This window comes from Corylus avellana, chromosome 7, assembly GCF_965113065.1.
Source record: "Corylus avellana chromosome 7, dhCorAvel1.hap1.2, whole genome shotgun sequence".
Taxonomy (NCBI): Eukaryota; Viridiplantae; Streptophyta; class Magnoliopsida; order Fagales; family Betulaceae; genus Corylus; species Corylus avellana.
This window is the reverse complement of record NC_142496.1, coordinates 23,427,764-23,534,590: the sequence shown is the minus strand read 5'-3', so window position 1 is coordinate 23,534,590 and position 106,827 is coordinate 23,427,764. Positions and strand designations below refer to the sequence as shown.

At 35.7% G+C, this 106,827-nt stretch overlaps 12 protein-coding genes across 13 annotated transcripts; 6 read left to right on the top strand and 6 right to left on the bottom strand.

The window, feature by feature from the left end:
- Nucleotides 1-1,759: 1,759 nt before the first annotated feature.
- On the bottom strand, nt 1,760-6,068 carry LOC132185634 (caffeic acid 3-O-methyltransferase). Its single transcript, XM_059599394.2, has 5 exons — nt 6,055-6,068; nt 5,298-5,905; nt 4,845-5,158; nt 2,334-2,398; nt 1,760-2,213 (listed from the first exon to the last, which is right to left on the bottom strand). The coding sequence occupies exons 2-5, from the start codon at nt 5,699-5,701 to the stop codon at nt 1,917-1,919; spliced, it is 1,080 nt and encodes a 359-aa protein (XP_059455377.2). The 5' UTR covers nt 5,702-5,905; nt 6,055-6,068; the 3' UTR covers nt 1,760-1,916.
- A 1,975-nt stretch (nt 6,069-8,043) lies between these two features.
- On the bottom strand, nt 8,044-11,255 carry LOC148584690 (uncharacterized). The gene is made up of 4 exons (XM_088518573.1): nt 10,623-11,255; nt 9,319-10,476; nt 9,144-9,269; nt 8,044-8,853 (listed from the first exon to the last, which is right to left on the bottom strand). Exons 1-4 carry the CDS (start codon nt 11,253-11,255, stop codon nt 8,044-8,046), a joined length of 2,727 nt encoding a protein of 908 aa, XP_088374699.1.
- Nucleotides 11,256-14,971: 3,716 nt separating this feature from the next.
- On the bottom strand, nt 14,972-19,566 carry LOC132185620 (caffeic acid 3-O-methyltransferase). Its single transcript, XM_059599379.2, has 4 exons — nt 19,081-19,566; nt 16,235-16,548; nt 15,553-15,617; nt 14,972-15,434 (listed from the first exon to the last, which is right to left on the bottom strand). The coding sequence occupies exons 1-4, from the start codon at nt 19,503-19,505 to the stop codon at nt 15,138-15,140; spliced, it is 1,101 nt and encodes a 366-aa protein (XP_059455362.2). The 5' UTR covers nt 19,506-19,566; the 3' UTR covers nt 14,972-15,137.
- A 12,985-nt stretch (nt 19,567-32,551) lies between these two features.
- EMB2756 (transmembrane protein (DUF616)) lies at nt 32,552-43,155 on the bottom strand. Its single transcript, XM_059598368.2, has 7 exons — nt 42,791-43,155; nt 40,292-41,101; nt 37,593-37,948; nt 35,430-35,641; nt 33,494-33,750; nt 33,212-33,390; nt 32,552-33,099 (listed from the first exon to the last, which is right to left on the bottom strand). The coding sequence occupies exons 1-7, from the start codon at nt 43,044-43,046 to the stop codon at nt 33,016-33,018; spliced, it is 2,154 nt and encodes a 717-aa protein (XP_059454351.2). The 5' UTR covers nt 43,047-43,155; the 3' UTR covers nt 32,552-33,015.
- Nucleotides 43,156-45,147: 1,992 nt separating this feature from the next.
- Nucleotides 45,148-48,360, top strand: LOC132184057 (Mitochondrial transcription termination factor family protein). Of its 2 annotated transcripts, XM_088518322.1 has the most exons (4): nt 45,148-45,282; nt 45,432-45,561; nt 46,067-46,137; nt 47,576-48,360. In XM_088518322.1, exons 3-4 carry the CDS (start codon nt 46,069-46,071, stop codon nt 48,155-48,157), a joined length of 651 nt encoding a protein of 216 aa, XP_088374448.1. In that variant the 5' UTR covers nt 45,148-45,282; nt 45,432-45,561; nt 46,067-46,068; the 3' UTR covers nt 48,158-48,360. The 2 variants fall into 2 exon arrangements, with proteins under 2 accessions (XP_088374448.1, XP_059453523.2); XM_059597540.2 differs by lacking the exon at nt 45,432-45,561.
- Nucleotides 48,361-50,253: 1,893 nt separating this feature from the next.
- LOC148584689 (L10-interacting MYB domain-containing protein-like) lies at nt 50,254-51,308 on the top strand. The gene is made up of 2 exons (XM_088518572.1): nt 50,254-50,607; nt 50,694-51,308. Exons 1-2 carry the CDS (start codon nt 50,254-50,256, stop codon nt 51,306-51,308), a joined length of 969 nt encoding a protein of 322 aa, XP_088374698.1.
- A 3,232-nt stretch (nt 51,309-54,540) lies between these two features.
- Nucleotides 54,541-55,152, top strand: LOC132185865 (gibberellin-regulated protein 2-like). The gene is made up of 2 exons (XM_059599669.2): nt 54,541-54,562; nt 54,971-55,152. Exons 1-2 carry the CDS (start codon nt 54,556-54,558, stop codon nt 55,150-55,152), a joined length of 189 nt encoding a protein of 62 aa, XP_059455652.2. The 5' UTR covers nt 54,541-54,555.
- A 1,624-nt stretch (nt 55,153-56,776) lies between these two features.
- Nucleotides 56,777-58,664, bottom strand: LOC132184915 (cypmaclein). The gene is made up of 4 exons (XM_059598705.2): nt 58,387-58,664; nt 58,246-58,296; nt 58,097-58,157; nt 56,777-57,139 (listed from the first exon to the last, which is right to left on the bottom strand). The coding sequence occupies exons 1-4, from the start codon at nt 58,429-58,431 to the stop codon at nt 56,958-56,960; spliced, it is 339 nt and encodes a 112-aa protein (XP_059454688.2). The 5' UTR covers nt 58,432-58,664; the 3' UTR covers nt 56,777-56,957.
- Nucleotides 58,665-60,685: 2,021 nt separating this feature from the next.
- LOC132185912 (DNAJ heat shock N-terminal domain-containing protein) lies at nt 60,686-67,708 on the top strand. Its single transcript, XM_059599725.2, has 11 exons — nt 60,686-61,177; nt 61,277-61,602; nt 63,178-63,255; nt 63,396-63,498; nt 63,920-64,008; nt 65,007-65,118; nt 65,972-66,025; nt 66,111-66,159; nt 66,720-66,820; nt 67,014-67,126; nt 67,234-67,708. The coding sequence occupies exons 1-11, from the start codon at nt 60,806-60,808 to the stop codon at nt 67,571-67,573; spliced, it is 1,737 nt and encodes a 578-aa protein (XP_059455708.2). The 5' UTR covers nt 60,686-60,805; the 3' UTR covers nt 67,574-67,708.
- Nucleotides 67,709-87,233: 19,525 nt separating this feature from the next.
- Nucleotides 87,234-91,079, top strand: LOC132185007 (NAC domain-containing protein 30-like). Its single transcript, XM_059598822.2, has 4 exons — nt 87,234-87,346; nt 88,199-88,371; nt 89,172-89,447; nt 90,226-91,079. Exons 2-4 carry the CDS (start codon nt 88,212-88,214, stop codon nt 90,789-90,791), a joined length of 1,002 nt encoding a protein of 333 aa, XP_059454805.1. The 5' UTR covers nt 87,234-87,346; nt 88,199-88,211; the 3' UTR covers nt 90,792-91,079.
- A 1,616-nt stretch (nt 91,080-92,695) lies between these two features.
- Nucleotides 92,696-98,138, top strand: PAF1 (proteasome alpha subunit F1). Its single transcript, XM_059597943.2, has 2 exons — nt 92,696-93,185; nt 97,277-98,138. Exons 1-2 carry the CDS (start codon nt 92,835-92,837, stop codon nt 97,778-97,780), a joined length of 855 nt encoding a protein of 284 aa, XP_059453926.1. The 5' UTR covers nt 92,696-92,834; the 3' UTR covers nt 97,781-98,138.
- A 1,028-nt stretch (nt 98,139-99,166) lies between these two features.
- On the bottom strand, nt 99,167-103,122 carry LOC132185718 (pfkB-like carbohydrate kinase family protein). Its single transcript, XM_059599488.2, has 8 exons — nt 102,894-103,122; nt 102,127-102,390; nt 101,946-102,017; nt 101,068-101,106; nt 100,568-100,675; nt 100,192-100,289; nt 99,952-100,063; nt 99,167-99,701 (listed from the first exon to the last, which is right to left on the bottom strand). Exons 1-8 carry the CDS (start codon nt 103,077-103,079, stop codon nt 99,453-99,455), a joined length of 1,128 nt encoding a protein of 375 aa, XP_059455471.2. The 5' UTR covers nt 103,080-103,122; the 3' UTR covers nt 99,167-99,452.
- Nucleotides 103,123-106,827: the final 3,705 nt, after the last annotated feature.

Sequence of the window (106,827 nt, the reverse complement as noted above, 5' to 3'; positions counted from 1 at the left end):
GTTCAAGGGTAAATCCTGCCTAGTGGGAACAATTACAGACTCAAGTGCATGGTAGGGGACGCTGTCAAGGCATGTTGATTGAGGCGTCGTCTGACGATGAGTGTTTCCAAGGCAGACGTGTCACCTTCTATTTTTTTTTTTGGTACATAGGAAGTGGCAAAATTGAATGAAAGACTTGCGTTTTGATTATACGTGGCGTTTTGAGGATAAGTGTGGGTTGGAGAATAGCGTGGACTTGGGCCGGAATTGCGGGCCGTTAGATGGGTTGGTTAGTTGGGTTATTAGCTTGTAAATTGATTGTAAGTGTATATAAACAATCAGTAAGTAAGCTGTGTAAGAGCATTATTAACAGTCTTATCAAATTTTATTCATCAAAATAGCTAAAAATTATATTTTTTCTATTTTAACTGTCAACTATTTTAAAACACTCATAGCACCTCACCATTTTAACTATTCATTTTTACTATTCCATTTCAATATTCATTTCCAAATATATTTTATTTTATTTTTATTTTTATTCTTTATCTCACATTTATATTTTTCAATGTTTGTATTTTTCTAACGATCATATTTTTGAATATTTGTCTTATCATAATGGTCATTTTTTAAAAAAAAATTTGTATTTTCCTAACGGTTATATTACTTGATTGTCTCCAAGAGTTAACTTGTGAGCCACGCCTATTTAAGCAGAGGTCACTAGTTCGAATTATATATATATATATATATATATATATATATATATTACTTGATTGTCTCATTTGTATTGCTTTGGAGATTATTGGGTGTCTCGAATTACCCATTAATTCATTCTAATTCCAGTACATCATTCATTTCTCATAAACACTTCCTTCATTCCACAGTCCAATTTCTAAAAGCAAATACGTTACATTTTATACAAATAGAAAGATAGAAAAATCTTTACACTAGGCCAGAAAGATTATTAATGGGGCTGGCAGATCAATTAACATCTGGGAGGATCCAGGGATCCCAAACCCCCATAAACTACGGACTTTCATTTTTTTCCAATTTTATAATATGATGAAGTTGAAATTAAGGAACTTCGAATTGGTAGGCGTTTGAAGCTCCTAAAAATTAATAATTCTTTTTTCACACAAACGTAAGAAGTATGAGTAGTTAATATAGCGTTGATGGACTCAAACTCATAGGCTTAAGCTTTTGGGTTATGTGGTGTCTCAACATACTATATTATGGGCTCACTATAAAGATTCTAATGTATCAATCTTCCTAACAAGTGGTATTAGAGCCGATGGTGGTATGCAATATGGTGGAGTGGCGCAGGAGCAAGCACATGCACAGGCAAAAGGTGCTTGGAGTGAAGGGCAAAGGTTTCTGGAGTAAGAACAAGTGTGCAAGCTGTGAACATAAACGAGGGTCCCTAGAGAATGAGCAAAAAATATGAGAATTCACGGAGTAGGGAAAAAGGTGCGTGATGCAGGTAAAACCCACATAGCCTACGAGTAATCTTGGACATGGCCATAAGATTGATAAAATGCTTCAGTTTGAGGGGGAGTATAGCAATGTGATGATGAACTCACCCATAAAAGGGAGATTGTCGAATATATATGTGTGAGTGTAAAAATGATAGAGTCCTACATTGAAAATATGTAAGAAGTGTGAGTAGTTAGTATGGCATTGGTGGACCCAAACTCATAGGCTTAAGCTTTTGGTTTATGTGGTGTTTCAACATGCTATATTATGAGTTCACTAAAAAGATTCCCCAATATATCAATCTCCTGTATCAAGAATTTATTTATTCATTTGTTCTTTTATAATTGAATCTCATTAAAGTTCAAATTCAAGTTATCACCATGCATTACTATCAGATACAAGACTTCAAGGACACATATGTTTATACCAAACATTTATAGGAAACTAGAAGCAGAATAATTGGAGACTTATTTGTAAAGTTCCATGACTCCCCAAACATTGTAGACAAGGCAGTCAACATGAAAGCCCGAAAATCCCGAACTCTTGCTCAAGGCCTCGAACTCCTTCGCAGTTCTTTCCTTCCCTCCAAGGCTAACAAGCATGATATTATCAGTGGCAGAAACAAACTTAGCACCATCAGTTGACTCAGGTGCATCTGGCATTACATGGTCAATGATAATCACCTTTCCATTTTGTTGTAGTGCTTTATTGCAGTTCTTTAAGAAATTTATGCAATGTTCATCACTCCAGTTATGACATGTAGCCTACAATATAATACATGAAACATGCAAAGTGGTGGTCATGATCTCTTTGTTTTTTTTTTTTGCAGTTAAAAGCCATGTCAATCTTCTTTCAAGTGTCACATAAATGGTTCATTAACTGACCTTTATCATAATAGCGTCACCTGTTGGAACACTTACATACATATCTCCTCCAACATGCTCAATACCTGCATAAAATTTGACTTTGCTCTTCAACATCTATTTATTATTTTAGGATAAATAAGAAGTAATTTATTAAAATGAAACTAATGGGGAAAAGAAAAAATGGGGAGACCAGCCATTAAGCCCCAAAACCATCGACACAACAAAATAACAAGAACACCTAACATCCCAAACATGCACAGCTCGAGGGAAAAAAAACACCAGATAAGCCAAAACAAGCACAAACAACCTCACTAAACCAACACAAACCAACACAAAGCCAGACTATTTGACTATGAATACATACCCCAGGACCAGAAAACACCCATTACAGGGAACACAACCACCATCAGATCGGGCGTAGAACAAAGAGGATGGGAAGGAGAATGAAGCAAGGAGGCGGGGAGGGGGAGAACTCAGAGGATAGAACAAAGGCATTTCAATTTTGTAGTCTCAATTGATCATTTTCTTCAAATAGTTATTGGGGTTGGAAGAAAATTCTGAAGCTTAGGAGGATTGCAAGATCCTTTTTTTGCATTACGAATTAGGGAATCGGGAAACATTTTCTCTTTGGCATGATTGGTGGCACCCCCAAGAGGAGTACTGTTCGAAAAATTTGGGCATAGAGTTATTGTGTACGATCCAACAAGTCATGTTGATGCAAAACTCTCTAGTATTTTGGTTGATAAACAATGGGTTAATTTGGAGGCCTGCAAGATCAGAAGATTTAGTGTGAATACAGAGTTTTATTCCTTCTATCTAGATTGGTGATTTTGATAAACCTTCTTAGATGCCCTCTAAATCAGGTAAGTATACTTCTGAAACTTGGGAAGTAATTAGATTCAAATTACCAATGGTTGCATGTTTGATAAATGTTTGGCTTTCATGAGCAATTCCAAAAGCAAGCTTCTATACTTTGGTTGACAATAAAAAATCGAGACTGGCTACCGGAGTTAAGATGTTGAAATGGGGATATACAGGGGACCTTAAATGTGTGTTCTGAAGAAATTGTATTGAGAGTAGAGATCACCTCTATTTTGAATGTGGATTTACTAAAAGACCATAGAGGGGAATTAATGAGGAAATGTATGTAGGGTGCTCCTGATGAAACACATTGGGAAAGAATTATGGATGGGGGATTTAAAAAGCAAAAAAGGAAAGGATTAAGGGCAGTAATATGTGAAAGCTGGTAATGGGAGCAAGTGTATAATTTTTGGAGGGTAAATAAAGTCTGAAGAAAGCATAATGAAGGCCATTTCATGGAATGTAAAAAATAGAGTGTTTTCTAAGCTTGAAAGATTTTAATAATTTTGAGTTGAATATGGTTCTTTGTTTTGTATGGGGAATTCCCCTCTCTGTTTTGAATAATTAAGTGAGTAGTGTGATGTAATTTTTTGAATTGTAAAGGTGTTGAATGAGTGGTTAGGAGTGAGTTGGAAGTGCTAAGATTTTTCAGCCTTTAAAGTAGTTGCATGAATATGTCATTCATCATAGTTATTTGGGGTTAGGACCGGTTCTATAAATTTTGAGGCCTAAGGCAATAATTTTATATAAGAAGCTTTCTTATATTTAGAAAAACTAATTAAGTAGTATTTATTTAAATTTCTATATTATAAATTTTTTTTTTTTTTTTTAAATCCATTCATCTCGTTTTACTAATTAAGTTTTTGTTTGGTTCTATTGTTATAGACTCTAGATCTCTCACACGCATAGAAATGAATGGCCAACATACAAAATTGTCATAGATAGAGAATACATAGGCTATAAAGTGTCGAAACTCCTTCACGAGAAGAGACAAAATGCACTCACAATTTTCATTGGCTAATATTTAGGGTGGCCTCCTTCTACTTCTTGAGGACTTTTTTTCTCTTCAATTTGGGGGCTTTAGGCAATGGCCTAAATGGCTAACCTATTGAGGCGGCCCTGTTTGGGGCTTAAATGCTTTGAAGATTAAGAGCATGAGGGCTAGTTGGTTTGGCGATCTACAGGTTTATCATATTTGGGGGCAGATGAATGCTATTAAACATGGTATCCAGTTGCATTTAGAGCAGAATTTGATACAGAATATGTATTTCTTGGGAAGTTAGAGCTCATATTATTGCAAAAGGTAGATTCAAGAAGATTGCTGAGAACCTTAGTGATGTGTAACCAGTGGAGATTACCAGCCTCGATATTCTCTAAATATTAGACTTGAAGTCTCATGTTTTTGTCTTAGGTTTGTCAGTTTCAACACATGTAAAAAGTAGTTGTTGTGGTCTATAAGTTGATCTGTTCTTGTTTGTTTTAGCAACTAAGTTCCCACTAGAGTATTTTGTACTTTCTATAATTTTTTTTTTTTGGGGGGGGTAAAAGTTATCTGAATCATAAAAATAAAAAAAGTTATACATCTCATCATCTTAGCTTGCACACTAAATAAGCCTAAAATTGAAAGGGGACATAGGGGTATGGCTATCAAATATTGTATTATAGTACCTGGATAAGATGGCGCATGTTGTATCATATGAGGCAAATCAAAGTTGATGCCTCTAATGGAAGGGTACTTGGAAATGATCATGTTGAGATCTGCTCCAGTACACCCAGCAACATCAACCAGCAATGATACTCCCTCAAATCCTTTGTATGTCTCAAGAACTTTTTTCATCGATATTCCGGAGAGATCAGCCATAGCCTGGTTAAAAATTTTGTTTAATGTTGGATCAGCTTCCATGTATTCGAAGATATTGGTCGTCCCATGGACCTTTTCATATAGATTACCTTCTTCAAGAATAGCATCCTTAAGATGTCGCCTATAATTACAAAATGAATGCCAAAACAGATTGAGTGGTGATATATATGTAGTGTGAGATTAATATATATATTGCATTTGGATTTTTCCTGTTTTTGTTAAATAATGCGTATGTTCAATGGTTGCATAAACGTACATACCAAACCTCTGCTACGTTTGGGTGAGAATTAAGTAATGCCATGGAACTTAGGAGGCCGCCATCTCCATTTTGAGCAAAGAATTTGCCAGCCGGTGATACTCCATAGAGTCTCTCAACCCTGCCATCTTCGCAGGTGCGCATAGAGCAAGTAAGAAGTGAGTAGGTTGCAAGTAAACGGAGCATGCGATCAAGCAGAAAAGGGGCATCTGGGTTTTTAGTTGGCAGCTGAGAAGCAATCTCAGAGGGCGACATGTAAGCATCCTGGTTTGCCCGACTAGCAATTATGTCGAACAGGTTGAGCTCAATAGCAGCGGTCAATGCCATGGGAAAGATGTGAGAGGTGGACAAGTGCATGGCATAGAGACATGCATTGTCGTCTTCTTTGTAGTTTTCTGTGGAAGCCATATTTAGTAATTAATTTGCTTCTTTGATTTTCCAGGCAGGGTGTTGAGGTTTGCCGTATTTGTAGTTCAAAAATGCAGACTGCCGTGCTCGGGGCGACATCCAGTTGCCGGCCACTTCTGGATGCCTATTGATGAATGTAATCAACGTCGCTGCACATTTTGGCTGAGCCGCTAAAACTCATCATTTAACGTTGGACTTTTTTGCCTGATCAGCAGCCAAAAATAATGATCAACATGGATGGATTTATCGGCTGAGCAGCTAAAAGTCATGGTGATAGAGGGAATAACTAGCCGTAGGACCAAATTAATAAAAATATTTGATTTAGGTGCTGAAAAAAAAAAAAAAAAAGTTACCGATTTTTTCTTTTAGTTTATTTTAACGGCCAAGATTTAATTTTGCTCTCTCTTTCACTAAAAAAGCAGAAAAATCTTTTAAGACTTAAGAGCAATCTACCCGGCCAAAATAGCTACTGCAGACCTACAATCCCACAACGTGGCAAATAATCAGACACTCAATGGGAATGAGAACCATCTTTATGGACGGGTCCATAAAAAATGAAACATGATCCTCTCCATTTCAAATGAACTGAATAATATTCAGTTAGTTATAGTGGCCGGAATAGGTATTTTTGTCATTTTACTTTTTGAGGGGACAAAAATATCCCTCTACCAATTCATTTGAAATGGAGAGGATCCTAATTCATAAAAAATAGCCACATATTCCCAAAAGTAGGTATGTGACGTAACGGAAGACTTAGTAACAACAAACCTAAGCGTTTGCGTCTTCTAATCAAAAGATAAACAAGCATGATGGCTTATGAATGATAATTAAGATAAATTTTATGTTACGATAATAATTCAATTGAGTGCATTTTACTGTAACACCCCCAAAATTAGGTCGGTTAATTCAACCTATCTTGGTAGGGTTACTAACAATTCCACCAGTACAGTTAACTATTAATTGACTGAGAGAATCGCACATTAACAATTCAGAGTAAATATGAGTGGAAGGCAAAAATACACGATTTGAAATTTCTATAACCATAAGGTATACAAGTATTATCACTAATCATTGACTTGGAGCTACCAACCATATATATTTAAAATTACCCGTCAAACCTAGTATCGTGAATTGTTCGCCTGACATCTTCATCCTAATGAGCTCTCTTACCCTTATTACGACCAACCTGCTAAACCACAATTACTGCGTAAGTCTACGACTTAGTAAGCAAACATTATACTTAAGTACGAAATGAGCTTATGAATTATAGTTTATATATGGAAGAATAAAAGGGTAATTACCTTTTTACCCCCATGAACTACCATGCTCCGTCAATATGCCCCCATAAACTACAACGCCCACCATCTGACCACATCAAACTACCATTTACTTACCAAAATCCCCATTCGGTCAGTCAACCTCGTTAAATCAGACGGTCAACCCATCATGTGCGCTTCACATGCCGTTTTATTAATTTCTCTCCCACTTTTGCCCTCACTTTGGAGTGTTAAACGACGATTATGCCCTTCAGTTACAAGTTTCAACATTTGAAAATGTCTTCAACAGTTAAACGATGCTTATACCCTTATCATTCCTGTTGAAAGATTGAAATACCTCAGCAAAAGGGAATCTAGTCATCCGAGTCCCTCAATAAAAGTAACTGTATAACCAAACTATCCATTAAACGTGCACTTTTCATCTTCTAGAAGTGAAACCCTAGAACGGCTCTGCTACCAAAAAAAAAAAAAACACACCGCACACACACATTGATTAGCCACATTTTGGTAGTTCATTTTTGCGATAAAGTACCATGTTTATATGTACAGACATATGCGTTGTTTGTTTGTTAGTTTCTTTTTATCTGAAGTGGTCCCGTGTGGTCTTCGATTTCCCGTTTGTTAGTGGCCACCTATATGGGTGATTTATTTATTTATTTATTTTTTGATGAATAAGTAACTTCATTAAAAGCTCAAAATCCAAAAACAACAAAGTGCCAATTACAAGCCACCAGCTAGCACAACCTCATAAAGGCTAACAAACCAAACTAAACCAGAAACAAACTGCAGAACAACAAAACTGCAGAAAAAGAAACCACCAAAACCAACAAAACCAATCCCCAAACCCAAAGTATCACAAAAAAACAGACCCTACAGAAGGCCTAAAAGCAAAACCTCACAGTGGCTATATCCCATAAGACTATTAGGAAACAGAAAACAAAACAAAACCAGCGGGCCACAACCACAACCTGATCAGCAAAGCACTTCTGCAGAAAGATTCCACAAAGAGCAAAACACAAGGTTCTCCTTATTTTTTGGAAACCTTCCTTTCCCAACTACTCTGGTTCAGATTTCCCACAAAATTTTCTTCAACAATTGTTCCTCTGTTTTTGGATGACCTGCATGTTTGATCTCATTTCGAGTGCACCAGATATTATAAACAACAGATCCTAAAACTAATCTGCAAAGCATAGCTTTCAGAGACTTGCAGCCCCAATCATTCAATCCCAATTGCAAGATATCCTCCCATACAATAGGAACATTATCCACTCTGCATCTAAACATACAGAACTTCCAAAGTCTATAGCTGAAACTGCATTCAAAAAAAAGATGATCACGGCTTTCTAACTGGTTCCTGCAGAAAACACAATTGACATCTCCATTATAACCCCAAGTCAACAATCTATCTCCCGTAACCAACATTCCTTTCATAGCAAGCCACAAAATGAAAGCATGCTTAAGAATAGCAAAGGGGAACCAAACAAACTTCCACCAAGTAATCTGTTCTTTTTTTTCCCTAAGAGCCTCCCAAGTATCTGAACTAACAAAAACACCTTTCCTAGAAGCAGTCCAAATAGGCTTATCAATAGGCCCCAAACTGATTTCTGAAAGACTTGCTTGTATGTCCACTAAAGCATCAGATCTAACAGGCTTCCAAAACCAGCTTCCATTGTGTATAACAGAAGAAAGTTTGGCCTCCACCCTACTCTGAGCATCATAAACAGCTCTATAGCCATATTTCTCAATTAAGATTCCAGCAGGATGCCAAAGATCGAACCAGAGGTGAATATTTTCCCCATTTCCAACCTCAAACCTCAAAAACTTTTTAGCAATATCCCTTAAATTGAGTAGCTTTCTCCAACACCAAGAACAATTCTGGGGGATACCAACACTCCAAAAACTCTTTTGCTTTAGAAAATTATTTTTAACCCAAGCCACCCAAAGAGAGCCAGATCTAGCAAAGATACTCCATATGTGCCTAAGCATAGAGGTCTAATTCCATACTTCAAGCCTCTTCAAACCCAAACCACCTTCCTTTTTGGGGAAACAAACTTATGACCAAGCCACTTTAGCCTTTGTAGCCTCAACATCTTTCCCATTCCATAAAAATCTATTAAACTTCTGCTTAATAGACTTTATAATACACTTAGGGAGAATAAAAATACCTGTCCAATAAACTTGCAGGCTATACAAAATAGAAGAGAGCAATTGAAGTCTTCCTGTGTAAGAGAGATTCCTAGATAACCAGGAGTCAATGCGACCAGTAATTCTATCAAGAAGCACTCCACAATCTGCAGAAGAAAGTCTAGAAGAAATCAGGGGGACACCAAGATATCTCACTGGAAGATTACCCTCCTTCATCTGCAAATCAGTCAATAACTTGTTCTTGACCCTATCTGAAATTTCAGAACAATAAAAGGAACTCTTAGAAGGGTTTGCCTTCAAGCCAGACAACTCCTCAAACTCAACTAAAGCAGCTTTAATAACCTTTATGGAACTCACACTAGCTTCAGAAAGAATAAGCAAATCATCTGCAAAACACAGATGAGTAAGCTTCATCTTCAAACAATTAGGATGGAACTTGAAACCTGAGTCAACTCCAGTATGGGCAGCCATAATCCTAGAAAAAACTTCCATAGCTAAAACAAACAAATAAGGAGACAGAGGATCTCTCTGCCTTAGCCCCTTCTTCCCTTCAAAGTACCCAACCAAGGTACCATTTACACAAACAGAAAATCTAGGAAAGGTGATACACTCCTTGATCCAACTTAAGAACTTCATAGGGAAACCAAAACAGTGAAGACAATGGATCATAAATTCCCAATTTACTGAATCATAAGCTTTCATAAGGTCAACTTTTAAAGCACATCTAGGCTTACTTGCAGCCTTAAGATAATTCCTAACAATTTCTTGAGCAAGAAGGACATTTTCAGAGATGCTTCTATTAGGAATAAAAGCTGACTGATTCATACTCACCAAATCTCCAAGCAGAGGCAACATCCTATTAGCAATGATCTTAGTGATGCACTTGTAAATGACATTGCAACAAGCTATAGGTCTAAAATCACCCATAGAAGAAGGGTTAATCTTCTTAGGAACCAGAGTAAGAATAGTGGCATTAACTTCTTTTAACAACAAACCAGAAAGAAAGAAACCTTTGATAGCTATTACCACATCTTTCCCAACAATAGGCCAAGCAGCCTTAAAGAAGTCTGCAGAAAACGCATCAGGGCCAGGAGCCTTGTTTGCTTTCATATTGAATAGAGTCACTCTAATCTCTTCTTCTGTAATTTCTCTCTCCAACCAACTTGCCTTAGCAGCAGGAATAGCCATATGAATCAATTGCCTTACACGAGCTGGCTTAGTTTCAGTAAACATCACCTGATCAAACCCCAGTAAATTCTTATAGAAAGTCTCAGCCACCTGTTTAATTTGTTCCACATCTTCCACTCTATTGCCCTGCTCATCCCATAAGTGTGTAATGGTATTCTTGGCTTGCTGAACTTTGAGAGAACGATGAAAAAAACTGTTATTTTGATCACCTAACTGCAGCCATTGATTCCTATTTTTTTGCTTCAAAAATGCCTCTTCAACTTTTGTTAAGAAAATATAAGCATGCAGACACCCCCTCTCCTTTAATAAACAATCTGCCCTCCCATGGATGCAATAACATATTGTTGAGCGAAATCAAGATTATCCCGAGCTTGAATAACTTTATGTTTCAAATTCCCAAAACAAGTCACATTCTGTCTTTTCAACACAGCTTTTACAGATCTAAGCTTCACATACAGTTGATACATTTTTACCCCATCAACTTGGATATTCCAACCTTCCTTAACCCAATCTAAAAAACCTTTATGCTTTATCCAATAAGAATAGAATTTAAAAGGCTTATGACCAAAACTCTGCAGAAAACCAGCCGAGATAATGGCAGGAGAATGATCAGAGATACCTCCAAACTTAAAATCCACAATAGTCCTACCAAAAGCATTCATCCAATACTCATTTGCCAATACTCTGTCAAGCTTTCTAGCCACAAACCTAGGCTTTTCACTCTTATTAGTCCAGGTGTAATAGCAGCCACTAAAATTAAGGTCAAGCACCTCAAGTTCATTCAAGCACTGTCCAAACTCCACTTCATAAGAGTTCAGTTTATTCGAACCCCACTTCTCAGCCAAAGACTTCACAACATTAAAGTCACCACAAATCATCCAAGGATTAGCACCCACCCTACTTTTCGTAGAAGCTAAACTAGTCCAAAGCAACTTCATGTCCATCCCTTTGTTAGCCCCATAAACAAAAGAATGAAACCAACAAAGATTATGCTTAAGGGATTTAATGAGACATTGAATACTCTGCTCACACTTAACAATCATAGAAACTTCATAATCTGTTTTTTCCAGCAAACCCAAATATGTCCCAAAAAATGCTTATCATAATTGAAAACAAAATCCCAATCTGAAACTATAGCAGACCTAATCCTATCTGCTTTATTCTCCTTTACCCTTGTCTCAATCAAACAAATTAAACCAATCCTATGAAGATTAATCATTCTCTTTACCTCCAGCTGTTTTGAGGGATGATTCAGACCCCTCACATTCCATATCATGAAATTCATGTAGTAGGAGAAAACCCCCTCATCAAAACCTCCTCCTCCTCTTCCATTATGCTTTTACCTTTATTCTTCAAAAGATTAACACTCTCCTCATTTAAAGCATGCTCAATAACTTTCTGGATGGAATGAGAAATGTGATCTGAGCCTTTCACCTCACCTGACTCAAATCTGCCATAACCTCTAGCAAGCAAATGAAACGAGTTAGACCAATGCCTTTGACTATCCTTAGCAGAAAGTTTAGAAGCAGGAGAATTCCTTGTAGATCTATCAACTTTCCATTGCTCCTGATTCACATCATTAGGCACAGTCCCAAACTTAGCCTCAATATCCTTCTTTATCCCAAGACCAACCTGATTTGAGGGAACAAGATCAGTCTTCTTAGGGATCCAAATCTGTTTCTCAACCTTAGTACAAGTATAAGTCAAATGACCAAAAGATTTGCACTTCTTGCATTTCACGGGTAACCAAGGGTATTCAATGCCTACTGCAACCCTACTCCCATCAGCACCAACAATCTCAATTTCCTTAGGAAATTCTGAGTCAATATTCATTTCAACCAACACCCTTGCAAAACCAAGTCTAAGTTGCTCTTCCGTAACAGAGTCAGCACATAGGAGTTTTCCAACACCACTAGCCACATAACTCAAACAGGTTGCATTCCATAATTCAGTAGGAAGATTATGCAACTTAATCCAAACAGGAACAGTAAAGAGTGAAAGCTTAAGAAGCTGCATACCTGGAGTCCACTTTCTCAATATCAAAGGTTTGTTTGCCATATGCCATAGCTTAGTCTCCATAATCTCATCTCTGGTCTTCTCACCCACAAATATGAACAAATACAAACCATTCTCCAATAAAAAGACCTCAACCTTCCCATACTGCGCCCAAAGAGTATCTACAGCTCGCTTGACAATATAGTAAGGCAGAGGCTTATCAAGAAATTGGCCAACCAGAGAAGGTGACCATTTCAAGATGCCTTCCTCAATTGCTTCCTTCGGAGGCTTCATAACAACTTTACCATCCTCTCGAGAAGGGGCAAAATATTGCAACGTGCCAAGAGATTTCTCATATCGAAACAACTGCCTCCAATCTAGAGCCGGATTCTTATGTTCAGATTCAGCTATACCTTATGATATTCCCTTCTTAACACTAGAAACTCCCAAATTTTGTACAACCACAACCTCAGGGATAGCAGAACTAACCTCAACCTCAGGTAAATTAGAACAAACCTCAACCTCAAGGAGATCAGCTCCAACAGGCATATCCACTTCCAAACCATTTCCCAATTGAGTTTCACATTCCAGAAACTCACCATTCACCTCTTCCTCGCTCAATTCTGCATCGCCATCAACAGATCGCGAAGCACCATCCATAGCAACCTTCACATATTGCAAAATCACTTTTGAATTCTTTTTCCCGCCACAACCTCTGTTAGCTCTCCTAGCCATAATTAATCAATTTGCACTCCACCACCTACGGTTTGCAAGCACCAAGAATTTCCGGCACACCTCCACCGGAATCACAGTCGTCGGAAAAGAAGACGCGCTCTCACGCGCAGAACCACTGCAAAGCGCGTAGCCCCAAACGCAGAAATCGTAAAAACTTCTAACAGCTCTAGGAAACCTGTACCACGTCAGCAAGGTCCCAAAAAAATCCAATCATTTTCCAACACCATTTATTTATTTATTTATTTATTGTATCTTCATTCTTTGTTTGTTCCTTTATCAGAAGTGGTCCTGAATGATAGTGCAATTTTTTTTCTTTGTGGCCCACATGTTTGGTTGCTCAAAGCATACTATCCGAGTTGTTTTGTCCATCCCTATTAATTGAAATTGAAAATGAATGATAAGCTTCATAAACTCATGCCCAATTATTTTATAGTTATTGTCCAAACTCTAAGTCCATGTGAATATCCTATCCTACACTTTTGTCCCATTAATTTTTTTCCTAATGTTTGAAAATTTATGCTGTAGAGTCCAACAATACATTTACACAATAGGAAGTGCCGATGTCATTTTTAAGGTTCATTTGGAGGTAGGCTTGATAGGCGGTAGAAGTGCACATATGTTGGTGGAAAAATATGATTGTTTGATGAGCCATATGATCTAGACTGTCTATCATTTATTGAAATCGAAGCCATAGTTAAGAAATTTGGATACCAACTAGGTGACCTAATTTACTATTGTTAGCCTGATAAATATTTGGAAGATAGGTTGGTACTTATAACATCTCATGATGATGTCATTAGAATGACTGAATGCTTTCTAGGACATAAAGTTGTGGTGTTGTACACTCTATCATTTGCACATGTTGATGATCGAGTAGGTGCAAATGTTGGTGAGGTTGATGAGGATGAACATAGTGATGATAAGGAAAGAACGATGAATGTTATAAATGACCCATTTTGGAAGTCATTTATGAGCAATGACGACGATGCATGGAATGATGGTGGTGAACCAGGGGCCGGTACATCCACTCGTGGAGATGACACTTCCACATATGGCGATAGGGAGGGTGGTGATGATGGGGAGGGGGATGGTGATTAGGAGGATGGTGATGAGCATAATGAATTTGATGCACAAGACACTACTTGTGTTGGTGGCTCAACACATACGGCTAGTTTTGGTGGCCGAATGTTAGAGGGTGAGGAAGAGGATAAGGTATCCTTCAAGTTGGGCAAAAGTGATATCCTGGTAAGTCCCCCTAATAGTGATGATGAGAATGAGGTGGAGAGTAGGCCGAGGTATGTTCGTAATAGTTCAGAGTTTCATGATGCGGACATGAATGACCCCAAATTGGTTGTTGGTATGACATTTACTTCGGTGAAGCAATTCAGACAAGTTGTGAGAACATTCAATCTGTTTCGAGGGAAAAATGTTAAATTCACTAAGAATGATAGGGATAGGGTGATTGGAGTTTGTAAGAGGCATAGTGATGGTTGTCCTCGTAGAGTTTATGATACATTGGTACCTAAGGGCCTAAGGCCATTAGGGAATGAAGATTAGTGTTAGCCTATGGCTACGATACCATATATGAAAATTTTCATAATGAAATGGAAAATTAAAAAGAAAAGTGGAAGAAAGAGAGAAAATTAAGGCAAATGATTTTCAAGTTATTCAGTATTCGATACCTACATACGTTCACCACAAGAGAAAAACCCGTTAAGGCTACATTTTACTATTGTTTTTATATTATTTACGTTACAAATGATTTCTATTTATAGTAGAATTGAGATAAGTGAAGATAAGATAAGTATGATGATCAAATCAGAATGATTTAGTTACAATCAAATCTGATTATAATGGATCTTAGAAGGTAAATATCCTATAAGGAATATAAACCTAATATGGAATCATATATATATATATAACGAAATCATGGACAAAGTATGTTTTATATATTAGCGATTGAAATATAACAAGAGGACATGCACACAAGATTACAAGGCTTAATTATTAAAAAGTCCTACTAGGACTTATTCATACAAAAAATTGATAGGCAATGAAACAAGAAGAAGAATGCTGCAGATTGGATAGTTGGAGACTTATTTGTAAAGTTCTATAACTCCCAAAGCATTGTAGGCAAGACAGGCAACCTTAAAACCAGAAAATCCAGAACTCTTGCTCAAGAACTCAAACTCCTTCTCAGTTCTTTCCTTCCCTCCAAGGTTAAAAACCATGGCATTATCATACACACAAACATGCTTAGCAGCAATACTTGACTCAGGCACCTCTGGCATTATATAGTCAACGATAATCACCTTCCCATTTTCATGCAGGGCTTTATGGCAGTTCTTCAAAAGTTTTATGCATTGTTCATCACTCCAGTCATGACATGTGCACTGCAATATAATACATGAAAATGCAAACAAGTTGTCATCTCTTTTTTCTTCTTTTCGTTAGGCTATATATGCCAATCGATCTACTTTCAAGCATCACATAAATTGATAATTAACTCACCTTCAATACAATGGCATCACCATTTGGGACACTTTCAAACATATCCCCTTCTACATGCTCAATACCTGCATCAAATTTGACCTTGCTCTTCAACCTCAATCTCAATCTCATTGACTTACAAGTAAAGAATTAAATCCACCCTAATAAGAAAAACAGAAAGAAAAAAAAATGGAAAAAGACTACTCATGGGCTTTGAAAATGTCTCCTTCTCAAATTTAATCTAAGACATCTATTTTGCTATTCCACTTTGATAAATGCTATGTTTTCATCTCTAATCTATCTCGATCCATCCATATTTTTTTAAATTCACTATTGGATTTGTAGGACCCGCATGTGATCCTATATATCCAATGGCAAATTTGAAAAAAGAGAGAAGAATAGCAGCTCTCTTCCAGTTTTGCAGTTGAAATTTCCATATAAAATAGTTGCGCGAATAATGCCCATCATTAATACAATTAAGAGTATATATATATATATATATATATATATAGGAATGGATCATTAAAGTGGATATATTTTAGGTGTTGATAGGGACATTCCAATTCAACTATTATCCTACCTAATCATAACCTTATCCCTATCAGGTGTTGTAATAGTTCATATTTAACTTTTTTCTCTCTGTTTCTCCTTAAAAGTATAAAATTAAATTTAGACCGTTGAAAAAACTATGGCATTTTGGTACCTGAATAAGATGGTGCATGTTTTATGACCTGAGGCAAATCAAAGTTGATGCCTTTAATGGAAGGGTACATGGAAATGATCATGTTGAGGGTTGCTCCAAAGCCACCAGCAACATCAACCAGCACTGAAACTCCCTCAAATCCTTTGTATGTCTCAAGAACCTTTTTCAAGGCTATTCCGGAGTGAGAAACCATAGCATCGCTAAAAAGCTTGTTCACTTTTGGATCAGTTTCCATGAACTCGAAGATGGTTTTCCCATTGACCTTTTCAAATAGATTAATGCCTTCTTCAAGAACAGCATCCTTGAGATGAAACCTATAACAATATGAATCCCAGAACAGTAATTCAGTATATATAGTAATATAATTGGAAAACAAGAGTGACTTGAAATATACCTATATATCTCATAAGAATTTAATTTTCTTAATTGTGAGCTAAAAATGTTATGTAGGCATACTAAATATTATATTTTCAGGAAAATTATATTTACCCTCTTTAATTAACTACCATATTATTGTATTTGAATGTCTCCATTTGGGGGACATTCGGTGACTCAAAATGATAAAATTTTCGAAAAATTGTAAAATTTAAATAAATAAAAAATGAAAAAATGAAAAAGAAAAGGAAAAACAAACTTTTTTTTTTTTTTTGGTCTAAATACGTGGTCTTTCTTCTTTTTTTTTTTTTGTTGAATTTTTTTAAGGTGGTTTGTCCAATATTTCAACAATTGATGACACACAACAAGATTTTACCTTCTCTTAAGCTACAGTAAAATCTTAATAACATGATAGTTAATTTGAAGTAATTAACTCTAAATTAAGTGAATGGTCTTATCACTTATGGGCCATGGAGGCATGGTATCCAATGTTAAAAATGGGTCAACACGTGCTCTCCCCCCATCTCTCTCTTTCTCTTCCTTACGTCTCTCTTCCCCTTTCATATTGTCTCACCCAATCTTTTTCTCCCTCCTCCAAAGCCTCATCTTTTCTGTCAACTGACTCAACTCTGCATAATTGCCAACCAACCGACAACCCTTGGCTCTCTTTGCAGCATATCTTGTGTGTTCGAGTGAAGTAGACGATGAAATCCATTATCCGCCATCCGCATATCATATCGACTAAAACGTTGTTTTAGGGAAAGAAGTAAAGCAATAGTAACTTTTATAAATATATGCCTTTTGTACTGCTCAATATTTACTATTCAATTATTCAAACGTAAGAAAAGTGTTGCGTGTGAAAAGGAGTAAGGTAAAGTGAAATCTTGTGAGTTGATGTTTAGTGGGTGAGAAAAAAAAGTAGCATGTGATTTGTGTGTGCGAGAGAAAAAAAAGGATGCTTTTTGAGTTGAGAATGATAATGTTGTGGTGTGTCGTGTATCGGAATCATTCCTAATTTGGACCAGAATCGGGTGAAATGTGGGCTGTAATCCATTTTATCTCATTCCTTGCAACTCTTTAAGTCTAAGCCCTTTATTGTAAAGGAATAGCTAGTAGCTACCTAGCCTGTTGATCATGATAGTCTTCAATTATTGCCCAAAAAATTTCTACAGAGTAGTTGGAATATCACCCAAAACAGCCGGTGGAAGTGGTCAAAACATCATGTGCTGCCTTTTGGATTGGTCGGCCACCCAAAACAGATAGCATTGATCCATCCAACAAGGCAGCTACTTTAGATCTTGTTTTAACCAAGCAGAAGATATATATTAATGTTCACTTACTTTTTAATACATAACTAATGTTAATCATAACATAAAGTACCAATTAGAAAAGGAAAAGGATGAAAAATTACCGAATCAGTTTCTAAACTTTGGGTCTATACCAAATTGCTTCTATTATTGTCTTTTAGTTCATTGAATTTGCCCTCATCATTAAATCAATTATTATAGCTAATTCTATAGACACCAAGATGATCACCCCATGTCATGCTAAGCATTAGGTACCAAAGATACATATAAAAAAGAAACATACGTGTAACTTGTTTATATATATATATATATATATATATATATATATGTGATAGCTCATTTTTACCTAATAGTCAAATCACTATATATTTTCATATCTATATTTTATTTTTAGAATAAATGAGACGATGGTTTCAACATTAACATCCATAAATTGCTTGCAAATAAAGTTTTTCTTATATTCATGTATTCCTACATTATCATTTTAACATAATATATATGAATATCAACTCTTATTTAAAACAAAAATTAAGGTTAGCTATAACATCACCCCACAATAAATTTAACTCTACTCTTAAATAATAGGTGATCAAGCAAGAAGTAGTGATATTAAATATATGATAAAGTTTTCTCTAAACTGGGTTGAAGGAATTTGAATTAGGATCATCTCCATTTTAAATGGACTAGAAAATATTGAGTTAGTTATATTGTAGGAGTATTTTTGTCACCTTAAAAAGTAAAAAAAACAAAAATATTCATCAAATATAATTAATATACCGGATATTATCTAGTTTATTTGAAATGAATAGGATCTTGTCCGAAGAATTTCCTTCGACCTAATTTATAAAAGTGAAATGCACACGAATTTTTAATAAAATTTATTCAAACTTTATTTCTATTAATAAAAAAATATGTGCATTCCACGGGTTTTTATAGATTAAATTGAAAAAAAATTCCCCTAACCGGAGAAAGACTTTACCCTTAAATATATAGAAAACGCTATATACTGCACGCTCATTCCACCCATTCCACCCATGTCTTATTGGGTTGACATGTCCATGCCCATCAACTGTCAACCCGTCAGTGAAACGGGAGTATAGTATGCAACATTTATCGTATTATGTATTATGTATTCATATTCTATGTTTAATTGTTGATACATACCAAACCTCTGCTACGGGCCGGTAAAGAGAAAACAGAGGCACCGAACCCAGGGAGTATCCATCTTCATTACGAACATAGAACTTGCCGGCCGGCGAGATCCCATAGAGCCGCTGAACGCTGCCATCTTCGCCGGTGCGGACGGAGCAAGTGAGAAGCGAGTAGGTGGTTAGTAAACGGAGCATACGATCAAGCAGATAAGGGGCATCTGGGTTTTTCGTGGGAAGGTGAGAAGCAATCTCAGAGGGCGACAAATGGGCACCGGGGCCCGCACGGGCAATGATTTCGAAGAGGTCGAGCTCGATGGCGGCTTTCAGCACCATGTGGAAGGTGAAGGAGGTGGACAAATGAATGGCGTAGAGACATGCAGCGTCGTCTTCTTCGTTGTTAATGGAGAGCTTTCCGAACTGGTTTTCTGTGGAACCCATTTTTGTCGTTCGATGGATGTTTATTTTTTTGCTGCTTTTAATTTTCCCAGTACGCTTATATTGTGCCATTGTGTGCTCTATTTAATGGCTCAAAAATACATAAAAAAATATCCCCGTCGGGTGGGTCGTCACTTCGTACGTGTGTACACTGTATTAATTATTATTGCGTGTAACCATCTTATTGGACTTTTAAGTTGCCACCTAATTAATTAGGTATTATATATATTTTTTTATTTTTTTTTGTCATGTCCGCACAATATGGGGGAGATTCAAACTAGTGACCTCCGTTTTATTATGCATGATTCCAACCGATTGAGTTACATCTTGAGGACATTAGGTATTATATTAGATATTATATTATAACTTTATTTTTGTTTCTTAGGGTTTAATTTTTATCACAAGAGGTACATGTAGTTTACCTAAAAACGGAGATGGTACCTTGGTTCAAAATTTGACGGAACACCACGTCAGTACCAATAACAAATTGACACATGTCCATATAATTAATTAAAAAGTAATAATAATTTTTTACAAATTAAAAACATTAAAAAAATTATATTTAATTAAATTTATTAAAATAAAATAAAAACGGCCACCCCTAAACTTTTTTTAAAAAAATTAATTAAATATATATATTTTTTAATTAATTATATGGACACATGTCAATTTGTTATTGGTGCTGACATAGTGTTCCGTCAAATTTTGGACGGAATTTAGACGGAAGTACCATCTCTCTTTTTATATAAACCACAGGTACTTCATGTAATAAAAATTAAATCTTAGAGAACAAAAAATAAAGTGGTTAAATCACATGGAGGAATAAGGTATTTAACCCTAAATTTTATTAATTTTTCAAAATTACTTCTTAGAAAATAATAAGAAATCTTGGGCACGTTTATTTTCTTTAATTGGTTGAGTTTTTCATAATCATCATCTTAATTTGGACCACAAGTTAGAGCTCAAGTTGTTTTATAATTAATTGATTAATTAAAATTAATCTCAAAATCCTCATTATATGTATTTATTTTTTTTATTTTTTTAGTATCATAACTTTTCAGAAGAGTAAGGAGACAGCAATATACACAACGGATTCTCACCGAAAAAAAAAAAGAAGGAGGATAAATTAAATAGAACACTTCGAGAAAGTCAGAAGACAGCAATGCTGATGTCCAAACGATAGCTACCCCGGCCCCTCGTGAAAAGTATGGATATGGTGCATGGTGAAGAAATAAATGCCTTGTACTAAATTCTTTAAAGGAATCATTTGAGCTCTATATATAATTATTTGGAAGGATGATAGGCTGCAAAAGCATTCATATCCAAACAAAAATAAACAATTAGTAAGATTAAATTTCAAGATATATATATAAAACGTGAGTTACGTGACAAAATAGTCAAGCTAATTCAACTACAATTGGGTAAGAACTCATTAAACATTGGCCATCAAAGTCATAGGGATTATCTCCCAATTTATTTATCCTCCAACCCCAATATTGTAACGTATCAAAATATACAAGTTACAATATTTATTGTAACGTGTTAGTTTATAACATGTTACCAAATTGTAACGTGTCAGAATCTGACACGTTACTAAATTTAATATAGTTACGACCACTTTCACAACACGTCAAACACGTTACTATTAACACGTTTCTACGCTTTAGTAACGTGTTAACACTGTTAACACGTTACTAATGGATCGTAACTAAAAAATTAAATTGTTGTAGTGAAACAAAAATAAACAATTAGTAAGATTAAATTTCAAGATATATATATAAAACATGAGTTACGTGACAAAATAGTCAAGCTAATTCAACTACAATTGGGTAAGAACTCATTAAACATTGGCCATCAAAGTCATAGGGATTATCTCCCAATTTATTTATCCTCCAACCCCAACTTAAGCAGCCATATTAAATAAGAGTAACTAATTCTAAATGTTACCTCATATCCCCTTGTGGCCTCCTACAACTAATATGACTATTAAAATTATTATTAAATTTAAATTTAATAATAATTTTAAAAATTACACCATCTTTGAGGTGATAAAAGGGGATATGAGATAACATGTAACAATACTAGTTAAATAAACCTTGACCCAAAACGTCAACACCTAGTTTTGAAAAGTTATGATATTCAACGTAAGTAAGACAATAGCATTAATGCAAAGAAAAAAGGGTTTTAGTGATATGACGGTAAAGATAAGCCCATCGCTAAAAGAAATTATTATCGATGACAAAGCGTTGTAACAAACAATGACCGATTTTGTAGGCGGTTAGAAAAATACCGCTAACCGCTTTAAGTCGGAGTAGTTAGCAGTTTTCGAGGTAGGCAAAAGCTGTTAATAACTGCATAATCGATTTTGTAGGCGATTGGAAAAATACTGCTAATCGCCTAGAGTGAGGTGTTAGCAGTTTTAGGTGTAGGCAAATGCGATTAATAACTACTAATTGCCTATCCTTATTCATATAATAATATGCAAACCGACGTCATTAATTTTGTTGCGCTTGATATAGGATTTTTATTTTGAATTAAAATGAAATTGATCTTTATTCATTAAATAATAATAATACTAATATTTTTAAGCTTTCTTACATTTTGAAGCCTTATAATTATTTTAAAAATGCATGAAATCATCTAAAATAGGCCCTAAAAATGGCTCAAGAAGGCCCAAAAAGTATATTTCTAAAAAGCGGTTATGTGGCGTAGTTAGGGACAGACCCAGGTTTCAATTTGGGGAGGGATCAAGGGCCAAATTTTTTTTTGGGAGGGACCAATTGGGGCAAAAAAAACATTAATTTTTTTTTTTTTGCATAATTTTTTTCTTGTGATTTTTTTTTGGGGGGGGGGGGGGGGGGGAGGGGCACCAGGGCCACTCCCGGTCTCCCCTGTCATTGGGTGTAATTATTTAGTTTCAACAACTACTTATCGGCGGTTATTTTAAAACCGCTAACCACTTAACGCATAAAGGTTGCAACAATTATAAAACAATCAAAGGATAGATGTCATCGATCAATTTAGCCAATTTCAAACGTTCAACCCTAGCTGAAAATTGAACGATCGACCATTGATGACAAACATTTTATGACAGTTAATTCAGAAACATCTAATTTTGACGCATCAACCCTTTTTCGGTGTGCATGAGGAGCCTATTTAAGCATCCTAACATCCATTCTTAACTATTTTGTCACCCACTACGTTAGAAAAATCATAGAGTAAGAGGGAGGAAGTGATTTCTTGAAGCCTTATCTTCAAGGAGAGATAACTCCTTACGTTAAACTCATGAGAATTGACTAAGCATTTTTAATTATTCATTTTCTAGCTTTTTTTATTTTAAAAAGAAACAAGTAGATATGAATGCACCACATAGCAGACAAGAATGCTACGAAATAAACACTTGTGAATATGATTCCGAGGCTTTTTTATTTTGCTAATTTTTATTACAAAGCTAATCAAAATTATCTTTTGACTACTTTGACTACTTGGCGTGCGAGTCATTGGTTTCAATACAACAATGGGTTAAATACCAAATACTCCCTTGGGGTTTTATTTTTATCACAGGACCACCTTGGAGTTTTGATAAAGGACCAAGTTAGTCCATCCATTAGTTAACCGTTAGGACTGACACGTGGACCAATCAGATGTTGACACGTGACACATATTTAATTTTTTTTTTTTTAAATATTTTTTAAAAAAATTAAAAAAAAAAATGTATTTTTTTTAAATTAAAAAAAAAAAAAAAAATTGCCACCCCCATCCGGCCAGATGGGGGTGGCTTTCTTTTTTTTTTTTTTTTAAATATATTTTTTTTAATTTTTTTTTAAATTAAGTATATGCCACGTGTCAACATCTGATTGATCCATGTGTCAGTCCTAACGGTCAACTAACGGATGGACTAACTTGATCCTTTATTAAAACTCTAAGGGAGTCCTATGATAAAAATGAAATCTCAAAAAAGGGTAAAAATAAAATTACTAAATTTTAGAAAATATTTGGTATTTAACCCTGCGACAATAATAGGTAGCAGTTGGATTGGAGTTTGCCATTGACACGTGTTTGGACTACAGTGCAATCTGCTAAGGAATTCATTATTTGGGCAGCCAAATTTTGACTGAAAAGCCATCTACGTCTAATCAATTTTCCACAGCCAAACAGTAAATTAAGCAAGCCAATTAATCTGGACGTTGGGCCAAATCAAGGTACAGAGACAGAAAGCTGTACCACATATGAATACCAAGAATGAGACAGAGAGTTGGTAGCAAAGTTACGAGCATCAAAGATTTTCGAATCTTAATTTAGTCAAATATGTCAAACTTAGAACACAAGTTGTTTTGTAACTCTACTTTCGAAAAGCACCGAAAGGAAAAAGAAAAAAAAATGTTTTTTTTTTTTTTTTTTGGGTAAGTCAACTTCAAATCTTTATATCACTTGTGCGGTGCAGTGGTTTAGTACGTGGTTTCATGTAAATGTATTAAGGTGTGGATATGACTTTATGCAATGGAGAGTCATTCACATAAGCATGATTAATATGAGTCGTCTTGAATTTTATTGATGTTCTGATGATGTTGAATCAGTTTATGGCTTAATTAATAATAAGAGTCATGCCCAACTAAACTAATAGTAGCCACCGTTGGTTGCCGTCCTCTGCCTCTATATTAAAAAAAAAAAAAAAAAATGTCTTTCTCCATAAATGCCTTCTATCCATGCATGGCAGCATGCGTGTTTGCACTAATAAATTATTTCAAGCAATAATTTTAGATCTATAATTATTTGGAAGGATCATGGGCTACGTCTGCAAACAATATTAAACAATTAGTAATAACCTCGTGGATCTAATCCTTATTATATTCCCCCATGGCCAACTTTCATAATAATTGAAGTTGGTAGTCAATTATATATATATATATAATTCGAACAAATCCAGAAGAGTCAGAAGACAGCAACAATAGTGATTGACTGGCCCGGCCCCTTCCCGGAAAGGTCTTTTGCAAGCTAAAAACTAAAAACATACTTTATTAATTAGAAACCTCTATATCTAATTGTTTTTTTGTCTACATAAAAGCCTTTATACTTCTAAATGCGGTCTTTCAAGGAATAATTTGAGCTCTATAATTGTTAGAAAAAGTTATGCTATTGAACACGCGAAATTAGAAGGGGTCGGCTCAATAGAATAGGCAGTTTAGGCCGCCTGTTTTGTAAAGACCTCAAAGAGAATGTGAAAGGGCTTGGAAATAAAGCAAAAACAAAAGAGGAGATTTTACTTACCATGCTATGAGGTCCTTTAAAAAAAAAAAAAAAAAAAAAAAAACAAGGAAGGTGACAAAGAATGTTTAAAAGACTTCATACAAAAGAACATCTACCTCTTTCTTTGTTTTTTTTTTTTTTCATCATCCCTACTCAAATCTTAATTATAAAAAAAGTGAACTTTTGGCGATGATAATGATTAGTTCATCGATCGCTAATAAGACTTTTGCAAGGACTTTTGTGTATGTTATTTTTCGCTGCATTTTATTTTGATATTTGTTGTTATAAGTAACACTTTAGTTAATTACCAATTATTTATATCGGAAGCGTTACGGGTAACACTCAAAGTTAATTACCATCATTAATTATTTTGGGAAAGTTACAGAGTGGGCAAATAGAGTTAATTACCTGCTAAGAATCATTCAGGAAGAACCTAAACAGTAAAAATCACATATGTTTTCTCATGACCGATCGAGCCGTATCTTAAAACCAACCCCATCGAAAACTCTAACATCCAAGCCAATAACCCAAAACAGTTTCCATTGTAGAATTCGAACTTGAAATCTAGCCATCACTTGGACAACTCAAGTGCCACTCGACCACACTCTGATTGGTAGATGAGATTGAACTTTATTAATAATTCTAGATAATTTCAAATTAATAAATCATTTCGGAGTGTGAACGTGTGTAGGACTACTCGACCAAACAGGGCCCTTGTGCTCAAGGTTATTGCCATGCAAATCATTGGTCCAAAATAGTAGGTAGCTGTGCTTATCGGACACCATTGACTCCGGTTTAAATTAAAATGCCGAATATGTTGTTGCTGAGATTCAGATGGACAACAATTCATTATTCAGACGACCGACGACTTTGAGAAATGCAACCATTCATTATAAGGTGTAGTTGTTTTTGTTTCTTAGTACATGTTTTTTATTTATTTTTATTTGTAGTTAATTAGAGTGTTACTTTCTGAACAATACCCCACATGTTGGACTATGCTATATATGTATTCTATTTGGGCCGTCGAATTTTGAACGAAAATACAAAAAATAAAGCAACCCACTTGGGACCTCCGGCCAAATTTTACAGCGAAGGTGTACCATGAACAGGAATCATACAACAGTTCGACCACGACATGCAGTCCTTTAAGTAGGGATCCGGAAAAGAACTGCATGTCCTTTTATAGTGGCTAATCACAAAAAATAGGAGAACAATTTTAATCTAATTGCTACTGGGAAAACGAAACCATCATGAATACAAAGTCTTTTTCATGATGAAGATAAGCATTGCAACCCACATGTTTATCCACACACGTTTTCTCCAAAAAATCAAATTCTAAGTTGTTCTTGGACTTTTTTTAAAACTAACCTTATCCTCTTATATATAGATAAATATGACTTAAGCCCACCAACTTGAACATTGATATTTTTCAGCAATTATCTTCACACTTGTTGACAATTTGAGCCATTATCCCTCTCTTATTGAACTGATTTTATGAGATAAATTAAGCTCATAAATTTATTCGGTCAGTCAATTAATATGAACGGAATATTAAAATTTTGTGAAAAAGTTCAACGTACCAAACACTTGGGTTGATAGAGCGACACATGGGTCAACTCCTTTTGATATATTGTCCGATATTGTGATTTGACAAAATAAAAATCAAGATTACGTACAGATAATGCCTACTACCTCACCAAACCCTATCTGCGTTCTTCAACCTCATAATCGTACTTTTATATTCCCCCTTGGCCAACTTCCGTAATAATAATTTCTTCCAAAAAAAACTTCCGTAATAATTAATTATTTTCTGCATATATATATATATATGCCTTCTAATTTCAAGCAATGATTTGAACTCTATAATTATTTGGAAGGATCATAGGCTACAAAAGCATACATAGCCAAACAAGAATTAATTAATATATACAATTAGTAAGATTAAATTTCATCCTCCAATATAATTATTTGCAATGAGATTTTGTTTGCACAAAACCTTCAGAATAGCGATCCTAAATCTCGAGTTTGTGTTGAAAAAATTATCAGACATAGAGAAAAATTTGTCACTAACGATGAAGGCGAAGAAGAAGATTGCATTTGAAAATGCGTTTATAACAGATATAAGAAATTAAAATTCCACTATTTAGTTGAAAAAGTTTAAGGGGACCATACAATAGTTATGGACGTGATTGGTCGGAATGTACTACAAATTCAAAAACTGACTACTGTTGAAGACTTTTGTTATTGTCGCTAATCAGCTATTATAAATGACGACTGCGACGGATTACCAATATATGCTGTATTGCTTCTACTAATAGATAATGGTGGTAGGAAGAAGTCAACTTCATAACATTAGTTACGTGGATAATAGTTTAGGTAATGGTGTTTGGTAAAATGCAAGTTTCATGATGACATCATGATTGATTTTTTTCTAAAGTATGAGCCGTCGTCAAGTAGGGAATAATAGGTGTCATTTCTGATTCAAGAACATCACACTAGTAGTGAAGTCCCAAGAAATAGAAAAGAACATCAACTATTAGATGAATAATAAGATCAAAGGTAAATGAAGATTAATTACCCGTAACATAAATTAAAAACAACAAATTAATTTTATGTCGATTAAAAAAACACAACAAATTAAAGTATTTACTGTTGATCCTGAAAAACCCAACTCAATCGAGCTCAAAGAGCTTGTTTAAGACTATAAACATGGAGATGATGATAGACATGGTCAAGTTTTGCTAAGATCCACAAAACCCCTACGGTTGCTCAATGAACACATCACCCACTAGATGGCTATGAAAGAAAGCATTGAAGACATCTAATTCACTCACACACACACACACATATATATATATATATTGTGCAGTCTTTTTAACGAGCCCATAACATCATAGCATGTAGCATGTTGAAATACCATACAACCTAAAAACTTAAGCCTATGAGTTTGAGCCCCAACAATACTATACATATTAGTTAACTACTCACACTTCTTACATATATTCAATATGGGACCCTATCCTTTTTACACTCACACAAATCACCACATTGTTATACTCCCACTCAAACGAAAACCTTTTATCAATCTTATGTCTTGTGCCACAAACTTTTTTGCTTCTTCTCCAGTGACCCTTGTTTATACTCGCAGCTTGCACTTTTGTTCCAACTCCAAAAATCATACTTAAGCTCATGCCATGAGCCTTTGTCCTTCACTCGATACTCATTCATGCTTGCATTTTACACCCTTTTTTGTCCATACTCCAGGAAACTTATTTTGTCCGTGACTGCGCCACTCAACAATACCGTTCACCACAATCGGCTCTTGTCAAAGAATCTGTTGTGCTGACGGTTCAACCAACAAACGTATGTTACATGTTCAGATTTTTCTCTCCTTCCTATTATAGAAGTTGGAGTGCTTTGCCATTATTTATTGACATCTTAATTAATAGAAGCATTTTAGGCAATTTCGACTTCGAGGCCTTGAAAGATTAATTTGTAAAACTTGGACCAGAGGAAAATGTATAGCACGTCTCTTATTTAAAACTAATGAAACAAATATATATATATATATATATATATACACGCATTGCCCTGAGTAGCAAGTAGAAAGAGGAGTGGTGTTGGTATTTGCAGACACCTTCTATTGTAAGCAAAGATAGAGTATACAACAAAGTTACATTGTTAGGCTATGTGGAGCCGACCTGGTTTGCACTCAACTCGGTTTGACGTTGGAAGCATTACGATAGGGGGCTGTATATTTATAGTTGCTGTTTCTCACTTTAGGATTTTGTATGGATGTAATTGACGCCTCTTATATTGTTTCTCAATAAAAACGTATCTCTTAGTGGTAAATTACATAAATTTCAAGAAAGTCATGACCTACAATGGCTATTTTGAGGGAGCCTTAACCTCGAACCAACAAACTATATTGTAGAAAATAATAATCAACCATTCTTTTATTATTGATAGTTCCTCCTTTAAATAGAAGAACGTACAAGAGACTACCGATTACATGAGAGCCTGATTAAGTCTTAACTTCTAGGACTAGGACTTTAACTCTGTTAAGGAAATAACTAGGATTCTGACTCTATTAAGAAAAAAATCTGAACTTTAGATTTACTCTTTATTAGGGTTGGAGATCTATGAAGATATACTCCTCATTAGATTCTAACCGACTATAAGGTAGGATTACATCACACGCTCAGATAGAGTAACAACTCCCATTTTTTCACACAAGGGGAGGAAAATAGTGAGGATGATTCGAACTAGTGACATTCACTTCATGAGGTGTGGTTTCCATCTAATTGAGCTACTTTTTGAAAACATAATTGCATGCCTATCTAGTATGCAAGACTATCACAAATAACTATATTAAAGCAAAAAAAAAAAAAAAATCTATTTTGTTTTTCCTTTTTCTTTTCTTTTTTTTTTGCTTTTTTTTTTTTTTCCCTGTTTTCTTGTTAGGGTGGATATAATTTATTTTCTTGGTTATTTAATGAATTTGAGGTTGAAGAGCAAAGGTCAAATGTTAATGTGTTATGCAGGTAGAAGGGGATATGTTTGTAGGTGTCCCAAAAGGTGATGACGCCATTATATCAAAGGTCACTTAATTAATATCCATTCACTTGAAGCTTGAAAGTAGAGAACAAAAAAAACAAAAAAGATGACTTCTGCTTTGCTTTTTCATCATTTCATGCATGTTAATAATATATTGCAGTCTACATGTCATGACTGAAGTGATGAACATTTCGTTAGACTTTTGAAGAACTGCAAGAAAGTGTGAAGGTGATTATATATCATTGACTATATATAATGCCAGAGGCATCCGAGTCAAGTATTGCTGCTAAGCATATTTCTTCTATCTTTGATAATTCCGTGGTCTCTAAACTTGGAGGGCAGGAAATAATTGAGAAAGGAGTTCGAAGCCTTGAGCAAGAGTTCAGGATTCTCTAGCGCTGAGGTGCAACAGTGTCGTTTTGTTCACGTGAACGATTCTTATAACATGCATTGCAAGATGCGATTGCGAATGTCGTAAAAAGGCATTGACTTTTCTTATTGGACACTAATTAGTTTTCAGTTGATATAGTCAAAAGCTCAATCTAACACTTGGTTTTCAAGTTATCTGTTGTGCCTACAACGTTTTGGGAACTATGAAACTTCACAAATAAGTCTCCCAACTATCCAGTCTGTAGTGATCTTCTTTTAGCTAGTTTCATTGCCTAGCTATCAATTAGGGGTGTGCAGATTAACTGTTTACCACCTACCTACTGTAACCGAACCGACATTAACTGCCTACTGCCAGAAGTCGATCGGTAATCTGTTAAGACTTTTTAATAGAATGATGATTACGAGAGCATTAACTAAGTTTTTTTAGTAGAACATATTAGTTGGTGGATTCTATGACCAATTTATTAATAGAACATAAGTAAGGTAGACTCTTATGGTATTAATTAATGGGCCCATTTAAAATTTGTTTGGTTCAATAAGCTATTTTAGCCTAAAAAACAATTTGAGCCCTCAAAACAATCAATTTTTTGCCCAATTAAAAAAGCTTACGGTTAACCGATTAATCGAACCGATTTTAACTGAGATATCCGTTTAACCGAAACTTTCGAAATAAATCCTTATTGAAATGTAATCGGTTAATTAACTAATTTAACTGACAATTTCGATTAACCAAATTGATACCCACCCCTAATCAATAGCTAGTCAAGCCATGTATGTCCATGAAATTGTGTATTTCATGCAATACATTGTGTGATGGTGATCAACTTAATCTTAACTCGAATAAGATTCAACTATAAAATTAAAAATAAATAAATACCTAGCAAATGCTTAGATGTGTGCACATCAATTCAACAAATTTAATATCTACGAGTGAAAATTTCAAGGTCTCTGAAAAAATGCAGCTTTGATTCAAACAACATGTTGAAGAGATGAATAGGTGTTTGAGAGAAATAGCGCCAATTTTAAAGATGAAGAAGACAATCTGTTGAACAATAAGCAACCACATAATGATTATCAGAATCAAATACACACACTACCTGTCGAAGTCAATACAGAAAAAATGGTCTCTAACGACGACCAAAAATCGTCACTAATGACTATTAGAGACAACCAAAAGTCGCCACTAGAGTTGTCGCATTTGCGCTAAATTCCTTGGAAGTGTTAAGAATCACGACCTATTGGGTATTGTTCATGACAATGAGCCATGCCCACCAAAGTTTTTGGTTGACAAGTGATCCTAAATACTCACTTTGGCAGGAAAAAAAAAACCTTACCTCTTGCTTGCTTACTACCAACATCAGGCCCGTTTGGCTAAGTCTAAATTTTTATGAACTTCTCAACATTCTTACATTTTATATCATATAAATTATTTTTTATTACCTTTTATTACTATTTAAATAAAAAATTCATTACAAAACAAATTTCTTTTCATTTTTTCATACGAAAATTTTCAAACTTTTATCTACTTTTATATTTATATTAATCACTTTCAAACTAAAAACTACTTATCCGGTCAATTGCCAAACGAGACCTATAGCTGTGGAAAAGCTGGAAGATGATGATGATCTCATCTCTTTCTTCTTTTTTTGTTTGAAGTAAGGGCTCAACTTGTTTGGTGGATCCGATTGTCCCCCCAAAATCATGAATATATATATATATATATATATATATATATGCTATGTTCCCCCCATAGCCTATAACATGAAAAATGCATCATATAATTAGATGGATGGAGTCGAATAAGCTTTGTACCGACAGAAGTTGGCATCATGCAAAACAGAGAATTACTTTTAACTCCATCCAGAAGACAGCTATGGTGATGTGACGTGCCCCAACAAATAGTGATGATGGCCGGCCGGCTACAATGTTCAATGTTGGACCAAATTTGCCATCAACCACTTCAACGAAACTCTTTTGTTTTTTTCTTTTTTTTTTCAACCGAATCTTCAACAATATTGATGGCTGGCCACAATCTTCAAAAAAAAAAAAAAAAAATTGTATTAAAAAAAAAAGCCCCAACTTTTCATCAACCCTGCTTTCATCTTGTATGCGTCCACCAAGAAGCAAATGCTCTCTTATTGTTTCTTCTCTCCTATTAGATTAAAAATAAAACTATACTACTCAAAGCAAAAATTGGCTAGTGCTTCTTTGATATTAAGCAATTGTGAGAGGCCTCCGATGAAACCCACCTGTCTGAACAGACGCTCAGACAACTAAACCTCATGGGGACCTCTCTCTATTACCAACACAATTACACGGAGCAAACAATTGTAAGAAGTCCCTAATTGACAATCGAACTCAATCCGGAACCCAACTTTCCTATGTGGTTTTGGGAGCCTTTAGTACAACAGTTGGAGTATTAGGCTATTAGAAACAACGACAAAATTTAACTTCGAAAATTCAGAGGCTTTTACTGATTCGTTGACAATCGAACTCAGCATTCAAGTACCAACGCACCATATTTGAATTTTGATTAAATAAGAACAAATGATTGTCAGTGGAAACATATCCAACCCAAAAGTATGCTTATACAAATGTTCACAATCCTTAAACGTGGTGACTTAATTGCCCACACTACCAATCACGATTTCTAAAACACCAATGCCTTTCGAGAGAGAGGAAGAAAAAATTATTTAAAAAAAAAAAAAAAAAAAACACAGACAAATTTTCAGTAAATGGTCAATCTTTCATTCTCTTAACAATGGACCGACCAAACAAAATTTCAGTGCTAACTCAAAATATAGGTATAATGAATCATTGTCTGACTAAAGAAAAAAACAGAACTGCAAAATCACTAGTCGAACTGCCCAAATATCATACAAGCTTGAATGGCCAATCAAAATTTCTTACAGGCAACAACGAACTCAGTGAGTTAGTGAGAAGGGAAGATACATCGAATGGTAGCTGTGGTACCGGGTGCTTCGCTTGCATTCAAACGAAGTAATGAATGAGAAAAAAAAAATGGATATCACATGGATGCTAAAGCGGATTGCAATTATCTGTTTCTATAGAGACGGTCAGTTCAAAATACTGCAGAATGTTGATCTCACCACAGATGACTTACTGCCAATAAAATTCTGCATCCGCTATAGCCATCCCTCACATCAAACTCACAGAATTCATGTATCATGTGGAGAAGCAGCACTTCTGCAACATTTAGAACATTACAGGACATACCTTCACCAGGCATTCAAGAAGTGAGCGGCAAAGCACAACATAGAGAATCCAGCTTCCTATTGATAAGGTCAAAGACACATTTTTACTCCGTTGCACTTTGGCGAATATTCCGCTTTTCCTCTGCTCTGTGATGAAACAACTTGGCTATGGCTCTCCTCTCACAGTCCTGGATGTAAGGAACCAAACAGAACAGTTAGATTAAGTTTAAATTTTATTCTTTGTGCTGTCATTATGGTCTCCATTTAGTTTAAGGCGGTGACATTCCATAGGATATTGACCTTGAACATATTAAGACGAAACGGTTTGGCATGATTCTTCCTTCTCAACTTCTGGTATGTATATGCGAAACTCAGTTGATCACGAGGAGTGAACCGCTCAACTTCATTGAACCAAAGGCAGGAGAACAAATTTGACATCGGAGTGTGAGCCCTAATGATAAAAGATCCTTCAGGTACATCTGTGGCCAGCAAAGCAGAAGGCAAATTATGTCATAAATTGTAGGAGGAAGTACATATATAGCTGCAAGTTTGGACAATAATAAATTCTAATATAACACATACTGCTAGGGAGAAGCTTGTTTGGATCTGACGCATTAAATCTTTGCAGCCCATCAGCCCGGTAGAATGCAAATTGTTCATCGATGATAGTGTGGTTGTACTTGTTCAGTTTTTTATTCTGCACAACTTCTTCCCATACACAATGCCGGTCATAGTGATTAGAAATTGCATATTCATAACCTTTTCGCCACAAGAAGTATTCCAAGATCAGAAGAGGGTCAAGTTGGAGACGCAATTTGCTATCCAACCAGATCGAATACCTGAAAATATTTTAGATACATGAGATTTAGACACAAGAGCCAGTGCTTTTTTTATTATTATGCCACAAGAGCCAGTGCTTGTTTGCATAGAATACCCACCTTACCAGCAAATATACAATTCCAATGAGCAACATATGACATAGAAGCAGTTCCTACAGAAGTCCTATGGTAAAAATGGACTTCTTTGACAAGCAGCTCCATTTGAATAAAAGTGGACAAAGAGTTTGCGTGTTTATTTATGACGTATTACTCTAAAGTCACAAATTTCTTGATAGCACTTACATTTTGAAATGAGGAGCTAAGATTTACAGCCAGCATTAACCCTTTTTCATTTTTTTTTGTTGGCAGCTCTAAATCAAAATTATAGCAAATTTGAAAAAGTATATATATATAAATCATGTCATCATTATTTATACACAGAAAGGAACTTAAGCAACCACTAAACTAATAATAAACAAAAGGCATACTTTCTTCTCGATTAGATTCTCTGGGAAAGCTGCATTGAATTTTATAGAAAGATGACAACCCTTTCTGACCAAAAATATAAATAACTACTAACTCATGTCAAGTAGACCTTATTGAGAATTATAATCATTAAGCTGAGAGGGCAACTTTAACATTATAAACCACAAACCTAGTACAATGATGCAGCTGGATTGGGTTGTTACGCACTTCACAGACAACCCCCTCAAAAAAATAATAAATAAATAAAGCAACCCAAAAAAAAAGGTTTATGTATACATGTTTATCTTGTATACTTCATTTGTACGAGGCATTAACTGGGAGCCCTCTAAAGCACTGCTATGGCATCTTACAAATTTGGTAGCAGACAGTTAAATGCTGCAACAGTCTCGTACTAGAAGTTAGACGACTACAATAAGCGGAATTTAAAATTCTTCATTAAATACTCAAAAGATATATAGAGATTAAAGAAAGTATGAACTTCTGAGAGCATGTCGGGTATTTCATTGATAATTCAAATCATGAAAATTTAAAATACTGGAGCTAATTTTGGGTGTAACCTAAACACCTATGCTTTTAATTAATTAACAAAAGTTTGTGTAAGAATATGAGCTACATGTGAGTAATCAATTTATTCTCCAACACTCACAGGTCACAGCTTACTCCCAATCAAAATTAGGTACAACTTTGCAAACATAAATTTAAAAAGTGAGAACCATATTCCAGTTTCAAGCTTGAAAAAATATGATAGCCTGTGGAAGAAAGATTTTATTCACTATGAACTATGCATATCTTTCGGTATATCATATAAACTCTTAAAAAAGATTATATTCAAAAAGAAAGACATTGTCATCAAGACTACATTCCAGTACATTTCTAACAAAGCAACAATTAAATGGTCCACATAGCAATTGAAACAGGGTTGCATGATGGGAGATTCTTCTAAACATTACTATTTTTTTTTTATAAGTAATGTTGTATCTAAACATTACTAATTTACTAGACATTCAATTTCCATCACCAAGTTCGACAGTAGATAACAATTATAACCATCACTATCATCTGCCATCCATGATATGTACGTATATATATTAATCAATGCAAATGCAGATGAACAGAAACAAATTAGTTCAGTTACAAGCTATAGGGACTACAACATTTTACTATGAACTGCAATGCAACACACACTTCAGTAGTCGACGTAGTCTCATTCTTACCTTGCAGAAGGAAAAAGCCTATGTGGCAATAATTTAGGTATTTTCCCCACTCTTCGCATATCAGAATAAGGTAGATTCTTCACCAGCACAACCTTCCATAAGCCAATAAAACCCATTCTATCTGGTACGTGACCTTCTGAAGAAAGTTTCTGCAAAGTAACTTCATCCATGAACATAACAAAACATACGTTTTTCCTTGACAGTCGAGTCACCTGGAATGAAGAGAAACTGAGACATCATCTACAATCCCAGACAACACTCTTGGTAAAGAACTAGACCAAATATATAAATGACATTCAGGACAGTATTGTTATTCAAAATCAACCATATGTAACTCAAAATCACTGTAACCTTAGAAAATCCCATCAAATTTTATCACATCTAATAGCCCTTTGTAAAAGTGGGAAAAAAAAAGGACATCTACTTAATTCGGCCTCAATTTGCATCAAGATGTGACTTCTAGTTTCAAATTTAAATTCCTGTTAACATCTGGGATGCAAATCATTACGTAATGATTATTAAAAGGGTAGCACAATAGCTCTTAAATTTTCCAGCTGGCACAGTAACTATAGGTTCCCTGATGCACATGGCATGGGTAATGATGAAATTGCAGACAACATGAAGTTAAGAAAAGCAGCATAAACCCCCAAGGGGTTGGCTGGAATAGTAAGTCACTTGGCCTTGGTGTCTCATAAAGTATTAGGTCTTAAGGTTCGACCCCCTTGAATGTAAACAATTCCTTGGACCACACGACAGGCAAAAGCCCGAACTTTATCCAAGCTGTATGAAGGAGGCGCTTCACATGGTGTCCCAGATATCTAGTCGGGGCAACGCCCTGAATATCAAAAAAAAAAAGCAAATATAGGCAGCTAAAAAGTCTATCCAATTTGGCACTTTCCAAGGACTGTAAATCACTTGCTTTGAGATCAACTTTGAACCTATGTTTTCCTATGTTAGTAGGAAGTTTGCGTAATTTTTTTCATATTAATAAATGAGTATGTTTCAAGATTTCTTAGACTTGGCCCATGGGTAGAATTTTGATTAGAGTTCGTTACTGAAGTCTAATGTGTGTTTTAAGCAGTTTCAAGCCAAATTTTTAAGTCTCCCTTTCTGAATTTCTCACTTCTATATTATAAGTAATCCTGTGTACTTATCCAACAAAAATAAAAAATAAAAAATAATCCTATGAGAAAGATATGTTTCACTGTACTTCAAATATAATCAACCTTCGATGAATGTAATTTTCCATGTGTCCTCCCCCTCCTCCTCTAAGGTCGCAAGCTTAGACTTTTCTTTTCTTTTTTTATAAATAAACAATCTTACTTATCAAAAAATAAATAAATAAACAAGCTTAGACTTTTCTTACTTACCAAACCTATTAAAGAAAGCCTAAAACCCCATCACACTCCTTCACCATAAATAGCCTAGAGCCTTTATCCCAGAGTTGCACATCTTATTCCTAACCTACGCACCACATAAACAAGAGTAGCCTAATTTCCAACTGTGTTTACATCACGTGGGCCCCACATAACACCAGGTGGCATGTTCACAGAGGGCTATGTTTACTTAAGGACCCAAAAGTATATTCACATGCTTAACAGTATCCATATTAGGAAGTAGAACAAATATCATTATTAAGCATAAGATTTTTAGTTTTCACTTCCACTAATCTTTTTAGGCATCAATATCTTAAATTGAGGTTCAAACTTTCTACCTTCACGATAAGTCTAAAAGACAATTTTGCACAAAAATACACCTGCTCAACGAAGCAAAATATATATATAAGAAAGATTGTTGTTCATCTTTTATGATAATGTAAAACTATCACAGCCGCCTCCTCATTTAAAGTCTCAACTGATAATTACAAATTCATATTGTAAAATAATATAATATGTCAGATAGCTATTTCAGAGACAATATACAATCACAGCATCCAAATGTGTCCAGCAGAAACACCATATTTGAAGTGCAATTGCTCCTTGAAGATGATATTAAAACTCAACAGCTCAAAAGAAATACAATAGAATGCCATAGAGGAAGTAGAAAAGATTCCTATTTCTTCTAGGTACAGGCATAATTCTCCAGAATAAATGTCTTTTTCTTCTAGCATAATAGTGAACATTCTTGTTTCTCAATTAAAAAAAGAAAAGAAAAAAACTGTACCGTTTTACCAGTCGGTGTCCTCAAGCGGTCTGAATTTCCAAAAATGCAAGAGACCACAGCAATGTGGCATTTACTGATGTAGTTTACGTCATCTTCTGCCAAGTCAAACCCTGTACTTGGGGATCCTTTGGGACCTTTAACAAGGCCACAATTTATTTTCTGATCATGGGCCAAAAATGAATTTTCCCTTTCTTCCAAACTCTGATGTCCTGCAAACCTAGGCTCCCATTGTTCTTGTCCACTGGGCTTCTCCTCTACATCTGTGTACTGCAAGGTAAATCTTGCAAACTTTCTACTTTCTAAAGGCTCTACAAGCTGTGCAGTAGAGTTTAAGAACTTCATCTCACAAGAGGAACCTAAAGCAATTAAGCATTATATGTCAGTAGGACTAAAACTGAGTACATGGAAAGTGAGTAAAATGTAGAAACAGGGATGGAGGGATAGTAACACTTGATGGTCAAGAGACAGCAAAGAGTGACTACTTTCAGTATCTAGGATCAATAATTCATAAGGATGAGTAGATTGATGAGGAATAGTAGAAATAGTGTCACTGATCTCACTGATCAGTGATCAGTTGGTACAAATAGTGCCATCAATCAACAAGGAGTCAATGGAGTTCCTTCTTTTGTTAGAGTAAGCCGTCATGTGAAAAAACTTCATGCACTTATAACCTTCCCTGAGCCACAAGATCCTAGATTTCTGCCTCCAACTCACTTCGTCCATGAGAGTGGATCTTTCTAGTTCGCTAACAATTTATGCCTTCTTCCCACTCTCCCCAACACTTAATCCCCTCCCCTCTTCAATGATACCGAGAACACAGCTCCTCCAAAAGGAACTTCGTTTCTACATTGTGAAACACCTCATTCCATCTCTTTAGGTCAACTTTCAAGGCCTTAAGCTAGCTAGCTAAAATGAAGCTGGGAGTACCTTGGAAAAGATAAGAATCTCGACACTGTTTCACCCTGTCCACAAAGCCCTCAGACTTTAGCCACATATTTCCAATTTTGATGACCTACTACCCCTATGAAAGTCACCTCAGTCGAGGAGGATTGGGAAATGATCCAAGCAAAATCTAGGAAGCCTCCTCTGTGACACACCAGGAAATTGGCCTTCCTACTCCGAAGAAACCAAGAAAGAATCAATTCTTGACCAAGAGAGAGATTCTCAATTATTTGACTAGGTAAACGTTCTTGCCCCTTAAACACGGGGTAACCCGAACCCCATTTACAAAACTTGGGTTTAAAAGAGAATTTGGGCCAAGAACCCATGAAGCCCATCTTGGCCTTCCCTTTAGCTTCACAAGCTATAAATCCCATGTTAACAACCAGGCATTCAGAACTAGGCTTCGGCTCATGAGGAACTTCGATTGGTGGCCTCAAATTGTAATTTTTTGAATTTTCATGCTTTTTTAGATCTCTTCTCCACAACTTGCAAGGATTCACAGGCTATAAATCCCATGTTAACAACCAGGCATTCAGAACTAGGCTTCGGCTCATGAGGAACTTCGATTGGTGGCCTCAAATTGTAATTTTTTGAATTTTCATGCTTTTTTAGATCTCTTCTCCACAACTTGCAAGGATTCTCTCTTGTACACTTCCTATGTATTTGGGTTGTGCCTTTGCAAGTTTTAATGAATTGGCAATTACTTATCCAACAAAAAAATGTCAAGGTGGTTGCATGGCCACCCTTGCATGGCCACCCTTATCTTTTTCTTTTTCTTTTTCTTTTTTTTAAATAATAATAATTTTTAAAATAATAAGTTAGCTTTTACCTCTACAAATTAATCACATGTTTTGTTAAAATATTTCTACAAGGGAAGAATACAGATTTATAAAAAGAGTTTGTGTTTTCAAGGGTGTTTTATGTTTTTGAGTTATGTATTAATGTATTTGTTTTGAGAACAGAAAAAAAAAAAAAAAAAAAAAAAAAAAAAAAAAAAAAACCATTTAACAAACGTGACATTTGTCTTCTTTCTCATTTTATTTCTTTTGGTCCACCAAAAGCCATTGTGTTATAGATTACACAACAGAGGAAACACTCTCCCATACCTTAGAGCCCTCCCTCCCTCCTGATTGTAGATGGATTCAATCACAACCCTCGTATACAACGATAAGAGACTTTACTAGCCAAACTAGCTGATACCCATAACTTTGACTTCTTTCATGTCAGAAATTTACCTTAGTGTATAATGATATATTGCAACAAAAACTAGTGAACTAGTTTCTCAATTAACCTTCAATCAGTTGGCATGCTGCCCACAACAATCTCAATAGGCAAGGGAGCCTTGTTCCCCCACCCCCCAACCCCCCCCCCCCCCCCCCCCCCCGCCCAAAAAAAAAACCATGACTAGCAAGCCACATTTTTGTCTAAATCACCTAAAATCTTTTCACATAGATTGTCAGTCACTAGCTAAACCTTATGCTTTCAAGTTCCACGTATTTAGTGACAAACTCATATCATTTCTTGGGGATCCCATTCATCACCCATGTCATGTCTTTGTAAGAGGTTGTAAAAGATGTAAAATAATCTTTAGTTGGGATGTTTCCATTAACTAGCAGTTGTGGGCATCAAAATGAATAATAAATCCCAGACTACAAGAAAGTTATAATTTTGTTGGCACAATCTAATTCAATTTCAGTTAATGGAATAATATACTAACATGCACCCAGATCATTTGCATAAGAAATCAGAAATTTTACCAGAATATTTGCGACGCTTTGCTTTCCTCTTTGAATCAGACCGTGACCGAGTAGACTTTCTTTCGATGACACCAACATATCTGGAATTTGTGTTGACATTAGCAAAATCTCGCAAATTTAAAGAAGAATCATTCTCGTATGAATTGGTGGAGGTTTTCTCCACCTCCTCAGCTACATTCCGATTCTTGGTGTCAACACTAAGAAAATCAGACAACTCCCTAGAGTTTCTACTATCTTCATTGTGTGAATTTGCTTCATCTAAATGGTCCCCTTTCTCATCTCCAATGTCATCATAGTCTTCCTTTCGAGCATCATGAAAGTCAAAACCATCATCATACTCATCATCAGCATCAACCACCTCATCCTGCTTTTCCAAATCCTCAACATCAGACAGTTGATCTTTACTTCCACTTTCCGTAGATGTTCGTCCCACATTCTCCAAAGATGCCTCGTATTGTGCTTCATACATTTTCAATTCATCACGCCCATCTTCATTGTACAACCCAATGCTTCTCTGATGTGAACCCTTGATAGAATCACCAAGAGAGGGCTTCTTGTTGCCATTCCTCATTTTCACGAGAACATCATCAGAAGCTTTATCAGTAGCATCCATGCCAGAATGCTCCACCACGTCCTCATTGTAATCTTCATCCCTTCTCCTATCATCTCTATCCCAATACCTTGAGTCTCGGCCATGCCCTACTGAACCCTGGCCAAATCTGAGAACTTTATTTCTCTGTGTCCGTGTCACATTTGTAAGAAAATCATCATTCTTCAATTCATCCTTCTCAACATGATAACTATCTATTTCTGCAGCAACACATAAATAGCCATTAAATCCTTTGATAAAACTCATACCTCCACAATCAGAGAATACAAATGAATAATCAAGCTTATTAATCTATTTTGAGAGAAGAAAATGTAGAAGAAGAAATAAGTTATGGGATTTAGCCGCTATTCAATTTCTTAGACTTATGCACCCCATTGAATAGAGTATTCGATAATAGTCTTGACCCAAAGAACGATTACTTTAAGATTTTTCTGAATAATATGGTTCTTTTGCTTCTTTCTAGCTATTTGGTGGTAGAACTGGTGGCAACAACCAAATCAAAGGTGGTGGTGGAGGTGGCGGGTGGTGATGACAATAATGAGTAGCCTATGGTTAACAATGATGGTAATGGATGATGCTGGAGGGATGGTGCTATGACATTCATAAAGATCACGATGGTGGTGTTGTGTGAGCCGCACCAAGTTGGTGGTGCTAGTGGAAGTAGACATGGGAGCAATTATTCTGAAGTAGCATTGATAGTTGTCACTCAAAGCACGGACAACAGTCATGGTGGTGGTGATGTTACTTGTTGCAAGAATGACAAGAAACAAAAAGAATGAATATATATATATATGTGTGTGTGTGTGCGCGTGTGCACGTGCATACATGGATATGCATATCACTTCAAAAACAATAGAAAATATTCAGCATTCAACAATAAGCCATGAGCAACTGTAGATTTAAGTGAATTTTTTTCCTAATAGATCCTGAACTATTAAACATTATCAAACTCTAAAATATTTGAACATAAAGATGCAAGCTCAACAAATGCACTTCTTTTTTTTTTTTTCTAAGCTCATCATCAGATGCACTTGAAATGAACAAGCGCTCATTTTGGTGATCAAACAACACCTTGATATTATACACCTTGCCTTTCCATTTGGTTATCAAACAACTATTTGGCTAGCAAAGGCAAGTTTCCATTTACACACGGTTTGGAGGCAAATAAACTGTAGGAAAATAAATTGCGTATGTTTTGACTCATAAAAGTTTCACTAGTTTGGGACCCAAGAAAGCAAAAACCTTTACCACTCACTGAATCTAATCAACCCATCTCTCGACTTGAGTTGATTTGAATCATTCAAGTCCCAATAATTTCATTTAATTTCCCTTTCCTGCATCTCCAATGTAACCAATCAAAGGGTTATTGAAACCTCAAAACAACACAGTCCCAATAATTTCATTTTATTTCACTTTCCTCCATCTCCAATGCAACCAATCAAAGGGTTATTGAACCTCAAAACAACATGGCCACACAAAATTCAGATTCCAGCTTTCTTTCATCGAAGTTTCTTGTCAACCAAACAGGCATTCAGTAGAATACAGAAATAGAAACATATTCACAAGTACTGGAAAAACGATTCAAGTTCCTGGTCTGAAGTAGAATGCAATATCACTCTCTCATCTCACCAAAACCGCAAAATACATTCAGAAAGGATGGAAGCCACGGTGTTGACATATGGTGATCGACACGTTCGTACATTATTTCAGCGAACAAACACATCAAACATGCCAAATCAAAATGCATTGAAGAATAACTGAAATTCATCTCAGGAAAGATAACATATAACACATATAACTCAGAGATCTGCACAGTTACCGAACAAAGAAAAGCGAGCAAATACGCAGTCGTCTTCTCAATAGCAAAACGAAAAGGCTTAGAAACTAACCTTTGGTGTCTCTGGCGAGGTAATAGTACGCCAAGACGGTGACGACGAGCACGAGAGAGAGGATCACAATGACGGCGCCGACGGAGACGCGACGACTCTTGTCGGACCGAGCCGAGCGCCGAGGCCGAGCCGGCTTGTGCGGAGCGGCGCGAATCCCGATGGCGAGGTGATCGGGCGCGCCGTTGGAAGAATGGTGGAGATCATGGCCACGTGGCCCGAGGAACCTCTCCGCTCCTGATTGCCTGTGCTGAGCCATTCTAGCATTGTAGAACTCTGGCTCTGAGCAACTCACACAAGAGAGAAGAGAGAGAGAGAGAGAGAGAGAGAGATAGTCTATCTATTTCTTTTTTCTTTTTTTTTAATAACTTTTTTGAATTATGTGTTTATTATTTGGTTAGAGATCGATAATCACTGGAGGAGTGTGAAGGAAGGAAGCGTGAGATTTTTAAATAGAGATTATTTATTTTGAATTTTCAAAATGATTATCAATGATAAAAGAGAGCGGCCGCGTGAGATTGCCCGGCGGTGGAGGGCGGTGGACTTATTGAGGCTTTTGACTTCCACGTAGCATCGGAATTAGTAAAGTACTCTTATACCCGACCCATACCCGGATTTCTCTTTGTTCTTTTTCTTTTTTCTTCTCATTAAAAAGTTAAAGAATTACAACTTTATAGTTTGGTATATTTATTTAAAGAAAAAATAATTAGATTCATTGTCAAATCAAATGTTAACATTGAATATTCATATTTCCTAACATTGCCTTTCCTGCAATTTAGACGTCAAAATCATACTTTGAGATTTATTTTGCAATGCGGGTCGACCCGTACCGTGAGAGAAGAGAAGAGTTGTGCCGTGTGGCTGGCTGTATTGTGTGGGAATGCAAATCGTGTGATCCAACTTGTTTTCAATTTCATAATGTGCGTGATTCACGGGAAAATTTTGCTTCAAATGAGGTAAACGGAAAAGGTCGAAAAAAAAAAAGAAAAAATCTCGGGATAAGTACAACTTTTAATATGGCACGCCATAGCTAATAAAACTGTGGCACGTGTCATATTTAAGCTAATGATACACTGAACGAGTTTATTAAGTCAATGAACATAATTGAGTGTAGAGAGTAAATTATTATTATTATTATTTTTATTTTTTTTTTGCATGCACAAAATTTTCCTTGAGTTGAAAAAAAAAATTTCAACATAATTTATAAAAGTGATATGTGTTTATTTTTTTAATAACATGTGAGCTATAGAATAAGAGTAATTTTAAGAGGCCTACTTGTGTCTTACTTATGTCCTACCAAGAATGATGTGGCGTGACTATTAAAATTATCAACTAGCATGAGATTGATCATTATTGAATTTTGATCAAATGGTAATTTTAATAGGCACATCATTCTTAGTAGGATACAAGTAGGCTTTCTAGAATTACTCGTAGAGTACAATAAGAGTAGTGGCACAAGGGTGCACTTAGTACTAGGGATAAAACCCCAATTATTATTAAAAGGGTTAAATACTAAATACCCCTGGAGTTTCATTGCTTTATTTTTTTTCTTTAGGGTTTGATTTTTATCACAGGAGGTTCCTGTGGTTTTGATAATAGATTAAGTTAGTCCTTCGTCAGTTGACAGTTAGTTGACTTAACGGAATTCCACGTGAACCAATCAAATGTTAACACGTGACACATACTTAAAATTTTTTAAAAATAAAAAAATGATTTAAAAAAAATAAATAAATTGGGGGTGACTCGGCTATTTGGCCACTCCCTGGGCTCCATGGCCACCCCCAATTTTTTTTTTTTAAAAAAAAACATTTTTTAATTAAAAAAAATTAAAAAAATTTGAAGTAGGTGTCACGTGTCAACATTTAATTGGTCAACGTGAAATTCTGTTAAGTTAACTAACGGTCAACTAACTTGATCTATTATCAAAACCACAGGGACTTCTTGTAATAAAAATCAAACCTTAAAAGAAAAAAATAAAGCAATGAAACCCGAAAGTATTTAGTATTTAACCCTCATTAGAATTATCTTCTAGGGGAGTTATCTCTAAGTAGGATGTTAACGAGTTCTACTATAAGTCTAATTCTTATATTTAAGCATATCTAATACGGATCTCGTAACTCAAACAAATTTAATCATATAGTGATTGACGTAACTGACATGACATTTTTATTTTTTATAATTATTATATTAAAAATTGAATAAACTAAATACACCAAATAAAAAATAGTTTTTTGGGGTTTTAAATTGCATTTGGATTCATGATGAAACGGATTCTTGATTGTGCTATCCGAAGCTTGGGGTATAGGATTCAATGCAGCCAAACAGACCCTTAGGCCACACTAGCCATTTGACTACAAGTCTAGAATCAAAACCGACGGACGAAGGCTTTTGGCTTCTGATCCCAGTTCCTGTGGCGCATATACTGGAACAGGGCCCCACTTTCCATTGGGTGCTGGTGGCAAGGAAGGAAGCACCCTTTTGCAGCTTGCATCCAGGTATTCATCCACTTCTCAGTTTTTCAAACAGAGGTATCATAGTAATTCATTTCCGCTTTTATATCATAGAAATTCTAAGAGGCGTGGCTCTATATCCCCAATGAATGTCTAATCCACTAGCTTTTTTTTTTTTTTTTTTTTTCTGAAAGGGTGATGAATGAAGATTGATGGGTTTTTGCAGTTTTGGGTTTTGAATTTGATTTTAGCAGGATGTCATTGAGGCTGACCCATCGTCAAAAGTTGTTCTTTTCTGTCTTTTGGTGACGTTAAAAGGACTAGGTAATAATATGGCTAACAGTCTGGAATGGGATTTGCTTCGACTGTTTCATTTCTGTGTAGTAGAAGTGATTTGTCATCTTAAACAAAAAAAGGAAAAAATAGCTTCTTTCTGTGGATTTGTTCTTGCGCAACAACATCTCTGAACTTAAATTAGTTAGGTTGTGAAAATTTTAATCTAGAGGAAGTTTTTTGACCAAAAGGTTGATAGTCGATATGTATGAGAATTTAGTTTTTATTTTATTTTTTATTTTTTATAATTAACTGAAGGTCAGATGCTATGTTAAATGTCTTGAGCTCTGTATGTTAAATAGTTATTTGCAGATAACTATAATCTTTCACCTGTCTCACTCTAACTTTTTTTAGTTTTTGTTAATTTTTTCTCTTTATTCTCTGAATTGTTGTTTCTTTGTCTAATATATATTTCCTAATTCCTACCCTATTTTCCTTCTCTCTCTCTTTTTTTTTTTTTTTTTTTTTTTTTTTTTTTTTTTTTTTGGCGGTACAGGGATGCTAGGGAAATCATTGGCTTCTCCTCTCTTGACCTTTGGTTCTGCAACACCCTTCTGCTTTTCCGCTGTGAGTACCAAACTACCAATTCATGCATTCCTCTTTTGAATAGGTGAAACTTAAATGAATTCAACTATGGCCTCTTTAGCCTATATAAGAAGCTGATCTGACTTCAAAATGTAATCAATTTAGTAGATTGGAATCATTGCCATGTGTCATATATGTGCATGAGGAACAAAAGCTTTCAATCATATGTAATTTGGTTTGGGCATTGAGTCACCTATGCCAAAATGTGCACCGCTTTAAGCTTTGGTTAGTCTTGGCTGCTTTCAACCATATATGATTTGGTATAGGCATTTGGTCATATGTAACCTTTATTTTAATGATTCATGAGTAATTCATATTAATATGGTTTCCCATTGCCAGTGGTTGGATTGATATCTGTTGATTCTGAATAGTTTTTGGCCCCAATTCCAAGTTATAAGATTGAAGTCTTTGTGGTGGCTCAATATACAATCCCCGAAACATTCAAGAGAACTGGCATATAGCTGAATGAAGAGAAGAACATACCCAATGAGAAAGAAGTATGGAACTCTGGATTCAAGCTGTTACGATGTTGGTGCACTTAGCTTGTCACAATTCTTTTGGTGTTTGTCTGTGGAAAAATTTCAGGAACTATTGTTACTTATCAAAGAGGGGGGAAAAAAGAAAGAAGTTTTAAGGAACGGTTGTGGGAAGTTTAGGAGGTTTGTTGCTTTTAGGGTGGGAGACAGGAATAGGGTCTTGTTTTGGTAAAGAAGTTTTCAAGATGTCATTGCTATAGCTTTAGATAAGAGGGCAATGGTGAGAATTTATATGGGGGGTTTGGAGGAGAGTGACATTGCAACCCTCAGTCAATTAGGCCAGCTTCTGTATTGTCTATGCCAGTGGATGCTTTCTTTAAAGTCTTCTTTGTGATGCACGTGACTGCTAGGGGAGGATGGGACACTTTGGGTTAGGTCAAGCAGAGGTTTTCATTGAAGAATGTTTGGCATTGTGGTGTTACATGATGTTTTGTGGAAAGTCTGCAGCTTTAAGAACTGAAAATCAAGGAGAAAACAACTGTTGTGAGTTTATGCTTTATGTGCAAGCATGATGGAGAGCTAGTTGGTCATCTTCTTTGCATTATTTGGTAGCCTGGTAGAGGTGGTCTGTGATGTGCTGGTTTATCCCCAAATCTGGAACTTTGAGTTTGTGCTTGATACTTTGATGTGCTGGTTTATTCACAGAGTGGTTTTACTTTTGAAGAGTTATTCTAAAGAAATCTATTTCGTCATAAAAAAAGTATGTGTCTAGTTTATTTTCTGCTTATTTTGATTGTGGGGATTTTATCTTTATTAATTAAATGGCTTAATAATTGGTTTGGTAGTCTTGATTGTTAAACTTGGGGTCAGAATCATATTTTTCAATTTGATTATATTTCTTGCCTATGAAATCTTAAAATTTGATCAGCAATTTCTCATTATAGGCTGATCTTGCCACTGCTAAGCCAAATATCGTGTTGTTCAATGTGAACTTCTCTAATGGTCTTCCACAAGATGTGCTCAGAGGAGCTAGGTCCACCAATTTCTCTCCTAAGAAATGGGCAATACATTCAACCGCACAAATTGAAAATTTAACTTTGAGCAGTGAAGATAGGAAGACGTGGGAAGCATGCAGGCAAGCTCTATCTGCATTCAGTTTAAGTGTTGAGGAGGAAGACAAGATACTTGGAAAAGCATTTGGCCAGTTTCATTCACCCTACTGGGGTGAAGAACGTAAAAGAGAAGTACCAAAATTTGAAATTGTCAATGAAGTATTGGATTATCTTAGGGGTTTAAGCCTTTCCAATGATGATATCTGCAAGTTGCTGAAAAAATTTCCTGAAGTTCTTGGATGTGGCCTTGAACATGAGTTAAAATCCAATGTGCAGATCTTGGAAAAGGAATGGGGAATAAAAGGGAAATCCCTTCGCAACCTTCTTCTTCGAAACCCGAAAGTGTTGGGTTATAATGTTGATTGTAAGGGAGATTGCATGGCACAATGCACTCGATGTTGGGTTCGGTTTTAGCTGTCTACTAGTTTATATGCTTTTCTCTGTATACAAAATGGATCATTTTACTATACTGAAACTAATGTTGAAGTTGACTTGATTTGTAAGTTCAAATGTATTCAATGAGAATATGCCTGTATCAGTTCATTTGATCTAAAGATCATTTCTTTTTTCAATCTGTATCAGTTTAGAGTTCTTTGAAACTTGAATGTTCAACTATTGGGTTTTTTTTCTTTAAATTTCATCAACTATTAGAGTTGAACCTCATCCATATTCCATCATTCTAAAAAATGTAAATTTGATTTGAAAAAGTATTTATGTTCTTATGTTGCCAGCAGCCTAAACTACAGAGCTATATAAGCCAGAAAGATTGAGTAGGTTCTTGTAAATGAGCAATGTATATCTTTGTCGTAGAAAACAGAGTACTGTGGGATTTCATATGCAAGAACAGGATGGAAAGAAACTAATTTGCTTTGAGTCTTGAGAAGCTCAATTAAAAGCTCGTTTCAACCAAAATACGGTCGTTTGGTAAAATGGTTGAAAAAGAGCTTTTGAAGTTTCAAACGTTGAAACTCACGTTTAAGCATAAGCTTCATTATGAAGCTTCTGCTCAAACGGACGATTAGAAGAAAGGCGCGCCGCACTTTTGTGATTAATGAAATATATGCACAGACAAATATACCCTTACAAATTTCACAAAATAACAACAAAATCCATATATAAGCATCTCTTCCCACCCTTTGATAAATCATTCTCGTTGCCTCCAGCCGCTCCAGAGAGATATCCAGGCAGGTGTGCTATAACTCCATTTAATTTTGCTTTTGCTCATCCTTTTTTTCCAATAAAACACATTTTGACATTTATTACAGAATACATATAGGAAAAATATAGATTAACATCGAATAGTATAGAGAACATCGAATAGTATAGAGAATAGATCGAAGGGAAGAAGATAAAAGAGAGATAACTCACTTGGCTGTATTACTGCAGTGATGGAGCCACGACGGTCATTGGGGGTGCCGTGAGCCTACCACGGCACTCCATCTTCTCCTTACCTTCTCATCTTTTTCACTAGTAATAGTCCTAGTGGGTGTTTGGTTGTTTATTTATTTGAAGGCTTGAGTCTTGAGATGGGAAGAGAAAAGGGAGAGCACAAAGAGGAGTAAGAGACTGAGGATGAGAAGGTGAGGGGTGAGGGTTTGAGGAGTCTTTCGAGCGAGTTGAAGGAAAAAAGAGTGTGGGTCTCGAGGAAATCGTCTGGAAAGTAGTGGGTCTCAAGGAAATCTTTTGAAAATATATGAGTGGTGTAAACCTTCTAGAAAATGAAAATTTTGAAGAAAAAAATAAAATTGACTGCAAGGAGTCTTGCGTGTGAGTTGAAGGAAAAAAAAAGTGTGGGTCTCGAGGAAATATTCTGCAGGAACTCTTGCGTGTGAGTTGAAGGGAAAAAAGGGTGTGGGTCTCGAGGAAATCGTCTGCAGGGATTCTTGCGTGTGAGTTGAAAGAAAAAAAGAGTGCAGGTCTCGAGGCGGTGGAAATCTTTTGGAGCATGAAAATTTTTAAGAAAAAAAATTGCCAGAAACGAGTCTTGCGCGTGAGTGGAAAGAAAAAACAGGAAAAAAAGAAGAAGAAAGAGAGTCAAGAAAGATTTGTAGGCAGAAGAAAAATATATATATACAACCACATTGGTTCGAGTGCAGCATGCTAATTATATATATATATATATATATATATATATATATATATATTTTGTGGGGCTTCATAATTATCCCGTTTGAGTGTGCAGGTGGGAAAGCCTTCACATTGGTTCAAGTGTGGCATGCTAATTATATATATATATATATATATATATATATATATATATATATGAAGCTTATGATAAGAGAGAAACAATTAGTTTATTTGAATTATTAAATGCTATTAATGTTGTAGAAATTTAATTCCATTATTTTTTGTTGTTGCCTTTTTATTTGATAAACATGCATTTTATTCATGTAAATATAAATTTTTGCATTCTATCCATTGACCACTTAAAACAAATTTTTAATTATTAATAGTGTTTAACATACTTTTTTTATTTATAATTGTATCAGCTTATTTATTGTGTGACAAACATGAGTAAAAAAGGTCAAAGCAACGTTGCTGCTACTACAGATACTCAAATAAAGAAAGTAGTTTGGACTGAAAAAATGCTAGAAGATTATCTTGACATATGTATTACTGAGATTCATGCTGGTAACCGCCCAGGAACACATTTCAATAGGACAGGATGGAAAAATGTGATAGATAAATTTAATGAAAAAACTGGAAAACAATATTGCTATAAACAACTAAAGAACAAGTGGGATAGTTTGAAAAAAGAGTGGAACATTTGGAAGAGATTGATAGGAAAGGAAACTGGCCTTGGATGGGATCCGGTGAAAAAGACAATTGATGCGCCCGATGATTGGTGGGAAAAAAAATTGCAGGTACTATATTTGTACTTATTTGTTTTTGTTTAAATGATTTTAAAAAAAAATTATTATTATTGATTTTTACATATACTTAAATATAGGAAGTTCCAGAAGCAACCAAGTTTCGCACGACAGGTTTGGCCTATGCTTTGAAGGTGGAAATATTGTTTAGAGATATAACTGCCATCGGGGAGGGATCTTGGGCACCATCCATAGGTTTGGTTCCTAATGATATTGGTGTCATAGATGCTGCGGATGTAATGCTTGATGAAGATGACAATATTGTAGAAGGTTTAGATGTTTTGGATGATGAACCAAATCTCAATACACATGGCATTGATGATATTCCTGCTGATTTAGATACGCGGGATAAAAGAAATAAGAAGTTTGGTCTGGCGGTTCAATGTAAGAAAAGAAAGAAAGGAGTTCAAATCGTTAGTCAACATTTGAGTCGGATTTGTGATGTAATAGAAAGTAGGAATACAGTGACATCTAAGAGCTACGATAAACCTGGATGTAATATTGAAGAGGTTATGGATGTTGTTCGGGGGATTGCTGAAAGAGAAAATGACATTGATATCCTTAAGTTTGCAACAGAGGTATTTCTTAAGAGATCACATAGAGAGATGTTTGTGACTATTAAAGAGCCATGGTTACAGATTGACTTTATCAAGCGAATGGGAAATAGAGAAATTAACCGTCGTAGCATGGAATAATGTTTTTATTTTTTAATGTTGTTTTGTTATGAACTATTTGAACAGCTTTAAGGATTTATTTGAATGTTATTTTTTTTATGTGTTGATTTGTGTGCTAAGGTGAATATATTATAATATTTCATAACTACGTAGATATCTCTTTTTTTCTTTTTTTCTTTTTTACGGGTGCTTATATATTTATTTTGTGTTTATTTTTTTTATTCGTTTTCCTTACAGACATGGACAATAGTGATTATAGCACTCAAGATGATACAAGTGATAGTGATTATGGTGAAGAGAAAAATGAAAATGATGTTTTTATTCTAGCAGCTGCAGCAGTAGAATTTGTTGAGAACTATTATATGCCATATATTACAAAGGAACCTTGTAGGACCTCTTCTCAAACAGGTTATAAGTGGGTTATGGAGATTCTACAAGGTAATCCTGATAGGTGCAAACAAAATTTTAGAATGGAAATACACGTATTCATTTACTTGTGTAAAGAGTTGAAGGAAAGATATCATTTAAGAGATACTAGGAAATTAACAGTTGAAGAGTTGGTGGCTATGTTTTTGATTACTTTAGGCCATGGGTTTGGGAATAGAATAGTGCAAGAAAGGTTTCAACATTCAGGAGAAACAATTAGTAGACATTTTACTAGTGTTTTAATGGCCATTTCGAGAATGGCGATTGACATTATTAATCCTATTGATAGGGAGTTTAGGGATGTTCCAAGCAAAATTTGTGATGATGAGCGGTATTGGCCATACTTCAAAAATTGTATTGGAGCCATTGATGGAACTCATGTGCCAGTTAAAATTTCTCCATCAAAACAAATACCATATATTGGTCGAAAAGGGACTCCTACTCAGAATGTTATGGCTGTTTGTGATTTTCGTATGTGTTTCACCTTTGTTTGGGCTGGATGGGAAGGTACTGCACATGATACACGTATTTTTTTAGAAGCTATTCGAAAGGAAGAATTACGATTTCCACACCCACCTAGAGGTTTGTATTTAATTAAAATAACAATTATGAATTATACATGAAAAAAATATACTTTTCAATATTTTTTATGACCGTTATTCGTATATTATTTGTAGGAAAATATTACTTGGTAGATGCAGGATATCCTCACATGAAGGGATACATGGGGCCATACAAAGGGGAGCGGTATCATCTACCAGACTTTCGTCGCGGAAGCCAACCGAGGGGTATGCATGAAATTTTTAATCATGCACATTCATCACTTAGATGCACTATTGAAAGAACATTTGGAGTTTGGAAAAATAAGTGGAAGTTATTGCATTGCATGTCGAATTTTCCTTATGATAAACAAGTGAAAATCGTGGTGGCGTCTATGGCTCTTCATAACTTCATTAGGAAGCATGCAATAAAGGATGCTGAGTTCCAACCATATGATGATGATGGTGATTTACTACCTACTGACATTATAGGTGATGACGAAGCACATGATGAGTCAAGCATACAACAATCACAAACGTCCAATGAAAATTCTATGAACATTGAGCGTGATCATATTGCTAATCTACTTATGACCCGTTAATTATTATTATTTTTTTTAATGTTATTTTGTTATAAACTATTTAAAATGTTGTAAGGATTTTCTTGAATGTTGTTCTTTTTTATATGTTAAATACTTTGAAGTGTTAAATACTTTAAATAAATTTTTCTTTTTTTAAATAAAAAAAAGAAAGAAAGAAAGAAAATGATTGACATCACTTTTCATTACATATAAGTACAAAAGAAAGAAAATGTTGATGTTTTGTTACATAAACCATTACAATTTTTACTTGTAAAAGCTAACATTAAATATTTTTATATAAAAAGGTTATAAAATGGAAAAAAAAAAAAAAAATCATTAACAACCTTAGGCCTTCATTGAAAAATATGTAATGATTTCACGTAAAATGAGATCTTTGGTGGGACTGATAATGATTTTTTTTTGCCTATACTAAAAAAAATCATTATATGTCCTTTATTGTCATTTTTGCAACTAAAAGCACTTTTTTAGTTTTGTTACCAAACATCAGTAATATCAAAAAAGCCCTTAAGACATGCAGTTACCAAACATGTAAACAGCTTTTCAGCAATAGCACTTTTGCCAAAAGCTCAAAGGCAAAAGTTTTATATCCAAAAGCTCTATTTTTCACCGCAATCCCAAACTAAATAGAAATAGCTAAGTCATTTGAATTCTCCGTTTTCAATTAAATAAAATACTAAGGGTATGTTTGGGATTGCGTTTGATGAGCATAAAAATGCTTTTAACACTCAAAAAGTTCGTTTGAAAAAAAAAAATAATCGTTTAGTAAAACAATTAAAAACACTTTTAAGGGTTCAAAAAGCCTAAAAATTGCCAAAACACACTTTTGGCAAAAGCTTTAAAATGAAATTTTTGTCCAAAAACTTTTTTTGACTTAAAAACTTTATTTCTCAAATGCAATCCCAAACATGCTCTAAATAATTTGCTTAATTAAAAAAGTGAAACAGCTTCTTAATATGATTAGAATGAAAATTACAAGTAATTGAGTGGGAAAAATATACTTTTAACTCCCTAAATTACCACCATTTTTGGACCTATGCTACAAACTTTAAACTTTAAGGGTGACATATTGGCTCCTCAAACTATCACATCGTGTTAAATAAGTCATGTCATTAGTCAAGACAATTAATAATTGGTGCAATTTAATATTCAAGTAATGCTACGTATCATCATTTTATCATCTCAAATTTAACGTAATTTTTAAAATCATTATTGAATTGACTTTAAAAGGATTAAAAATAAAATAAAATGCTCTTATATTTGGAGTGATACAGATGAACTGGAAAGTCAGTTGGGAATGACATTATGGTGCCCATGAAAAGCTTTAAAGTTGCGCATGAAAGACTACGAGTGCCTACACCTTGTCCTTTTATAAAGGAGCTCGTAGCTTTTCTCTCTTCACAAACTTGGCGTTCCTCTCGTGTCCTAAGAAGGCTAGCTGGAAATGGCCTGCACCAAGACCAGATTTATGTCCACCATAATTTTCTTTATTCTAATTTTACACGAGGTAATTCTAGAAAATATCATGAATTTTCCCATATTATTTATTAATTATTATATGAACTCTAAAATATTTGAATAGGCTAGAAAAATGAAAAGATATTGTACGTGGCTGTTGTTAATATTTTTCTTTTTTTTTTTTGGGTTTTTTGGGAAAATTTCCAGATGGGGATCTCCAGCGGGCGGCAGTTGATCAAAGAGCAGATGATAGGTAAGACCATCATTCTGGGTTTTCGTGAGTCATTATCAGTAAATTTCAAGCTGCATGATTTAGACCCAACTTCAAATTCTTGGAGAACTTTTGGCGTAAACTACATTTTTATCCTACAATTATTTTACAGTGCCGATGTAATCCGCTCAACTAACCCTTAGCTCAGTCTCTATTAAAAAAATATATCAAAGGAAATAGTTGTAAGAGACCATGTTTCTTAACTACTTTGTTTTCTATTTTTTGTTTTCCGTTCTCAAGTTAAAGATAATAAAAACCCCAAAACACAAAAGATGTTTCAACACTTTTTTCAAACAAAAAAATAAAGATTACTCTCCAAAACACATTAACAAACATACCCGTCGTCTATATTCTGACCGAAAGCTGTGTATATATTGTATCATTATGCAGACTGCAATGGGAAGTGTGGTTACCGGTGCAGCAAGGCATCTCGGCATAAGATGTGCATCAGGGCATGCAATTCGTGCTGCCAGAGGTGCAACTGCGTGCCTCCAGGAACCTACGGCAACTATAATGCTTGCCCTTGCTATGCCAATATGACGACTCATGGCGGTAGACACAAATGTCCTTAATTAAGTTAGAATAATGTTAAAAATTATATTTTTATCTCATAATTATTTCACAATATTAACGTGTCAGTCTCAATAAACCCGAAAAAATAAATATAATAATTGATTAAGACTGACACATTAACATTGTGGAATATATAGTTATGAAATAAAAATGTAGTATATAACATTTCTCATTAAATATAACAAAATAAATTATAATGAACCCGAATGTTATTATATAATTACAAATAAAAAAACAGTTATTATATAATAATTGCATGCCTTATGCATGTGTTTGCCAATGTCCAAAATCCTGTATATGATCACTGGCCTTTATTAAGGTAAGGAATTGTATTATCGAATATGTATGATTTCTTTGATCTCGTACACTCGTATACGAATTTACGTGGTTCGGCAACATGCCTATGTAGGTTCATATGAGAGTACGGCTATATTTTACTATTAATGAGTCAGGATATATATATAACCCTAATTGTACGGAAATATTTTGAAAAACCAAAATACTCCGTACTGCCAACCACTAGTATTTGAATATTACTCTCTATACTTAAGAGAATATGAGCCAATAGTTCCAACAATTAGATATTGAAGCATAGGAATAAAAGGCATCACACAACCAGGGACAGAATCAAGGGGTAAAGAGACCATATATGACCCCTCAATTTTAAATTGTTTCCTTATATATATTTTATATATATTGTACGGACGTATTTTGAAAAACCCCAAAAATATATACTTTGTACTGCCAACCACTAGTATTCCAATATTACTCTCTATAGTTTAGAGAATATGAGCTATTAGTTCCAACAATTAAATATTCAAGCATAGGAATAAAATGCATTACACAACCAGGGATAGAATCAAGGGGTAAGGGGACCATATATGGCCCCTCAATTTTAAATTGTTTCCTTATATATATATATATATATATATATATAGAGAGAGAGAGAGAGAGAGAGAGATGCTAGAATCTAATAAAAACTTCACATTTTGTCCATAAAAGTCCACATGGCAAGAAGTTACATATTTTTTTTAAGGAAAAAGACAAAACAAAAAAAAGATGATGTGACATATTGTCACATAGACTTTTATGGACAAAATATAAAATTTTTATTAGATTCTAGCATATATATATATATATATATATGCCAAATTTGCTCTTCTAGCTCCACATCATAAGTGGTCTGAGCCACAGCCACATGTCGACCAAATTATTGTATTCCTAATACAAAAGTTCTTTGTCTAGAGATGATAATATATATATTATCATCTCTAGACAAAGAACTTTTGTATTAGGAATACAATAATTTGGTCACAATGTGGCTCAGACCACTTATGATGTGGAAGTAGAAGAGCAAATTTGGCTAGAGATAGAAGGTATGTAGATAGTAGGACGGAACACGATTTGCAATTTCAATCTATGCGAATTCAACACGAAGTAAAGGGTTTATAATTGAGAAGTTTGATCCGGTTACTTAAATGAGTTGAATGAAGATTAGCCTATATAATCTTATACATTCTCCTACATGCCTCAATACGTTTCAAACACGACACATGATATAATAAGAGTTGGCAATTTTCTATGAAGGTCCAAGACTCAAGGCCTGATCACCTGCATTTCTCATAAACCAAACAATTTCAATCATGCATTAAAATTAGCAAGCAACATAAAGAAGGAAACGTACAGTACTATCATCGAAACAATACAGAATTAATGTGTACTCAAAGCATATATATATATATAGCTCTGGGATTTTATTCAAATCAATTCTGAATGTCCATGCATATGATCTCTTTCAATCTGTTTAGGGGCACTTGAGCTTGTTCCCATGGGTTTTGAGGCGTGCATAACATGGGCATGCATTCTTGTGGCCGTAGGTGCCAGGTGGAACACAGTGGCATCTCATGCAACAACTCTTGCATGCCCGAGTGCACCTCTTCTTTCTTGATGCCTCCTTGCATCTCCTCGAGCATGCAGAGCTGCAATCTGAATCATCCCCACAAAACAAAAGTTATAATATATTCTTATATTTTATTTTTATCTTCTCTAAAAGTGTTTATGGGTGGCATTTAAAACCACAAAGGGAAGGAGTAGCTAGGGCATGGGTTTAAGTCAATGAAGGTCACGCGATGCATTTTTCGTCCAAGTTAATTATGGGGTGATAGCAAATACAGTGTCAATTCGAGGGGCCGGGTTATGTTTGTTAATGTGTTTTGGAGATTATTTTGTTTGAAAAATTATTTTGATGTGGCATAAAAATAAAACCCGTTTTTAGAAGTATTTTTTAATGGAGTCTACATTCATATGCCTCCATTAATCATAAATAGTTTTGGAACAGAGATAACATAATCTAATCTAATGTTGGATCGATATACATGAAATGGAAACTCAAATAGTGCACTACTTATTTGAGTGGATTTTATGCAAAGTTATCTATGTGCTTACATATTTATCATGTAATATCATCTATGCGTACCGTAAGATACAACAATATTAAATGACTAAATCTTTATTTCATAAGAAATGGAAAGGATCCTATTCTGTGGCTAGGAGTGCATAAATGCTTGTTCAGATTTCAAATCTTGATCTCAACTCTCAAATAAAGTTTTCTTTTAGATTGAGTTTGAAGAATATATATATTCAACCCATTAAACTGACATGTGTTCAAAAATATACATATGAAGAAAAGAAAAAAGAAGGCTCTTTTTATTATTTGTTTTTCCCAAGCAAATAATAATCATTGAAGGAAAAGACAGGAATACCCTTACACTTCCCTATTAAGCCAATCATATATATATATATGGACAAGTTTTGACTTCACAGTTTATTTTACAGAAAAAAATCATTACAATTAGCATTAGTTTTTACCAAGTGAGTTCTGGTTTCCCCAAGAAATATAAAAGGTCTTAAGCTATATAAATCACAATGTGACCAACAACTTACTGATTTTCTTAGGAAGATGATGTTTGCTGTCAAGAGCTACTACATTGCTTCCTTCATCAACCTGAATCCATAAGATAATGTTACAAAAATCTTTCCTATTGAAGACTCAAATATCCAATATTTGCTTCATTGGCTGTATAGAGACTCACAGTAGCAAGAGCATTTGCAGCCTTGTTAATGGATGAAGCCTCTGCAAGAGCCTGGAAAAAAGGCAACCCAAGGGACAAAGTAATTCAATTATGATAAGATATATAATAATCTTCTACATATTGAAACATTAAAGTATATACCTGTAGGAGGAGGATGGCAATGACAAAGCCTGAGAGGAGCTTCATCTCTTGGGAATTTAGGTAGATATGGGGAAATGATAAGGCTGATGATGAGAGCTTCTGAATGAAAATGGGTGGGGGCAGGAGTGTTAATATATAGGCATCTTTGTTGCCTATTGACCTATATCTTTTAAAACTCACATGCAAAGGTTGGAGCAAGTTCACAGGCTCTGTGTTGAGTGCAGAGGAAAATGTTGGAGCAAAAAGGCTAAAACCCTCTTTTGGAAGCTTCTTTCTCTTTAGTTTTATTGCCTTTACTCAAGCGTGAGCACAGCTGTTGATGCTTTGGCTGAATGGTGCATGTATATGGACAAGAGAGAAATTATGAGAGGTCCCCACAGCAGATGGGTATAATGTTTGGCTTGTGATCAACCCAAAAAGGCCTTTGGAAATCGACAAAGACAAGGATCATATGCTTGTCCTTGTCTTTGCTAGACGACCAAAGCATCTTAATTAGTAAGATTTAAGAATTGCCAAAGCCTGTAACCAATACAATACATCAACTTGTGTAACTGAAGAACCCTACAGAAATCCATAGCCTTGGAAACTGTAAGAGCAGGGTACTTTCACTTCTTTTGAGAATGCCAAGAAGAAAAGTCTATTCTTAGAATATGCTAATTAAATGATTAAATTCGTTATTTTTATTGGTTTAAGCTCTAAGTTTAGAATAAGTGATAATTTAATATGGTATTAAAGCACATGTCATAAGTTCGAACTTTGACTTTACGTACAGTTTAATCTCCCATGTGGAGTTCTCAAGAGGTAGATCAATCGGTTAGGACCACGCCTAATAAAGCGGAGGTCACTAGTTCGAATTCCCCTCCCCCTCTTGTGCGGACATGTCAAAAAAAAAAATTCTCTCTCATGTGGAGGGAATGGTAAAATATTAATATTTTTAAAGTAAATACAAGGGGGCGGGGAGGGAGATTAAGATCCATAAAAGAGAAACAAATAAAAGGGAAGGGTGGAACAAATCAATAAAGACCCAATTACAACCATTACAATGCAATAAAAGCTTAAAAATCTTTTAGGGTTAGGTTAAATGAATGGTCTGGTCCATTGAATTTTTGGTACACCAACTAAGAAAGTAGCTCCTTGATCGAAATGACGATTTTTTGGAGCTACAACGGTAAACAAACTTGAGAACTACATTCAAGATGGGAGTATTGATAATGACTGGACCAGAGATGTCAAAAAGGAGCACCACTATGATGTCTAACAAGGGAGGTACCTAACAAAGAAAGCATTATGGACACCACATTTCGTTCTTCAACTAGATCTGGAGGTCTTTGTAGGCAAAATTATGGTACCATCTATGGAAATCTTGTTGGGAAGGAGAATAGAAGTCGTGGATCTGTTGTGGGAGACAAAATGGAGCGACATTGCGTGCCGTACATGTGTGCTAGGGTGGTGCGTGATGTGTAGTGTGTACGCACAGGGGCAGATGGAATCAACGGCTGACGGGTGCAACAAAGATATTTATATTTATGTAACTTATTTTTATTAATACATATGAATGAACTAACGAGTTGAGCTTTATATGAGCCTATTCACGAACATTAGCCGAATTGAGTTGAGTTTTAAATGAATTTGTATCGTTTAATAATCGAGTATAATTTTGTGTTAACGAACAACCCATTTAATAATTGAGTTGAGCTCGAGTCGAGGTTAACCAACCTAACCTTGTTCACGAGTAGTCTTGTTCAATTTGTTGAAAATGCTTTAGTAAGCTAATTGTCTGGTGTGACTTAGTATGGCTAGTCTCAATAAATACCATCATATTAAATTTCAAAATCTATTGGACATTAAGTTACGGGAAAAATCTATTTAAATACATAGAGAAAAAAAGCTAGTAGTCTAATTGTCAAAATTGGAACCACATAAATTAAATTGAAATCCCGTAAAAACCAAGTGCTTGAATTTAATTTTTTTCTAATTTTCGTGACCCTAAATATTAAATTAAAATCAGATTAATTAAACCAAAGCAAAGATATCCCGTCAATCCAAAGATAAGTGATAAATAAATTCAGAAAAATTTCTAAACTGACGTGAAAATAGTTTTTAAATTAAAAAAATACAATTCGCTCTTCCTTGTCTGTCACTCATGATCTATCAAGTCAGTTTAAAATTTTTTTTAAATTCATTTATTTGACTCCCTAACATTTCTCCGATCAAAAAGGGTTTTTGGCCCGATTGAGTTGGGCAAGTGCCGCTAAACAAAGCAGGAAACAGCCCAAGCCCGCACCGGTAAATCCAACTGACCCGGAACCACCTGACCCGATTTCTTCCTCAACCCGTCAACTGCAACAATATCACAAAAATTGGAGGTTAATTCAGACGGAAAAGAGCTCGATTCAGCAAATCGTAGGAGCGTCCCAAAATGGGCGATAAATCGAAGAAGAATAAGAAGAGGAAGACAAAAAAGCACATAGACGACACAGAGACTTCATCATCGTCGTCGTCTCCATCGAGCTCCGACGACGACTCCTCCAAGAGGCGGCGCCGGCACCGGCGAAGAAGTGACGATAAAGAGTCGAGGAGAGAGAAAGAGAGGAGGAGAGAGAAACGAAGAAAGGAGAGAGAGAGAAAGAGAAGGAAATCTAGAAGAGATGGAAAGAAGAGTAGGGTTTCCGAGTCCGAATCCGGTTCGTCGAGTGATGAGACTGATTCGGAGCGGGTACAGGCGAAGCCCGACGCGGTTGTGCGAGACTTGTTGAGAGAATTTCCTGGTGTTGGCAATGATTTGATTCAGGTTTCTATTTTTTTGGTGGCTAAATTTGACAGGACTAGAATTTAAGCTAAGTTAAATACATTTGTTGGTTTCGTATTAATCATTGTTTGTGATATACAGCTATTGCAAATGGTTGATGGTGGGCAAGCTGTTGACATAAAGGGTGTATCTGAGAGGTTTCTGATGAAGCATATAAAGAAGCTTTTCCTTTCATTGGGGCTCAAGGAGAGTGGTGATAGAGTGTTTTTACTAACTTCAAATGCTCGTCCTTGTTTGGAAGTTGTAGGACCTTTAATTCACGCTCATATAGAACCCAAAGAGCAACAAAACGATGCTTCTGTACCGGCAAATGGGGATTTGGAAGCAGTGGAATGCGGACAAGTGATGGATGAGGGTAATGTGGCAGGGCCATGTCCAGAGGATGATGCTACTGCTCCCAGAAGAAGGTAATGATATACCTTGCTATGTGCTTTATTCTCAAGGATCACAAATATGGACCAGTGAATGAGTCATTGAAGGTTCTTGCGCATTTTAATGAGAAACAACCAACTTTTGGAAGATTTAGAATTATACCCATGTGTGCTGTTCTCTGCATTCAGCATTTTTGTTCCCCGTGTTAAAAGTTTGTCTCATGTTACAAGTAACTGCGCATTTTTTCAATATACATTATTTATCAAAAAAAATGTTACAAGTAAAATAGAAGACAAAGTTTCTAAATGAAGTGCGAAATATTCAGTTTCTGGACTACATTTATTAGTAGTTAGGTAGCTACACTGTGTATATTTTTTTTAGATGTTGTGACAAACAGAAAGAGGATGTGGGTATGAGTACAATACAGTGTCTGAATTAGGAGCACATGATAAGCGAATCTAATTGTCAGACAGGTTGCCAACAGAAGTGCATGAACTCTGGAGAAATAAATTTTTAATCCTTTACAAATATTTTATTAAAAGCAAAAAGGGAAAGAGAAGAAATATTCAACCTGAAAAAGGAAAGATAACAAGAATCAGGGATTACTATGATTCAATTTATTCTTGTCAACATCCCCTCTATATTGTGCCTTTGAAGTTCTGATAAAGGTGGTCAAGTGCATTAAAAAAAAAAGGACTTTCTGATTCAGGGAGAATTTAAAGGGTAGGTGCTTGAATTGGGAGTACACCTTAACATTCTACATGGAATGCCAATTTTATCTGAATTCCTCATGAGTTGGAGTTTATGAGTTTCTTGTGGCCCCCTTGAGGTGATCCTTTAGTGGATCTGATATCTTGGAGGCTGCTTCGTGAGTAACTTTCAGAATCTGTTATTCATACCCCACACTTCTTAGGTGATCCTTTAGTGGATATGATACCTTGGAGGCTGTTTCGTTAGTAACTTTCAGAATCTGTTATTGATACCCCACACTTCTTTCTCAGATGGCTCAAATGACATCTCCTCCCCCTGTTGGAACAGGGTGGAGAGTGTGGTTGTTGGTATAAAACTCGCTGGATGTTGTGTAACTTGCCAATAAAAAATAAATAAACTTTTTTTCTTCTTACAGGTGTCGTGACACCATCTAGCATATGTTGCATTTAATAACCAGCCTAAGAGAAAAAAAAAATTGACACTGTTAATTTTTACATTTTCTTTACCAGGTTCATATGCTATATACATCACACGCTGCATGCTTTTGTAAATCATTTCAAAACTCTCCAGGATAAATTAAGAAAGTGAGCATACAGAGGTTCCATTAGATCTGGGTGAGCTGATATGACTTGCTTGAGCATCTCCAATCCTTTTGTGAACACACATGAAGCTTTTAGAAGCTTGAACTCCCTAAATTGAAATTTGGCGTAAAGACATTTTAATCATAAAACCTCTGGACTTGAACATAATTAATAACATGATTTAAAGCGCCAAGCAGGTACTTGGATGTGGAATACATATGTTACTAACCAAGAAAAGAATATATATTTGTTGACAATCATCTATGATTTGTTAAAAAAATATTTAATTTTATTGCTCTTGCTTGCTTCTTGCTGCAGAATAATTGGCCCTGAGATGCCATCAGCTGAGTTGCTTGCAGCTGCAGCGAAATTAACAGAAGCGCAAGCTGAGCTCAGGTATTTTCTGGAAAAATTTCAACAGATGCTTTTGATTTATTTGAGGGTACAGTTAGGGATTTTTTGGTGATATATAATTGTGAAATATGTAATGTCAGTGGAGATGACTTGTTATAACAATCTCTGACTAATATTTCCAGGGAAGTTGAGTTGGAGGAAGATACTGAGATTTTTATAGGACCTCCACCACCTGCTATGGTTGCTGAGGCTGCATCAGCAAATGAGGCAGAGAGATTTGAAGAGGTATTCTAATCCTATTCCTTTTGTGTACTAGGGTTTTGTGCCCTTTTACACTTTTAATGAATTTAAATTACTTAAAAAAAAAATTATTTGGAGTTTTTATGTATGTTGTATAACTTTATGTTAGGGTGCTGATGCTGTTTAGTCATCATAAACTCCTTTCTCATTCCTTCTTCTATTTCTTCTTCCTCACACTTCACTTCTTGTGCTTTTGAATTATGAATGGCAACTAAGGACTTATTGTTAAGTTTTATTATACAAAATCTCTTGACTTCTCCAAAAAAAAAATATCGTATTAAATAATGGCTATAGGTGATATAAGGTTCGCATGTATCTTGTTTGTTGATCACAACAATTTTTCCAAGTTGTGCTAATTATTACATGAGTGCAATCATTCATAAACTAATTACATTTATCTGATCAGGTCACCAGAATTATGGGGGTTGAGGCTGATTGTCCATATGATGTTGTAGGAGTGAACCTGAATATGTCCGCTGATAATGTAAAAAAAAGGTAAGTATCCTAATTTTTTTTTCATCTTTCAAATAATGGAACTTAACATGTTCTATGCATCGTTTATGAACTTTAGTCTTTGTATGTATGAGATGCAAATTTGGAAGTTGGGTCTGATGGTTTTTTTTTTTTTTTTTGTACTGAGTGTGTGTGTGGGTGAGGGGTGATTTTATTGTCTGAATAATGTTTTGATGCTTGGCTTAACTACACTGGGGAAGGAAGAGGGGAAAGGTTACTGATAGGGTGGTTTTGGGGGAACCAGTGGAAATAGTTAGCCAGTCTGTAGTAAATAAGAAGAGAGGCATGCCAAAACCTTTGAAAGCTGAGATCCAGCATGAAATTGTCACAAAATATTATTTGTTAGATAGCTTCCATAGGCTTATAGATGTTTCTAGCACTTTAAGAGTTCGACAATAAGCGTCTCTGAAGAGGACATGTCTTGGGGGTACCGAGCAAGTAACCACCAGGCTGAAGGAGAAAGACCTCAGTGCGTAGGTCCTACAGTAAAGAAGAAAGTAGTTAATAGTCTCTTTTGCAATCTACTGCCTAAGGGAAGCTAAAAATATTCATCAAATCTACTAATTAATTTTCAAAAGAAATACATGTTGAAGTGGTCTTATTTGATTAAAACTTTATTTTGGGTTGTACACTACCACCATCATAGTGTGAATGATGTTTTATTTTTGGAATCATGCTTTTCTACTTGCAAAGTTCAAAATTTGAAAATTAGGGGGAAAGATTTACATTTTATCACGCTGCAAAGTGAGATGTTATCTGCAAGTCAAAAGAATGGTTTTTTTTTCTATGCCATTTGGCTGATGAAAACTAAGATACGGAGACAAGTACCTTCAAGCTGCAATCACCATCTTAACAGATGGATCTAGGTTCTATGTTGTTAGAATTTTGGTAGATCTTTATATGGTTGTGAACTGGTGAGCTTGTGCATCATGCAATTATTATTATTTTTTTGTCTAATGATGGACATGGAAATGATTCAGGTACTGGAAGTTGTCTCTTTTAGTGCACCCAGATAAATGCCCTCATCCTCAGGCTCATCAAGCATTTATTAAATTGAATAAAGCTTTTAAAGAATTGCAAGATCCAGATAAGGTGAGTTTCATATGCAACATAGTTAATATGTTGACATTTAAAATGCTTGTATTTGTGCAGTCACTTTTTCTGTTACTCTGTTTTCTTTATTTCATTCACGAAGTTCTGATACAGTTGATTTGGGCATAAATTAAGTATATTTGGATTTCAATTGTCCTGTTGCATCTGATTTTGTGGTCACTAGTTATTAATTATAAATGGGGAGACACAATTGTAATCTCAGAGCATATTATGGCTTGAGAGGACAAGCAAAAAGAGATTGTTAAATTTCAGTTTAATATAAACAAATATATCTTGTCCAGCTGAAGCCTAAGAAAACAAAAGATGGTCACCATTTCCAATTATCCCAAATTTCCTCATTGGAATCAAAGTTTTGTATAGCGCATGGTTGTTATTAGCTTTTCTATAGTCAATGCTGGAAAATGACTGAAAGTTAAATGCTTGGCTAATTGATTTCTAACAGACAGATCATAATCAAATACTTTAATGAATGACAATTTGAGAGGCAGACTGTAATAAGATACTTCAAACCCAGTCCTAATCAATGGTTGGAACTCACTGGAAAAGCTAAAAACAGTTTAGTGTCTGTGGGAAGCATGAACACGAACATGCTAGTTGGCTCATTAGCCTAAGAATCCCATCAACTTCCAGTTCCATTTCATCAAAGTTGTTCCTGTTTCTTGTTCTCTGGATAGACCTTTAAATGCAACTATAAGGACTGTAGTTGGTCTTCCAAGCAATGATATTTTCATGCAGTATTCCTATGGTGATTATAGTTGTGCTTTGGCATCTTCACAACAGATATGTTCAGTTTGACATTGGCGTTTCTTTCTAACCCATCTGTCTGTTGTAGAGGAAACTGCTGGATGAGAAAATTAAACTTAAGGAAGAACAGGAGAAATTTAAGGTACGTACATTCACTGAAGTAGTGGTCTAGCTATATCTTAAGAAAGTTACATCAAAAGTAATTTTAATTCTTTCTGCTTCTTTAGGCTGAGTTGAAAGTAATGCGTGAGGCTGCGCAGTGGAGAAGATCTCAAGGCTAGCCTCTCTCTCTCTCTCTCTCTCTCTCTCTGTGTGTATGTGTGTGTAACGACTAGGTGAAAGGGTGTAGTTGTGTCCTATCGGCTGCATCTTAGTAGAATGATGTTCTTTTCTCTCTTAATGATTCAATGACAGGACTTCATCCTATTGTTATTTTCATGGGTAAAGCATATTATTTTTATCCAATTTAGGCTAAAAATTGACCCATGATAAAGTATTTCAAGTAGTATTGTGCTTGTGCAAGTTAGCTTGAGGGAAATGCTGATATACACAGTTAATTATTGATCTCTTGGAATGCTAATATACAAACATATTGATCAAATTGTTTAAGGTACAAAATAGATTACCTGTAGATGTGACAACAGCATGTGAAACTATTATCTCAAATTGTTACTGGAAAAAACAATACACTAAATTGTGAGGAAAACTTGTACTTCCGCCAAAATTAGATGTTCTGGCTGAAACCGACTCAATTTTTAAGGAAGAGGAATATATATAGTAATCTTTTTAAAATGCCTTCTACTAATCTGACTGCGAGAAAGCTGTTGTGTTTGCAGGTATATCTATGGAGGGCGATGATGAGCTGTTGGCAGACATGGATGTTAAGGTGGAACCTATTAGAGATGAATGGATGACAACACTACCTCCTGAAAGAAAAGTAAGACCGTCATTCAATTATCATTTATTATATATAAATTAATTAGTTCCACTTTTGTCACTATTTCTTAGAACTTGGAACCTCCTGTATGTGTCACACACCCTGAAGCGTTTTACTTTCATGGTCACTGAAACTCTAAATGCCTTTTATGTTGTTTACCAAGTCATAGCCTCCTACTGTCATTTCTTTTCAGCCCGGTATGACTATGCAGTCAACACAATTTAGCAGGAGCACAAAAGTAGGACGTGGTGATACTAGTGTTTGGACAGATACCCCTTCGGATAGAGCCCAGAAGGCAAAGATGAAGTATGTTTCACTTTCTAGTTTTGAGAATGCCTTAAGTGGTCAACTCTCTCTCTCTGTCTACTGTTTATTTTAAGGGATTTTGTAATTCATTTATTTTACCATGACAGTTATTTAGAAGCATATAATGAGGCCTCCGCACTTGCTTCAAATGAAGAGCAAAACAAAGGGAAAAGTTCAGAGGCAGAGTTGGTGGATAAATACAATAAAGAAAAACGATCAAAGTCATTGTTACAGAAGCACCAGGAAGAGGCTACGGGCCGTTCGAAGAAAAAATCCAAGCAGCAGCCAGAGAAAGAAGAGTGGGTGGGGCAACATCCTTGGAAGCCTTGGGATCGTGAGAAGGACTTGACAGCTGGGAGGAAAAGTATAAACTTGGATCCAGAAAACATGGCTCAGGGTTTAACTTCCAGGTTTTCTTCAGGAAACTTTCAAAGAAACTTCCTTTAGACCTTGGGCTTGTATGTTTACAGTTCATAGTATTATATTGCCTTTTCGGTCCCCTTTACTTTGTATTTTGTGCTCATGAATTGTGGTTTTATCAATATAGGAAAGAGAGTCCTAATGACACTCTCTCTCTCTCTCTCTCGCTCTCTCTCTCTCTCCTATCCAAAAGTGTTTAATAACTTTGCTCATGTGCGTGGAATCTAAATGACTGTAAAATCTAACAAGTTGCATCCCACTGCGTATATGATTTTGAGCTTGGTCTATGCATTTGGTACTAGTACAAATAGTATTTTTAAGTGGTTTAGTGAATAAATTTATATAGAACAATCCGAGGGATATGTTATGCCTGAATAACATAATAAAGTCTAAATTACTGAAGTCATCTATGATCTTAAATAAGCTCCTAAATAATGGCATGGAAAATTTGATAAAGCTTTGTTTGCTAATAGTTTTACAATATAGAAATATGATAAGTGTGTCTATAGCAAGTTTCATAGATATCAGGATGTTATTATATGCTTATTTGTTGATGACATACTGAGTTTTTGTACTGATAGTGAAAGTATTGAGATATGATATTTTTGTCTTTCAACTTTGATATAAAAGATTTGGGTAGTATTGATGTAATTCTAGGTATTAGAATCGTAATAAACAACGAAGTTATAAAATTCACCCAGTATCATTATAATGAGAAGATACTTGAATGATTTAATCATTTTGATTGCAAAGCAGTGATTCCATCTGATACATATATGAAACTTTACCCTAATACAAATAGAGCTGTAGATCAATTGAAATATGTTAGCTATTGGTTGTCTAATGCAGGCAATGATATGCATAGACCTAAAATTGCTTTGCAGTTGGTAAAGTGGATATGCTTTTAACCCTTGTTATATTCATTGGAATGTTGTACATAGAATTCTTAAATAGTTAAGAAAAACCACAAATTTTGGTATTTCGATATAACGTGTATCCTATAGTGTTGGAAGAATACATAGATATTAGTTGGATTACTGAAAGTGATGATCTTAAATCAACCAGTGGTAGATGTTCAACTTGGAGATCTCTTGGGGTTTTTGAAGGCAAACTTTTATTGATAAGTAATAACCAATATTATTAAAGGTTTTTAAAGGCAAACTTGCATTGCACACTTGTCATAGCATCAGCCTTTTGTTGTAGCAAAGAGGCAGAATGGCTCATGAATTTGTTATTGGGAATTCCTAATTGGTCAAAACCAATATCTTTGCATTGCAACAATCCAGGTAAATTTTCACGAGCTTATAGCCATGTTTATAATTATAAATCTATACATATTGGCCTAAGACATAATTATGTAGAGAGGTGCTGCTATACAGTTGTGGCAAAAATCATGGGCTTTCTGCCCACCAATCAACAAGTGACACATTAGCATTTTAAGAAAAATGCAAAAACTTAAAATGAAAACAAAACACCAAATCAAAATGAAAGCAACCAATAAAAGACCATAACGGCTGGGTGGCTGCACCGCCACGGCCTCAGGCCACGTGGTGGCCACAGAGCCACCCCAAACAGATTTGCAAGGGGTGGCCGAGGGTGGGTCGGCCACCCCTCTCCTTCCCTCTTCTTCTTTCTCTCCAAAATCCTGCCCAACCCAAATCAAATTAAAAAAAAATGGAGCTTCTCTTTTTGCTCTTCCTCTTGCTTCACCTCCAAATCCACCCCAGTATGACACCTCTCACTAGACCACTCCTTCACTAGCGACAAGAACGAGACAAGTTTCAAAGCGATGCTGACGACGTCGGCAGATCTAGACACAAAGTCGGTGACATCTATGCGGTTGGATCTGAAGCGGAAGAGCGGCGTCCCCATGAAGATTCAGATGGACACAAGAGTGAAGCTCGGAGGGCTGCGGAGCAAGAAGGCCGGGAAGAGCAATAAGAGAAGCTCCATATTTTTTTGGTTTGATTTGGGTTGGGTTGGGTTGGAATTGGAGAGAAAGAAGAAGAGGGAAGGAGGGGGGTGACCGATCCACCCCAAGGGGTGGCTTCGGCCACCCTTTGCCTCAACTGGGGTGGATCAGCCACCTCCTATGGGGTGCCCGATCCACTGAATTGTAGATATTCGGTGTTTTGGTTTTTTAATTTAAATTTTATTTGTTTTTTAATTAAACCTGATATAATCAGGTGGTTTGGTTTTATTTTCTTAACTTGTTCCATGCTGAGGTGCCTTATGTTTATTGGTGGGCAACAAATGGGGTTTTTTTGCACCAACCGAATTGCAGATATTCTCAATTATGTAAGATTACTCAGTAGTGGAGTCAATTACAATTGATTTTTTTTTTTTGAAATCTTGTTAAACTTTGGTAGATCTATTAACAGAAGGAATTGCAAGGTATTTGATGTAGAAAACATCAAAGGGGATAGGCTAAAGCTTAACAAATTATCACCAATAATGTAAACTCAATTGAATACTTGAAATATCAACATCTTAAATTAAATGCATTTTTAGCACAAAAATTCATACATGGTGTGATTTGTAAGCACTATGAAATTATATTAATTTGAAACTAATTTAACATCTCAAAGTTAATGTGTTTAGTACTTATAATGTAAATGTAGAGGTTGTGCAGCATGCACTTAATAGGCTTATTACAAGTTTATGTTGAAGGGTATTAATTATTGGTAATTGTTGGAGGTAGTAAAACCTCTTATGAGAATTAGGTTTTGGCTTCACTCATATTTTCCCCTTATTAAGAGGAGTTTTTTTTACATAAAATTAGTAATTTTTCTTTTTATGGTGTGATTTCCACTTGTTTATGTTCTAAACTTCCACAATGAGAGAATGTTTTGAATTGTTGTATCAAATACTTGAGGCATTCAATTTTCTTCATGGCACACTTGAAAACGTTATTGACATCACCTAATGATACAATTCTTTGGATCGGGATCCCCAGCAATAGCTGGGGAATTGCCAAGGAGTTTTTTTGTTAATCTCAACCGTCCAATATTATTCAACAGCTATCGATATGCCACGTGTCCTACTAAAAAAAAAATATATATATATTATTTAAATTTAAAAAATAAATATAAATTAAAATAATAAACAAATAAAAAAAATAAAAATAAATTATTAAAAAAGATGGGGTAGTTCGGCCACCCCCAAGGGCCGGTTAGGGGTGGCCAAGGGCGAAACCCATAAAAAAGGAAAAAAAAAGGTTTGACCCTGGGGGTGACTCGGTTGAGATGGGGTGGTTGGCCACCCCTAATGGGGTGGTCTGGCCACCCCATCTTTTTTAATAATTTATTTTCTTTTTTTATTTGTTTATATTTATTTTTAAAATTTAAATAATATTTTTATTTTATTTTTTTAGTAGGACACGTGGCATGTTGGTAGTCATTGGATAACATTGGACGGTTGAGATTAACAAAAAAATTCATGGGAAATTCCCCGGCTATTACTGGGGATCCCAATCCCAATTCTTTACCTGTTAAAAAATAAATCTATGAATTAATTTACTAAATAAAATATTTGGATATACAATTCATGATCAATAAGAAATAACTAGGCCCTTTTCTAGCTTTTCCTATATAAAGGACCAATCTCCATGTTGTCCAGCTTCCAAACAAAGTAACAAGGGTATATATAAAAAATATAAATAAAAAGAAATTTAGAGAGAAGTAGCATAGTACTGAAAGAGATTATTAAATTTGTCCTAAGTTAATTAAAGAATACAGAAATAGGAACAAGAACAGACAAAAGGAATAAACCCCACAAGCAATCATGAATGCATCTATGTCTCTTATATCGTTGAGGTGAGACCTAGGGAAAAGAAAAAAGAAAAAAGAAAAAAGAAAAAGAAATATAAAAGAAAGATAGAAAAGGGGGGACAACTTGGGCCGTGTGAGGCGACATGTCATTATCAACCTTGGTTAATCCTCATTCTATCTATCCATATGTCTCTCTAGAACCTTTGTTTTAAGTCGTCATCATCATCAAGCTTATAGTAATTAATAATTAACCCTAGCTTTCTTCTCTCTCCTTCAATCTAGAAGGGTTTTTTTTTTTTTTTTTGGTATAAAAAACGCATAGATGTTGATATTATGAGGAGAGTTGAAAATGTTGTTATAATAATACATCAATATTGGATGTGGGACGGAGTAGCACAACCTCCAGCAGTCCCACAAACCGCCCCAAACACCCCACATGCTTCATTCACACTATATCTGCTTTGCCAAAGCAAACCCCACCACCCCTATAAGATATTGAGGCATTTTTCTTGTACTACTATGGTGCACCGTCCTCAATTTGCCTCCCAAAAGTGTTTTCCTACGCTTTCAGGGCCAGAGCCCGACATTTAAGGATGGGAGACAATTTAAAAAAATAAAAAAATAAAAATTTAGTTTTGGAGGAACATTAATTAGTCTCCCCAAATTAATAATATATAGTTCTGCCCGCGTAACGCTTTGTTTTTGAAAATCTTACTTGTGTCCGTTCCTTGTATCTCCCAATTTTTTTTTCTCTTCTTTTGTTTGGGGAGGAGGAGAGAAGAAGAAAGAAAGGGAGAGTGGGGTTTGTTGTACATTCTAAGCGTAAATGAAGAATATCATATCAAAAGGTGATGGATATATAAATTATCAAAGCTTCGTCATCAGCTGTTCAGCTTGTTCATTATATATTACCAGTACAGTACTATGCTCTTTTGGATGAGTTGGTAATATTGATTCTGGTCATTGAAAGAAAAAGCATAGTACGCAACCACAGGTCCACAAGCAGCATTAATATTCACTTGCCTTGCCTAAAAAGAACCACAAAAAATAAAAGAAAAGATCACCCCAAGCAAACAACCTTGCATATGTGCATGCAAGGTTGTTCTACTTCCTTAACAAAATTTGTTCATTTACATTGTTGGTGCAAGACCTACAGTAACCTCACACCGCCCGCCAATGAGGAGATTTGCGAGAGAGAAATTAGGGCTAGAGGGATTCATCGGTGGTATTTGTTGAAGTCGTTCCGATGCTTAAGTCACTAAAGGTCAGTTGAGAGGGAATTTATGTAGAGTCTGGTTAGGGTGAAAAATGCATACCTGGGTGAATGCTCTTGCTTCCTTTATAATTGCATTGTCCTTGCCTTTTCCCTTTAGGGTTGTAGGAATTCCCGCCAATAAGTTATTATATTGATGTGGAGATTCTCTCACTAAAAGTTTGAAAATGGATGCATGATGTGGGCATGCTGTTAGCTGAGGTGATGGAGGAGCATTAGCTACTATGCACTATACTTAAGTAAAGGTGCCCTCGGATTTTAATAGTTAGTCGGGTCGTGGGTCGACAGACCTGTGGTGATTCACAAGTCTTAATATTCCTGAGGTCTGTTGGGCTTTCTAGTGAATGGGCCTTTGAGGTTGGCCCGTCACTAACTAGGCCCTCGAGTAGCCCTTCAATTTCTTTGAGCGATTAGTCTACTAATCATCGGTCAATGAAAATTTGAATTGAGACCCGTTGGACCATCAGTAATTAGGCCCTCTAGTAGCTCCCAAATTTTCATCTACCAATCAATATAGAGCCGGTGGATAGTCAACCCTCCATATATATAAAATCACCGAAAAAAAAAGGTACGGGCAACGCAATGTAATGTGATTGAGTCGAAAGCCAGGTTGCTCATTAATGCTAGCTACCTCCTGTAGCGATCACTTTGCTAGCATGTAAGTTGTCCATTTGATATGATAGAAATCATAACAAGCCGCAAAGAGAAATTTGATAGCAATTAAACTTAATGAATATCTTGGTGCACTCAAAATGTTTTATTTATTTATTTATTTATTTATTATTTTTAATTTCTCAGTTCATCCATTCATAGTGCCGACCAGATGAACTCAACTAGTTTTAATGCTTTCATAAAATTTCAAGATTGTAATTATTCAGTATATGTAGCCATCTAGCTAATAGCTATCATGTTGTAGGCCTCCCCATTTTCTTCTTCATTCAACCTCATTTCTATTTCTTGAGTGCTGATTAGCAGGCTGCCCAATGTGAACTGTGCAAACAACCAAAAGTACTGTGCCTACTACATCGATAGGGTCTTGATCCCAGGAATCATTATGTCTATCAACTAGAAATTTTCTTTTTTTATTAAAAAAAAAAAAAATGTGCCCAAATATGGTTGGAACATAGGGATTGTAACATACTACTATGCTTTTACAGTCAACATCTACAACGGCTCACTCTATCGACATTGACCCGATGATAGTCTTTTCACTTTTGGCAACTCCACTCACTTATCAGTATTTTACTTCAGCCCATAGGTCGCCCCGCCTCCGTGACTTGAACCCGTGACGTGGTGTTTGACTCTGATACCAAATATTACAAATCTTAGGTAGAACATATCCTTAAAAACCGGCTTGCAAGATAAGGTTATTTACACATGATTAAGATTAGACTTAACCCATGCGAGATACATGGATCGTAACACTCATGTGACAATGTCACACTTTTCATCCAATTTGTTAAAGTATTCATTAAATTTATCTATTCGTATAAACCAAAACTTTTGGGACAAATAGTAATTCAACACAATTACTCAACATAAGTACATTTCATGAATATCATATGCATTTTCCAACCAAAAACAATAATATATAGCAAGAAAACTTAGGCTTTTTCTCAGGCATGCACCTTCCGTTCAACGTCTTCTTCTTGAATCACTAATTATTTTAAAATTTTAATTAATATTCTAACACTTTCTATTTTTATTTTCCCTTCCACCACCGCGTCGCGGAAGGTCATACGTCATGGCGTCACCACCTGAAGCAGCCCTAGCTAGACAAGTAGGAATTTTCTGAATAAGAAATGGGTAGCACGTCAACTGCCTCCAGATTTTCAGTCAAGCAGAATCCAGCACAAGATCTCCTATATATGTAAATGTTGTAAAACTCTCTTACCACGCGACCCATACTCACACTTTGCTTTATCTGCTCCCCTAATTCAATGTGAAATGATTATTTGTTTTAAAAACTACAAAAACCGTTTACTTTTTGGCTAATGAGGGGTTTGAAAGAGAAGTGTAGCCAATGGGAAAGGGTCTTTCTTCATACACCATGTTTGACGAGGAGCCTATTAATATGGAAAAAAACAAAACCATTTATATTAATATACTATAAAATACTAAATTAAAGGACAAGTCGGTAGATCGCATCAGATTGTAATGATTTATAAGATTGGTTTCATGATATATAGAGACCCATCTCAAGGATTGTTTCATCTCTAAGAATAAATCAATCACTTTATGTGAGTTATTTCTCATCTTTTCAATATGGTACCAGAGTGTTAGAAGAGTACATGTCTTTAGTTCAAACTCTAACTTGGTAGTTTACCTCCATTTTATTAGAGAAATGCAACGATCCTGATCTTATATGGATATTGTTTTCTAAAAAATCACAAAAAAAAAAAAAACTTAATTACACCACCAATCTTATATATATAAAATAATATTCACACAGGACAATGAAAACATCATGATCAGTGACTATAACTTTCATCTTTTAGTTAAGAATAATGTTATTTAGTAAATTGTTTTGCAATTGTGGAACAAATTTGTAGCGGGGATAATTGAGGTTGACCTTTAGGACCATTTGATAAACCATGATGCATTACGCACCGGCCCTCCAAGGAAGTTCTGTTACGTTTACGTTTGGACAATATATATAGGGCCAAAGTTGAGAGTAGATAGTGATGGAGAAGGACTAGTCTGTCCACCCTCTTTTCTAGCTATCTTTGGTACGTGCTACGTGATCATGATGAAAGCAAAACATTGGAGAGATATAATTTGCCTCTAGCTAATAGTTGAAACAAGAGCTTGAAGCAATTAATCATAGATCATATTTTTACTTCTTCTAAAAGAAATTGCTCAATAAGATTGTGTTAGGGATTGTCCAAACTATGTAATTTAATAAAAATTTAAGAGAAAATTGAGAGAAAACAATACATAGAGAATTCGCGTGGTTTGGTAGTGAGCCTACATCCACAGAAATGAGCCGGACCTATTAATAGACATGCCCCTAGCTTTCAATTTTTCTTTTAAATTCTTTCTTTTAAATTCTTTTTATAGAGTTGAATATATATATATATATATATATATATATATATATATATATTTTTTTTTAAGCTTGAAACTAAGTTTGACCCATATCAAAAATAAGTTTAACCCCTCGTTCATACTTTGACCCCTCCAAATGAGAAATTTAAGTTTCGTCCCTATAGGCAGCTACTTCTTTAGTACCATGTCAACAAATAGCAGGATTATAACTTAATAATATAGTAAACTTTTCAAAACATCTTTTTTTTTTTTTTTTTGTCAAATCAACCATTGAATCTGTGGACATTGATTTGCAAAAAAAAGATGAATGGGCCTGAAATGAAGAAATAGTATGTCTCTCTCAATGTACTTCGACCTATTATTCGAGCTATCGTGGCATAACAAACTTAAAATAAACTAGGACGGGCAATGCTCCACTAACTCTTGCCCAAAAAACTTTTGACTAGAGACCAATATTACTTTCCTATTCAAAATAAAAGTCACCATCGATCTTTTAACGGACTGAAATGAAACAAAACATAGTAATTAGAAAGAAAGGCTGATTTGTTGTATGGTCATAAATCTCTAGACTAGTAGACAAGTTACCAGATTGTAGAGTATGTGGTGCGCGCCATAACTATGATATCGATGTTGAAACTGCAGCTTTCATTGAGAGCCCCACATGAAAGGCAAAAGGTTAATAAATTCACAATGAGAGGCTTGAAATAGTGCCTGGGGTATTGGGGGTAACAAGACTATCTTTTTCAAAGAAGTGCAATATTCCAAACAGGTGTGTATATATATATATATATTCATCCGTTGGCTTATAACAGGTTTTTCTCACCGTCCAGAACAAGACTATCCGTGCAAACAAACACCCCCTAAAGCCCCAGGAGTTCACGAACGTGGGGTTATCAGCTAGTGATTAGTGCGGGTACACAGTATAATCAGATCCGTACAGTACTTCTAAAGCAATAAGGATAAGCACAACCTTATAATTAATATCTACTAATTTTTCTTAGTTAGTAAAGGCAAAAGGTACAGGAATAGGCTCATACAACAAATGACTTTTACAACTTATAACAACAAAGGACCCGAAGAGAACCGACTCCTCTCCTATACATACGATATCTTTACCACCAGTTTATTTTGGACTGGTTTATCCTTTACTGCTTTTTTCTTTGAAAAACGCTATGCCGACTCCAATTACTTGTTTATCACAATTTATGCGGAATTAATATTATGAAGCAATAAACAATTCAATCACCCAAAATATATAAAGCAATAAAAAGGCAGACACAGATATTTTGGTTACGAAGAGGAAACCTTTTAGAAAACGTTCTAAAAGTAAAACCTCTCCGGGGCAGCCAAACCCAGGAAATCACTATCAAAAGATTATCTAGAGATTACAGACACTAGGAACACTTACAACCCTTTGCAAGACCTTGACTCTGTAAGATCGACAAGCCTACAACTCGTCTCCGCGCTCACAATCTTCTTCAACGTGATTCTCCTTTACCGGACCCTTCCGATAGACTTCTCAACCGTAGATTTATCAAATGAATAATTAAAACTCTAAGAGATTCACTTTAACGCTCACCACATATGATCTCTCTTAGCACAGCCTCCGACGAACTCTCTGGGGTGAAAATTCGTACTTCTATCTTCTATAATGATGTATATATACCCCCGACAAAACCCTAGACTTAAACCACTTAAAATCACGTTTTTGGGCCTCAAACTTACGGGGTGTCCGGACATGTTAATGGGCTGTCCGGACACGGCTTTGCGGAGCAAAATTTGAGTTTCTGGAAATGAGGTCCGGACCCGGGGAAGGCATGTCCGGACATGGGTGAAACAGCATTCTGGAAATGCTGTCGAGTCTTGATCAACAGCCCCGATCGATAGACGTTTGTGGTCTGATTGAGCTGAAATTTTGCAGGGACGTTCATAACACATGAATCTACATTATGAACGGTGGAGATTGGATTCTGAGCATTCTATATCAGTGTTTGAGCTCGTGAACAGTAGCCTCTGCATTTTGGAACTGAATTAAGCCAACACAAGAACTAACAAACTCCCCCTTTGGCAATTCAGTGACAAAACCAAAATGCCGAGCCAATCCCATCATCTCCCCATATTTACTCCCCCTTTTTGTCACAGAATGACAAAAGGTCTTCATATTTCCTGAAACACTTCACAAAATATATTAAGGCATATGTGGAACAGGAATACAGAAATAAAACTCATGATCACAAAAAAATGACGTAGAATGCAAGATCATGAACACACATCACCAAAAACTCCCCCTCAACATATGACTCAATAATCAACAAGAACCTAAAAAATGCGAAACATGTTTCTCCCCCTCAAAAGTCAAATGAACACAAATGATAACACATTAATGACTCATGTATTGCACAATGAATATCCCAAACATGCTCCAAATATGCAAAACATACATGATACTAGAAATGGCTAGAAACTCATATTGCTTAACCCAAGCCAAGAAAATGTTTCATTCAACCTATGCTTGTGTGGTGTGTGGGTAAGCCATCCAAAGAGAAAAAATTTCAATTTACAAAATGAGGAGAAAGTTTCACCACCATGAGGTTTTGACAAGTATATCAAATCAAAAGTCAAACCTTATCATACTAGGGCCTAGCCACTCTCATCCTATACAATTCTCTTTGTAAAATATTTTGCACAAGTTTGACACAGTGAAATAAATTCCTTTTGGAATATGATCTTTTGATTTTATTTGTTTCACTATTTTGTTTATTTTTCTCTTTGAGAAAGTGTCATTAAACTTTTGGTGCTTATCACAACAGAGAAAGCAGGAATTTTTAAGCCCTAGGTTCAACTCGCATATGGTCAATTTGAAAAATATGACTAGTCAAAAACCTCATATGGTTACCTAACAGACCTCACAAATAAAGTGAAACAAAACCTCAATTTAAGCTTAAATGTGCACAAAAGATAAAGCATAGGCAAAATGTACCACATAAGCTTAGGCTTTAGGTAACCACAAAAACAAGTCCATTGACACAAATTTTCATCTCATGCATATTAAGAACATTCCAAGATGTAAGGAATTAAATCCATAAAAAGCAACATGAGAAATTAATGGACTATCTAGGTGCATAAGACAAAAGAAAGAAAAGGAAACAATCAAAGTAACATATTTTTGTCTTTTTGAAATTTTTCACAAAAGAAATGCACACAAAAGAAAAACAAATGCAAAACAAAGAAAAATGCAATGCAAAACAAGACAACATGCTTGAATTGAGATTACAACAGGCAAGACATGAATGTCCTTTAGCATTAAACTTTCATCACATCTTATAGGTCCCACTACAAAATAATGATTTGGTTTAATAACTACTTCTAGGTCTTCACAAGACATTACACATTCCTGAACATTTGATTAGCAAGTAGACAAAAATCTTGGTGGTCCGCACACAACATCTCATCTATAAGCTTTTCAAAGATCATGATATATGAATTTCTTGAAAAATCCTTTATGAATATGCCTCAAAACATGAATCTCAAAACAATCATGTATATACTCTTCATACAGAAAGTGTAACAACAAAAACAATGCAGTGCATAAACAATAAAGCAAAAACGAAAAAAAAAAAATGCAATGAAAAAAAAACAACATGCTCTAGGATATTACAAAATAAGCAAAACAATCAATCCTAGGCATGTTATTGACTCACCTAACTTTAGGTGAGATCACTACCACTCCCCCTCAATGGGTGAATGGTATCATTCTTCCTAACCCACACTTGAGAAATTTTAGGTCTAGACTTATGACTTTGCTCAAACTTATCTAGCCTAGATAACACTTCTCTAATCATTATGACCAAACCCTCACTTTCTTTCCTAGAATAGGAATTTTCACTTTTATGCTTATGGGATTTCAAATCAAAACACTTTGGTCGAATATGACCAACCTTTCCACAATGATGACAAGTGAGCACAAACCTTTTAGAAGGTAATTTTCTATGAGGATGCATGACTCTAAGCTTAGGGTAAGATGCATGATGCTTAACATAAATTTTCTTACCTTTCTTACCATGGAGAGTCGGAACAGCTGCATGATTTTCTTTCTTTGGAGCAGCTTTGAATTTCCAACAGTTTGGTCTAATGTGACCAACAATCCCACAATGATGGCATGTAGGAAAAAACTTACCTTGAGTTTGTTTAACTGAAGGAGTCTTAGAAAAATTAGCCTTGGTTTCTTTAACATTCACAGGCTCAACATTCAAGGACTCATTAGAAACATGTGAAGTAGATGCACCAACATTATCAACAATCATACTAGGCTTGTTAGGAACAAATTCTTTAGTACAAAGAAAACTTTTCAAATTATCATTAGAGAAATTTCGTGAAAGTTCCTTAGAAACATTCAATTCATTCTCAAGTGATAAAGACTTTTCAACAAGCACAGAAATCTCAGATTTCAAAGAATCAATCAAGATATGTGATTTAGACAAATCATTCGCCAAAGATTCTTTATCAGATTTCAAAGAATCAATTAGGACATGTGATTCAGACAATTCATTAACAATAGATTCATTCACATGTTTAAGATCTTGAAAATCCCCCAAACAATTTGTGTATTGATGTCTCAAAAGAGTGAATTTTTCCAACAAATTGTTGAAGGAATTTATAAGATCATATTCCCCTTGAGAAGTATTCATAGCAAACAGGAGTCAACAGATCTCACTCAAGAATTTAATCCAAACAGAGTGAACCTGCTCTGATACCAATTGAAAAACGCTATGCCGACTCCAATTACTTGTTTATCACAATTTATGCGGAATTAATATTATGAAGCAATAAACAATTCAATCACCCAAAATATATAAAGCAATAAAAAGGCAGACACAGATATTTTGGTTACGAAGAGGAAACCTTTTAGAAAACGTTCTAAAAGTAAAACCTCTCCGGGGCAGCCAAACCCAGGAAATCACTATCAAAAGATTATCTAGAGATTACAGACACTAGGAACACTTACAACCCTTTGCAAGACCTTGACTCTGTAAGATCGACAAGCCTACAACTCGTCTCCGCGCTCACAATCTTCTTCAACGTGATTCTCCTTTACCGGACCCTTCCGATAGACTTCTCAACCGTAGATTTATCAAATGAATAATTAAAACTCTAAGAGATTCACTTTAACGCTCACCACATATGATCTCTCTTAGCACAGCCTCCGACGAACTCTCTGGGGTGAAAATTCGTACTTCTATCTTCTATAATGATGTATATATACCCCCGACAAAACCCTAGACTTAAACCACTTAAAATCACGTTTTTGGGCCTCAAACTTACGGGGTGTCCGGACATGTTAATGGGCTGTCCGGACACGGCTTTGCGGAGCAAAATTTGAGTTTCTGGAAATGAGGTCCGGACCCGGGGAAGGCATGTCCGGACATGGGTGAAACAGCATTCTGGAAATGCTGTCGAGTCTTGATCAACAGCCCCGATCGATGGACGTTTGTGGTCTGATTGAGCTGAAATTTTGCAGGGACGTTCATAACACATGAATCTACATTATGAACGGTGGAGATTGGATTCTGAGCATTCTATATCAGTGTTTGAGCTCGTGAACAGTAGCCTCTGCATTTTGGAACTGAATTAAGCCAACACAAGAACTAACAAACTCCCCCTTTGGCAATTCAGTGACAAAACCAAAATGCCGAGCCAATCCCATCATCTCCCCATATTTACTCCCCCTTTTTGTCACAGAATGACAAAAGGTCTTCATATTTCCTGAAACACTTCACAAAATATATTAAGGCATATGTGGAACAGGAATACAGAAATAAAACTCATGATCACAAAAAAATGACGTAGAATGCAAGATCATGAACACACATCACCAAAAACTCCCCCTCAACATATGACTCAATAATCAACAAGAACCTAAAAAATGCGAAACATGTTTCTCCCCCTCAAAAGTCAAATGAACACAAATGATAACACATTAATGACTCATGTATTGCACAATGAATATCCCAAACATGCTCCAAATATGCAAAACATACATGATACTAGAAATGGCTAGAAACTCATATTGCTTAACCCAAGCCAAGAAAATGTTTCATTCAACCTATGCTTGTGTGGTGTGTGGGTAAGCCATCCAAAGAGAAAAAATTTCAATTTACAAAATGAGGAGAAAGTTTCACCACCATGAGGTTTTGACAAGTATATCAAATCAAAAGTCAAACCTTATCATACTAGGGCCTAGCCACTCTCATCCTATACAATTCTCTTTGTAAAATATTTTGCACAAGTTTGACACAGTGAAATAAATTCCTTTTGGAATATGATCTTTTGATTTTATTTGTTTCACTATTTTGTTTATTTTTCTCTTTGAGAAAGTGTCATTAAACTTTTGGTGCTTATCACAACAGAGAAAGCAGGAATTTTTAAGCCCTAGGTTCAACTCGCATATGGTCAATTTGAAAAATATGACTAGTCAAAAACCTCATATGGTTACCTAACAGACCTCACAAATAAAGTGAAACAAAACCTCAATTTAAGCTTAAATGTGCACAAAAGATAAAGCATAGGCAAAATGTACCACATAAGCTTAGGCTTTAGGTAACCACAAAAACAAGTCCATTGACACAAATTTTCATCTCATGCATATTAAGAACATTCCAAGATGTAAGGAATTAAATCCATAAAAAGCAACATGAGAAATTAATGGACTATCTAGGTGCATAAGACAAAAGAAAGAAAAGGAAACAATCAAAGTAACATATTTTTGTCTTTTTGAAATTTTTCACAAAAGAAATGCACACAAAAGAAAAACAAATGCAAAACAAAGAAAAATGCAATGCAAAACAAGACAACATGCTTGAATTGAGATTACAACAGGCAAGACATGAATGTCCTTTAGCATTAAACTTTCATCACATCTTATAGGTCCCACTACAAAATAATGATTTGGTTTAATAACTACTTCTAGGTCTTCACAAGACATTACACATTCCTGAACATTTGATTAGCAAGTAGACAAAAATCTTGGTGGTCCGCACACAACATCTCATCTATAAGCTTTTCAAAGATCATGATATATGAATTTCTTGAAAAATCCTTTATGAATATGCCTCAAAACATGAATCTCAAAACAATCATGTATATACTCTTCATACAGAAAGTGTAACAACAAAAACAATGCAGTGCATAAACAATAAAGCAAAAACGAAAAAAAAAAAATGCAATGAAAAAAAAACAACATGCTCTAGGATATTACAAAATAAGCAAAACAATCAATCCTAGGCATGTTATTGACTCACCTAACTTTAGGTGAGATCACTACCACTCCCCCTCAATGGGTGAATGGTATCATTCTTCCTAACCCACACTTGAGAAATTTTAGGTCTAGACTTATGACTTTGCTCAAACTTATCTAGCCTAGATAACACTTCTCTAATCATTATGACCAAACCCTCACTTTCTTTCCTAGAATAGGAATTTTCACTTTTATGCTTATGGGATTTCAAATCAAAACACTTTGGTCGAATATGACCAACCTTTCCACAATGATGACAAGTGAGCACAAACCTTTTAGAAGGTAATTTTCTATGAGGATGCATGACTCTAAGCTTAGGGTAAGATGCATGATGCTTAACATAAATTTTCTTACCTTTCTTACCATGGAGAGTCGGAACAGCTGCATGATTTTCTTTCTTTGGAGCAGCTTTGAATTTCCAACAGTTTGGTCTAATGTGACCAACAATCCCACAATGATGGCATGTAGGAAAAAACTTACCTTGAGTTTGTTTAACTGAAGGAGTCTTAGAAAAATTAGCCTTGGTTTCTTTAACATTCACAGGCTCAACATTCAAGGACTCATTAGAAACATGTGAAGTAGATGCACCAACATTATCAACAATCATACTAGGCTTGTTAGGAACAAATTCTTTAGTACAAAGAAAACTTTTCAAATTATCATTAGAGAAATTTCGTGAAAGTTCCTTAGAAACATTCAATTCATTCTCAAGTGATAAAGACTTTTCAACAAGCACAGAAATCTCAGATTTCAAAGAATCAATCAAGATATGTGATTTAGACAAATCATTCGCCAAAGATTCTTTATCAGATTTCAAAGAATCAATTAGGACATGTGATTCAGACAATTCATTAACAATAGATTCATTCACATGTTTAAGATCTTGAAAATCCCCCAAACAATTTGTGTATTGATGTCTCAAAAGAGTGAATTTTTCCAACAAATTGTTGAAGGAATTTATAAGATCATATTCCCCTTGAGAAGTATTCATAGCAAACAGGAGTCAACAGATCTCACTCAAGAATTTAATCCAAACAGAGTGAACCTGCTCTGATACCAATTGAAAAACGCTATGCCGACTCCAATTACTTGTTTATCACAATTTATGCGGAATTAATATTATGAAGCAATAAACAATTCAATCACCCAAAATATATAAAGCAATAAAAAGGCAGACACAGATATTTTGGTTACGAAGAGGAAACCTTTTAGAAAACGTTCTAAAAGTAAAACCTCTCCGGGGCAGCCAAACCCAGGAAATCACTATCAAAAGATTATCTAGAGATTACAGACACTAGGAACACTTACAACCCTTTGCAAGACCTTGACTCTGTAAGATCGACAAGCCTACAACTCGTCTCCGCGCTCACAATCTTCTTCAACGTGATTCTCCTTTACCGGACCCTTCCGATAGACTTCTCAACCGTAGATTTATCAAATGAATAATTAAAACTCTAAGAGATTCACTTTAACGCTCACCACATATGATCTCTCTTAGCACAGCCTCCGACGAACTCTCTGGGGTGAAAATTCGTACTTCTATCTTCTATAATGATGTATATATACCCCCGACAAAACCCTAGACTTAAACCACTTAAAATCACGTTTTTGGGCCTCAAACTTACGGGGTGTCCGGACATGTTAATGGGCTGTCCGGACACGGCTTTGCGGAGCAAAATTTGAGTTTCTGGAAATGAGGTCCGGACCCGGGGAAGGCATGTCCGGACATGGGTGAAACAGCATTCTGGAAATGCTGTCGAGTCTTGATCAACAGCCCCGATCGATGGACGTTTGTGGTCTGATTGAGCTGAAATTTTGCAGGGACGTTCATAACACATGAATCTACATTATGAACGGTGGAGATTGGATTCTGAGCATTCTATATCAGTGTTTGAGCTCGTGAACAGTAGCCTCTGCATTTTGGAACTGAATTAAGCCAACACAAGAACTAACATTCTTTAATATTTTTTGCTTGGATTTTTGGAGGTCAGATCTATATCCATCATTGCATCCCGGCCATCCTCCCGCCTCCTTTTCACTTTCACCGGTCTGCCTTATTTTTTTTTTACTTTACTTTATGAGGCGTGATCCCCAGTTTATATAAGCTGCCATTTGCGGAACCAAATTCACACCATCTTCCATATTAGAACGTATTGTTGATGGCTCTTTGTTTCGGGTTGTAATTAATACTTTCACACTATATATATGGTAGAATATTCTTGAACGGTACTACAATTTGAATTAATTTGGCTACTCTTCATCAGTATGTTAACACCATTATCCTTCACTGAGCATTCGATTTTGGAATATTTTGGCCATGCAAGATGAAAAAATGAGTGCAGACAACTTTCACATTGTCTTCCTAGCTAGTTCCTAGTAAATTAAGGGGCCGGGATGCAATTTTGGCCATTATTTCCACATTAGGTATGAACCCGGCCTATTCTTTGGACAATGGCCATTATTTTCACAATTAGGTATGAACCCTATTCCTTGGACAATGGCCATTATTTTCACAATTAGGTATGAACCCTATTCGTTGGAGTTTGGGCAATGGGAAAGCTGCCTCTCCTCTTCAATTTTTTTTTTTTTTAATTGCTGTAGAAATCTTGATGTTGGAGATATTGTCTAAAGGAGAAATGATATTACGTATATTGCTTATTCTTTTTCATAATTACCGTATGTTTGTCAAGATAAATCCCAAATATGAGGCCTTAGATAGGGTCGTCGAATGACGAAATAGAAGTTAAGTGCATACATGCATGCATGGTTCACTTCAAGCTAGAAGAGATTAAGTACTTTTTATTAGGTTAATTGCGTAGGAATGGAAAACCATAACTTGTCTAAAATTAAGTGCACGTTTGGCATATGAAATGATCATTCCTTAGGAATATGAATGAATATATTACTAGAAATATAAGCGGCTGGAATGGAATGATTATATATTCATATTCTTTTGTTTGGTGACAATACATAAATTCTTAGCGGAATTGAATCAAAATTCAGACACCCATAGAAACTTAAGAATATATATATAGGGTTTGAAAAAAAAAATGGGTATTTTAAAAACTCCCTTAAGTTCGTCTAGAAATAGTTATTCGATTATTTGTTTAGAAAAATAGTCATTCTCATGTGAATGGATATTCTCAAGAATATTAATATGTACGTGACCAAACAGATTAAAAGAATGATTATTGCATAGTCTATTTTGTAAACCAAAGGTGCCCTAATATTGTTTTTTCTCATCAATTGATTTGCCAATATTAAATATTGACTATACCCTAGGGATCAGCACTCAAATTTATAGGCTAATAGAGGTCATTCAAAGTTGTCCCTATTTCAATAGCTTTCTTGACAATCACTCGTTTAAATATATATATATTGGCATACTCTTTTTGGTTACTTGGATTTAGGTCCAATGTATCGAATGGTCCAGTCTATAAACAAATAAATATAATACTAAAACTTAGAAGGGATAATAACCTAGTCATCAGCATATTAATTAATATATGATTAATTTGCCCTAAAGAGCATGTTCTTTCCCATTATACAAAAAACATAATTCAAAACGAGCAAAGTTGTCCTTTTGCTCCAGAGATGTTAATTGATCATATATATATATATATTAACAAAAGATCTTGCTAAAATAACTATGAAAACAGAAACGTGAATTGTACATGTTAGATCTAAGAAAGGCAATGAACAAAATTGTCAGCGGTACTCTTCGAGATCGAATCTCTAGGATGACGCATGAGGGTATGCAATGGGCCGGGGAAGCTAGCTATAGCTAGCCAGGTGAAAGGTGATCATGTCTTTAGTGGGACTCATGTATGAGGAGGAGAACACAAATGATTAGGCATTTGATATAGACAGCTTGGGAGTCTGACATGTCATCCGCGTGTCGATCAATGAGTGGTGCCAAATGGCAAAGGGCGGCGCACCAAACAGACAGGAGCAGCTGGATTGTGGGGGGAGAGAATGTGATGTATAAGGTTCATCTGATGTGAGAATGTGAGATAGCGAAATGGCAGTCAGTGTTTGTAAAAGTAAATGGGAAAATCTTAGTACACAAAATTGCGGTGGGAGAGAGGGGGGGTGGTGGCGTGAAAACTTTGTGTCACGCCGTCCAAACAAACCTTTCATTTATCTGCCACCCCACGCGCAATCAATAACACCCCCCTTCCCCTCCCCCTCCCTCTATAGCATGTATATATACATTTATTATTCCTCGTTCTCTTACACATCAATATTCGCTCGCCACCATATATCCTTTGCATATTTATAACTTGCTCTCTCTAGATCGATCTTCAAGAACATTCACCCAACCCCTCTCTCTCCCTCCCTCCCTCCTTCTCTCTCTCTCTCTCTCTGTTTCTAGCTGTGGCCTGCTAAGAAACACAGCAGCAACACATTTTTCTGTGAGTATTTGTATGTATTATTTACGTTATTATATATATATATATATGATCTAGCTAGATTCCTTGTTTTGGGTTTTGGGTGTTGATTGATTGTCCTTTACCATGCATTTGTTGTCTCAAATCTGAATTGAATGGTCTCAATTAAGGATGTTCTTGAGGAGAGAAATCCCAGAAATTTAGAATTTGTGAGAGAGAGAGAGAGAGAGAGATGGAGACTTTTGGATACTTTAGTATTGTGTTGTGAGTGGCTGTCATTGACAAGCTTTCCCAGGCATTGAGTGAATTGTGTAGCACGGTGGGTGTGAAAGGCTTTTCAAACACCACGGGGCAGCTGGGAGTGCACTGCACTCAAAGAAACAGAACATGCTTCTGCCAGCAAAGTCAAGCTTTTCGGCCAACTTTTGTGTTCAATATACTTCGCCTAAGCTCATGCAACTTAAAACCATTTTATAATTTTGTTTTTACTGTCTTTAAGGATCGATCCTTGGTGGGTTCCCACATTTGGTCTGCCATTTTTATGTGATATTACACATGCAGGACCACTGTAATTGGGTCCCTCAAACTTACATCATCATCATCATTACCATCTATCTTAGCCTTCTATTCGAATCATAACTATAATATTCAAGCTAGCCAAACCTTAGTGGAGCTTCACTGCCCTTTTCAGCTCAGAATTTTCAGAGTCATATATATCTTCCACACTAGTTCATGTCTTTGTTTGCGGAATTGAATTTCACATTGATCTCCTCATTTCAAATATAAAAACTGTAACGGGGTGAAAAAAATAAATACTTAAGGTTAATTTACTGGGACTCTCTCTCTTTCTCTCATACTTTGTGATCTCTTTCTCAGGAGAAGATTATCAATGGAGATGGAGTCTTGTGTTCCACCAGGCTTTAGATTTCACCCGACAGAGGAAGAACTTGTGGGTTACTACCTTGCCAGAAAGATTAACTCACTGAAAATCGATCTAGATGTTATTGTTGACATTGATCTCTACAAAATGGAGCCATGGGACATCCAAGGTATTTATTTATATATAGTACAATAATAACTATATTTGCTTAATTAACTTCTTGTGTATATCTTGCGTATATATGCTCTTGTTTGTATTACTGTTGATTTTGAATTGAAATTAATAGATGTGACAATTTGATTTGATAATAACGAAACTGATGAAAGATGCGCACAAAAAAAAGAAGAAAAGAAAGTAATAATTAACATTGTATTTACCATACGAAAGGTCAATATCAGTGCTATATGGCCTTATTATGGGGAGGGACAAATAAATTTTTTTTTTAAAATGCTTATGTCCTCTCTAGTCAATATAACTTAAAGCTATGCTTGAACAATATTCTCGTCCGGCTTAGTAAATTTTAGCTAAACTTTTTCAAAACACATACAATATCTCACTCTTTATGTTAGCTATTCACTTTTCTTATTCAATTCAAAATATTATTTCTTTATCTACTTTTACACTTTCCAAATAAGAGAAAGAATCAAGTTAATTTTTTTATTAGTTTATCTATGCATTAGTTGAGCTACAGTGCTCAACAAATTTACTAAGTACTGTGACAACTAGCCATTTTTTAGCTAATTAAAAAGACTACTTTTTTTACTCGATCATTTTTACGACGAGGCTAGCCAAAATAACAATAAGATTAATGCTTCATTTTGACAATCTAAACATAGCCATGTGTTTTTTAGCAAATTGGCACAAATGTTCATATTACATCTTAGAGGGGAGAGATGGTTCCAATATTTAATAAATACATGATGTGTGGTTTTCTGATATTTTCTACTTTGTGATCTGTGGTTTCTACAGCCAGATGCAAGCTTGGGTATTATGAACAGAATGAGTGGTACTTCTTCAGCCACAAAGACAAAAAGTACCCAACTGGAACGCGGACCAATAGAGCCACTGCTGCTGGTTTCTGGAAGGCAACAGGGAGGGACAAAGCCGTGCTCTCAAAGAACCGGATCATAGGGATGAGAAAGACTCTTGTGTTTTACCAGGGACGAGCACCCAATGGCAGGAAATCTGACTGGATCATGCATGAATATCGCCTCCAAACAACTGAGCATGGACCCCCTCAGGCAAGTTCAATAACCTGCAACCTATTTCTACCATTAGTCATAGCAGAAAAAACAATCTTTAGCGACGATCCAAAGTTGTCGCTAATGACTATTAATAGGTAAAGACATCGCTATATTGGTCGTAGATATCCCTGTCGGTAAAGACTCATTGGCAATGATCTTAATAAATATCATTGCTGATAATTCCGACAACACTTTCATGTTATTAATGATGCCCAAGTGTCATCGTTGATATTGATCCTATTAGCAACGACTCAAGATGTTGTCGCTAATGATATTAATCCTATTGATCCTAGTGCATAGCATATGCGCAAGGAAATTGGTTGGGGTATTTGGAACCAAACACTAATAATAAATAGACTTAAAATCCTTGAACTACCACGTGTTTTGAGAATATCATCTCAAATTTAAAAAACTTTCAATTTCACCTCTCGAACTTTCAATTTGATACAATCTACCCCTTTCTGTCAATTTTTGACGTTAAACCCTCAACGGAAATAATTAAAAAGACTAAATTACCCTTCAATTTTCTTTTTAATTTTAATTTGAAATTAAAGGTAAATTTAAAATTTTATAAAAATGTCAAGGGTATAAAGGTCATTTTATCACTTTTAATGTGAGTCTTTTCAAATCGTTTAGTAGTTCATGAGTCTTTTGTAAAGTTTCTCCTAATACATAAATAAGAATATGATTATTATTATTATGCATGATATGATCATCAATGCAAATTAGTCATATATATTAGTAGCCTTAAAAGTGCATATTGTTAGTGGAACAGCTAGTAAACCAATGTTGGTGGCAACTGCAGGAAGAAGGATGGGTGGTGTGTCGGGCATTCAAGAAGCCCACGCCTAATCACAGACAAGGTTTCGAAGCTTGGAGCCATGCTTACTATGTCAGGGATCATAACAGCCAACTTAGCCGGCCTCCATCGTTTCCAGATTTCGCAACCACAGCAGAAATGGTTCATCCAAACATTCAAGCAGCTGCTGCAACATTTCATGATGATCAACCCATTAGTTCAGCACAGCAAGAGCAGCTTGTTTGCAGCCATAATGTTTTGGACAGCCAGCTTATTGAGCTGCCACAACTAGGTAGTCCCACTCTGTCAACAAGTTTGGCAACAAAAGAAGGCTTTCATCATCAGCATAATGGATCTGTAGCCATTGAAGATTTCGACGAGGAAAGGAGCATCAGCAGCCAATATATTGACTGGAGACATTTGGATAACTTGCTCGCATCACAATTTCCAGCTGGCACAACATCCTTTTCCCATCAAAACTTGCCATTAATATCCCCGAACATCGAACTTGAAGCTCAAAGCAATGCTTGCTTTCCTGACTTATAACAAAAGCTCATGCATGCATGTGGATAACCGCAATTGATCTATATTATTATTATGATAATATTGGCTCATGACCATCATAATAACAGTCTGTGTCTACTAGATTTAAGGTTGATTTCCCGTTTAGAATTGTCAAAGAGAGTCCACACTAAAACACACACACATACATTAGAGCAAAGAGTTAATCTCCTGCTACTCTAGGGCTCTGGGTGAAAGTTTTTATTCACCATCTTACTTGTTTGTGCTATTTTGTAATTGTAAATTGTGCTCAATTACATGCATTAATTTGTACTCAATGAGTTTCGTCTTTGTTGTAAAATTGCATTTTGTACATTATCCATCTCTCTGGAACATAATGCAATTATGACTTTTTATTTTTACTTTTTATTATTACTTTGTGTCTAGCTTTTTGAACCTTTTCTTTTCTTCTTTTTTTAGTGAAAATCTCAGGTTTTCATTAATATCATTACGATATCTATCATCCATATTTGAACCTTATAATTACACATAAAAACAATGAGAGACAATTCTTTTCTATCTCTTTAAATCTTTGTGAAGACAAGGTTTGATTTCACGACTTAATTGCAGTAAAATGAGTATCAACGAGAGCATCTATGATAAAACTGTTAAACATTCTCGTAATCGTAAAAATTCAGTTCATAAAATCCATAATGACTCAAGTAACTGCATTTATCTCCTAATCTTCTTGCTCAATCTCTAATGATGGGTCCTCTATAAAATAATGATGTTTTACAGATGAAATGAGATAAATTCACGACTTAATAAGTAAACGTTACATAGAAATAACATGAGGTGAGACCTTGTTGTAAACACATAAAATAAACATTTTTATTCCTCCATGCTCATAATGTTAGAGAGTTCGCAAAGTACTCATGTCGTTTCTTGAAATGCAAGGTAACATAATTCATATATATTATGCTTAAATCGTGATATTTTTCACTTTGATGAATATAACACATGAACTTTGCCAAACATGCATATATGTATCATTAGATCATTGTTATAACTCTTCCCTTTGGCCATAGAGGTTAGCGCATCAAGTATAACTTCATATTAAATCCCATGGTCATGGGAAATTCACAACATACCGCATATCTTAGCCGATCGACCAAGGTTTTTTTCAAGGCAACCTATCTAGAATACAAGTCATGGTAGCCCACATCTTACTGTGGCTACGCCAGCTATAGATAATACACACATGCATACACACCATACAAATCCGATGTAAACATAATATGCGTAGAGTCAACTGTCAAACTCGTATAGCATATAAAAATGATACGAGTTCATAAACAACATTTCATAACATCATCAATCATACCGTATCATAGCGTTTCATAACATAGTGAACGCATTATTCATTTTTCGTATCACACCATGGTTAAGCCTTTTATATGTGCATCACATTCGTATTCAAAACCTAGTGAACTTGACCGGAATCATGTTGTTTGAAGGGGAGATCAAAGACGCGTGGTTAGGGTTTCTGATGACAATGTAATAGGAGAAAGTGAAGGTGAACAAGAGTTAAGAGTCTATGGTGGTTTATGGTGGTCCGAGTTGAGCGTAGAAGAGGAGGAAAGAAGGTGTGGATGATTGGATAAGGGGATTTAGTATGATTAGACTAAACTTTTTTACTATTTTGAACCTAAGATTGTTATTTTGAGCACCCAACCTATAATTTGGGCTTGGGCTCGAAAGCTGGCCAAATTCAACAAGCACCTATATGAGAGGCTAAATGAAATTGGGCCCTGTAGAGAAAAACAAGTGAAGAGGAAAGTTTAGGGCCCAAATCCAAATCTACTCGAGCTAAGCTCGGGTCAGAAAGTCGGCCCATTTACGGCATTCGAAGACAGTAACTACTACCACCGATGTTCCCAATCACTGATGCCTCTGCTTTCTCATTTTGCCTTGTGGAAGAAGAAAACCCCTATAAAAGCAAAACACTGCGAGAGAGAGAGAGAGAGAGAGAGACTGTTCTCGTGTGAATTGCAATACAGAGTTAAACGACGACGTAGAGGAGAAACGATGTTCCGGAACCAGTATGACACGGACGTTACGACATGGAGCCCGGCGGGGAGGCTGTTCCAGGTGGAATACGCGATGGAGGCGGTGAAGCAAGGGTCGGCGGCGATCGGGCTCCGATCCAAGACACACGTGGTGCTGGCCTGCGTTAACAAGGCCAACTCCGAGCTCTCCTCCCACCAGAAGAAGATTTTCAAGGTCGACGACCACATCGGCGTCGCCATCGCTGGCCTCACCGCCGATGGCCGCGTCCTCTCTCGCTATATGCGCTCCGAGTGCATCAACCACAGCTTCACCTACGAGTCCCCGCTCCCCGTCGGTCGCCTCGTCGTCCAGCTCGCCGACAAGGCTCAGGTCCGTCGTCAAGCTCGAAACCCTAAGTTTTTTAATTGCTCTTGTTGTGCGTGTTTGTTGCTTGTGATAGTTGGTGAATGTTGGTTATTTTGGGTGAGTAGTGTTTGTTGGATCGTGGAATTGCGTGGGTTTAGGGTTTTTCTCGTTGTGATTCGTTTTTAGATTTATGACCTAAATGCGGGAAAGAAAAGGAAAAACTGAAATTGAGAACCCAAAAGAAAGTTGTATAGTTGATGAGTGATTGGATTATAGAAATTTTGGATTTTGGAGTTGGGAGTGGGTTTGGTTAAGGAGAGAATGCGTAAAATCTTGAGTTTTTAGAGAGGGAAAATACTGTGTACATTTTGGTTTCTTGGGATGCAAAAGAAGTGGAATGCTGAGCGGTTAAACATTCAGAGCAATTTTCTTTTGTTACCTGTTCACAATGGCATTAGTGTATTGTGTTTTGGTGGTCAAAGGAGAGGATATTGGGGTTTTACATGGTGTCTTGTTGATTTCTTTTTAATGGAATCTTATAGTTGAGCTGAGGTCGATATGGACGATATGTGACATTTTGGTTTCTTGGGATGCAAAAGAAGTGGAATGCTGAGCGGTTAAACTCTCAGAGCATTTTTCTTTTGTTACCTGTTCACAATGGCATTAGTGTGTTGTGTTTTGGTGGTCAAAGGAGAGGATATTGGGGTTTTACATGGTGTCTTGTTGATTTCTTTTTAATGGAATCTTACAATTGAACTGAGGTTGATATTGACTATATGTGAAAATGTTGGTAATCATAGTGGGTGGGAAACCCTTTTGTTTTCCCTCATGATTCAACTAGTTGTTTTTTAGTTCCCTTGGCTCATTGTTCCGAATGCTGAGTAGTTTTTTTGGGGAGCGAAAGAAATTATTAGATCTTACAACTGCGTGGCGTGTTTTGTCTAGTTTTATCTCCTTTTCCCATTTCCTACATACTAGTTCTAATTAAGCTGAGCAAAATTCTAGGGGCATAGATGTGATTACACTCATTTAAATTAGTGGAGCACAAATGTACCTCTGTTTTGCTTTGCCTCTAACAAAATCATTTGTTTTCCATGGGCACAAGTATTTTTTTTTTATGCCAAGTGTACTTTGCTATTTAGTGGGGACCTTATTTTTGGTGATGACATTAATTTTACATGTAGACCTTGATTTTCAGGAAAAAATTGAAATTTGTTACTAACTTTTTAGAAGCATTCCTGGACTAATATGATGTACATTCAAATCCATTTTTTTATAAGGAATCATGAGGGGTTAATATCATGTGAATATTGGCATTTCAAATCCTATGTTCAAGCATGGGATTCACCAACCAGAACTTGTGTTTGTATGTTACATGACCTGGGTGGTTGTCAACGTTTGAGTAACTCACATTCTACTCCAATTGAAGATGCTAGGTAGGTAATATATTGTGGGTACTGATTTACCCAATGTCAAAAACATCCTCTACTGGTTGTAATCAAAGAATTTGTAAGAATAGTCATCCATCTATGTTATTCTTAGATTTAATAATTTTGAATATTTGAACATGTCAAATAAGCTGGGTTTGATTCTGCTTTGATAATTCTGAGAGCCAAACTTAGATGTGGTAAGGCAACGCAGTCAGTGTTGCAAGTGGTAGATTGGTGTTTCATGTGTAAGAAGAGTGGGGAAACTGTAGATCACCTTTTACTCCATTTGGAATTCTGCTTTTGGTCTTTTTGGGTTAGAGTGGGTCATGCCTCGATAAGTGGTGGATCTCTTTGCATTTTGGTAAGGGAAGTTTGGTAGGTTTCAAAATGTAGCAGTGTGGAAGATTATCCTGCCTTGCTTAATTTGGTGTATGTGGAAAGAAAAAAAAATGATAGAATTTTTTAAGATTGTGAAAGGACAGTAGTGGAGCTAAAGGCCTTCTTCTTCAAAACCCTTAAACAATGTACAATTGCCTATGATTGTTTTCATATTTTAGCTATCCTGATTTTCTAGAATGGTGTTTCTTTTTCTGGTTAGGTGTTTCTGTTTTATGCTTCATGTGCACTTGGGTTGCACTCTTTGGCCTTTTAATAAATTTTGATTACATATAAAAAAAATGTGCTCGGTTTCACTTGCAGCATGAACACTCCTAGGCTGGCTGGAAATATTCTGACATAGCAATGTCCTTATTTTCAACATATTAATAGACTGGTGAACATATTTTTTCAGTGCCCAACCCATTTTATGAATTTCCCAAGTCTTGAATTATTCCCGTTGCTTTCTGATGAATAGATCTTGTTATAATAAGTTGTTAACGAGCAGCAGCAATTATAAATGTCTTGTTTGATATCTTTGAATGAATAAGGGTGAGTTCTGTGCTGTGCAATGAAATATTTTTCATAATGTTGTGATCGAGTAAGAATGCCTATAATGGTTTTTCCAAGGATCATTTGCTCATATTTGGAAAGAATCAATAAGTCTGATCTTTGTTTAACAGGTTGTGGATGGATATGTATAGTCATTATATGAATATACATATGCATATTTTTTAGAAACTTTTCTTGTGTATTGTATATGATGTTATGTTGATGGGATTAAGAGATTCTGACTCGCACAGAAACCTGTGAAAAGTTGTTTTGAGATCTATGGTAGCTAAGATGCAGAATGCAACTATTTTAAACCTAGAATTTGGGTGCATCAGCCAGTGTATGATGGCAATAGCTGTCTTAAAATGACCATATCCCTGGAAATTTTTCAAGTGGGTAATTGAGGAGGATTTGACCATACAATTAGAGTGAAATTTTTAATTCTCTCTTTCAAATTTCATTCCTTTTATTCATTCACGGAAGCTCCTGCATCTTTCTCGCTTTTCTAATTGGTATATGTTCTGTATTTTAGCTGATTGCTTCAGCTTCTATTACATGTCCCGAGGTACACCATTGCTGTCCTTTTAGCATTAGGAAAATGTGTTTGTATAGTTTAAAGAATTATGCGATCATGATTTTCTTTTTCTGATTCTTAGTTGTAGATACGCATACCTTGTCTCAAATAAGAAATTTTACTTGAAGCTTGTTATTTTTAATGCAAATACTATGTGCATGTGCTGTGAGTGTCATTGTTTTAATTCTAGCACATGGTTGTGCCCTGTGTTCTAAGGTGGTCTCTCTCTCTCTCTCTCTCTCTCACCACACAGATACTTGTACATGTGCACATTTGAGAAGAGACACATAAACACGCCTACATGCTAAGATCAGCTCTCCTTTCAGCATGACAGACTTTCGCATCCTTCAAAAGAAAATGTTTCAGCACATACAAGAAAATTTTGTTAAATGTTCAATACTTGATACCTGCTTGTAATTTATCAGGCTTTAGAATTGATATGTCGTAAGGAGTATTCCACAATTATATGAGTGGATAGCTTCAACCCAATGGGAAAATACAATTATTTGGCATATTTTGCGTATTCCCAGTAATGGTAATGTTGAAGGTGATTCTTTGCCCCGTGATTTCCCCCCCTAGCATCCAAGTTATCTTTGCAAGCATGTTACTGAACTTGTTGGACTAAGTTGAAGTTTCTGACAATAAATTTTAATCTGATGTTAGAACCATGAGTTCAACATTATTATTATTATTATTATTTTGATGTCGGGGAACCTCTCCAAGGCAGGGCCCTTCGGATCTACCCCTGCAGAGTAAACCCCGGTTCCGTGCACCACACAATGAGTTCAACATTATTTGACTGAGATTCTTTCAGATGTGGACATGTAGTTCAATTGGTTTGGGATTTGGAACGGTAGTGTGAACTTATTGGTTCTCTTTTGTTGTTGACTGAACTTAATGTTCTGCACTTATCAAAAAAAAAAAAAAACCTTAATGTTCTGTTTAGTCTCCTTTATGCATCACAGTTGAAGCAAAAGCACTAAGGTATTATTGTTTAATGGGAAACCAATCTTATTGGGGTATCTACATTTATTTACCTAGAAAGTTACCTAGATAGTGTTTTAATTATATTTACCATGTGTTCTGTGTATGAAGTAGAATGAAAAAGGAATTTATATGTTTACATGCTTGCTGCAAGAGAAGCTATTCCTCATGTGTAGCTATAACAAACTTTTGGGTGGCAGGTTTGCACGCAACGCTCATGGAAACGGCCCTTTGGTGTTGGCCTGCTGGTAGGTGGCTTAGATGAATCTGGAGCTCACCTATATTACAACTGCCCAAGTGGTAACTATTTTGAGTACCAGGCCTTTGCCATTGGATCCCGTTCACAAGCTGCAAAGACATATTTGGAACGCAGGTTTGAGAACTTTGTGGACTCGTCGTGGGATGATCTGATCAAAGATGCACTTATTGCAACAAGGGAAACTTTGCAGGGAGAGAAGCTCAGGAGTTCCATATGTACAGTTGCGGTAATGGGAGTTGGAGAGCCATTCCATATATTAGATCAGGAAACTGTACAACAATTGATAGATAAATTTGAGCTTGTGGTAGAGGATGAGGGTCCTGCTGCTGAACCTGATGCTGCTGCTGCTGAAGAGGGTGCTGAAGAGGGTGATGCAGCAGAACAGGGTGGTGATGCTGACCAGGGTGCTGCACCTGACCAAGGTGTAGCTCCAATGGAGATTTGAGGATGGAAGAACCAGCCATTGTCTCCCCATCCCTTGTCTTCAGATAAGGTTTTTCTGGCGTGTCTATTTGAAGAAATGGCTTACCAATATGGATGGCACCATGGAAGATCTCATTTTCTTCTCAAACTTTTTTATTTATTTTTTTCTTATCTTTGCCTCATTGATGCAAACATTTTAATGCTAGACCCTGGTGAACTTAGATTTACACTCTTTACGTTTATACTCGAGATACAGTATGAACTTAGTGGTGGTATCCAACCTGGTTATGGCTACTGTTTTGTATTGTGGTAATACTCACCTTTCTGCACGTTCAGCACGTGCAAGGAGGCTTTCTTCTATTTATCCCCCTTTTTCTCTCTCCCTTTCTTTCTCTTTGCCTAGCTTGATGTGATCTGTCACCATATTCTCTCTTAATCTGTTTTCTGCGGAGGTGGTTTTGTGTATGAGGCACAAGCCCTGGCTGTGCTTTTGTTCTGTTTTGTAGACCGACTGGTTATAGAGATCTCGAGCAAGCAAAGCTCTGGCTGGCAATGACATACCTATGTCATTTTTCTTTTTTCCAGCAAGTTCGTGATCCATGTAACATCAATTGTGTGTGGTTACTCCAGGAGAAATATGTTTACATCGTAAGGGAGTGTAGTTAGGCATATGAAGCAGAGTGAGCATCCTTTGAATTTTGAGCTGACCTTGAGGTTGTATATGGAAAGATTAAATTGGGTGAAACCTAAAAAAGTAACATAACAGCATTCAACGAGGATCGGAGTTATCAGAGTTTCTCAAACACTAAATAATGTTGCTTCCGATTAATGTATTTTGTGGCTCTTGAAAGTCGTCGGTATTTTGTATTAGCATTGTTTGCTCGTCCTTTGTTGTGGTTGTTTCTTGCCTAGTTTTAGTTGAATTTCTGCTTAACAAGAGTTTTTTATTCAACCAACAGAGAAGAGGAAGAAAAATGATACCGAGTTGAGATTCCTGAAGCCTGGGTTAAAGTTAAACCATGATCATAAGAGTTAATGCAATCCCAAAAAACAAATAAAGGAACTCCAGATCTTAGATCTTAGTTATCTAGGAATTTTATGGCTTTCGAGTAATGCAACATACCACAGGAACTCCAGATCGAGCAATGCAACATACCACGTTTTATCTTTCACATATTTCACAATATTGTAGTAGTCCCAATTAGTGTAAGAAAATATGACGAAAAAAAATATAGACAAATTATTGACACCAATCATTTCTTAACCATTTACGGCTGAACTTGAAGCAGTCAAAAAAATACTCGCTCAACACTCTCACATAACATCCATCTTGTTTAGAATTCCTTGCGACTTGATAATCAGGGTCTCAATTTGGTGTTAATTTGGGGATTCAATATAAACCTTTACGTGTACATACACAAAGTATCCAATCCAAATTGATAAATGTAATTGACTGATTACTGCCTGAGCACAGCACTCATTCCCCAACATTTCAAATGGGATAATAGGCCACAAGATTAAAAGCCTTAAAAAAAAAATGATTTTAAATTGATTTAGTGATTCTATTTTCCTGGAGAAAGTCTTGTACGCATTAGTCAAGCCAACCCCAAAATGCAACTCTAGCTGCCCCTTGCTTAAAAAAGAATAACTATAGCAATGGGGAGAAGTACAGCCACCACGTGATTATGAAGTGATCATTTTGTAATATCTGGCACAGGGAGGCCTTTGCTGTGCATCTGCTTGTACATCCACTGCCAATTATCCGGGGTCACCTCGCCTCCAAGAGAGCGGATGACAGATCCGCCACTGCATGAGCCAACTTTGCAGCATTCCTCCAGAGGCAATCCTTTTACCAATCCATATATAAATCCACTTGCAAATAGGTCACCCGCTCCAGTGGCATCAATAGCCTTTGCTTCTCCAATGGCTGGAACTCGGACAACCTGACATGTAAAATTTTATACGTAACACTAGTGTAACTATTGAAAATCCGTAGGGAATTGTTATTGCTGTGGAAAGGATAAGAAAACCTCAAATTAGAATTGTAGTGTTCGCACTTTTTTTTTTGCTGTTATTTTTAAAGTTGGGTGCAGATTTGGAGGTTAACCTTCTATTTTTGAGGGGCCATTAACAGAACCCTGCAAAAGCTTCCACTCTCCTCCAATGAAACAAGGACAACAAGGATTCACTTACCTCTTTTCCATGCTTAGCAATGCATCCATTAGGGCCTAATGTCACCACAGCCCATTGGCAGTGTTTAGCCAGAAATTCAAGTGCAACTTCAGGATCAGCATTTTGTTTACCCCTACATAAAATGGAGGATAAATTATCAAATGTTCTAATAAAATGCATAACCGAAGAGCCAGTAAAAATGACTATTTTTCATTGGAAGACAATGTTAGCATTTTGCCACAACAAAGAGCCAGCAGTCACCTTAGAAGCTCTGTTGCTTCATCCTCATTGGCAAAGCAGAGGTCTATATTGCCCGACTCCAGTAACTGTAGAAGAGGTGCTTTAAAGTTTCGAACCATCTGTACAAAGTTAAGGACCATGCAAGATTAATCCTGAATTTTGGCATAGAAAAACATATTAAGAGAAGGCAAGGGAGGGGGGAAAGAAAAAAGTGAGAAAATAATAATGGAATGTAAATCACCACACAAAAAATCATATTTGAGAATTGGGTTTTCCAATTCCATGCATAAAGTGATTCTATGCAATTTTGTACTCAATGAAATAAAATATTTATTTCAAGTATTCTTTATCAGCATCTTGAACCACACTAAAAGAATTTGTAGATGTATAAATATACCTCAAAACTGGCCAAATCCATGGACACAAAAAGACCCTCTTGTTTGGCAATCTTTATAGCCGCTTGAATAACTTCTAAATTGAATTTTGCATATCTCAACAACAACCACTGTAACAAAAGAAAATATATTTTCGATAAGTACTGTAACAAAAAAAATATTAAACAATTAAGTCCATAGAAAGCCTCAACATATTATCTTGCAGAAGTTATAGGTGAAACAAAAAAATAACAGATCTAGTTTGTGGCATGAAGGATTTTATCTTTATTACAATGAGTCAAATAAATTCAAGAAACCGCATTATCTGTACACTATGTTATACACTCCAGCTGGATTACAAATGTAACCTAACTAGTTTAAAAGTGACAAAACTACTATGACAAGAAGAACAATAATAAGAAATTAAGAATTTGCAACAAAAAAAAAAGGTACTGAAAGAAAGGGGAAAAATGATATTGGCAGGTTTGATTCACAATTTTTATTCAAGAGGGAGATGCCTAACCTTGGATCCCTTAAAATCCTCTCTTGTCAAGTCATCTGCCTGAAACAGAATAAAGATTTTAAGCTTGGTCAATTAATAAATCCTTAAATTCGTGACAAACCCTTATCTTAATATGAAGAAAGACACGCGCACACACACTCCCGGAGGCGTATGCATACAGAGACATGTAAAGAAGCATTCATCCGAGTGCCTGTAGCTCATCTCAATAAGAAGCCTAAGTCGACCCTTAAAATTTGTGAAAAACGTAACTTCAAAATACCACATACACTGATGCACACCCTGAGATATATACATATGAGAAATGCTAGGGTTACAAAGAATTTTACAAAGAGACTTTCTACACACTAGCGTGGCAGTGACACGTATCAGACATCAAAGAAGAGAGATTGCAGAATGAAGCTGGCTTGAAGTTCAGAGAGGCAGTTTAGAAGTCCCCCCCCCTACTTTCCCATGCTCTGTTTTTACTTCTATGTATATGTGCCACAGTTACATTTCTTTCTCTTTTTCTACACCACGGTTTTACTTTTGCAGTGCTTCGTAGATCTGATGCCAAGGAAAGGATCTAAAGGAGAGGGCTTTAACCTACTACACTTTGTCCCCTTTTAGATGAGATTGCAGAGCTGGCTGGCTTGAGGTTGCAGTGATTGACTTATGTGTGCAATTTTATGTGCGATTTTCCTTTTTTTAGATGAGGTTGCACAGAGCCACTATTACTCTTATGTGCAGAATTTTTTTTTAACCGACGTGGCAGTGCCACATCCCTTTGTTAAATTCTTCGTACCCCTAACATTTTTCTGTAGTTACTTAGGGGCGCTTCACACTTTTTTATAAAGTTATTTGATTATATATATATAAAACATGTAAAAAAGCCATCCCACCTGAACCTTCACAGCATTGGAGAGACAAGGTCGCATGGTACGGTTGCCCAAAGCATCAACCAGGCAAACACACTGTACCAGACAATATAGATTATAAAAGTTTCAGCACCAATCATTTAGAACTTCAACCAAAAAAGATTCGGAACGATCAACTTCACAAAACTTGTAACATGAAGCTCACCTGTCCCGTGTGTCCCTTCTTCATCCTCAATCTTGAGAGGTTCACTCCATAAGAGCTCATGTTGCTCACAAAGGACTGACCTTGCTCATCATCCCCACAGGCCCCGATTATTCCACAGGAGACGCCAAAGCCTGCATTCAGTCCCCGGATGGTATTGGCCACACTGCCCCCAGCCATCGCCTTCATAGGCAATGGATCATCTGGGGACGCGAGGATATGGGCTCTCAACTCACTCAATATGTGCTCAAGCTCTCCAATTGAAACCTAAACAGAATATATATATACACAAAATAAAATCTATCACTACACGCAACAACAACTTTACCCAAGTTATGCTATAAGAAAGTGCATACGCAGCTTTTCATTCATCTAGAAAACACAATTCTAATACCCTTTTGATCAACAACAGGAAAACCATTACTTTACGTTGATCTAAACGAAAACTAACTATTTGCATAGGGAGAAAAAAATTTGAACATTTAGTACATACAATAAAAAGGGAAAACTAAATAAAGCTTTTAAAAAACACCCACAAAAAGAAGCATTTAATAGCCACAAACAAACAGACCGCGAGTGAGCAGTCCAACGTGAACTAAACGAGAGCCTGCATTGTCAGAAAGCATAAAATTCACCCAAAACAACAACTTGGAAATGGAAAATACGTAGCAACAAAAACCAAGCACATAAATTGAACACGCCAAATCATCATAAAGATCCGCAATTGAGCAAATTGAAGTGAATCAATAATGGCGATAGAGTGACCGTACCGGAGTAGAGCCACCGCGCTCGCCGGGGATTTGATCGAGCAAGGACCAGTTAACGCGTGCCACGTGGTCGACGAGGGCGGCCGGTTGGAGACCGAGGACAAGAGGAGCCTCGACGTCCAGCTTTGGCTTGACCTTGACCCCCTCGTCCCCGTTGTTTTCGCTGGGCAAGGGCTCCTCCGCTCCCATTGTTCTGCTCAGTCGCCCCACCCCTTGCCCTCTCTCCCACTCCGCCTCTGCTTCCTTTTATACACACTGCTTGCCTTCCCAGCAGGGCCAGCAGGCCTTGCGCTTTTCGTCTTCTTTTACCAATATGCCCCCCGAAATTATCTACCGTTATTTGTTTATGCATTTATTAAATTGCGTATCAAATCACTCACTTATTTTATTTTATATATAGTAATTTTTTTTTTTCTTGGTAAGTTAGTTTTAATATATATGAGTTATTGAAAATAAAGCTCCTCTTGTCTCCGAGAGATAGTTTAATCGGCTGGGACCACACTTAATGAAGTGAAGGTCACTAGTTCGAATCCCCCTTTCCCTTTTGTGCGGACATGTCAAAAAATAAATAAATAAAGCTCCTCTTTTACCATTAGTATGGCGGAAAATTCTGTCTAAATGTTTATAAACACCTGACACTATTTTAAATAGATTGAAGAATATTTTTTCTGACCTGTTTGGAGGAAATTTATGTCCAAAAAGAAAATTAAATTCTCCATCTCCATCTTGTAAAAACTATTATCTCACGAACTTTTCAGCAACAAAATAAGAGAATAATAGCCTTAAATGAAAGTGGACGCACCTCTGTTTAGTCAAAATATCATATTATATCAATGAAGCTATGACTTTAACTAATTTTGAAACAAGTCCTGCATTAAATTTTTCATTCATTTTGCCATCAAAGAAGAATACCCATATTATTTTTTGGATTCAAATTTTCTACAATTTTCTTAAACTTAGGTGTTTGTTTATAGTAAACGGTTGGAAGAGTCATGCCAACAAGCATAGACCAAAGAGGTGGATTGGGTGGGTTTGGAGTGGTGTATATGACCATCCTATATATCAATTGTCTTGGAGGTAATCAGCCACCTAAAAACAAGTTTGAAGGTAATTTATCCACCTTTGGCGTATTTTCGAATGCTCAACCACCCTTTTAGAACTGGTTAACCACTCTCCTCTGTGGGTGGTCAAGCTGAAATGGCTGACCATTCTTATAAATATATATGAAGGAATGAGATGCCAGGAAATAGCTAGCGATAGTTACATTTGCATATCCTTCTCATCCTAGTTTCCTCTTCCAACGAAATAATATATAGCTCACGATGACCACCCCAAGTAGAGTGGTGGCTAGCTAGTGCAATTCTTTGCTTTCTTTAATTATTCTAAATACCCGCGCAAGTGGCTGAGTGCTTTGGTTGAGAGCCTCAGAATGGGCTATATCTTGAAGGCATCATCAGCGAACATAGACGCAGCTCGATATATCTCTACCACTGAATCTGAAAGTTTCCAACATATTCTCACACATGATTGAAAGCCTAAATTAAAGCTTCAACCACTACCGCATTATACAAAAGAGAAGTAACATGCACCCCATGATTAACATCCATACATGCACCATTTTATTTTTATATGTGGTCATAGCTAGATGCCTCATGCTCATACTATTTTATCAAAGTAAAACTTGTATTAAGAATACATTCATATATATATATATATATATATATATATATATATGTGTGTGTGTGTGTGTTAAAATGGGTTTTTGGGCCTAACTCAACCCAAAAGTTAGCTCAAGAGTTGAGGTTTTCCCTCACCTTATAAATGGCCCATCTCCTTAATATCCAAGCAATGTGAGACTTCCAACACGCCCCTTCACGTGTGGTGAGAGGACATCCAAGCCAACATGTGCGACAATGGGTGACGGTGGGCCATAGTCAATTAATTGGGTTAGGCTCTGATATCATATTAGAAATGGGTCTTGGGCCTAACTCAACCCAAAAACTAACTTCCAACAATATACAATAGGTCACATCCCACGTTGTATTTGATTTCATCTTATCTTGTCGATCTATATATATATATATATATATATATATATATATATATATATATATATATATCCACTTTTGTTGATTTGCATCCCCATCTCCTTCATCTCATGCATATCTATGAGACAAGAATGAAACAAAACCGCACCACACCGCAAACCCTACATGTAGTGTGACATAAAGAGAAGGGAGGCATTAGATATGATATGAAAGATTAGTGGGACAGCCTTAATTGTTGTGATCGAGTTTGGACAAGAACCCAGCCGAAATCACGGAGTTTTGGCTTTTTCTTTTTTCAAAGATTCCCATTTCTTCAAATTATTGCACAAAAAGTTATGATAAGGGATTTGTGCTGCCCTTATTATTATTATTATTATTATTATTATTATTCTTCAAACTGCCCTCGTTAGGCCTTTTGGTAGATTCCCGCTGGCTGGATCAATAACCACTGCTCATGCTTCAATCTTCACTCACTCTAGATCTCGACAAATTCAATCCCACAATCAATTTATTAATGAGAAAGATCGATCAAGGACACTACACGTGTCCAGCAGCTACAAGGTCAAACGAAAACTAAAAGTACGAAAAATATTTTTTAAAAATTATTTCACGTCGAAACAAAGTGAGCTTACTTTGTTTGTTTAAGATGAATTCCAAGGATGTGAGCATGCATGCTGCATGCGGGCCATGTTCTTTAGTTGTTAGCATCAGGCATGCGCGACGACGTTTAATATAATACTGATTACTGAAGATGCGCCATTCAATCGCCCAAGGCACGGTATCGGCAATTTTCCATGGCCATATGTGTTGAGACCCATGAGGTCGGTGGGCCGTGGCCCCAACTATATACAACTGCTTTTATGCCTTTTATAAATCTAATACTATTTAAAAAAAAAAAAAAAAAAAAAAAAGCCAAAGTAGACAATATTCTCTCGACCCAAAATAAAATAAATATATTCTAATTTTGTAGATTTTGTTAATTTTTTAGATTTGTGATGTTTTTAGGATAATTGGTATACTTTATATATTATTCATTAAAAAGATATTCGTTCATGCACTCTTAGAAGTAACTTTTCGGTCTTATTTTTTTTTTTTTTTTTGACATGTCCGCACAAGAGATATCCTTAGGGACAAATAAAGGTATTTAAACATCAATTAGGTAAATGTAGTGAGAATTTTAAGAGATATTTTCCTATATAATTAATTAATTATATTAAAATTTTATATCCTCATTGGAAGAAACTCAAAACCAACAACCGATGGTCCAATCTTAGAGAATATCCAACTCGAATTATTGGATGCCATTCCCAGTTAAATACATCATATTGACAACATTGCAAAGAAACAGACAGCAAAACAAACAGCTAATTAGAAAAACCAGAAGAACACCGAGTAAGAAAAGACAAAAGATAAAATGTAATCTTGGAAAATTGAGGCATGCCTTTGACAGAATGTTTCTTTCAGCCGACTCCTCAGCCTATGCCAAAATCAAAGGGTTTATCCATTCAAACAATTAAGTAAAGACCAGTCTCCAATCCAATATAGCTGTAATCGAGCCAAGTATTGAATATTTAAATTCGGTTAGTTTAATTTTGTTTCAAGCACAAGCCAAGCTCGAGCTAGATGATTAGTTCAAATTTGATTTTTTTTTTGTTTTTCTCGAACGAACTCAAGCTTATTCAGAAGTTGCTCAATTAATTTAATCATTCCTTATATAAGTAAATATCACCATTGTTTATTGTTGCTGTAAATCCATAGAAATCATAAGTTGATTAATTATTGTTAATATTTTATCATTTGAGTTAATTAGATAAATTAAGAGTTTGTTTGACTTTGCATTGAGAAAAAAAAAAAAAAACCAAAAAACCAAAAAAAAAAACTAAAAGAGC

What these genes read in the sequence shown, in the direction of transcription:
- PAF1 (XM_059597943.2), top strand. Translation starts at nt 92,835, where the DNA reads ATGTTCCGGAACCAGTATGACACGGACGTTACGACATGGAGCCCGGCG. An exon ending in AGCTCGCCGACAAGGCTCAG is followed by an intron (nt 93,186 to 97,276) that starts GTCCGTCGTCAA and finishes TTTGGGTGGCAG; the next exon opens with GTTTGCACGCAACGCTCATG.
- LOC132185718 (XM_059599488.2), bottom strand. Translation starts at nt 103,079, where the DNA reads ATGGGAGCGGAGGAGCCCTTGCCCAGCGAAAACAACGGGGACGAGGGG. An exon ending in AGGATTTTAAGGGATCCAAG is followed by an intron (nt 100,676 to 101,067) that starts GTTAGGCATCTC and finishes CTTTTGTTACAG; the next exon opens with TGGTTGTTGTTGAGATATGC. An exon ending in TTGCTAAGCATGGAAAAGAG is followed by an intron (nt 99,702 to 99,951) that starts GTAAGTGAATCC and finishes TTTACATGTCAG; the next exon opens with GTTGTCCGAGTTCCAGCCAT.
- LOC132184057 (XM_059597540.2), top strand. Translation starts at nt 46,069, where the DNA reads ATGCTAGGGAAATCATTGGCTTCTCCTCTCTTGACCTTTGGTTCTGCA. An exon ending in CACCCTTCTGCTTTTCCGCT is followed by an intron (nt 46,138 to 47,575) that starts GTGAGTACCAAA and finishes TTCTCATTATAG; the next exon opens with GCTGATCTTGCCACTGCTAA.
- LOC132185620 (XM_059599379.2), bottom strand. Translation starts at nt 19,505, where the DNA reads ATGGGTTCCACAGAAAACCAGTTCGGAAAGCTCTCCATTAACAACGAA. An exon ending in CGGCCCGTAGCAGAGGTTTG is followed by an intron (nt 16,549 to 19,080) that starts GTATGTATCAAC and finishes ATATTGTTATAG; the next exon opens with GTTTCATCTCAAGGATGCTG. An exon ending in ACATGCACCATCTTATTCAG is followed by an intron (nt 15,618 to 16,234) that starts GTACCAAAATGC and finishes AATTTGATGCAG; the next exon opens with GTATTGAGCATGTAGAAGGG.
- LOC148584689 (XM_088518572.1), top strand. Translation starts at nt 50,254, where the DNA reads ATGAGTAAAAAAGGTCAAAGCAACGTTGCTGCTACTACAGATACTCAA. An exon ending in GGTGGGAAAAAAAATTGCAG is followed by an intron (nt 50,608 to 50,693) that starts GTACTATATTTG and finishes ACTTAAATATAG; the next exon opens with GAAGTTCCAGAAGCAACCAA.
- LOC132185634 (XM_059599394.2), bottom strand. Translation starts at nt 5,701, where the DNA reads ATGGCTTCCACAGAAAACTACAAAGAAGACGACAATGCATGTCTCTAT. An exon ending in CCAAACGTAGCAGAGGTTTG is followed by an intron (nt 5,159 to 5,297) that starts GTATGTACGTTT and finishes TTGTAATTATAG; the next exon opens with GCGACATCTTAAGGATGCTA. An exon ending in GTGACGCTATTATGATAAAG is followed by an intron (nt 2,214 to 2,333) that starts GTCAGTTAATGA and finishes ATTATATTGTAG; the next exon opens with GCTACATGTCATAACTGGAG.
- LOC148584690 (XM_088518573.1), bottom strand. Translation starts at nt 11,255, where the DNA reads ATGGACATGAAGTTGCTTTGGACTAGTTTAGCTTCTACGAAAAGTAGG. An exon ending in CATCCATGGGAGGGCAGATT is followed by an intron (nt 10,477 to 10,622) that starts GTTTATTAAAGG and finishes CTCAAAGTTCAG; the next exon opens with CAAGCCAAGAATACCATTAC. An exon ending in TGAAGGAGGGTAATCTTCCA is followed by an intron (nt 9,270 to 9,318) that starts GTGAGATATCTT and finishes TTTCTTCTGCAG; the next exon opens with ATTGTGGAGTGCTTCTTGAT.
- LOC132185912 (XM_059599725.2), top strand. Translation starts at nt 60,806, where the DNA reads ATGGGCGATAAATCGAAGAAGAATAAGAAGAGGAAGACAAAAAAGCAC. An exon ending in CACTACCTCCTGAAAGAAAA is followed by an intron (nt 66,821 to 67,013) that starts GTAAGACCGTCA and finishes ATTTCTTTTCAG; the next exon opens with CCCGGTATGACTATGCAGTC. An exon ending in GCCCAGAAGGCAAAGATGAA is followed by an intron (nt 67,127 to 67,233) that starts GTATGTTTCACT and finishes TTACCATGACAG; the next exon opens with TTATTTAGAAGCATATAATG.
- LOC132184915 (XM_059598705.2), bottom strand. Translation starts at nt 58,431, where the DNA reads ATGAAGCTCCTCTCAGGCTTTGTCATTGCCATCCTCCTCCTACAG. An exon ending in CTGCAAATGCTCTTGCTACT is followed by an intron (nt 58,158 to 58,245) that starts GTGAGTCTCTAT and finishes TTATGGATTCAG; the next exon opens with GTTGATGAAGGAAGCAATGT. An exon ending in TCATCTTCCTAAGAAAATCA is followed by an intron (nt 57,140 to 58,096) that starts GTAAGTTGTTGG and finishes GGGATGATTCAG; the next exon opens with ATTGCAGCTCTGCATGCTCG.
- EMB2756 (XM_059598368.2), bottom strand. Translation starts at nt 43,046, where the DNA reads ATGGCTCAGCACAGGCAATCAGGAGCGGAGAGGTTCCTCGGGCCACGT. An exon ending in AAAGCGTCGCAAATATTCTG is followed by an intron (nt 37,949 to 40,291) that starts GTAAAATTTCTG and finishes TAATTGCTTTAG; the next exon opens with GTTCCTCTTGTGAGATGAAG. An exon ending in TTCGTCTTAATATGTTCAAG is followed by an intron (nt 33,100 to 33,211) that starts GTCAATATCCTA and finishes CCTTACATCCAG; the next exon opens with GACTGTGAGAGGAGAGCCAT.
- LOC132185007 (XM_059598822.2), top strand. Translation starts at nt 88,212, where the DNA reads ATGGAGATGGAGTCTTGTGTTCCACCAGGCTTTAGATTTCACCCGACA. An exon ending in GGAGCCATGGGACATCCAAG is followed by an intron (nt 88,372 to 89,171) that starts GTATTTATTTAT and finishes TGGTTTCTACAG; the next exon opens with CCAGATGCAAGCTTGGGTAT. An exon ending in GCATGGACCCCCTCAGGCAA is followed by an intron (nt 89,448 to 90,225) that starts GTTCAATAACCT and finishes TGGAACAGCTAG; the next exon opens with TAAACCAATGTTGGTGGCAA.